Here is a 144,179-nt window from a genome sequence, read left to right on the forward strand (position 1 = left end):
GATGGGAATCGCATGCTGCAGAATCGTTGGGTTTATGATAAGGTGACTCAAGTTGTATCCCCTGATAGAGTAGCCGTTACCCGTCTTTCTAGACGAGGTTTACCTCCCCTACCAGAGACTTATCGAGTTCTTGAAACCATGGGAGAACCCCCCTACTTTTTCAATGCTACCACCGCAGATCTTTATTAGGTTCCTTAGAGGACTACCATGTAAATAAATAAGATTGGATTTAGTCCAATCCTTGTAAATGGCTTGGTTTCCTTGTAAATGGCTTGGTTTACTTGTAAATGGCTTGGTTTACTTGTAAATATTAAAGCTTGGAATAAAAGGTTTTGATTTTCACACTCATTGTCTTATGTATATTAAACCGCCTAAGTGACATGATTCTAAATTTAGTTTCTTAATGATAACCAGGATCGTCAACTTCTTGCTCCCAATGCATTATATACAGATACACAGGAGAAGAAGCTTCTCCTCAAACAAATGCAACCTCCCTCATTTAATGGGGCAGGCTCAAAGATTGAAAGGGATGCGGAAGTTTGGATAGAAGCCATGGACGATTACTTTTCGGCTGCTGGTACAGGAATTGGGAATCAATCCATGCTTGCCAGATTCCGTCTTACTGGGGACGCCAAACTTTGGTGGAAGCAATGGTGCCGAGATAAGGGCGTCACTGAAGATACCCAAACCTGGAGTGACATTAAGCAAGCTGTGAAGGGCCGTTATCTTCCCCCATCTCATGAATCTATTAAGATGAACGAGTTCTTCAGCCTCAAGCAGCTTAGCTTAACCCTGGAGGAATACTACTCAAAATTTGTCACACTTGGCAAATATGCTCCACCTATGTCGATCACTCAACAAGTGGCCCGATTTTGCCAAGGGCTGAATGAACCTTTGGATTCTCGCCTTGAGACAATGAGGCCAACTACCTTGCAAGATGCTCTTACCCGAGCCAAACCTCTGGCTAAAGAAGTAAAGAGTGGTCAAGCAAAGAAGGGAGTCTATCCTGAGTCTAACCCAAGGGGGCGCCTTCAGAGGAATTACCAATCGAATTTCCGCCACAACACTATTGGTCAGTATCCCAATAATTTTGTCCCCCGCAGTTATGCTAATTCCACTTCAGAATCCTATGGGGACCAAAGGTGCTTTTATTGCAATGAAGTTGGCCACTTCCGGAATGAATGCCCCAAACTTGCAAGACCCTCTTTCAATCCTAGTGTCACTGCTGCTCCACAAGGCGGCCAGGTAGTTCAAGGTTGTGGGATTCCTAATAACCGCCAAGTTAGACGAGGTGGTGGTGGACGTGGTAGAGGTCGTGGAGTGACTGCCCGTGTCTGCTCTATGATTGGTGAACCGACTTTAGAGATGGAAGAAGAAGAGCAAGCTACCATTCATGCAGCTATAGAACATCAAGGACCTAATCAACAGTTTTCTGTTATCCAAGCTCTGGCTACTTATCAAGGTAGATCTTTCCAGCTTTTGGTTGATTGTGGTAGTACGCATTCATTTCTTTCTCCAAAATGCTTGCGTAAGTTACAGTTAGATCAAAAACCAGCCCAAGCAATGATTGTTGAGTTAGCTAGTGGAAAAGAAGAAGTATCCCGACATTGTGTGGGAGATCTTGAATTTGAATTGGATGGTGAATCAACCCATGGGTATTTTAGAAGCTTACCATTAGGGATTTATGATGGAATCCTTGGTATGGATTGGTTAATTGCAAACAATGCTGACATTCACTGTGCTGAAGGAAGCATCACCTTTAAGAATAGTCAAGGACAGGTAGTATCAGCCCAGGGAAAAACAGGTAAACCCAAATTTCATTTGGTCAAAGCTAATCGTCTTCTTAAGGGAGTGCGCAAGGGCCAACAGATCTTCCTTGTCAAACTCAACAAGGTAGAAGAAAGCAACCCAGATTTAGAACCCTCTTGGCTCCAGGAGTTTTCAGATATCTTTCCAGAGGAACTTACAAAACTACCCCCATCTCGAGAAGTAGATCATGGGATTGAGTTAATCCCTGGTGCTGAATCAATTTCAAGGAGACCTTACAAAATGTCTCTTCCCGAAGCCATAGAGCTCAAGGAACAACTTAGGCAGCTCATTGAGCAAGGATTCATTCGCCCTAGTAATTCCCCATGGGGAGCGCCTGTTCTTTTCCAGAGAAAGAAGGATGGCTCGCTTCGGCTTTGTATTGACTACCGAGGCCTAAACAAGGTCACTGTCAAAAACAAATACCCCATTCCTCGCATCGACGAACTTCTTGACAGACTTTATGGATCCAAAGTTTTCTCCAAGATGGATTTAAGGTCTGGCTACTATCAAATTAGGATCAAGGAATCAGATATCTCAAAAACCGCTTTCAATACCCGCTATGGCCACTATGAATTTACAGTCATGCCATTCGGATTAACCAATGCTCCCGCCACCTTCAACCGCCTGATGCAGGATATCTTCCGACCCTACTTGGATGAATTTTTCCTTGTCTTCTTCGATGACATCTTGGTCTATTCTCAGTCAAAAGAGGAACATAAGGAGCATGTACGCAAAGTATTGCAAATACTGCGCGAACATAAGCTCTATGCCAAGAAAAGCAAATGTACCTTCTTCACTTCCCAAATTGAATATCTAGGGTTCATTGTCTCCTCAAGGGGCATCTCAGTAGACCCTGCCAAAGTCAAGGATATATTGGAATGGCCACCCCCTAGGACAGTCAAAGAAATCCGTGGGTTTCTAGGCATCACAGGATGGTATAGGATCTTCATCAAGGATTATGCCAAGATAGCCGCACCCTTAACTGATCTCCTCAAGAAGGAATGTGAGATAGTATGGTTACCAATCCACCAAATCAGTTTTAGCCAACTTAAGGCTATCCTCACCTCAGCACCAGTTCTGAAGCTCCTTGACTTCACCAAAGAATTTGAGGTTGTCACTGATGCTAGTGGCCTTGCACTTGGTGGTGTCTTAATTCAAGAAGGAAGGCCTGTGGCTTACACTTCTCGTAAGCTTAAATCCTATGAAGTCAATTATGCCACCCATGATTTGGAACTCCTTGCAGTTGTTCATTGTTTCAAGTTATGGAGACACTATCTCCTAGGCCGTAAGTTTCTGCTTGTAACTGACCACCAGAGTTTAAAGTGGATCTTCACCCAGCCCAATCTCAATATGAGGCAAAGAAGGTGGATTGAGATTCTGCAAGAGTTTGATTTTGATATCAAATTTCGTCCTGGAAAGGATAATGTTGTAGCAGATGCCCTCAGTCGCAAATCCTTCCTAAGTGCAATTTCTATGCCAAATAACCCCATCCTAGAGAAGGTAAAGCAGGTTTCACTTCATGACCCCGATTACCAAAAGCTAGTAAGCCTGGTTCACAAGGAGGCACCCACAGAAAAGGAAAATATATTGATCAAGGGATACACCCTCGATGATGAATGCCTCTACTTTATGCATAGGTTATGTATTCCCAAAGATCTTGCACTGAAGAAGATGATCTTGTATGAAGCTCATGATAGCCCCGTAGCAGGACACCCAGGTTATGCAAAAACCTTGAATGCCTTAAGGAGAAGTTATTTTTGGCCTGGAATGAAGAGAGATATCCTTCAATACATCAGGCAATGCCTTTCATGTCAAAGGATTAAAGCTGAAAGAATCAAAATGCCCGGGAAACTCCAACCTCTGGACATTCCTCAGATGAAGTGGGAATGTATCAGTATGGATTTTGTCACAAGTCTTCCCATAACACAAGGAGGGTATGATTCTATTTTAGTAGTTGTGGATATGCTTACCAAAGTCACCCATATTATCCCAGTAAAGAAGACATTTAAATCTTCTGATATTGCCCGCCTTTTCATCAAGGAAATCTTTAGGCTGCATGGATTGCCAAAAAGAATAGTCAGTGAAGACCGGGACTCTGACTTCACTTCAAAGTTCTGGACATCATTATTCCAGGCTATTGGAACACAACTTTGTTTCAGTACAGCTTACCACCCAGAAACAGATGGTCAAACTGAGAGAGTTAATCAGATTATAGAAGACATCCTGAGAGCCTATTGTGGGCGTGAACCAAAGAAGTGGATTCAGTATCTCCCTCTAGTGGAGTTCTCTTACAATACATCCTATCACCAAAGCATAGGGATGTCACCATTCAAAGCTCTTTATGGTCAGGAGTGTTTATCTCCCTTAAATTTCTCTGACCCCACACTAAAGGTTGAAGCCTCCAGGATAATGCTTGAAGAAATGGAAGAACAAACCAAAGCTATTCGTAAGGATATTAAAGCCGCCCAGGATCGACAGAAGCATTATGCTGATACCAAAAGATCTGACAGAATTTTTCAGCAAGGAGACAAAGTTTTTCTTCGAGTGCGGCCAAAGAGAAGTTCTTTATCTCTTGGAAAATTTAGGAAACTGAGTCCAAGGTATTGTGGGCCTTATGAAGTCATCAAATGTTTGGGAAAACATGCCTACAAACTTCGCCTCCCAACCCACCTCAAGATCCATGATGTATTCCATGTAAGCTTACTAAAGCCATATGTGCCTCATCCTGATCATGTTCTTGATGATGAACAAATTGTAATGCCAACTCAGGGAGTCCTTGAAATGAGACCTAATAGAATCATCAACTCTAGAGAAAGAGTGCTTCGCAATAGAATCCTTAGGGAACATTTAGTGGAATGGAAAGATTACCCTGAGGAGGATGCCACTTGGGAGGAAGAGTCAACCCTCCAAAAGAATTACCCAGAGTTCATGCCGAGATGAGGACATCTCGAGTTCTTTTAGTAGGGAAGGATGTAACATACCCATTGTAAATAACAATGTACTTGCTTCAGAGTTGAAAAATATAACTTAGTTTGTCATTTTTACGATGAAAAAACTTCTATTTTTGGAAAATGAGCCATTTTTACTTAGAAATTTGTAATTTTGAATCCAAATTTGAAATCTACGCGTAATTTTACGCTTAAAATGGTTTTTTCTGAACTAAAAACGGGTACCCGGAATGGGTTTAATTAAGCTTTTAAGCCTTTAATCTGCGAACTTCCGGCCAAAAATAGTAACTATCCAGGCGTCTAATCAACGAACGGAATACGCCTCCATGGTCACGGGGCAAGGCCGGACATTTCCGTCAAAAAATATTTTTTGACCCCCCGGGCGGCGGGCGGCCAGCGTGGGCCCCACCACGGGCGCCGCCCGTGAAAAAAAACCGACAATCCGCCCGGGACACCCAAGCGTGTACACGACCTAGACGCACCCTCCAGCACACCCCTACACGTACCCCCTCCTCCCAGAACCCTCTATCCACAGGTGTCGCGCTCTCTCTCTCTTGGGGACACCTCCACCCCCATGTGTCACACTTTCTCTCTCCTCGAGACACCTCCACCCCCAGGTGTCTCACGCCCACACCTCTCCCGGACACCTACACCACCCAGGTGTCACCCTCCCGTACCCGGACGTCCACCCTCCAGCACCTATAAAAGGACCCTCCCAGCCCCCTTCTCCAGACAAGCCCCCAGCAAGCCTCTACGCGCAAGCTCTCTCTCAAGCTCTAGGACATGTCCTACACTCTTCTCCCCCCCCCCCCCCCCCCCCCCGTGTGAATAGACTTAAAGTGTGCCTCTCCTTCAACCCTTGCCTTACTCTTCCCTAGGCCTCCCTAGGCGTACACTCTTCTCAAGAGCTCTCCAGGTTAAGGACACCCTCACAATTCCCCCCCCCCCCCATATGCGGCGACTTAAACTTAGGCTAAGAGGTCGTTCCTGCCCATAAGCCCAACAAGCTTTTCCTACCCCAAACGGACTCCGTTTTCGAATCCGTTTGAACCAGTAGAATTCTCTCTTTTCTCTCCGCGCTCCCAACCTCTTATATTCACTTCGTTTTCTCTCTATCCTCTTAAAACTCTAGTGCTCCTATGGCGCCGAAACGCCGCCGAATTGAAGAACCACGCGCTGCCCAAGGAGGGAACGAGGCGAATCGCGTCCCTGCAATCGACTTCGCCCCTCTTGAAGCGAATAGGCATGAAAATGATAACCAGGTTGGTCATTTAATAAATTTAAGTAAAAATTCTCTCTTATGAAGTTTAATGCAAAGATTCGAAATAATAGGAAAGGAACCAAGGTTAAACCCTAGTATAGATGGCCTAAAGTACCTTATGGTTACTCTTAAGTAAAGTTATAGGAAAATAATCTTGCTTTTGAATCATTGTCTTTCCAAAACGATGGGTTTTGTTAATGTGTGAATTCATTGAATAAAGGCTATGTCTTTCTTTTATTGGATATACTGTTGGTTTATTGCTAACATGCAGGTTTAGCTTCTCCCCCCCTTAGCTAACTCCGTGCTTGTCTGTAGACGGGCGGAGGATATAGCGAGGCCGGGAGTCGGCCCAGGGCAATCCCCTCCTATGCCACTGGGAATTGGTTTTCACCACCAGGGTGATGTATATATGCTGCCTAGTTCTGTGGGTCCAGGCTAGTGCGGTGACTTAACCCCCACCTCATGAGGAGACGTCCCCTCCGAAGAGCGAGAGGGTTTGGTACAAGCGTCGGTACCTGAGGGGGTGACAGGACGGCTTGGCCCTCGTCGGCTGGCTGACGACGAGGGGAGACGGTCCGTGAGGTTTACCCAGCTGGTTGAGGCTGGAAGATCGAATTCTAGATCATCGATGTGGTTGTGGTTGTGGTTGTGACTGTGATTGGATTGTGGTTGTGGTTATGGTTTGGACATGAGTTTGGATTGGAATATCGGCCCGGTTTCAGGGTCTTTGTAAATATTTTTCACTGTAAGTATGCTCGTTGATTTCAATGTTGTGCTAAGGAAGATTTTTCTTAAGGAATCAAGTGTAATTAATTAACAAAGGAATTTGTTTTTAAGTGTTTCACAGTGTGGTAGGACGTAATTAGAAAATAATTGAACGGGTGAGTGCGTGGAAAGTGGGAGAATGGATGCCCTGACGGTACCATTCTAAGGATGGGTGGACCCGATCAGTCGGGTAGCTTTCTACTAGTCGTAACTTACGATACTTAAGGAATAGTAGAGTCACGAACAAGATTTGTTTTAGGGGACCGAGCCAGCGGCCGTGCCTCTTGAAATACGGGGGAAAAAGGCGTTGGCTTCCTTGAACCAAGTGTGGGTCTTGTTCCATCTCCACGCACATTTCGTGCTGGGGATTAGAATTTCCTTTAGGATGACTACGCTTTCCTTGCGAGATAGAGTTAGGTCCGTCCGTTTGCTCGTAACCTCGTATTTCTACGAGATCGAGGTGTCGTCAATCGGAAAATAACATGAGACTTGACCGCCTATCAAAAGGATTCCCCCGCCTTACGGGTCGGGGGTCTTACAATTGGATGCGATTGGATATGATTGCATGCGATTGAATGCGATTGGATATGATTGCATGCGATTGGATATGATTGCTGTTGCTTGCAAATGAGGATCAATACCAATACCAAGATGCAACAAAAACAATACTTAGGGCTCTTGAAAAGAGTTCCACTTTGTAGATGAATGTGGGAGAGGGTTTGATAATAATCCCACATGGGGACTTATGGGAGTCCTAGAATTTTTGTATAAAAGGTGGCTCATTTGAGAGCTTTACACACTTTTGGGCTTAGTTCATGCAAGAGCTCCTTTGAGAGACCTACTCTCCCTCTTCTCCATAGAGGTGAAGACTCTTCTCTCACCCCATCTACATCATTGTATGAGGTTAATCTCTTCATTGAATCATTAGCAATGTCATGAGTCTTTCTCATCCTCTTCTCTAATCATTTTACTCTTATGCATGCTTTTAGTATTTCATTTTTGAGTACATGGATTGATTTGAAGCTTTCATGGAAGCTTGATGCTTGAATGTGTGCATGCTTGTAGGAAGATAGGAGTGGAGTGAGGTCTTTCTCTTTGCTTGAGTGCATAGTGATTGTATTCCTCTTGCTTGTGTTTGTGAATGAATGGGTGTGAAGGAATGAGGACAAGTTGAGCTTGTGTGTATGGTTAGTCTAGTGTCAAGTGATGGTAGCCATGAGCATTCTCTCCATTTGTGGATAAGCTCTTGTGCACCGGTACGGGTCGAATCCCTAGCTCCGAAAGGGATGCAAATCCCATTGGAGTGAGCTATACTTGGATCGTACTCCTCTTACTACAAGAGAGAGGGTTTTCCGTCTCTCCATTGGCGCCGCTGCCGGGGAGAAGACTCAAATCCGGTTGAGAGTGTGTGGAAACCACCACTATTTCCTCTTTTGGTTGCAAAACCATTGAGTGATTAGGTTAAGTTTGGGTGTGTGATCCCGGTGTGAGTGGATAAGGTTAACCATTGAGCGGTTGAGGTTTCTCCCGCATTGTTTTTTATTGTTTTATTGCTTTTCAAGTACCGTCATTATGCCTACATTCATTGTTTTCTTTTGCCATTTCATGCTTTCATGCTTTTCACTAACATGTAAAAAACAATAAAAATTTTGGTAGCAAGCAAGCAAGTAAGCGGTGCCATTCCCTTTCATCAAGATCACTATTGTAATATATAAAATCTATATTGCCTTCTTGGTGTGTTGTCTTGGATGGTGGCAAGAAGAGACTTATATTTTTTGCAGGACTGTATCGTGGGCGGCCAGCTGAAAGTCTGCATAGAAGGCGGCCTTTTTCTTTTTTTAAAAAAAAAAAACAAAAAAAATAATAATCTAATCTATATATATATATATATATATATATATATATATATATATATATATATATATATATATATATATATATATATCTGCAGCGTTGAAGACGGCAGCGTTGAAGACGGCAGTGTGAAGACGTCGACGGCAGCGTTGAAGAAGGCAGCGTTGACGGCGGCGAGAGGCGGCTGTTCTCTGCAAGTGCTCAGGCGTCGGGTGGCAAGAGACGGTGAAAGGCGAGATAAGGCTGCGGCTGGCTACGCAAGCAGGCGGCGTCGGCAGCTGCAGAGGTGGGCGTGCTGGCGTGAAACGCTGGCGAGAGAGTAGCAGAGGCTGTTGGCGTGTGAGAGGAGCTGGTGGGAGCAGCCGGCGAAGCAGTGGTGGCCGGCGGGCCTCAGCTGCCTGCTAGCGACGAAGAGAAGGCAGTTGGCCAGCAGCAGGTAGAGGCGAACGCAACGTGTGTGTCGGCTGTACAGTGAGTGTGACATTTGTCGGCAGCAAGAAGACGAAGTCGGCAGCAGCAAGACGTTGGAAGCGACAGAGAAGAAGGTGAGTGGCTGCAGCTGAAGCGGCTGGAGCTGGTGGGAGGCGAGGAGAAGCGTCGGAGTTGGCGACTCTTTGCAGGCGACGGCTGGCAGCAGCTGTGGACAAACGTAAAGGCGAGGAGGTGGCCACGTGGAGTCGGCGAGAAATCCGGAGCGAAGGATTCGGCGAGCGGCGAGGGATAAGGTAGGTGGAATTTTCGTTTTTTTTTTATTTTTTTTAAAAATTTTTATGTTTTTTTTGGTATTTTTAAATTTAAAAAAATAATACTTTTTTTATTAAAAAAAAAGAGAGAAAGAAATTAAAAAAGAAAAAAAAAAGGAATAGAAAAAGAGATTAAAAAGAAAAAGAAAAACAATTAAATTTAGAAAAAAAGAAATTTAAAAAAAAAAGAAAAAAAGAGATTAAAAAAGAAAAAAAAAGATTTTGAAAAAAGAAAAAAAAAATAGTGGAAAATCTTTAAAAAAAAAAAAGAGAGATGAAAGAAAGAAAAAAATTAAAAAATAAATAAATTAATTAATTAAAAAAAATTCTTTTTATTTGTTTTTAGGAGTCCATAGTGTGTGCATATTTTTATTTTTTTTATTTCTGTAATTTTTAGCATATTTAGTGTAATTTGCATTGTTTTAAATTTTTGTAATATATTTGGAAAAAAAAAAAGAAAAAAAAACAATTTTTATTTTTTGTATTTTTAAACCATTGTTCATCATTTAAATTTTTGCATAATTAAAGTAGTTTGCATTTTAGAATTTTTTGTACTTATTGCATAATCAGTAGATTTATATTAGGCAACGAAATTTAGTAGTTTAAAAACAAAACAAAACAAAAGGGAAAAAAAGAAAAAAAGAAAAAGAAAAAAAAACAATTTTTATATTTTGAAATCATTATTCATCATTTAAAATTTTGCATAAGCTAAGTAGCTTGCATTTTTTTTATTTTGGTAACTGCATGCATAATTAGTAGATTTATAATTTTTTATTTTTTGCACGAAATTTATTCATTTTATTAAAAAAAAAACAAACAAACAAACAAACAATAAAAACCAAAAAAAAAGAGAGGAAAAAACAAAAAGAAGACAAAAGAAAATTTTTTGATTTTTTAGGAGTCTACTTTTTTGCATAATTTGTAATTCTTCATTCTTTAAATTTTTGCATAATTAGTTTAACTTGCATTTTTAAAATTTTTTTAACTTTGTGCATAATTAGTATTTTTTAGTGTGATTCATAATTTTTGTGTTAAAAAAAGTAAAAATCATAAAAACATAAAATCATTTTAAAAAAAAACATTTAAAAAACAAACAATTAAAAAATAGGAGAGATAGTTACGCCACACATTTTCTTTTTCGTTGCCGTTAGTGATTAGGTAGGGAAAAATATATATATATATACATATATATATATATATATTTTTTATCAAAAAAACAAAACACAAAAAAACAAAACCAAAACAAAACAAAAACACATAAAAACCCGAAAACCAAAACAATTTGACCTTATGCACTTACGATCAGGACGTCTGATAGATTCTGCCATAAGGCCTAGGGCACCTTCTCGAGTGCCTACTCAGGAAAGTGGGACCCAATCGGTAGGCAATTTGGCAGATATTGCTGAAACCCTATCTGAATCCCAATCCGATACCCTTTCCTCTAGAACAAATAGTTCATTGTCCATGGACAATCTAGGGCCATCAACTAGTCATCCCGTAGCCCAAAATAGAACACCCTCAAGATCCTTTAATCCATTTGAGGCTGACACCATGGGGTTAACATTCAATGTGAGACTCCAATATGTCTACACAAATGCTCAAGGAGCTGAGATCTTTAGGGACCCACAACAAAGGTACCTTGTTAAGATTGCCGACATATTCTCAGAACTTGATAGAGCACCTCTAGTCAATGACCAGGGTAACATGTACATGGGTGGAGATGGTGTTCGCTATGAAGTCACCTACCATCCAGAAAAGGTAGACAAATTAGGGGAGCTCACTAAAACAGAGTTTTTAGACATATCACAACTTTCCAGAGCGAGGGAGTCTCGAGATGACTGGCTCATCGAGCCGGACATGCCTGGACCTTCCAATGCCCAATCCTCAAGGCCATCCACCAGAGATGATTTACTTCTTGTAGATCTAAATTTGGACAAGGATAGGAAAGGCAAGTGTAAAATGGATCAGGGGGCTGAAAGCCAATGGGAGTTTGTACGACAAATTCCTGTGATAAAGGTCTTACAGGATGACCCACTTCAAGAGGTCTATAAGGATTCGTTAGAGGGATATTATGCCACAACTAAATCGCCAGAGATGGATCTTCCTCTAGCTTATGTAGTGGTAGTTGAGAAGTGTGCAGGACACATAAACAGAATAGTTGATAAATGGGCCAATGAATATCGAACGTTAGATTGGAAAGAGATTAGGGAACTCACGTGGAAAGGACAACCATTATTTATGGAAGTGTTCTCGACACATACAGCCAAACCAGGAGAGACAGCCTTTCTTGGAGAAACTGTTGCTCCTCCCCTACGAGAGTTCACTAGAGAGGGACCTTCAACATCTAAGTGGACCACTGCTAGTAGCCCAACTCTAGCACCACGATATCGTCCTACACCAAATGTGCGACCACAGGTCACACCACCACAACAACATCTTTCCCACTATGACAATCGGATGAGAGGGGAGCCAACTCGGCCTCCTATAAGTGCACCTCCTGAAATGAGGGTGACAAGATCTTTAGAGGGGTTTGGTGAGGCTGGTAATAGGGTACCTACACCAATTTTGGAAACATGTGGACCATCTTTCCAAAGGGAGGAACAATTCCCTCTAAGAGTAAGAGGCCGTAGGCCCTACGATGAGTATTCACGACAAGTAAGGCCATCAACTCTTCAGAAATTGGTAAAGAAATATGAAGGGTCGGGAGATCCATACGATCATGTAGCAGCTTTTAGGCAAGCAGTTCGAGCTGAGCAAGTTGCTGATAAGCATACTCAAATAGAAGGGTTTGGACTCACCCTTGAAGGAAAATCCCTGGCTTGGTTTCAGGCATTAGAGGCTTCTGACAAAACTTCTTTACGAGTTTTGGAAGAGAGATTCATTGCTGCTTTTTCCTTGATGGGAATTCAACATGACACAGTAGCGCATATCTACTCTTTCAAGCAGGGCGAGAATGAGAGTGTTAGAGACTGTGTAAATAGAATGAAGCAGTACATTAACCGATGCCCAGAAGATGAGAAGCCCGCCCAAAGTCGATTAATTTCTCTCTTCTTAAAAGGCCTCAAAAATTCAACACTGCATACACATCTCTATGCAAAGAAACATACAAGTTTCAATGAGTGTTGCCATGATGCTATGGATTTCACCGATAACTTCAAGTTCCAGGATGGTTCTGGTCCTGAGGTTAAACCAAGAAATCAGTGGGGTGATGACCAAAGTTCAGGGTCTAGCGCGCTGGTAAATCCAGATCAAATAGCCAACCTAGTGCTAAGGAGATTAGGACAAACCTATCGTCCACCCATGCAGCCACAACAACAGCAGCAGAGAATGAGGAGTGTACTTCCTACAGGTCCTCATCTTTGTGGAGCATGTGGCGGTGACCATAAAACAGAGGACTGTAATACCTTTTCTCCTCTAGTCACAAACCAACCCACAAAAAAGTGGTGCCAAGCCTGTGCTTGGAACTTTACTCATACCACCCAGGATTGTACTCGCATTGCGAGAATGAGACAGGAACGTGAGCAACCGAGGGGTGGAGTGGCTCCACAAATGTATCAACAATATACAAATTTTGAACGTAAGCCACCGATGACACAAGAACAAGCACGACCTGTTCTTGGTGCTCAACCTCCGGCTCCAGGGACAGCTCCTGTGAGGGTTGTCGACTACGACAATTCAAATATGTGTAGAGAATTGGTAAACCCAGGATATGTGGAGGAAGAATATGTATCATATTCATCCAAAGAAAATATCTTTGAAAGTCCCACATACCCAAACCAAGCACTGGAGACTCAACCAGGGGAACAAAACTCTTTAATGTTGCTAGGCGGCTACCAACCTAGGACTCCAGGCCCCTCAGGTCAATGGCAGCCAAGGAAAGTAGAGGCCAAACCAATGGGCCCCTGTTATGAGTGCGGAGAACCCCATTGGGCTCGTGATTGTCCACATCGCTCAAGGCAAGCATCTAGGACAAATACAACAGTGCAACAGTTTCCACCAATAGAAAGATATTGTCTGGGGTGTTGTGTCGAACATTTCCCGAAGGATTGTCTGTTGAAACCACATGAGGAGGGCAACTCTCAACCAAAGGTTTCACTCAACCTTGTAGGGGCAATTCCATCACCATCTTCATCTGAGAATGAGGAGGTCGTGCCACTTAGAGTCATGACTCGATCACAGACACGAAACGCTGAAATACAGACTGATGAGACACCTCGAACTAGGGACGCAAAGACAAATCTAGTGGACAAGACCCTACAATCCAGTAGAAAAAAAACCACTAGGAGAAAGAAGAACCGAAACAAGCAAACTAAAAGTGCATCCACTTCTAGTTCTCAGGAGACCTCTAAACAAAACATGAGGAATAAAACTTTTACATCCCAAGAACTGCGTGAGGAACCTAAACCTGAGCCAAGTGCTAAACAAAATGAGGCTAGTACGACTGAGGATAGCTCTGGGGGATCTGTTTTTGTGGATAAAGTGAATGAGACTCTCGAGGCCATCATTGATGCTCATAGAAGTCGCATTGCAGCCTTATCAGAGCTACCCAAGAAGCTTCAAGAATACCCAAACCCTCGTGAGGAGAAGATCAATCTAGCTGTACATCGGCAAATCATTAGGGAAGCTCAGTCGATACTGGAGGGACCACCACCACCTATTCCTCGGGGCCCAACCTCTCTTAAGCCAACATTAGAAACTATACCGGAAGTGTCATCAAGTAGGGAAATGAAAAGTGAGTTCATTTCACAAGCTCAAAGCGAAAGATCGACACCAATTGACACTCCATTGAAAGAAGAAAGTCTACCATCACCTAGCCTTGTCTTCCCATGCAATGATGAAATTATTAATGCTAATGAGGACATGGCAAATGACATGTGGGCCGCAGTAAATGAGAAAATTAATGAGAACATGTCTTCTGTTAGTTCGCCTCCATTCTCTGAGGTGGATTTTACCAGAGATTCGGAAAACAACTTTGGACGCCCAAGCATCCAGGAGGAAGGTCAAACAATGGTTTCTCCTAGAAGTAAGCATACAATGAAAACCTTACCATCCTATCTGGGAGAATATGAGAACTGTTCTCAAACCTTGAGGATACCCTCCATGCATAAAAGGTTGACTAAGGAGAAAGATATGAGTATGGTGCAAGCTATTTTGTCAGCACCAGTGGCTTGTACCTTACCTTTGCTTGAGTTGATAAAGATTAAACCTGAGTTGTGGAATGATATTGCCACATGTTTGTCGGAGCAGGTATTGCTACAAAAGGGTCACCATGAGTGTACTATACACCATGAGACAAAGCATGTAATGCCAGTTCCTATCAACAAAGTATGAAAATTTTGTGAGGACGATCAGGGAAATGCTACCCTCCCATTAGAAGTGCGAAAAGTATCTTCAACTGCAATACTTGATAGTGGTGCAGGAGTAGGCATTGTGACAAGGTCCATTTGGGAGAAATGGGGCAAACCAGCTATTAGGAGTACCAGGATGCGTTTGCAGCTAGCAGATGGAAGCTTAGAACATCCCCTTGGGCTGCTTGAGAACATATTGGTCACCACATGTGGGATTGAATATGAGCATACCTTTGCAGTGGTGGATTTTGGAAAGCATCCAAACTATGAAGTGATATTGGGTAGACCATTCATGCGACAATTTCAAATGATTCAAGATTGGGGATACAACTACTTGTACCTCAGACATGATTCTGTCATCACAAGGGTCAACCTAAGGAATCACTCATATCGTGATGTAACAAGGTCTCCAATAGATGAGTTTGATTCTACTTCATCTGAGGGCTCAAGAGTTACATTGTCAGATGGGCGAGAAGATCTATGGATGTGTGGAGCCTCCTGTAGGGATTTCAACACTGAGAGACTTAAGGGTAATCGAAGTGTATCTGACGAGGCATACATTCCACAACCCTTCCCTGAGCATTTAATTGATCCATTAGAATGGAGTCATGTCCTTGCAACATTATCGACATGTGCTTTACCAAAACCAATTCAATTCTGTGACTCTGATGGATATGATATTATTCCTCTAAGAATGGTACAACCACGTGCCCTTCTGGATGATTGGTACTATAGGGATACATCCACAACAGCTATGCATGTCGAGGAAGTCTCAGTAGAGGATTTGACACTCGAATCTGCTAATGATGCTGATAAGGAAGATGGCTGGGACTCTGATTTCAATAATGAAGATACAACCCCTGAGAAAGAGTTAGGAAAGGCACGCCTACTCTTGAGAGGAAGGGAGATTCAGGTAGAAATCCCTCGAAGCCGACCTAAACGTAAATGCTGTAAGAGCCATAAAAAATTCCGTAGACAAGATGAACGTGAACAACGTGAGAGACTACAAAAAGAAAAGGAGGAGTCTAAGAGTGAAAACTCTCGACCACCACCTCACTTCTCAGGAAAGAACGGATATCTATACTATGTCCAAGCACAAGATAGTATCAAAGACCAAGTCAAACGATCAGAGGGATTCCAAGCAAGAGAAAAGCTAACAACTGTTAGCAAAAATCGTAAAAGAACGAAGAAACAAAAACCAAAACTCAAGTCTAACACCGATTCAAAAAAGAGTGTGGGAAGTGCAAAGATAACGGTTAAAAATCCGATGCATGATGGCAAAGGAGAACTCAAAACCGCATGGTCTTCCATGAGCGGAGACTCAAGTGAACAAGAACAAGGTCTAAATGTTCCTCCCAATTTCACACAGTACACTCTTCAAGATCGGAAGATTGTTCTTCAACAGCCCATGCGACAAAAACCAAGCATGCCAGGGATTTCATACGATGGTCCTGAAGATGCAAAAAAGGTGGATATTGCTAAGCCAGGAGAAGAGCCTCGCTATGTGTGGATTGCCACAGACTTGTCCTTAGAGGAGGAGAAGTTATTAATACAAACCATAAAGGAGTATCGTGATGTTTTTGCTTGGAGTTATAAAGACCTCAAAGGAGTTGATCCAAGCATATGTCAACATACAATACCATTGCGAGAGGATGCAAAGCCCTCCAAGCAACGTCCTTATACTTACAATGAAAATTTTGCACGGAAGATAAAGGAGGAAATAGACAAGCTCTTAGAGGCAGAATTTATCTATGAGATTGAACACACTGAATGGGTCTCCCCTATTGTAGTGGTGCCCAAGAAAAATGGAAAACTTCGAGTATGTGTCAACCTCAAGAAGGTAAATGCAGCTACTGTGCGTGATCATTACCCACTTCCAATCACGGATCATGTTCTGGAACGAGTTGCAGGGAAAACGGCATATAGTTTCTTGGATGGATTCTCCGGGTACAATCAAGTGTCAATTGATCCAAAGGATCAACACAAGACAGCCTTTGCTACTGAGGATGGCATCTTTGCCTATCGTGTTATGCCATTTGGTCTAACAAATGCACCAGCAACTTTTCAGCGGTTAATGAGTCATGTATTCAAGGAGTACCTTCGACAATTTCTTGAGATTTTCATGGATGATTTATGTGTTCACTCACAAGAGCGTGATGATCATATAAAACACCTGAGACTTGTGTTTCAAAAGTGTCAACTTTATCGTATATGCTTGAATCCTGACAAGTGCAAATTTATGGTAAGACAAGGGAAAATTTTAGGCCATATTGTTTCTCGCAATGGGATTTCAACAGATATGGATAAAATTGATGTCATTGTCTCATTACCTCGGCCTATCAACCCTAAAGGGGTACAAACATTCATGGGACATTGTGGCTATTACCGTAGATTCATCTACATGTACGCTGTCCTAGCCAGACCATTATATGCTCTTCTTGTAAAGTTTAATTGGACTGATGAGTGTGAGGAATCCTTTGAAAAGTTGAAGCAAGCATTAGTGACTGCACCCATCTTACGGGCACCAGATTGGAACCAAATCTTTCATGTCCATATTGATGCTTCCAACTTTGCAATTGGATGTATTTTGGCTCAGTCGGGAGAACACAATAAGGATTTCCCAATCTCATATGCTAGCCGACAGTTGAACAATGCTGAGAAGAATTACACCACAACAGAAAGAGAAGGATTATCCATGATATATGCAGTGAAAAAGTTTCGCCATTACCTTTTGGCAAACAAGTTCATATTTTTTGTGGATCATCAAGCGTTGCTATATTTGGTGAATAAACCTTGTGCAACTGGAAGGATTGTGAGGCGGTTTATCATCCTTCTTGAATTTGATTTTGAAGTTGCAGTTCGGAAAGGAACAACTCATCTAAGGGCAGATCACTTGTCTCGAATCACCTCTGGAGAAGCTCCTGTGGGTGTGGATGATGATATGTTAGACTCAACACTTTTCCTTGTAGAGACAGCCCCCAGATGGTCTGAATCCATTTTAGAAATTTTAACAAGTGGGCAGATACAACTAGCGGGTCCTAATGTGGACCTATGGCGACCATTCAAGCTAATCTCAGGGAGATTATATCGTCAGGGTAACGATGGAGTGTTGAGGCTTATACCTAACCCCGACCAATATGAGGAGATCTTGGAATGGGCACATGCAGGTATTGATGGAATCCATGCATCAGCTACCACTTGTGTGCGACGTATCTCTCAAGATGGGCAATGGTGGCCTATTATGCATGCAGATGCTGAGACATTTGTTCGTAACTGTGCTTCATGTAAAATTCAGAAGCCAATTCCTAATGTCACATTATTCCAAATTTCAACTACACCAAGTTGGAGTAAGTATATTGTGGACTATCTTCAGCATGGTCATTTGGATCCAAAAATTCCTAAACATCGAAAGCATGCTATTAAAATTGAAGCGGCAAACTATATGCTGATAGAATGCCAACTCTACAAGAGGGGCAAGGACGGCAACTTACGCATGTGTGTATGTGAAGCTGACTATCTGGAAATCTTAACTCATGCACATGCAGGTGTTGGGGGTGGACACTTTTCTGGCAATACCACGGCAAAGTTGATTAGGTGGTCTGGGCTTTGGTGGCCAACCTTACAAATGGATGCCGAAGAATATGTGAAACGTTGTGACGACTGTCAAAGGACTAAACCTCCCATCACAAAGGACAATATGCCATTGCGGCCTATGCTAAGCACTCGTGCTTTTGCAAAATGGGGTATTGATTTTGTCGGTCCCATTAAACCTCCAGCTCGTAACACGCATGCAGAATATATTATAGTCGCAACTGACTATTTGACCAAATGGGTAGAAGCAAAGGCAACAGTCAAAAATGATGCCAGAACCACGGCCAAGTTCTTGTATGAGTACGTGTTTACACGCTATGGCTTACCTATTGAGATCGTTAGTGATCAAGGTGTACACTTTGTAAATGAAGTCATAGAATTTTTGCTTCAAGAATTTATGGTAATTCACAAGCGTTCTGCACCCTATCATCCCCAGACCAATGGACAAGCCGAGAGTACTAACAAGATTCTCTGCACAGCACTCACAAAGATTGTTGAGGGACATAGGACTGATTGGGAGCAAAAGTTGCACTCTGTTCTCTGGGCATATAGGACAGCCTATAAAACATCTGTGGGCACAACCCCATTTGAACTTGCTTTTGGGTTAGATGCAATTCTTCCCATTGAATTTCTTGTACCTACTCTACGAGTAGCTAAACAATTGGATTGGACTGGTCATGAGCTTTCACAACGTGTTGACGAATTGGAAAAGCTTGATGAGACCCGCTTATTGGCGGTAATGGGGATGTATGCTGAGAAGAGGAGACAAAAGCAATGGTATGATAGAAATGTAACAACGGGCCGATTCAAAAAAGGAGACCTGGTGCTCTTATACACACTTAAGAAGCATAAGAGAAAGCTCAAGAAACGTGGCCTAGGACCGTTTGTGATTAATGAGCTTACTCCAAGTGGTGCGGTGCGTCTGGAGACACTAGAAGGTGAGCAAATGCCTAACTTCATTAATGGAAGTCGTCTCAAAAAATACAATGAACCATTAACTGAAGCCATGCTTCAACAGATGCATGCTGCACAAACACGGAAAAAAGCACTTGACCTACTTAAACGTCAGGCTCAAGAGGAGGCTAAAGTTAGAGTTGCAAAAGCCAAGGAGCGTCGCAAAGCTTCTGTGTTGGCCATACAGTTGGCTACTGATGAGCCATATGTCGATCCATTCAATATTCAAGTATGCCTTCATCTTCATGAGACTACCTACTTTGTCTCTGCTTTAATTGACTCTGGTGCAGACTATAATGTTCTATCGTTTGAAACATGGATAGCCTTGGGTCAACCCACACTTGTACACACTCCTGTGGACCTACGAAGCTTCTCAGGTGAAGATAACCCTATAGAGGGAAAATGCGTCATTATGATGTCCATTCAGGATCACCAGATGTCAGTGCCCTTTTATGTGGCACGTAAGTCCAAGGCAGTAGTAGAGGTTGTTCTCGGTAGATCGTGGTTAAGTGCGACCAATTGCTCATTGGATTGGAAGAATAGACAATACAAGTTGCAAATTGATTCTGATTGCATCTTGGGATCTGCTACACCACATGCTTTATTGTGTCCAAAAGGTAATGTTTCTACCTTACCCAACCCACAATCAAAATCTGCTCTTGAAGCTCCAAAACAAATGATGTGGATAATTGATGAGTACTCAAGTGAGGGCCATGGCTGGCATGTTCCAACTACTCTAGTTGCTGCTCAAAGAAGGCCAGGCAAGAAGGATTCATCAATGTGGCTACCCAAAGATGCGTACAAACTTGTACCATCTATTCCAGTTGCTAAGCCTCTTAAGAAGCACATCATTTCCAAACCTAAATCTCGGATTGTTACTCACTGGGTCCCAAAACAAGTTCTTAAAGCACAAGGTTATTATGAGGGTGCAACCGCAATTTGGCTTCCAAAATGCCATGCTGAGCGAAAGGAAAAAGAGTGTTTCAGAAAGGTTCCAAGAGTCACCCCTGATTGGCCATATCAGTGGGTGCAAAAGAAATCAACACAAATTCCCCAAGAAAGGAAAGGAGGCTGTGATAGCACTTACAAATCTACTTGTGTTGATCTTCCTAAAACATGTATTGAAACAACTGTTGCCCCTATTTCTCCTTGTTTCTCAATTCAACCAACAACTGGTGTACCTACGACAAGTCCAAATGAGTCTTATTTGAGCATAGATTCTGGTACTTCAATGCCTAAATCCTCTTATCTTGCTCAAATTCCAAGACAATTGCTACAGTCTACACCTCTTAAAAAGGATATACCAAAAGCTAAAGATAAGGCATTAACGCTACAATTAAAGCTCTTTGGTAAAACAATGTTTGAATAATGTAGTTCCTTATGCCTTTAGGAGATGTGTCCTTTTTGATAATCTTGTTTTTGATTGGAATTGTCATGATGGATATGAGTGTTCTAAATTTCTTTATTCTACGTCCAGATAACTCCTGATGGATATTTGGCGCGATACATGTCCACCATGCCTTGACCCCGATAGTACTCGACTTGATCATCGCGGGGGTTATAGTGCTCCTCCGTTTCAAACACATTCTAGGTATTTCTATGCTCCCTTAGGTGAAAATTGCTGTGGGCATCACTTTGTTACGTTATTCTTTCAACAGCATCACCCATTTCCACATTGTCAAGAGTGCGCACGGCTAGTATTAAGTGAAGCTTTACATATTTGTTGGATATGCCGCTCTTATTTTAGACGATATGGCACGGCCTTAATGAAGCAAATTGTGGGAATTACTCCCCAACGCCATAATCTTCTTAATGTGAGAATACCAGAAAGGGGACCAAATCAACGAAGATTACCTGAGGAGGTACAAGCACAACAATGGAGGGATACGAGCTTAAATGACTTGCAACTACCAATCTTGCAAGCCCTCCTTCCCCAACCCTCCACATGTCAATATTGGATCAATATGAGTACTTACATTGCACAGTTCCAAAATCAAAACTGTCTGACTAACCTTCCCATAGAACCAATGCCATATTTCAGTGAGGAAGCACTCCTTCCTCTACCACCTTCTCCAGAGGCCGGTTTTTGTGAGGGGTTGTCTCTGCATCCTGAGGAAATTGATACCATCTTTCCAGCAGACGAGGACACGGACCCATCATCAGCTCAAGAGTAACTCATTGACTCCATAATAAGAACGACAAGCCAGGGCACTTTTCTCCCATTGGGTTTTTTCCCCTCGGCTATATTTGGTGATTGGCACCACTAACAAATTTTATTCTTTTGTTTTGTTTTGTTTTTTTTTTTTTCTTTGTTTGTTAATAAAACTTTGTGCAGAGATCTCAGCTTAAGAAGAGCATCAGATACGCCCCTACAGTCCACCTATCGTGCACACAAATTAGGAAGGGGGGAGATATGCTATGCTTACAAAGATCAAGGAGGAGCAATCTGCATAAAATCAGCAATTAATCAAGGCAAACGAACAACATCAACAGGGCACTACAACAGGTGTATGCAAATCTTAATATTTATTTCTTTATGTGCTCTTATCTTTCGAATATGTGGTTTGCATGTACACAACATTGGCTGGTTGGAGTTTTGATTAGTAGTTAAAAGGTGGTGAGTACATTCTAGAGTCTTAGAAAACTTAGTAAGAGATATTTCTATTCCAAGACAGTGTAGGATATATACCAAGGGAGTATGCCAAGTACTTATGTCTTCAAGGTATATTAGTTATCCCTAGTGGTAGTTATCTCTTAGATATGAGCTAGGTGCTACGAGTAATAAAAATTGTTGAAAATATACCCTACAAAAATATATATACAAGGTGCATTGTGACATGAAGTGTCTACCGCCATGCGAAGTGCTTGGTAGGACCTGGGGCTGTCTCAGCACCTTGGGGCCGATGCCTTGGTTTCCATGGGGTAAACACTGATGTCTAGAAGCTTCAATAGAGGACCTTTGAGGAATCTATCGCCTTGATAGATGTTGGTAGGACTCGGGGGTACACTATGGGCCCTCGAAACCGATGCCCTCATCTTCAAGGGGTACTCCTTAGGTCATAAAAGAAAGAAAAAGGGTCTGTCGCCCTTGGGATACTTAGCGGTCTTTAGATTCTCTTGGCGGAGGTCTCTTGGCCATTGCTCGGGTCTCATGGGGATAGAACCTTAATCTTTATCACCTTCTACACACATATAAAAAAAAAAAAAAAAAAAAAACAAGAGAAAGCTCCAATCACCTTTGCTCATACTTAGGAGTAGGGTTGCCACTTAGGAGTAACTTACATACTGATAGGACATTGAGACTGCGGTCATAACCGGAGGTGTACAACGACACTTGCCTTTGCATAGCATTATCTACTACCTAAGTCTCACTTTGACTAGTTTTTACTCACCTCTTTTAGTATTCATTAAAACTTTAATCAGCCTTGCACTTGTATGCTCACGTGTGTAATTATTATTGCTGATTTTGCTTTTCTTTTCTTTTTATCAATAAAGGACTTGCATCAATTGTTTTTTTGTTGCAGCCCTTGCTACTACCGCGCTCGAGGACGTGCGCAAAATAGGAAGGGGGGAGTGTTGCTTGCAAATGAGGATCAATACCAATACCAAGATGCAACAAAAACAATACTTAGGGCTCTTGAAAAGAGTTCCACTTTGTAGATGAATGTGGGAGAGGGTTTGATAATAATCCCACATGGGGACTTATGGGAGTCCTAGAATTTTTGTATAAAAGGTGGCTCATTTGAGAGCTTTACACACTTTTGGGCTTAGTTCATGCAAGAGCTCCTTTGAGAGACCTACTCTCCCTCTTCTCCATAGAGGTGAAGACTCTTCTCTCACCCCATCTACATCATTGTATGAGGTTAATCTCTTCATTGAATCATTAGCAATGTCATGAGTCTTTCTCATCCTCTTCTCTAATCATTTTACTCTTATGCATGCTTTTAGTATTTCATTTTTGAGTACATGGATTGATTTGAAGCTTTCATGGAAGCTTGATGCTTGAATGTGTGCATGCTTGTAGGAAGATAGGAGTGGAGTGAGGTCTTTCTCTTTGCTTGAGTGCATAGTGATTGTATTCCTCTTGCTTGTGTTTGTGAATGAATGGGTGTGAAGGAATGAGGACAAGTTGAGCTTGTGTGTATGGTTAGTCTAGTGTCAAGTGATGGTAGCCATGAGCATTCTCTCCATTTGTGGATAAGCTCTTGTGCACCGGTACGGGTCGAATCCCTAGCTCCGAAAGGGATGCAAATCCCATTGGAGTGAGCTATACTTGGATCGTACTCCTCTTACTACAAGAGAGAGGGTTTTCCGTCTCTCCAATTGCATGCGATTGAATGCGATTGGATATGATTGCATGCGATTGGATATGATTGCATGCGATTGAATGCGATTGGATATGATTGCATGCGATTGAATGCGATTGGATATGATTGAATGCGATTGGATATGATTGAATGCGATGCGGTTGCATGCGATTGAATGCAATCGTATCCAATTGCATCCAATCGTATCCAATTACATCCAATCGTATCCAATTGCATCCAATCGTATCCAATTACTTCCAATCGTATCCAATTACATCCAATTACATCCAATTACATCCAATCGTATCCAATTACATCCAATTACATCCAATCGTATCCAATCGTATCCAATTACATCCAATCGTATCCAATCGTATCCAATTACATCCAATCCTATCCAATTGCATCCAATCGTATCCAATTGCATCCAATGGTATCCAATCGCATCCAATCGTATCCAATCGCATCCAATCGTATCCAATCGCATCCAATCGTATCCAATCGTATCCAATTGCATCCAATCGTATCCAATCGTATCCAATCGTATCCAATTACATCCAGTCGTATCCAATTACATCCAATTACATCCAATCACATCCAATTACATCCAATCGTATCCAATTACATCCAATTACATCCAATTACATCCAATCGTATCCAATTACATCCAATCGTATCCAATCGTATCCAATTACATCCAATTACATCCAATTACATCCAATCGCGTCCAATCGCATCCAATCGCATCCAATCGCGTCCAATCGCATCCAATCGCATCCAATCGCATCCAATCGCATCCAATCGCATCCAATCGCATCCAATCGCATCCAATCATATCCAATCGCATCCAATCATATCCAATCGCATCCAATCATATCCAATCGCATCCAATCATATCCAATCGCATCCAATCGCATCCAGTCGCATCCAGTCGCATCCAGTCGCATCCAGTCGCGTCCAATCGCGTCCAATCGCGTCCAATCGCATCCAATCGCATCCAATCGCATCCAATCGCATCCAATCGCATCCAATGGCATCCAATTGCATCCAATCGCAATCGCATCCAATCGCATCCAATCGCATCCAAATCGCATATCCAATCGCATATCCAATCGCATCCAATCGCATATCCAATCGCATCCAATCGCATCCAATCGCATATCCAATCGCATCCAATCGCATCCAATCGCATATCCAATCGCATCCAATCGCATATCCAATCGTATCCAATTACATCCAAACGCATATCCAATTGCATCCAATCGTATCCAATTACATCCAATCGTATCCAATTACATCCAAACGCATATCCAATCGTATCCAATTACATCCAAATCGCATATCCAATCGTATCCAATTACATCCAAACGCATATCCAATTGCATCCAATCGTATCCAATTGCATCCAATCGTATCCAATTGCATCCAATCGTATCCAATTGCATCCAATCGCATCCAATCGTATCCCATTGTATCCAATCGTATCCAATCGCATCCAATCGCATCCAATCGTATCCAATTACATCCAATTACATCCAATTACATCCAATTACATCCAATCGTATCCAATTACATCCAATTACATCCAATCACATCCAATCGTATCCAATTACATCCAATCGTATCCAATTACATCCAATCGTATCCAATTACATCCAATTACATCCAATCGTATCCAATTGCATCCAATCGTATCCAATCGCATCCAATCGTATCCAATCGCATCCAATTGCATCCAATCGTATCCAATTGCATCCAATCGTATCCAATCGTATTCAATTGCATCCAATCGTATCCAATTACATCCAATTACATCCAATCACATCCAATTACATCCAATCGTATCCAATTACATCCAATTACATCCAATCGTATCCAATTACATCCAATCGTATCCAATTACATCCAATTACATCCAATCGTATCCAATCGTATCCAATTACATCCAATTACATCCAATCGTATCCAATTACATCCAATCGTATCCAATCGTATCCAATTACATCCAATCGTATCCAATTACATCCAATTACATCCAATCGTATCCAATTACATCCAATTGCATCCAATTACATCCAATTACATCCAATTGTATCCAATTACATCCAATTGTATCCAATTACATCCAATTGCATCCAATTGCATCCAATCGCATCCAATCGTATCCAATTGCATCCAATTGCATCCAATCGTATCCAATTGCATCCAATTACATCCAATCGTATCCAATTACATCCAATTGCATCCAATTGGATGTAATTGTATCCAATTACATCCAATTGCATCCAATTACATCCAATTGTATCCAATTACATCCAATTGCATCCAATTACATCCAATCGTATCCAATCGCATCCAATTACATCCAATCGTATCCAATTACATCCAATCGCATCCAATTACATCCAATCGTATCCAATTGCATCCAATTACATCCAATTGCATCCAATTGCATCCAATTACATCCAATTGTATCCAATTGCATCCAATTGTATCCAATTGCATCCAATTGTATCCAATTGCATCCAATTGTATCCAATTGCATCCAATTACATCCAATTACATCCAATTGTATCCAATTGCATCCAATTACATCCAATTGTATCCAATTGCATCCAATTGCATCCAATTACATCCAATTGTATCCAATTACATCCAATTGCATCCAATTGCATCCAATTACATCCAATTACATCCAATCGTATCCAATTGCATCCAATTACATCCAATCGTATCCAATTACATCCAATTGCATCCAATTGCATCCAATCATATCCAATTACATCCAATTGCATCCAATCGTATCCAATTACATCCAATTACATCCAATCGTATCCAATTACATCCAATTGCATCCAATTACATCCAATTGCATCCAATCGTATCCAATTACATCCAATTACATCCAATTACATCCAATTGCATCCAATCGTATCCAATTACATCCAATCGCATCCAATTACATCCAATTACATCCAATTACATCCAATCGCATCCAATTACATCCAATTACATCCAATTACATCCAATCGCATCCAATCGCATCCAATTACATCCAATTACATCCAATTACATCCAATTACATCCAATCGCATCCAATTACATCCAATCACATCCAATCGCATCCAATTACATCCAACTACATCCAATTACATCCAATTACATCCAATTACATCCAATCGCATCCAATCGCATCCGATTACATCCAATTACATCCGATTACATCCAATTACATCCAATTACATCCAATCGCATCCAATTACATCCAATTACATCCAATCGCATCCAATTATATCCAATCGCATCCAATTACATCCAATTACATCCAATTACATCCAATGGCATCCAATTACATCCAATTACATCCAATGGCATCCAATTACATGCAATGGCATCCAATTACATCCAATTACATCCAATTACATCCAATGGCATCCAATTACATCCAATTACATCCAATTACATCCAATGGCATCCAATTACATCCAATTACATCCAATGGCATCCAATTACATCCAATTACATCCAATGGCATCCCATCGCATCCAATTACATCCAATCGCATCCAATTACATCCAATCGCATCCAATGGCATCCCATCGCATCCAATTACATCCCATCGCATCCAATGGCATCCCATCGCATCCAATTACATCCAATGGCAGCCCATCGCATCCAATTACATCCAATGGCATCCCATCGCATCCAATTACATCCAATGGCATCCCATCGCATCCAATTACATCCAATTACATCCCAATTACATCCCATCGCATCCAATTACATCCAATTACATCCAATTACATCCCATCGCATCCAATTACATCCAATTACATCCCATCGCATCCAATTACATCCAATTACATCCAATTACATCCAATTACATCCCATCGCATCCAATTACATCCAATTACATCCAATTACATCCCATCGCATCCAATTACGTCCCAATTACATCCCAATTACATCCAATCGCATGCAATCACATCCAATCGCATGCAATCACATCCAATCGCATGCAATCACATCCAATCGCATCCAATCGCATGCAATCATATCCAATCGCATCCAATTGCATCCAATCGCATGCAATCATATCCAATCGCATCCAATCGCATGCAATCATATCCAATCGCATCCAATCGCATGCAATCATATCCAATCGCATCCAATCGCATGCAATCATATCCAATCGCATCCAATCGCATCCAATCGCATGCAATCATATCCAATCGCATCCAATCGCATGCAATCATATCCAATCGCATCCAATCGCATCCAATCGCATGCAATCGCATGCAATCATATCCAATCGCATGCAATCATATCCAATCGCATCCAATCGCATCCAATCGCATCCAATCGCATGCAATCGCATGCAATCATATGCAATCGCATGCAATCATATCCAATCATATGTAATCGCATCCAATCGCATCCAATCGCATCCAATCATATCCAATCGCATCCAATCATATCCAATCGCATCCAATCGCATCCAATCGTATCCAATCGCATCGAATCGCATCCAATCGCATCCAATCGCATCCAATCGCATCCAATCATATCCAATGGCATCCAATGGCATCCAATGGCATCCAATCGCATCCAATCGCATCCAATGGCATCCAATGGCATCCAATGGCATCCAATCGCATCCAATGGCATCCAATCGCATCCAATCGCATCCAATGGCATCCAATGGCATCCAATCGCACGCGTCCAATCGCATCCAATCGCATCCAATCGCGTCCAATCGCACCCAATCGTACCCAATCACCTCCAATTACATCCAATGGCATTCAATTACATCCAATGGCATCCAATGGCATCCAATTACATCCAATGGCATCCAATTACATCCAATGGCATCCCATCGCATCCAATGGCATCCCATCGCATCCAATTACATCCAATTACATCCAATTACATCCCATCGCATCCAATTACATCCAATTACATCCAATCACATCCAATCACATCCAATCACATCCAATCACATCCAATGGCATCCCATCGCATCCAATTACATCCCATCGCATCCAATCACATCCCATTACATCCAATCGCATCCAATTGCATCCCATTACATCCAATTACATCCAATTACATCCAATTACATCCTATCGCATCCAATTACATCCAATTACATCCAATGGCATCCCATCGCATCCAATTACATCCAATTACATCCAATTACATCCAATGGCATCCCATCGCATCCAATTACATCCAATTACATCCAATTACATCCAATTACATCCAATGGCATCCCATCGCATCCAATTACATCCCATCGCATCCAATGGCATCCCATCGCATCCAATTACATCCCATCGCATCCAATTACATCCAATTACATCCCATCGCATCCAATGGCATCCAATTACATCCAATTACATCCAATTACATGCAATTACATCCAATTACATCCCATCGCATCCAGTTACATCCAATTACATCCAATTACATCCAATGGCATCCAATGGCATCCAATTACATCCAATTACATCCAATGGCATCCAATTATATCCCATCGCACCCAATTACATCCAATTACATCCAATGGTATCCAATTACATCCCATCGCATCCAATTACATCCCATCGCATCCAATTACATCCAATGGCATGCAATTGCATCCAATGGCATCCAATTGCATCCAATTACATCCAATGGCATCCAATTACATCCAATGGCATCCAATTACATCCAATCGCATCCAATCGCATCCAATCGCATCCAATTACATCCAATTACATCCAATCGCATCAATCGCATCCAATTACATCCAATCGCATCCAATGGCATCCAATCACATCCAATGGCATCCAATCCCATCCAATTACATCCAATCGCATCCAATTACATCCAATGGCATCCAATTACATCCAATGGCATCCAATTACATCCAATTACATCCAATGGCATCCAATTACATCCAATTACATCCAATGGCATCCAATTACATCCAATAGCATCCCATCGCATCCAATTACATCCCATCGCATCCAATTACATCCAATTACATCCCATCGCATCCAATTACATCCAATTACATCCCATCGCATCCCATCGCATCCAATTACATCCAATTACATCCAATTACATCCAATTACATCCAATGGCATCCAATTACATCCAATTACATCCAATTACATCCAACTACATCCAATGGCATCCAATTACATCCAATTACATCCAATGGCATCCAATTACATCCAATGGCATCCAATTACATCCAATTACATCCAATTACATCCAATTACATCCAATGGCATCCAATTACATCCAATTACATCCAATGGCATCCAATTACATGCAATGGCATCCAATTACATCCAATTACATCCAATTACATCCAATGGCATCCAATTACATCCAATTACATCCAATTACATCCAATGGCATCCAATTACATCCAATTACATCCAATGGCATCCAATTACATCCAATTACATCCAATGGCATCCAATGGCATCCAATTACATCCAATTACATCCAATGGCATCCAATTACATCCAATTACATCCAATTACATCCAATTACATCCAATGGCATCCAATGGCATCCAATTACATCCAATTACATCCAATTACATCCAATGGCATCCCATCGCATCCAATTACATCCCATCGCATCCAATTACATCCAATTACATCGAATTACATCGAATTACATCCCAATTACATCCAATTACATCCAATTTCATCCCAATTACATCCCAATTACATCCAATTACATCCAATTACATCCAATTACATCCAATGGCATCCCATCGCATCCAATTACATCCAATTACATCCAATTACATCCAATTACATCCAATTACATCCATCGCATCCAATTACATCCAATGGCATCCCGTCGCATCCAATTACATCCAATGGCATCCCATCGCATCCAATTACATCCAATGGCATCCAATTACATCCAATGGCATCCAATTACATCCAATGACATCCAATGGCATCCAATTACATCCAATGGCATCCCATCGCATCCAATTACATCCAATGGCATCCAATTACATCCAATGGCATCCAATGGCATCCAATGGCATCCAATTACATCCAATGGCATCCAATGGCATCCAATTACATCCAATGGCATCCAATGGCATCCAATTACATCCAATGGCATCCAATGGCATCCAATGGCATCCAATTACATCCAATGGCATCCAATGGCATCCAATGGCATCCAATCCCATCCAATTACATCCAATGGCATCCAATGGCATCCAATCCCATCCAATTACATCCAATTACATCCAATCGCATCCAATCGCATCCAATCGCATCCAATCGCATCCAATCGCATCCAATTACATCCAATTACATCCAATCGCATCCAATCGCATCCAATTACATCCAATCGCATCCAATTACATCCAATTACATCCAATCGCATCCAATTACATCCAATTACATCCAATCGCATCCAATCGCATCTAATCGCATCCAATCGCATCCAATCGCGTCCAATCGCATCCAATTACATCCAATCGCATCCAATTACATCCAATCGCATCCAATTACATCCAATCGCATCCAATCGCATCCAATTACATCCAATTACATCCAATCGCATCCAATTTGTAAGATTCCTTCCCAACCTTCGAGGTATATAGGAGTAAGAATCTCCCTTTTGATCTTATAATTATTCCCTCTCTAAAATAAAAGAAAGATTCTGTTTTTAAAAAAAAGAAAAAAAAAAAGAAGATCCTTTTCCTAGAATACTTCTCAGGAGTCCCACCTGTTTTAAGGATACTTCTCAGGAGTCCCACCTGTTTTAAGGATTCAGAACAATGAGTTCAGAAGTGAAAATCGGTGTTTTGGATACCACGGTTTTGGTTTTCATTCGAGTACGGCCCAAAAGAAGTTCTTTATCTCTTGGGGAGTATATGAAGTTATCCCCCAGATATTGTGAGCCTTATATCTGAATTCAATGAAAGTAGGTGACTTAGCCTACAAGCTTCTTTTATCTCTTCATCTCAAAATTCTTAATGCCTTCTATAGAAAAATGTGTCAAACTCAAATCATGGAAAGACGGTAAAACTTCAGTGGCAAGTTACCGTTGGCTTCTAAGTTACACTAGGGCTCCTTCCTTTATATAAGTCGTAACTTTTACTTGTCGCTCACAGTAATCTTACTTCCATCGATCTCCTTTCTTTCTTAATCTCCTTCATGGCTTGGCAACAAGAACTAGTTTTATCCATAATGATTCCTCACCTTCAAGACGCAAGTGAATCTGTGAAGAAGGATTTTATAGAGCAGTATGAGCGCTCACTTTTCCCTCACTTGGGAACTTATGTAGCGCAAACCAAATGGCGGACCTATCAAGACATAACTAGGGTAACACCCTGGGGTCAGCAGCACTTTCGTAACAATGTCCGCTTGGCCATGGTTAGTGAAGCTTTGGGTTTGGGTCCCCGATACTACTGCGTCATGAGATCAAGGCATCCTGGGTTTTCTGAGCGGGTCTTCTTACTGGCGTGTTTTCTTCCTCATGAGAAGATATGGCTTTACCCCGTTTTTGGCTTGCCTCTCAGAGGTCCTTTTGTTAGAACACCTCATACCACTGAGATAGGCGCAGCAATAACCCACAGAATCATTCCCATAGATGAGTTACCTTATACTTGTGCAACTTGTGAGGACTGCTTTTGTGACCATATGATGGACGGGCTTATGGAAGTGTAAAGAGTTCCTCTATCTTTACTGTATAAGTTCCGAGAATGAATAAAGTTTAAATCTTGTTCGTATTTTGAATCTTGCTCTCTTTAAGACTTATCTTGGTGGTTAATCTTGATTAAAATTTTTCTCTAAGTCTCATATTCGTGCATCTTGCGAAATTATCCCAGTTTGCGAGATGAGGACATCTCGCATTTTTTTAAGTGGGGTAGAATGTAAGATTCCTCCCCCACCCCCTTTTTGATGTCTAGTATCTTTCCCTGTAATCAATCCCTCTTCAGAAATATAAAGACCTTGTTTCTATCTGTTTTAGCCTAGAGAGAGAAAAATATTCTAGAGAGAGAATATTCAGATTTTGAATATTTTTGGATAGAAAAATATCTCTTCTAATTCAGATGAGTTCCCCTGAAACAGAAATTCAAAAAGAATTTTCCAATGTGCAATTGGAATTAATTGAAAATAGCTATAAAGAACCTTAGCCTAAGGGTCTAGATTTTCAGAAATCTTTAGACTATGGTCCAATTAAGGTTCCTATGGACCAATAGCATCAATCCATGTGTAGGGATGAGATAAATCCAACTTGTAAAAAGAAAATACCCAAAAATGAGTAAATGTTCACATAAGATGAAGAGTTGAAAATGTTCAAGGTTTATTAGTAAAAAACTATGAGCAATATTAAAATGATTCCATTATGACACATATGTAAGGAAGGGGAGTTCTTTAAAGGAGGTGCATATTTCACATAAGATGAAGAGTTGAAAATGTACAAGGTTTATTAGTAAAAAACTATGAGCAATATTAAAATGATTCCATTATAACACATATGTAAGGAAGGGGAGTTCTTTAAAGGAGGTGCATATTTCACATGCTTGAATGAGTTTTAAACTCATAAAAATTGAGATATTTCATCTCTCCTCTCTCCTCATTCAAGTCTAGTTCCAAAAAGTTAGCTTAACTGATCTAAAAATGGTCAAATATTGACCAAACTGATTTAGAAAATTCTAGAATCAGTTTGTTTGGTTAGGAGCTCAATTTTTCCTATAAATAGAAGCCTCCCCCTTGTTGAAAAATATATAGTGTTTATGCATCGTTACTCTACTCCACCTAAGCCAAGAACTATGAATTCATTAATAATTCACTAGTTTTTGGAGCTTCCCTCTTTCTTCAATCCCCATTGGTGGCTCCATCAACATACTTAACCAATTGATTGGTTGGGGGCCTCTACCGTGAACAAAGAATCAAGCAAGTTGTAAGGTAATTAGTGAATATTGATCTTTCTATAATTTCTCAATGTTTCTCTCTTCTCAACCCCTCTCAAGCTTGAGAAGTTTAATTGGTATGGTTTTTTTTAATGCTATTGAAGTTTAAATAGTAGTGAAGAGTTACATAATGCTATTGAAGTTAATTTTCATTTATGTTTAAATTCTAATGATTTTTATGTAAATTCTCTCTCTCACTCAAGAAATGGTCATACTCATGAACCGTTCTCAATCCAAATCAAGCTTTTCATAAAGCTTTTCCTTAACCCAAGATTAAGCTATGCTTGAGGCCAAATTAATGGCTTTTTTCTATGCTTTTAGTTTATGTATATTAATGATTCAATCCATTATGGATTGATAATCCAATTAGAGATTATTTTAATTATTTTCTTAATGATAAGCATTATCCCTTAGAAAAATTGAGATTTATCAGTCATAGCAGCGGAGCTATGGCAAAATTTTTATAAAAATTATGCATAAAATAATCTCATTCAAAGCATAAAAAGAGGACTTCCTACCATATTCTAGGAATTATCATCCTAGATTAATTGAAAGAATTTCATTACAATCATGGAGAAATTGAATTTTAATATTATGCATAATGGATAAATTTTTATATCAAAAGTGTTATTTTTACCATTTTTGTTTCATGCATAGAAGTATGCATAATGGATAAATTTTTATATCAAAAGTGTTATTTTTATCATTTTTAATTTTCATGCATAGAAGTATGCATAAAGGAAAATTTTTATATCAAAAGTGTTACTTTTATCATTTTTAATTTTCATGCATAGAAGTATGCATAAAGGAAAAATTTTTATATCAAAAGTGTTACTTTTATCATTTTTAATTTTCATGCATAGAAGTATGCATAAAGGATAATTTTTTTTATATCAAAAGTGATACTTTTATCATATTGGATTTCATGTATAGAGGTATGGATAAAAGATGATTATTTTAATGTAAAAAGTGTTACTTTTGTCACAATTGAATTTCATGCATAGAGGTATGCATAAAATTTGATTATTTTATTATAAAAGTGTAACTTTTATCATAATTGGAATTCATGCATGGAGGTATGCATAAAAGATATTCTTTTTATACTAAAAGTGTGATTTTCATCATAAATGGATTTTATGCATAACTTAGATGCATAAGAGAAATTCTTTTATTCTAAAAGTGTAATTCCTACCAAATTGACTTTATGCATAAGAAGATGCATTTTAAAAAAAATGATTTTTAATTCAAAAGTGTCATTCTCATCTAAATTGAATTTATGCATAGGAAGATGCATAAAAGATTGAATTTTAATTCAAAAGTGTCATTTTCATTTAAAATGAATTTATGCATAGGAAGATGCATAAAAGATTGATTTTTCTTCGGAAGTATTAATCTCCTTAAATGGAATTTATGCATAAGTAAATGTGTAAAGAAATCTTATATCAAATATAAGAGTTCTCTTGTATTCTATAAATAGATATGAGATGTGATAGGATGTGATAAGAGGTGTATAAGAGATGATAAGAGGTGATAAGATGAATTAAGATGTGATAAGATGTGTATGGGATGAGGTAAGAAGTGTATGTGATAGGATAAGATGCATATGGGTTGTGATAGGGCGAGAATGGATGTGATGTAAAAGATTAGATGTGAAGGCATATGGGGTTATATGAATGGGAATGTGGAAATGGATGTATGTATGTGGATGTGTGGATGTGGAGATGGGAGTGTGGATGTGTGGATATGGAGATGGGAGTGTGGATGTATGAATGTGGAAAGGGATGTATGCATGAAGATGTTTATGCATAGATGTGAATGTGGATGTAGATGTGGCTGTATAGATGTGAATGTGGAATGTGGATGTGGATGTATGTATGTATGTGGATGTAGATGTGGATGTATAGATGTGAATGGGAAGGTGGATGTGGATGTATATGAATGTGGATGTAGATGTGGATGTATAGATGTGAATGTGAATGTAGATGTGGATGTATATGAATGTGGATGTAGATGTGGATGTATAGATGTGAATGTGGATGTAGATGTGGCTGTATAGATGTGAATGTGGAATGTAGATGTGGCTGTATAGATGTGAATGTGGAATGTAGATGTGGATGTATATATGTATGTGGATGTAGATGTGGATGTATAGATGTGAATGGGAATGTGGATGTGGATGTATGTATGTATGTGGATGTGGATGTATGAATGAGGACGTGATAGTAGATGTATGCATGTGGATGTGGATGTATGGATGTGGATATGAATGTGTATGTATGAATGTGGATGTATAAATGAGGATGTGAAAATGGAGGTAAGCATGTAGATGTGGATGTATGGATGTGAATGTGGATGTGGATATGTGTGTATGAATGTGGATATGGGATGTGGATGTATAAATGAGGATGTGAAAATGGAGGTAAGCATGTAGATGTGGATGTATGGATGGGAATGTGGATGTGGATGTGGATGTATGGATGTGAATGTGGATGTGGATGTGGATGTATGGATGTGGATATGGATGTGAATGTGGATGTGGATGTGGATGTGGATGTATGGATGTGCATGTGGATGTGGATGTGGATGTATGGATGTGGATATGGATGTGAATATATGATATGTGATGTGAATATATGATATGTGATGTGAAGGAATCTGAAGTGAAGAGATGGAAAATGATGTGATTGGATGAGTACACATATAAATGGAATGTGGAATAAGTAATGTGGATTAATGAGGGATAATGTGAAAAAATGAGAGTTAATATAGAAATTGTATTTGTAAACTGTTTGTAAATGGCTGTTTGTAAATGGCTGTTTTATGTCAAGAATGCTGGGGAAGCATTTTGACCATCTTGTGATTAAGGTCGTGGAGACCTAACTGATAAAGTTGCAACTGCTGTGACGGAGAGTCAATGGAGGACGTCTCGCGTAGCAAGGTCGACCGAGGTCTTGACCAGCCTCGGTTCGATTAAAATGGTGAGCTTCCGGTACGGTGGATGAGGGACCAAGGAAGCGGCCTATGAGTGAAGCGCTAGGTCACCTGCGAAGGATCCTAGAGGGTGCTGACCATACGGTGCTCGGGCTCTGGGTCGCCGAAGATACCCACACGTGCGTCGTGGAAGATATTGGAACAAGGAGTAAGAGTTGTTTTGTGAAACCGGGCATGGATCTGGTTGATTGACCTTGCTGGTCTTCAATGGATGAGTCCATGGCTCTTTATATGGATCTGTTTGGTTGATCTTGCTGATCTTCAACGAGAGTCCATCTTGATTTTTATAAGTGATTATATTGCCAAGTATTATGGGCTAGGAACTATTGAAAAGGCCCCTGTGTGGACAGGTGGTGAACGTTCTAGTTACCAATGATGCCATAGATACTCTGATGAAGGAATGATTGGAAATTATGAATCAACCGGATAAATTGGAAGATCATGATCAGTGGTACTATGGTTTCATTAAAGGATTGTTTTAAAGTTAGCTGATGATAAGAAAAAGGCAAATTTCATATTGGGTGTGTAAGTGGTGTGGCTAGTTTTATGTTTGCATGAACTTCCGGCTAGGGGGCCTTGGGATTCTTTTCCTTGGTACCCGGGACAAAACCTAACCAAATTCCAAATTGGATCCCATCACTACAGTGGTTGGGCGGTTGGCTAACCCATGGGATCGGATGGGGTTAGGCTGGACTGATGGATCCGTAAATCGAAATTTAATTTCTATTATTACGATAGATGAAGTAAATCCCGGATAGAAATTGTTCTATGGATAGGAATCAACGGCTGTGCCTCTTGATGGGAAAAAAAGCGTTGATCCCAAGATCCAAGTGCAAGTTTCTTCCTTGATTTGACCAAGTACCGTTAAAGGTGCAGTCAGATCAGTTGATCCGTAATGATCTTGACTACGTTAGAGTAAAGAGTTATCCTGGTGGAATCGCCCATGCTTTCCGGGTAAAGGAAGTTTTTCCGGTTTCGGTTTTGGACAAACCGACGGATTAGTCTCTTGTCCGGATATCCATGGGCGAGGCCCCGAGTGTGGACCCCTGTCCCGCGCGAGAAGTGCTACTTCCGCTGCCAGTATCCTGAATCCGTTGCTCGGTGGGAACAGGGATCTCACAATTGGTATCAGAGCGAATTGGTTATTAAAGATCAACTGAGAAGACAAATATGTCAAAAATTTATGTAGAAACACAAAAAGGTTGTAATTGTGTGATATAATTCATACAATTTGATATTCAAACTAAAATTCGTAATTTGGTAATTGGGTCTTCAGATGGAAGTACCGCAATTATATAGAATCCCTGACTTGCTTGAGGCCTAGACATGATGGTATTTACCTTATAATTCCAAGGGCCGTGACTACCCGTATATACCGAGAGTATACTGCAGCTCTTTACTGACAGTATATACGAGTAAATCTAAGACTTGAAATTATAAGCGTTAATGCTATCCAGAGGATGATTTCGAATGTGGTTGATATGATTTTTAATTCTGTTTGAGAATTGATGAATTGATTTGGATTCTGATTGAAAAATGATGATCCTTGAAATTTGGTTGAAATGTAATAAGCTGAACGAAACCTCAATGAGGATGAATGAGACGAGTCCCTGTGATGATATTCATAACTGGAATGATGATAATGATTTCAGCAAATTACTATGAGATTAGTGGATTGTGCTGTCAGATTGCTACTATTAATACTTGACTGTTAGATCAAGTTAAGGGATGACAAATTGAGAACTTACTTGACTAAAATTCCCGTTGAGGAATGTTCAGAAGGAACTTACTTGACTAAAATTCCCGTTGAGGAATGTTCAGAAGGAAGCAATATTAAAAATATGGATTGAGAACGGTTCATGAGTATGACCATTTCTTGAGTGAGAGAGAGAATTTACATAAAAATCATTAGAATTTAAACATAAATGAAAATTAACTTCAATAGCATTATGTAACTCTTCACTACTATTTAAACTTCAATAGCATTAAAAAAACCATACCAATTAAACTTCTCAAGCTTGAGAGGGGTTGAGAAGAGAGAAACATTGAGAAATTATAGAAAGATCAATATTCACTAATTACCTTACAACTTGCTTGATTCTTTGTTCACGGTAGAGGCCCCCAACCAATCAATTGGTTAAGTATGTTGATGGAGCCACCAATGGGGATTGAAGAAAGAGGGAAGCTCCAAAAACTAGTGAATTATTAATGAATTCATAGTTCTTGGCTTAGGTGGAGTAGAGTAACGATGCGTAAACACTATATATTTTTCAACAAGGAGGAGGCTTCTATTTATAGGAAAAATTGAGCTCCTAACCAAACAAACTGATTCTAGAATTTTCTAAATCAGTTTGGTCAATATTTGACTATTTTTAGATCAGTTAAGCTAACTTTTTGGAACTAGACTTGAATGAGGAGAGAGGAGAGATGAAATATCTCAATTTTTATGAGTTTAAAACTCATTCAAGCATGTGAAATATGCACCTCCTTTAAAGAACTCCCCTTCCTTACATATGTGTTATAATGGAATCATTTTAATATTGCTCATAGTTTTTTACTAATAAACCTTGTACATTTTCAACTCTTCATCTTATGTGAAATATGCACCTCCTTTAAAGAACTCCCCTTCCTTACATATGTGTCATAATATGGAGGTGTTTTGGATACCACGGTTTTGGTTTTCATTCGAGTACGGCCCAAAAAGAAGTTCTTTATCTCTTGGGGAGTATAAGAAGTTATCCCCCAGATATTGTGAACCTTATCTGAATTCAATGAAAGTAGGTGACTTAGCCTACAAGCTTCTTTTATCTCCTCATCTCAAAGTTCTTAATGCCTTCTATAGAAAAATGTGTCAAACTCAAATCATTCATTATTTATACATAAATTCCATTTAAGGAGACTAACACTTTCAAAATTAAAATCAATCTTTTATGTAATTGGATGTAATTGGATATAATTGGATGCGATTGGATGTAATTGGATGCGATTGGATGCGATTGGATGCGATTGGATGTAATTGGATGCGATTGGATGTAATTGGATGCGATTGGATGCGATTGGATGTAATTGGATGCGATTGGATGCGATTGGATGTAATTGGATGCGATTGGATGCGATTGGATGCGATTGGATGCGATTGGATGTAATTGATGTAATTGGATGTAATTGGATGCGATTGGATGTCATTGGATGCAATTGGATGCGATTGGATGTAATTGGATGCGATTGGATGTAATTGGATGCAATTGGATGCGATTGGATGTAATTGGATGCAATTGGATGTCATTGGATGCGATTGGATGCGATTGGATGCGATTGGATGCGATTGGATGTAATTGGATGTCATTGGATGTAATTGGATGCGATGGGATGCCATTGGATGTAATTGGATGCCATTGGATGTCATTGGATGTCATTGGATGCCATTGGATGTAATTGGATGCGATGGGATGCCATTGGATGTAATTGGATGCGATGGGATGCCATTGGATGTAATTGGATGCGATGGATGTAATTGGATGTAATTGGATGTAATTGGATGTAATTGGATGCGATGGGATGCCATTGGATGTAATTGGATGTAATTGGATGCCATTGGATGCCATTGGATGCGATTGGATGTAATTGGATGTAATTGGATGCGATTGGATGTCATTGGATGCGATTGAATGTAATTGGATGCGATTGGATGTAATTGGATGCGATTGGATGCGATTGGATGTAATTGGATGTAATTGGATGCGATTGGATGCGATTGGATGTAATTGGATGTGATTGGATGCGATTGGATGTAATTGGATGCGATTGGATGCGATTGGATGCGATTGGATGTAATTGGATGTAATTGGATGTAATTGGATGCGATTGGATGTAATTGGATGCGATTGGATGCGATTGGATGTAATTGGATGTAATTGGATGTAATTGGATGCGATTGGATGTAATTGGATGTAATTGGATGCGATTGGATGTAATTGGATGTAATTGGATGCGATTGGATGTAATTGGATGCGATTGGATGTAATTGGATGCAATTGGATGTAATTGGATGTAATTGGATGCGATTGGATGCGATTGGATGCGATTGGATGCGATTGGATGCGATTGGATGTAATTGGATGCGGTTGGATGCGATTGGATGTCATTGGATGCGATTGGATGTAATTGGATGCGATTGGATGCCATTGGATGTAATTGGATGCCATTGGATGCCATTGGATGCCATTGGATGTAATTGGATGCCATTGGATGTAATTGGATGCTATTGGATGTAATTGGATGCGATGGGATGCCATTGGATGTAATTGGATGTCATTGGATGTAATTGGATGCCATTGGATGTAATTGGATGCGATGGGATGCCATTGGATGTAATTGGATGCGATGGGATGCCATTGGATGTAATTAGATGCGATGGATGTAATTGGATGTAATTGGATGTAATTGGATGTAATTGGATGCGATGGGATGTAATTGGATGTAATTGGATGCCATTGGATGCCATTGGATGTAATTGGATGCGATTGGATGTAATTGGATGTAATTGGATGCGATTGGATGTCATTGGATGCGATTGGATGTAATTGAATGCGATTGGATGTAATTGGATGCGATTGGATGTAATTGGATGCGATTGGATGCGATTGGATGTAATTGGAAACGATTGGATGTAATTGGATGTAATTGGATGCCATTGGATGTAATTGGATGCGATTGGATGCGATTGGATGTAATTGGATGTAATTGGATGTAATTGGATGCGATTGGATGCGATTGGATGCGATTGGATGCGATTGGATGCGATTGGATGTAATTGGATGCGATTGGATGTAATTGGATGTAATTGGATGTAATTGGATGCGATTGGATGTAATTGGATATAATTGGATGCGATTGGATGTAATTGGATGTAATTGGATGTAATTGGATGTAATTGGATGCGATTGGATGTAATTGGATGCGATTGGATGTAATTGGATGCGATTGGATGTAATTGGATATAATTGGATATAATTGGATGCGATTGGATGTAATTGGATGCGATTGGATGCGATTGGATGCGATTGGATGCGATTGGATGCGATTGGATGCGATTGGATGTCATTGGATGCGATTGGATATAATTGGATCCGATTGGATGTAATTGGATGCGATTGGATGCGATTGGATGCGATTGGATGCGATTGGATGCGATTGGGTGCGATTGGGTGCGATTCGGTGCGATTCGGTGCGATTGGGTGCGATTGGATGCGATTGGGTGCGATTGGATGCGATTGGATGCGATTGGATGCGATTCCATGCGATTGGGATGCGATTGGATGCGATTGGATGTGATTGGATGCGATTGGATGCGATTGGATGCGATTGGATGCGATTGGATGCGATTGGATGCGATTGGATGTCATTGGATGCGATTGGATGCGATTGGATGCGATTGGATGCGATTGGATGTAATTGGATGTCATTGGATGTCGATGTGATTGGATGCGATTGGATGTAATTGGATGCGATTGGATGTAATTGGATGCGATTGGATGTAATTGGATGTAATTGGATGTAATTGGATGCGATTGGATGCGATTGGATGCGATTGGATGTAATTGGATGCGATTGGATGTAATTGGATGCGATTGGATGTAATTGGATGCGATTGGATGCGATTGGATGCGACTGGATGCGACTGGATGTAATTGGATGCGATTGGATGTAATTGGATGCGATTGGATGCGATTGGATGCGACTGGATGCGACTGGATGTAATTGGATGTAATTGGATGTAATTGGATGTAATTGGATGGGATTGGATGGGATTGGATGCCATTGGATGCCATTGGATGTAATTGGATGGGATTGGATGCCATTGGATGCCATTGGATGCCATTGGATGCCATTGGATGTAATTGGATGCCATTGGATGCCATTGGATGTAATTGGATGCCATTGGATGCCATTGGATGCCATTGGATGCGATTGGATGCGATTGGATGCGATTGGATGTAATTGGATGGGATTGGATGCCATTGGATGCCATTGGATGTAATTGGATGGGATTGGATGCCATTGGATGCCATTGGATGTAATTGGATGCCATTGGATGCCATTGGATGCCATTGGATGTAATTGGATGCCATTGGATGCCATTGGATGTAATTGGATGCCATTGGATGCCATTGGATGCCATTGGATGCCATTGGATGTAATTGGATGTAATTGGATGCCATTGGATGCCATTGGATGCCATTGGATGCCATTGGATGCCATTGGATGTAATTGGATGCCATTGGATGTAATTGGATGCGATGGGATGCCATTGGATGTAATTGGATGCCATTGGATGTCATTGGATGTCATTGGATGATGTAATTGGATGCCATTGGATGCGATGGGATGTCATTGGATGTAATTGGATGCCATTGGATGTAATTGGATGTCATTGGATGTCATTGGATGTAATTGGATGCCATTGGATGTAATTGGATGCGATGGGATGCCATTGGATGTAATTGGATGCGATGGGATGCCATTGGATGTAATTGTATGCGATGGATGTAATTGGATGTAATTGGATGTAATTGGATGTAATTGGATGTAATTGGATGCGATGGGATGCCATTGGATGTAATTGGATGCGATGGATGTAATTGGATGTAATTGAATGTAATTGGATGCGATGGATGTAATTGGATGTAATTGGATGTCATTGGATGCGATTGGATGCGATTGGATGCGATTGGATGTAATTGGATGTAATTGGATGGGATTGGATGGGATTGGATGCCATTGGATGCCATTGGATGTAATTGGATGCGATGGGATGTAATTGGATGTAATTGGATGCGATGGGATACCATTGGATGTAATTGGATACGATGGGATGCCATTGGATGTAATTGTATGCGATGGATGTAATTGGATGTAATTGGATGTAATTGGATGTAATTGGATACGATGGGATGCCATTGGATGTAATTGGATGCGATGGATGTAATTGGATGTAATTGGATGTAATCGAATGTAATTGGATGCGATGGATGTAATTGGATGTAATTGGATGTCATTGGATGCGATTGGATGCGATTGGATGCGATTGGATGTAATTGGATGTAATTGGATGGGATTGGATGGGATTGGATGCCATTGGATGCCATTGGATGTAATTGGATGTAATCGGATGCGATGGGATGTAATTGGATATAATTGGATGCGATTGGATGTAATTGGATGCGATTGGATGCGATTGGATGCGATTGGATGCGATTGGATGTAATTGGATGTAATTGGATGCGATTGGATGTAATTGGATGCGATTGGATGTAATTGGATGCGATTGGATGTAATTGGATGTAATTGGATGCGATTGGATGGAATTGGATGCGATTGGATGCGATTGGATGCGATTGGATGCGATTGGATGTAATTGGATGCGATTGGATGCGATTGGATGTAATTGGATGTCATTGGATGCGATTGGATGTCATTGGATGCGATTGGATGCGATTGGATGCGATTCGATGCGATTCGATGCGATTGGATATAATTGGATGTCATTGGATGTCGATGCGATTGGATGCGATTGGATGTAATTGGATGCGATTGGATGTAATTGGATGTCATTGGATGTCGATGCGATTGGATGCGATTGGATGTAATTGGATGCGATTGGATGCGATTGGATGTAATTGGATGCGATTGGATGTAATTGGATGCGATTGGATGTAATTGGATGCGATTGGATGTAATTGGATGCGATTGGATGCGATTGGATGCGATTGGATGCGATTGGATGTAATTGGATGCGATTGGATGCGATTGGATGCGATTGGATGCGATTCGATGTAATTGGATGCGATTGGATGCGATTGGATGTAATTGGATGTAATTGGATGTAATTGGATGGGATTGGATGCCATTGGATGCCATTGGATGCCATTGGATGTAATTGGATGGGATTGGATGCCATTGGATGCCATTGGATGTAATTGGATGCCATTGGATGCCATTGGATGTAATTGGATGCCATTGGATGCCATTGGATGTAATTGGATGTAATTGGATGCCATTGGATGTAATTGGATGCCATTGGATGCCATTGGATGTAATTGGATGCCATTGGATGTAATTGGATGCCATTGGATGTAATTGGATGCAATGGGATGCCATTGGATGTAATTGGATGCCATTGGATGTCATTGGATGTCATTGGATGTAATTGGATGCCATTGGATGTAATTGGATGCGATGGGATGCCATTGGATGTAATTGGATGCGATGGGATGCCATTGGATGTAATTAGATGCGATGGATGTAATTGGATGTAATTGGATGTAATTGGATGTAATTGGATGCGATGGGATGTAATTGGATGTAATTGGATGCCATTGGATGCCATTGGATGTAATTGGATGCAATTGGATGCGATTGGATGTCATTGGATGCGATTGGATGTAATTGGATGCGATTGGATGTAATTGGATGCGATTGGATGTAATTGGATGCGATTGGATGCGATTGGATGTAATTGGATGTAATTGGATGCGATTGGATGTAATTGGATGCGATTGGATGCGATTGGATGTAATTGGATGCGATTGGATGTAATTGGATGCGATTGGATGCGATTGGATGCGATTGGATGCGATTGGATGCGATTGGATGCGATTGGATGCAATTGGATGCGATTGGATGTAATTGGATGCGATTGGATGCAATTGGATGCGATTGGATGTAATTGGATGCGATTGGATGTAATTGGATATAATTGGATGCGATTGGATGTAATTGGATGTAATTGGATGTAATTGGATGCGATTGGATGTAATTGGATGCGATTGGATGTAATTGGATGCGATTGGATGTAATTGGATATAATTGGATATAATTGGATGCGATTGGATGTAATTGGATGCGATTGGATGCGATTGGATGCGATTGGATGCGATTGGATGTAATTGGATGTAATTGGATGTAATTGGATGTCATTGGATGCGATTGGATATAATTGGATCCGATTGGATGTAATTGGATGCGATTGGGTGCGATTGGATGCGATTGGGTGCGATTGGGTGCGATTCGGTGCGATTGGGTGCGATTGGATGCGATTGGATGCGATTGGATGCGATTGGATGTCATTGGATGCGATTGGATGCGATTGGATGCGATTGGATGTAATTGGATGCGATTGGATGCGATTGGATGCGATTGGATGTAATTGGATGCGATTGGATGTCATTGGATGCGATTGGATGCGATTGGATGCGATTGGATGCGATTGGATGTCATTGGATGTCGATGCGATTGGATGCGATTGGATGTAATTGGATGCGATTGGATGTAATTGGATGTAATTGGATGTAATTGGATGCGATTGGATGCGATTGGATGCGACTGGATGTAATTGGATGTAATTGGATGGGATTGGATGGGATTGGATGCCATTGGATGCCATTGGATGTAATTGGATGGGATTGGATGCCATTGGATGCCATTGGATGCCATTGGATGCCATTGGATGTAATTGGATGCCATTGGATGCCATTGGATGTAATTGGATGCCATTGGATGCCATTGGATGCGATTGGATGCGATTGGATGCGATTGGATGTAATTGGATGGGATTGGATGCCATTGGATGCCATTGGATGTAATTGGATGGGATTGGATGCCATTGGATGCCATTGGATGCCATTGGATGTAATTGGATGCCATTGGATGCCATTGGATGCCATTGGATGTAATTGGATGCCATTGGATGCCATTGGATGTAATTGGATGCCATTGGATGCCATTGGATGCCATTGGATGCCATTGGATGTAATTGGATGCCATTGGATGTAATTGGATGCCATTGGATGCCATTGGATGCCATTGGATGCCATTGGATGCCATTGGATGTAATTGGATGCGATGGGATGCCATTGGATGTAATTGGATGCCATTGGATGTCATTGGATGTAATTGGATGCCATTGGATGCGATGGGATGTCATTGGATGTAATTGGATGCCATTGGATGTAATTGGATGTCATTGGATGTCATTGGATGTAATTGGATGCCATTGGATGTAATTGGATGCGATGGGATGCCATTGGATGTAATTGGATGCGATGGGATGCCATTGGATGTAATTGTATGCGATGGATGTAATTGGATGTAATTGGATGTAATTGGATGTAATTGGATGCGATGGAATGCCATTGGATGTAATTGGATGCGATGGATGTAATTGGATGTAATTGAATGTAATTGGATGCGATGGATGTAATTGGATGTAATTGGATGTCATTGGATGCGATTGGATGCGATTGGATGCGATTGGATGTAATTGGATGTAATTGGATGGGATTGGATGGGATTGGATGCCATTGGATGCCATTGGATGTAATTGGATGTAATTGGATGCGATGGGATGTAATTGGATGTAATTGGATGCGATGGGATGCCATTGGATGTAATTGGATGCGATGGGATGCCATTGGATGTAATTGTATGCGATGGATGTAATTGGATGTAATTGGATGTAATTGGATGTAATTGGATGCGATGGGATGCCATTGGATGTAATTGGATGCGATGGATGTAATTGGATGTAATTGGATGTAATTGAATGTAATTGGATGCGATGGATGTAATTGGATGTAATTGGATGTCATTGGATGCGATTGGATGCGATTGGATGCGATTGGATGTAATTGGATGTAATTGGATGGGATTGGATGGGATTGGATGCCATTGGATGCCATTGGATGTAATTGGATGTAATTGGATGCGATGGGATGTAATTGGATATAATTGGATGCGATTGGATGTAATTGGATGTAATTGGATGCGATTGGATGCGATTGGATGCGATTGGATGTAATTGGATGTAATTGGATGTAATTGGATGTCATTGGATGCGATTGGATGCGATTGGATGCGATTGGATGTAATTGGATGCGATTGGATGCGATTGGATGCGATTGGGTGCGATTGGGTGCGATTGGGTGCGATTGGGTGCGATTGGGTGCGATTGGATGCCATTGGATGCGATTGGATGTAATTGGATGTAATTGGATGCGATTGGATGTAATTGGATGTAATTGGATGCGATTGGATGTAATTGGATGCGATTGGATGTAATTGGATGCGATTGGATGCGATTGGATGCGATTGGATGTAATTGGATGCGATTGGATGCGATTGGATGTAATTGGATGTAATTGGATGTCATTGGATGCGATTGGATGTCATTGGATGCGATTGGATGCGATTGGATGCGATTGGATGTAATTGGATGTCATTGGATGTCGATGCGATTGGATGCGATTGGATGTAATTGGATGTAATTGGATGTAATTGGATGCGATTGGATGCGATTGGATGTAATTGGATGGGATTGGATGTAATTGGATGTAATTGGATGTAATTGGATGCGATTGGATGCGATTGGATGCGATTGGATGCGATTGGATGTAATTGGATGGGATTGGATGGGATTGGATGCCATTGGATGCCATTGGATGTAATTGGATGGGATTGGATGCCATTGGATGCCATTGGATGTAATTGGATGCCATTGGATGCCATTGGATGTAATTGGATGCCATTGGATGCCATTGGATGTAATTGGATGTAATTGGATGCCATTGGATGCCATTGGATGCCATTGGATGTAATTGGATGCCATTGGATGCCATTGGATGCCATTGGATGCGATTGGATGCGATTGGATGTAATTGGATGGGATTGGATGGGATTGGATGCCATTGGATGCCATTGGATGTAATTGGATGGGATTGGATGCCATTGGATGCCATTGGATGCCATTGGATGTAATTGGATACCATTGGATGCCATTGGATGCCATTGGATGTAATTGGATGCCATTGGATGCCATTGGATGTAATTGGATGCCATTGGATGCCATTGGATGTAATTGGATGTAATTGGATGCCATTGGATGCCATTGGATGCCATTGGATGTAATTGGATGCCATTGGATGCCATTGGATGCCATTGGATGCCATTGGATGTAATTGGATGTAATTGGATGTCATTGGATGTCATTGGATGTAATTGGATGTAATTGGATGTAATTGGATGTCATTGGATGTCATTGGATGCGATGGGATGCGATGGGATGCCATTGGATGTAATTGGATGCGATGGGATGCCATTGGATGTAATTGGATGCGATGGGATGCCATTGGATGTAATTGGATGCGATGGATGTAATTGGATGTAATTGGATGCGATGGGATGCCATTGGATGTAATTGGATGTAATTGGATGTAATTCGATGTAATTGGATGTAATTGGATGTAATTGGGATGTAATTGGATGTAATTGGATGTAATTGGGATGTAATTCGATGTAATTCGATGTAATTGGATGTAATTGGATGTAATTGGATGCGATGGGATGTAATTGGGATGTAATTGGGATGTAATTGGATGTAATTGGATGCGATGGGATGTAATTGGATGTAATTGGATGCCATTGGATGCGATGGGATGTAATTGGATGTAATTGGATGTAATTGGATGCGATGGGATGCCATTGGATGCGATGGGATGTAATTGGATGCAATGGGATGCCATTGGATGTAATTGGATGTAATTGGATGTAATTGGATGCGATGGGATGTAATTGGATGTAATTGGATGCCATTGGATGCCATTGGATGTAATTGGATGCGATTGGATGTAATTGGATGTAATTGGATGCGATTGGATGTCATTGGATGCGATTGGATATAATTGGATGTAATTGGATGTAATTGGATGCGATTGGATGTAATGGGATGCGATTGGATGCGATTGGATGTAATTGGATGCGATTGGATGCGATTGGATGTAATTGGATGCGATTGGATGTAATTGGATGCGATTGGATGCGATTGGATGTAATTGGATGTAATTGGATGTAATTGGATGCGATTGGATGTAATTGGATGCGATTGGATGCGATTGGATGCGATTGGATGCGATTGGATGCGATTGGATGTAATTGGATGCGATTGGATGTAATTGGATGCGATTGGATGTACTTGGATATAATTGGATGCGATTGGATGTAATTGGATGTAATTGGATGTAATTGGATGTAATTGGATGCGATTGGATGTAATTGGATGCGATTGGATGTAATTGGATGCGATTGGATGTAATTGGATATAATTGGATATAATTGGATGCGATTGGATGTAATTGGATGCGATTGGATGCGATTGGATGCGATTGGATGTAATTGGATGTAATTGGATGTAATTGGATGTCATTGGATGCGATTGGATATAATTGGATGCGATTGGATGTAATTGGATGCGATTGGGTGCGATTGGGTGCGATTGGGTGCGATTGGGTGCGATTGGGTGCGATTGGGTGCGATTGGGTGCGATTCGGTGCGATTGGATGCGATTGGATGCGATTGGATGCGATTGGATGCGATTGGATGGGATTGGATGCGATTGGATGTGATTGGATGCGATTGGATGTAATTGGATGCGATTGGATGCGATTGGATGCGATTGGATGCGATTGGATGCGATTGGATGCGATTGGATGTCATTGGATGCGACTGGATGCGATTGGATGCGATTGGATGCGATTGGATGCGATTGGATGCGATTGGATGTCATTGGATGTCGATGCGATTGGATGCGATTGGATGTAATTGGATGCGATTGGATGTAATTGGATGTAATTGGATGTAATTGGATGCGATTGGATGCGATTGGATGCGATTGGATGTAATTGGATGCGATTGGATGTAATTGGATGCGATTGGATGTAATTAGATGCGATTGGATGCGATTGGATGCGATTGGATGTAATTGGATGTAATTGGAAGGGATTGGATGGGATTGGATGCCATTGGATGCCATTGGATGTAATTGGATGGGATTGGATGCCATTGGATGCCATTGGATGCGATTGGATATAATTGGATCCGATTGGATATAATTGGATGCGATTGGATGCGATTGGATGCGATTGGATGCGATTGGGTGCGATTGGGTGCGATTGGGTGCGATTGGGTGCGATTCGGTGCGATTGGGTGCGATTGGATGCGATTGGATGCGATTGGATGCGATTGGATGTCATTGGATGCGATTGGATGCGATTGGATGCGATTGGATGTAATTGGATGCGATTGGATGTGATTGGATGCGATTGGATGTAATTGGATGCGATTGGATGTCATTGGATGCGATTGGATGCGATTGGATGCGATTGGATGCGATTGGATGTAATTGGATGTCATTGGATGTCGATGCGATTGGATGCGATTGGATGTAATTGGATGCGATTGGATGTAATTGGATGTAATTGGATGCGATTGGATGCGATTGGATGTAATTGGATGCGATTGGATGTAATTGGATGCGATTGGATGCGATTGGATGCGACTGGATGTAATTGGATGTAATTGGATGGGATTGGATGGGATTGGATGCCATTGGATGCCATTGGATGTAATTGGATGTAATTGGATGCGATGGGATGTAATTGGATGTAATTGGATGCGATGGGATGCCATTGGATGTAATTGGATGCGATGGGATGCCATTGGATGTAATTGTATGCGATGGATGTAATTGGATGTAATTGGATGTAATTGGATGTAATTGGATGCGATGGGATGCCATTGGATGTAATTGGATGCGATGGATGTAATTGGATGTAATTGGATGTAATTGGATGTAATTGGATGCGATGGATGTAATTGGATGTAATTGGATGTCATTGGATGCGATTGGATGCGATTGGATGCGATTGGATGTAATTGGATGTAATTGGATGGGATTGGATGGGATTGGATGCCATTGGATGCCATTGGATGTAATTGGATGTAATTGGATGCGATGGGATGTAATTGGATATAATTGGATGCGATTGGATGTAATTGGATGTAATTGGATGCGATTGGATGCGATTGGATGCGATTGGATGTAATTGGATGTAATTGGATGTCATTGGATGCGATTGGATGCGATTGGATGCGATTGGGTGCGATTGGGTGCGATTGGGTGCGATTGGGTGCGATTGGGTGCGATTGGATGCCATTGGATGCGATTGGATGCGATTGGATGTAATTGGATGTAATTGGATGCGATTGGATGTAATTGGATGTAATTGGATGCGATTGGATGTAATTGGATGCGATTGGATGTAATTGGATGCGATTGGATGCGATTGGATGTAATTGGATGCGATTGGATGCGATTGGATGTAATTGGATGTAATTGGATGTCATTGGATGCGATTGGATGTCATTGGATGCGATTGGATGCGATTGGATGCGATTGGATGTAATTGGATGTCATTGGATGTAATTGGATGCGATTGGATGTAATTGGATGCAATTGGATGTAATTGGATGTAATTGGATGCGATTGGATGCGATTGGATGCGATTGGATGCGATTGGATGCGATTGGATGTAATTGGATGCGGTTGGATGCGATTGGATGTCATTGGATGCGATTGGATGTAATTGGATGCGATTGGATGCCATTGGATGTAATTGGATGCCATTGGATGCCATTGGATGCCATTGGATGTAATTGGATGCCATTGGATGTAATTGGATGCTATTGGATGTAATTGGATGCGATGGGATGCCATTGGATGTAATTGGATGTCATTGGATGTAATTGGATGCCATTGGATGTAATTGGATGCGATGGGATGCCATTGGATGTAATTGGATGCGATGGGATGCCATTGGATGTAATTAGATGCGATGGATGTAATTGGATGTAATTGGATGTAATTGGATGTAATTGGATGCGATGGGATGTAATTGGATGTAATTGGATGCCATTGGATGCCATTGGATGTAATTGGATGCGATTGGATGTAATTGGATGTAATTGGATGCGATTGGATGTCATTGGATGCGATTGGATGTAATTGAATGCGATTGGATGTAATTGGATGCGATTGGATGTAATTGGATGCGATTGGATGCGATTGGATGTAATTGGAAACGATTGGATGTAATTGGATGTAATTGGATGCCATTGGATGTAATTGGATGCGATTGGATGCGATTGGATGTAATTGGATGTAATTGGATGTAATTGGATGCGATTGGATGCGATTGGATGCGATTGGATGCGATTGGATGCGATTGGATGCGATTGGATGTAATTGGATGCGATTGGATGTAATTGGATGTAATTGGATGTAATTGGATGCGATTGGATGTAATTGGATATAATTGGATGCGATTGGATGTAATTGGATGTAATTGGATGTAATTGGATGTAATTGGATGCGATTGGATGTAATTGGATGCGATTGGATGTAATTGGATGCGATTGGATGTAATTGGATATAATTGGATATAATTGGATGCGATTGGATGTAATTGGATGCGATTGGATGCGATTGGATGCGATTGGATGCGATTGGATGCGATTGGATGCGATTGGATGTCATTGGATGCGATTGGATATAATTGGATCCGATTGGATGTAATTGGATGCGATTGGATGCGATTGGATGCGATTGGGTGCGATTGGGTGCGATTCGGTGCGATTCGGTGCGATTCGGTGCGATTCGGTGCGATTGGGTGCGATTGGATGCGATTGGGTGCGATTGGATGCGATTGGATGCGATTGGATGCGATTCCATGCGATTGGGATGCGATTGGATGCGATTGGATGTGATTGGATGCGATTGGATGCGATTGGATGCGATTGGATGCGATTGGATGCGATTGGATGCGATTGGATGTCATTGGATGCGATTGGATGCGATTGGATGCGATTGGATGCGATTGGATGTAATTGGATGTCATTGGATGTCGATGTGATTGGATGCGATTGGATGTAATTGGATGCGATTGGATGTAATTGGATGCGATTGGATGTAATTGGATGTAATTGGATGTAATTGGATGCGATTGGATGCGATTGGATGCGATTGGATGTAATTGGATGCGATTGGATGTAATTGGATGCGATTGGATGTAATTGGATGCGATTGGATGCGATTGGATGCGACTGGATGCGACTGGATGTAATTGGATGCGATTGGATGTAATTGGATGCGATTGGATGCGATTGGATGCGACTGGATGCGACTGGATGTAATTGGATGTAATTGGATGTAATTGGATGTAATTGGATGGGATTGGATGGGATTGGATGCCATTGGATGCCATTGGATGTAATTGGATGGGATTGGATGCCATTGGATGCCATTGGATGCCATTGGATGCCATTGGATGTAATTGGATGCCATTGGATGCCATTGGATGTAATTGGATGCCATTGGATGCCATTGGATGCCATTGGATGCGATTGGATGCGATTGGATGCGATTGGATGTAATTGGATGGGATTGGATGCCATTGGATGCCATTGGATGTAATTGGATGGGATTGGATGCCATTGGATGCCATTGGATGTAATTGGATGCCATTGGATGCCATTGGATGCCATTGGATGCCATTGGATGTAATTGGATGCCATTGGATGCCATTGGATGTAATTGGATGCCATTGGATGCCATTGGATGCCATTGGATGCCATTGGATGTAATTGGATGCCATTGGATGCCATTGGATGCCATTGGATGCCATTGGATGCCATTGGATGCCATTGGATGTAATTGGATGCCATTGGATGTAATTGGATGCGATGGGATGCCATTGGATGTAATTGGATGCCATTGGATGTCATTGGATGTCATTGGATGATGTAATTGGATGCCATTGGATGCGATGGGATGTCATTGGATGTAATTGGATGCCATTGGATGTAATTGGATGTCATTGGATGTCATTGGATGTAATTGGATGCCATTGGATGTAATTGGATGCGATGGGATGCCATTGGATGTAATTGGATGCGATGGGATGCCATTGGATGTAATTGTATGCGATGGATGTAATTGGATGTAATTGGATGTAATTGGATGTAATTGGATGTAATTGGATGCGATGGGATGCCATTGGATGTAATTGGATGCGATGGATGTAATTGGATGTAATTGAATGTAATTGGATGCGATGGATGTAATTGGATGTAATTGGATGTCATTGGATGCGATTGGATGCGATTGGATGTAATTGGATGTAATTGGATGGGATTGGATGGGATTGGATGCCATTGGATGCCATTGGATGTAATTGGATGCGATGGGATGTAATTGGATGTAATTGGATGCGATGGGATACCATTGGATGTAATTGGATACGATGGGATGCCATTGGATGTAATTGTATGCGATGGATGTAATTGGATGTAATTGGATGTAATTGGATGTAATTGGATACGATGGGATGCCATTGGATGTAATTGGATGCGATGGATGTAATTGGATGTAATTGGATGTAATCGAATGTAATTGGATGCGATGGATGTAATTGGATGTAATTGGATGTCATTGGATGCGATTGGATGCGATTGGATGCGATTGGATGTAATTGGATGTAATTGGATGGGATTGGATGGGATTGGATGCCATTGGATGCCATTGGATGTAATTGGATGTAATTGGATGCGATGGGATGTAATTGGATATAATTGGATGCGATTGGATGTAATTGGATGCGATTGGATGCGATTGGATGCGATTGGATGTAATTGGATGTAATTGGATGCGATTGGATGTAATTGGATGCGATTGGATGTAATTGGATGCGATTGGATGTAATTGGATGTAATTGGATGCGATTGGATGGAATTGGATGCGATTGGATGCGATTGGATGCGATTGGATGCGATTGGATGCGATTGGATGTAATTGGATGCGATTGGATGCGATTGGATGTAATTGGATGTCATTGGATGCGATTGGATGTCATTGGATGCGATTGGATGCGATTGGATGCGATTCGATGCGATTCGATGCGATTGGATATAATTGGATGTCATTGGATGTCGATGCGATTGGATGCGATTGGATGTAATTGGATGCGATTGGATGTAATTGGATGTCATTGGATGTCGATGCGATTGGATGCGATTGGATGTAATTGGATGCGATTGGATGCGATTGGATGTAATTGGATGCGATTGGATGTAATTGGATGCGATTGGATGTAATTGGATGCGATTGGATGCGATTGGATGCGATTGGATGCGATTGGATGTAATTGGATGCGATTGGATGCGATTGGATGCGATTGGATGCGATTCGATGTAATTGGATGCGATTGGATGCGATTGGATGTAATTGGATGTAATTGGATGTAATTGGATGGGATTGGATGCCATTGGATGCCATTGGATGCCATTGGATGTAATTGGATGGGATTGGATGCCATTGGATGCCATTGGATGTAATTGGATGCCATTGGATGCCATTGGATGTAATTGGATGCCATTGGATGCCATTGGATGTAATTGGATGTAATTGGATGCCATTGGATGTAATTGGATGCCATTGGATGCCATTGGATGTAATTGGATGCCATTGGATGTAATTGGATGCCATTGGATGTAATTGGATGCAATGGGATGCCATTGGATGTAATTGGATGCCATTGGATGTCATTGGATGTCATTGGATGTAATTGGATGCCATTGGATGTAATTGGATGCGATGGGATGCCATTGGATGTAATTGGATGCGATGGGATGCCATTGGATGTAATTAGATGCGATGGATGTAATTGGATGTAATTGGATGTAATTGGATGCGATGGGATGTAATTGGATGTAATTGGATGCCATTGGATGCCATTGGATGTAATTGGATGCGATTGGATGTAATTGGATGTAATTGGATGCGATTGGATGTCATTGGATGCGATTGGATGTAATTGGATGCGATTGGATGTAATTGGATGCGATTGGATGTAATTGGATGCGATTGGATGCGATTGGATGTAATTGGATGCGATTGGATGTAATTGGATGCGATTGGATGCGATTGGATGTAATTGGATGTAATTGGATGTAATTGGATGCGATTGGATGTAATTGGATGCGATTGGATGCGATTGGATGCGATTGGATGCGATTGGATGCGATTGGATGCGATTGGATGCAATTGGATGCGATTGGATGTAATTGGATGCGATTGGATGCAATTGGATGCGATTGGATGTAATTGGATGCGATTGGATGTAATTGGATATAATTGGATGCGATTGGATGTAATTGGATGTAATTGGATGTAATTGGATGCGATTGGATGTAATTGGATGCGATTGGATGTAATTGGATGCGATTGGATGTAATTGGATATAATTGGATATAATTGGATGCGATTGGATGTAATTGGATGCGATTGGATGCGATTGGATGCGATTGGATGTAATTGGATGTAATTGGATGTAATTGGATGTCATTGGATGCGATTGGATATAATTGGATCCGATTGGACGTAATTGGATGCGATTGGATGCGATTGGATGCGATTGGGTGCGATTGGGTGCGATTCGGTGCGATTGGGTGCGATTGGATGCGATTGGATGCGATTGGATGCGATTGGATGTCATTGGATGCGATTGGATGCGATTGGATGCGATTGGATGTAATTGGATGCGATTGGATGCGATTGGATGCGATTGGATGTAATTGGATGCGATTGGATGTCATTGGATGCGATTGGATGCGATTGGATGCGATTGGATGCGATTGGATGTCATTGGATGTCGATGCGATTGGATGCGATTGGATGTAATTGGATGCGATTGGATGTAATTGGATGTAATTGGATGTAATTGGATGCGATTGGATGCGATTGGATGCGACTGGATGTAATTGGATGTAATTGGATGGGATTGGATGGGATTGGATGCCATTGGATGCCATTGGATGTAATTGGATGGGATTGGATGCCATTGGATGCCATTGGATGCCATTGGATGCCATTGGATGTAATTGGATGCCATTGGATGCCATTGGATGTAATTGGATGCCATTGGATGCCATTGGATGCGATTGGATGCGATTGGATGCGATTGGATGTAATTGGATGGGATTGGATGCCATTGGATGCCATTGGATGTAATTGGATGGGATTGGATGCCATTGGATGCCATTGGATGCCATTGGATGTAATTGGATGCCATTGGATGCCATTGGATGCCATTGGATGTAATTGGATGCCATTGGATGCCATTGGATGTAATTGGATGCCATTGGATGCCATTGGATGCCATTGGATGCCATTGGATGTAATTGGATGCCATTGGATGTAATTGGATGCCATTGGATGCCATTGGATGCCATTGGATGTAATTGGATGCGATGGGATGCCATTGGATGTAATTGGATGCCATTGGATGTCATTGGATGTAATTGGATGCCATTGGATGCGATGGGATGTCATTGGATGTAATTGGATGCCATTGGATGTAATTGGATGTCATTGGATGTCATTGGATGTAATTGGATGCCATTGGATGTAATTGGATGCGATGGGATGCCATTGGATGTAATTGGATGCGATGGGATGCCATTGGATGTAATTGTATGCGATGGATGTAATTGGATGTAATTGGATGTAATTGGATGTAATTGGATGCGATGGAATGCCATTGGATGTAATTGGATGCGATGGATGTAATTGGATGTAATTGAATGTAATTGGATGCGATGGATGTAATTGGATGTAATTGGATGTCATTGGATGCGATTGGATGCGATTGGATGCGATTGGATGTAATTGGATGTAATTGGATGGGATTGGATGGGATTGGATGCCATTGGATGCCATTGGATGTAATTGGATGTAATTGGATGCGATGGGATGTAATTGGATGTAATTGGATGCGATGGGATGCCATTGGATGTAATTGGATGCGATGGGATGCCATTGGATGTAATTGTATGCGATGGATGTAATTGGATGTAATTGGATGTAATTGGATGTAATTGGATGCGATGGGATGCCATTGGATGTAATTGGATGCGATGGATGTAATTGGATGTAATTGGATGTAATTGAATGTAATTGGATGCGATGGATGTAATTGGATGTAATTGGATGTCATTGGATGCGATTGGATGCGATTGGATGCGATTGGATGTAATTGGATGTAATTGGATGGGATTGGATGGGATTGGATGCCATTGGATGCCATTGGATGTAATTGGATGTAATTGGATGCGATGGGATGTAATTGGATATAATTGGATGCGATTGGATGTAATTGGATGTAATTGGATGCGATTGGATGCGATTGGATGCGATTGGATGTAATTGGATGTAATTGGATGTAATTGGATGTCATTGGATGCGATTGGATGCGATTGGATGCGATTGGATGTAATTGGATGCGATTGGATGCGATTGGATGCGATTGGGTGCGATTGGGTGCGATTGGGTGCGATTGGGTGCGATTGGATGCCATTGGATGCGATTGGATGTAATTGGATGTAATTGGATGCGATTGGATGTAATTGGATGTAATTGGATACGATTGGATGTAATTGGATGCGATTGGATGTAATTGGATGCGATTGGATGCGATTGGATGCGATTGGATGTAATTGGATGCGATTGGATGCGATTGGATGTAATTGGATGTAATTGGATGTCATTGGATGCGATTGGATGTCATTGGATGCGATTGGATGCGATTGGATGCGATTGGATGTAATTGGATGTCATTGGATGTCGATGCGATTGGATGCGATTGGATGTAATTGGATGTAATTGGATGTAATTGGATGCGATTGGATGCGATTGGATGTAATTGGATGGGATTGGATGTAATTGGATGTAATTGGATGTAATTGGATGCGATTGGATGCGATTGGATGCGATTGGATGCGATTGGATGTAATTGGATGGGATTGGATGGGATTGGATGCCATTGGATGCCATTGGATGTAATTGGATGGGATTGGATGCCATTGGATGCCATTGGATGTAATTGGATGCCATTGGATGCCATTGGATGTAATTGGATGCCATTGGATGCCATTGGATGTAATTGGATGTAATTGGATGCCATTGGATGCCATTGGATGCCATTGGATGTAATTGGATGCCATTGGATGCCATTGGATGCCATTGGATGCGATTGGATGCGATTGGATGTAATTGGATGGGATTGGATGGGATTGGATGCCATTGGATGCCATTGGATGTAATTGGATGGGATTGGATGCCATTGGATGCCATTGGATGCCATTGGATGTAATTGGATACCATTGGATGCCATTGGATGCCATTGGATGTAATTGGATGCCATTGGATGCCATTGGATGTAATTGGATGCCATTGGATGCCATTGGATGTAATTGGATGTAATTGGATGCCATTGGATGCCATTGGATGCCATTGGATGTAATTGGATGCCATTGGATGCCATTGGATGCCATTGGATGCCATTGGATGTAATTGGATGTAATTGGATGTCATTGGATGTCATTGGATGTAATTGGATGTAATTGGATGTCATTGGATGTCATTGGATGTCATTGGATGCGATGGGATGCGATGGGATGCCATTGGATGTAATTGGATGCGATGGGATGCCATTGGATGTAATTGGATGCGATGGGATGCCATTGGATGTAATTGGATGCGATGGATGTAATTGGATGTAATTGGATGCGATGGGATGCCATTGGATGTAATTGGATGTAATTGGATGTAATTCGATGTAATTGGATGTAATTGGATGTAATTGGGATGTAATTGGATGTAATTGGATGTAATTGGGATGTAATTCGATGTAATTCGATGTAATTGGATGTAATTGGATGTAATTGGATGCGATGGGATGTAATTGGGATGTAATTGGGATGTAATTGGATGTAATTGGATGCGATGGGATGTAATTGGATGTAATTGGATGCCATTGGATGCGATGGGATGTAATTGGATGTAATTGGATGTAATTGGATGCGATGGGATGCCATTGGATGCGATGGGATGTAATTGGATGCAATGGGATGCCATTGGATGTAATTGGATGTAATTGGATGTAATTGGATGCGATGGGATGTAATTGGATGTAATTGGATGCCATTGGATGCCATTGGATGTAATTGGATGCGATTGGATGTAATTGGATGTAATTGGATGCGATTGGATGTCATTGGATGCGATTGGATATAATTGGATGTAATTGGATGTAATTGGATGCGATTGGATGTAATGGGATGCGATTGGATGCGATTGGATGTAATTGGATGCGATTGGATGCGATTGGATGTAATTGGATGCGATTGGATGTAATTGGATGCGATTGGATGCGATTGGATGTAATTGGATGTAATTGGATGTAATTGGATGCGATTGGATGTAATTGGATGCGATTGGATGCGATTGGATGCGATTGGATGCGATTGGATGTAATTGGATGCGATTGGATGTAATTGGATGCGATTGGATGTACTTGGATATAATTGGATGCGATTGGATGTAATTGGATGTAATTGGATGTAATTGGATGTAATTGGATGCGATTGGATGTAATTGGATGCGATTGGATGTAATTGGATGCGATTGGATGTAATTGGATATAATTGGATATAATTGGATGCGATTGGATGTAATTGGATGCGATTGGATGCGATTGGATGCGATTGGATGTAATTGGATGTAATTGGATGTAATTGGATGTCATTGGATGCGATTGGATATAATTGGATGCGATTGGATGTAATTGGATGCGATTGGGTGCGATTGGGTGCGATTGGGTGCGATTGGGTGCGATTGGGTGCGATTGGGTGCGATTCGGTGCGATTGGATGCGATTGGATGCGATTGGATGCGATTGGATGCGATTGGATGCGATTGGATGCGATTGGATGCGATTGGATGCGATTGGATGCGATTGGATGTCATTGGATGCGACTGGATGCGATTGGATGCGATTGGATGCGATTGGATGCGATTGGATGTCATTGGATGTCGATGCGATTGGATGCGATTGGATGTAATTGGATGCGATTGGATGTAATTGGATGTAATTGGATGTAATTGGATGCGATTGGATGCGATTGGATGCGATTGGATGTAATTGGATGCGATTGGATGTAATTGGATGCGATTGGATGTAATTAGATGCGATTGGATGCGATTGGATGCGATTGGATGTAATTGGATGTAATTGGAAGGGATTGGATGGGATTGGATGCCATTGGATGCCATTGGATGTAATTGGATGGGATTGGATGCCATTGGATGCCATTGGATGCGATTGGATATAATTGGATCCGATTGGATATAATTGGATGCGATTGGATGCGATTGGATGCGATTGGATGCGATTGGGTGCGATTGGGTGCGATTGGGTGCGATTGGGTGCGATTCGGTGCGATTGGGTGCGATTGGATGCGATTGGATGCGATTGGATGCGATTGGATGTCATTGGATGCGATTGGATGCGATTGGATGCGATTGGATGTAATTGGATGCGATTGGATGTGATTGGATGCGATTGGATGTAATTGGATGCGATTGGATGTCATTGGATGCGATTGGATGCGATTGGATGCGATTGGATGCGATTGGATGTAATTGGATGTCATTGGATGTCGATGCGATTGGATGCGATTGGATGTAATTGGATGCGATTGGATGTAATTGGATGTAATTGGATGCGATTGGATGCGATTGGATGTAATTGGATGCGATTGGATGTAATTGGATGCGATTGGATGCGATTGGATGCGACTGGATGTAATTGGATGTAATTGGATGGGATTGGATGGGATTGGATGCCATTGGATGCCATTGGATGTAATTGGATGTAATTGGATGCGATGGGATGTAATTGGATGTAATTGGATGCGATGGGATGCCATTGGATGTAATTGGATGCGATGGGATGCCATTGGATGTAATTGTATGCGATGGATGTAATTGGATGTAATTGGATGTAATTGGATGTAATTGGATGCGATGGGATGCCATTGGATGTAATTGGATGCGATGGATGTAATTGGATGTAATTGGATGTAATTGGATGTAATTGGATGCGATGGATGTAATTGGATGTAATTGGATGTCATTGGATGCGATTGGATGCGATTGGATGCGATTGGATGTAATTGGATGTAATTGGATGGGATTGGATGGGATTGGATGCCATTGGATGCCATTGGATGTAATTGGATGTAATTGGATGCGATGGGATGTAATTGGATATAATTGGATGCGATTGGATGTAATTGGATGTAATTGGATGCGATTGGATGCGATTGGATGCGATTGGATGTAATTGGATGTAATTGGATGTCATTGGATGCGATTGGATGCGATTGGATGCGATTGGGTGCGATTGGGTGCGATTGGGTGCGATTGGGTGCGATTGGGTGCGATTGGATGCCATTGGATGCGATTGGATGCGATTGGATGTAATTGGATGTAATTGGATGCGATTGGATGTAATTGGATGTAATTGGATGCGATTGGATGTAATTGGATGCGATTGGATGTAATTGGATGCGATTGGATGCGATTGGATGTAATTGGATGCGATTGGATGCGATTGGATGTAATTGGATGTAATTGGATGTCATTGGATGCGATTGGATGTCATTGGATGCGATTGGATGCGATTGGATGCGATTGGATGTAATTGGATGTCATTGGATGTCGATGCATTCGCATCCAATGACATCCAATGACATCCAATGGCATCCCATCGCATCCAATTACATCCAATCGCATCCAATTACATCCAATTACATCCAATCGCATCCAATTACATCCAATCGCATCCAATCGCATCCAATTACATCCAATCGCATCCAATCGCATCCAATCGCATCGACATCCAATGACATCCAATTACATCCAATCGCATCCAATCGCATCCAATCGTATCCAATCGCATCCAATGACATCCAATTACATCCAATCGCATCCAATCGCATCCAATTACATCCAATCGCATCCAATCGCATCCAATCGCATCCAATTACATCCAATCCAATTACATCCAATCGCATCCAATTACATCCAATCGCATCCAATTACATCCAATCGCATCCAATGACATCCAATCGCATCCTATGACATCCAATCGCATCCAATTACATCCAATTATATCCAATCGCATCCAATCGCATCCAATCGCATCCAATCGCATCCAATTACATCCAATTACATCCAATCGCATCCAATTACATCCAATCGCATCCAATTACATCCAATTACATCCAATCGCATCCAATTACATCCAATCGCATCCAATTACATCCAATCGCATCCAATCGCATCCAATGGCATCCAATCGCGATTGGATGCGATTGGATGCGATTGATGCGATTGGATGCAATTGGATGCGATTGGATGTAATTGGATGCGATTGGATGCAATTGGATGCGATTGGATGTAATTGGATGCGATTGGATGCGATTGGATGCGATTGGATGTAATTGGATGCGATTGGATGCGATTGGATGTAATTGGATGTAATTGGATGCGATTGGATGTAATTGGATGTAATTGGATGTAATTGGATGCGATTGGATGTAATTGGATACGATTGGATGTAATTCGATGCGATTGGATGCGATTGGATGCGATTGGTTGTAATTGGATGTAATTGGATGCGATTGGATGTAATTGGATGTATTTGGATGTAATTGGATGTAATTGGATGTCATTGGATGCGATTGGATGTCATTGGATGCGATTGGATGTAATTGGATGCGATTGGATGCGATTGGATGTAATTGGATGTAATTGGATGCGATTGGATGCGATTGGATGTAATTGGATGTGATTGGATGCGATTGGATGTAATTGGATGCGATTGGATGCGATTGGATGCGATTGGATGTAATTGGATGTAATTGGATGTAATTGGATGCGATTGGATGTAATTGGATGCGATTGGATGCGATTGGATGTAATTGGATGTAATTGGATGTAATTGGATGCGATTGGATGTAATTGGATGTAATTGGATGCGATTGGATGTAATTGGATGTAATTGGATGCGATTGGATGTAATTGGATGCGATTGGATGTAATTGGATGCAATTGGATGTAATTGGATGTAATTGGATGCGATTGGATGCGATTGGATGCGATTGGATGCGATTGGATGCGATTGGATGTAATTGGATGCGGTTGGATGCGATTGGATGTCATTGGATGCGATTGGATGTAATTGGATGCGATTGGATGCCATTGGATGTAATTGGATGCCATTGGATGTAATTGGATGCCATTGGATGTAATTGGATGCTATTGGATGTAATTGGATGCGATGGGATGCCATTGGATGTAATTGGATGTCATTGGATGTAATTGGATGCCATTGGATGTAATTGGATGCGATGGGATGCCATTGGATGTAATTGGATGCGATGGGATGCCATTGGATGTAATTAGATGCGATGGATGTAATTGGATGTAATTGGATGTAATTGGATGTAATTGGATGCGATGGGATGTAATTGGATGTAATTGGATGCCATTGGATGCCATTGGATGTAATTGGATGCGATTGGATGTAATTGGATGTAATTGGATGCGATTGGATGTCATTGGATGCGATTGGATGTAATTGAATGCGATTGGATGTAATTGGATGCGATTGGATGTAATTGGATGCGATTGGATGCGATTGGATGTAATTGGAAACGATTGGATGTAATTGGATGTAATTGGATGCCATTGGATGTAATTGGATGCGATTGGATGCGATTGGATGTAATTGGATGTAATTGGATGTAATTGGATGCGATTGGATGCGATTGGATGCGATTGGATGCGATTGGATGCGATTGGATGCGATTGGATGCGATTGGATGTAATTGGATGCGATTGGATGTAATTGGATGTAATTGGATGTAATTGGATGCGATTGGATGTAATTGGATATAATTGGATGCGATTGGATGTAATTGGATGCGATTGGATGTAATTGGATGCGATTGGATGTAATTGGATGCGATTGGATGTAATTGGATATAATTGGATATAATTGGATGCGATTGGATGTAATTGGATGCGATTGGATGCGATTGGATGCGATTGGATGCGATTGGATGCGATTGGATGTCATTGGATGCGATTGGATATAATTGGATCCGATTGGATGTAATTGGATGCGATTGGATGCGATTGGATGCGATTGGATGCGATTGGGTGCGATTGGGTGCGATTGGGTGCGATTCGGTGCGATTGGGTGCGATTGGATGCGATTGGGTGCGATTGGATGCGATTGGATGCGATTCCATGCGATTGGGATGCGATTGGATGCGATTGGATGTGATTGGATGCGATTGGATGTGATTGGATGCGATTGGATGCGATTGGATGCGATTGGATGTCATTGGATGCGATTGGATGCGATTGGATGCGATTGGATGCGATTGGATGTAATTGGATGTCATTGGATGTCGATGTGATTGGATGCGATTGGATGTAATTGGATGCGATTGGATGTAATTGGATGCGATTGGATGTAATTGGATGTAATTGGATGTAATTGGATGCGATTGGATGCGATTGGATGCGATTGGATGTAATTGGATGCGATTGGATGTAATTGGATGCGATTGGATGTAATTGGATGCGATTGGATGCGATTGGATGCGACTGGATGCGACTGGATGTAATTGGATGTAATTGGATGTAATTGGATGTAATTGGATGGGATTGGATGGGATTGGATGCCATTGGATGCCATTGGATGTAATTGGATGGGATTGGATGCCATTGGATGCCATTGGATGCCATTGGATGTAATTGGATGCCATTGGATGCCATTGGATGTAATTGGATGCCATTGGATGCCATTGGATGCGATTGGATGCGATTGGATGCGATTGGATGTAATTGGATGGGATTGGATGCCATTGGATGCCATTGGATGTAATTGGATGGGATTGGATGCCATTGGATGCCATTGGATGCCATTGGATGTAATTGGATGCCATTGGATGCCATTGGATGCCATTGGATGCCATTGGATGTAATTGGATGCCATTGGATGCCATTGGATGTAATTGGATGCCATTGGATGCCATTGGATGCCATTGGATGCCATTGGATGTAATTGGATGCCATTGGATGCCATTGGATGCCATTGGATGCCATTGGATGCCATTGGATGTAATTGGATGCCATTGGATGTAATTGGATGCGATGGGATGCCATTGGATGTAATTGGATGCCATTGGATGTCATTGGATGTCATTGGATGATGTAATTGGATGCCATTGGATGCGATGGGATGTCATTGGATGTAATTGGATGCCATTGGATGTAATTGGATGTCATTGGATGTCATTGGATGTAATTGGATGCCATTGGATGTAATTGGATGCGATGGGATGCCATTGGATGTAATTGGATGCGATGGGATGCCATTGGATGTAATTGTATGCGATGGATGTAATTGGATGTAATTGGATGTAATTGGATGTAATTGGATGTAATTGGATGCGATGGGATGCCATTGGATGTAATTGGATGCGATGGATGTAATTGGATGTAATTGAATGTAATTGGATGCGATGGATGTAATTGGATGTAATTGGATGTCATTGGATGCGATTGGATGCGATTGGATGCGATTGGATGTAATTGGATGTAATTGGATGGGATTGGATGGGATTGGATGCCATTGGATGCCATTGGATGTAATTGGATGCGATGGGATGTAATTGGATGTAATTGGATGCGATGGGATACCATTGGATGTAATTGGATACGATGGGATGCCATTGGATGTAATTGTATGCGATGGATGTAATTGGATGTAATTGGATGTAATTGGATACGATGGGATGCCATTGGATGTAATTGGATGCGATGGATGTAATTGGATGTAATTGGATGTAATCGAATGTAATTGGATGCGATGGATGTAATTGGATGTAATTGGATGTCATTGGATGCGATTGGATGCGATTGGATGCGATTGGATGTAATTGGATGTAATTGGATGGGATTGGATGGGATTGGATGCCATTGGATGCCATTGGATGTAATTGGATGTAATTGGATGCGATGGGATGTAATTGGATATAATTGGATGCGATTGGATGTAATTGGATGCGATTGGATGCGATTGGATGCGATTGGATGCGATTGGATGTAATTGGATGTAATTGGATGCGATTGGATGTAATTGGATGCGATTGGATGTAATTGGATGCGATTGGATGTAATTGGATGTAATTGGATGCGATTGGATGGAATTGGATGCGATTGGATGCGATTGGATGCGATTGGATGCGATTGGATGCGATTGGATGTAATTGGATGCGATTGGATGCGATTGGATGTAATTGGATGTCATTGGATGCGATTGGATGTCATTGGATGCGATTGGATGCGATTGGATGCGATTCGATGCGATTCGATGCGATTGGATATAATTGGATGTCATTGGATGTCGATGCGATTGGATGCGATTGGATGTAATTGGATGCGATTGGATGTAATTGGATGTCATTGGATGTCGATGCGATTGGATGCGATTGGATGTAATTGGATGCGATTGGATGCGATTGGATGTAATTGGATGCGATTGGATGTAATTGGATGCGATTGGATGTAATTGGATGTAATTGGATGCGATTGGATGTAATTGGATGCGATTGGATGCGATTGGATGCGATTGGATGCGATTGGATGTAATTGGATGCGATTGGATGCGATTGGATGCGATTGGATGCGATTGGATGTAATTGGATGCGATTGGATGCGATTGGATGTAATTGGATGTAATTGGATGTAATTGGATGGGATTGGATGCCATTGGATGCCATTGGATGCCATTGGATGCCATTGGATGTAATTGGATGCCATTGGATGCCATTGGATGTAATTGGATGCCATTGGATGCCATTGGATGTAATTGGATGTAATTGGATGCCATTGGATGTAATTGGATGCCATTGGATGCCATTGGATGTAATTGGATGCCATTGGATGTAATTGGATGCCATTGGATGTAATTGGATGCAATGGGATGCCATTGGATGTAATTGGATGCCATTGGATGTCATTGGATGTCATTGGATGTAATTGGATGCCATTGGATGTAATTGGATGCGATGGGATGCCATTGGATGTAATTGGATGCGATGGGATGCCATTGGATGTAATTAGATGCGATGGATGTAATTGGATGTAATTGGATGTAATTGGATGTAATTGGATGTAATTGGATGCGATGGGATGTAATTGGATGTAATTGGATGCCATTGGATGCCATTGGATGTAATTGGATGCGATTGGATGTAATTGGATGTAATTGGATGCGATTGGATGTCATTGGATGCGATTGGATGTAATTGGATGCGATTGGATGTAATTGGATGCGATTGGATGTAATTGGATGCGATTGGATGCGATTGGATGTAATTGGAAACGATTGGATGTAATTGGATGTAATTGGATGCGATTGGATGTAATTGGATGCGATTGGATGCGATTGGATGTAATTGGATGTAATTGGATGTAATTGGATGCGATTGGATGCGATTGGATGCGATTGGATGCGATTGGATGCGATTGGATGCGATTGGATGCAATTGGATGCGATTGGATGTAATTGGATGCGATTGGATGCAATTGGATGCGATTGGATGTAATTGGATATAATTGGATGCGATTGGATATAATTGGATGCGATTGGATGTAATTGGATGCGATTGGATGTAATTGGATGCGATTGGATGTAATTGGATGCGATTGGATGTAATTGGATGCGATTGGATGTAATTGGATGCGATTGGATGTAATTGGATGCGATTGGATGCGATTGGATGCGATTGGATGCGATTGGATGTAATTGGATGTAATTGGATGTAATTGGATGTCATTGGATGCGATTGGATATAATTGGATCCGATTGGATGTAATTGGATGCGATTGGATGCGATTGGATGCGATTGGATGTAATTGGATGCAATTGGATGTAATTGGATGTAATTGGATGCGATTGGATGCGATTGGATGCGATTGGATGCGATTGGATGCGATTGGATGTAATTGGATGCGGTTGGATGCGATTGGATGTCATTGGATGCGATTGGATGTAATTGGATGCGATTGGATGCCATTGGATGTAATTGGATGCCATTGGATGCCATTGGATGCCATTGGATGTAATTGGATGCCATTGGATGTAATTGGATGCTATTGGATGTAATTGGATGCGATGGGATGCCATTGGATGTAATTGGATGTCATTGGATGTAATTGGATGCCATTGGATGTAATTGGATGCGATGGGATGCCATTGGATGTAATTGGATGCGATGGGATGCCATTGGATGTAATTAGATGCGATGGATGTAATTGGATGTAATTGGATGTAATTGGATGTAATTGGATGCGATGGGATGTAATTGGATGTAATTGGATGCCATTGGATGCCATTGGATGTAATTGGATGCGATTGGATGTAATTGGATGTAATTGGATGCGATTGGATGTCATTGGATGCGATTGGATGTAATTGAATGCGATTGGATGTAATTGGATGCGATTGGATGTAATTGGATGCGATTGGATGCGATTGGATGTAATTGGAAACGATTGGATGTAATTGGATGTAATTGGATGCCATTGGATGTAATTGGATGCGATTGGATGCGATTGGATGTAATTGGATGTAATTGGATGTAATTGGATGCGATTGGATGCGATTGGATGCGATTGGATGCGATTGGATGCGATTGGATGCGATTGGATGTAATTGGATGCGATTGGATGTAATTGGATGTAATTGGATGTAATTGGATGCGATTGGATGTAATTGGATATAATTGGATGCGATTGGATGTAATTGGATGTAATTGGATGTAATTGGATGTAATTGGATGCGATTGGATGTAATTGGATGCGATTGGATGTAATTGGATGCGATTGGATGTAATTGGATATAACTGGATATAATTGGATGCGATTGGATGTAATTGGATGCGATTGGATGCGATTGGATGCGATTGGATGCGATTGGATGTCATTGGATGCGATTGGATATAATTGGATCCGATTGGATGTAATTGGATGCGATTGGATGCGATTGGATGCGATTGGATGCGATTGGATGCGATTGGGTGCGATTGGGTGCGATTCGGTGCGATTCGGTGCGATTGGGTGCGATTGGATGCGATTGGGTGCGATTGGATGCGATTGGATGCGATTCCATGCGATTGGGATGCGATTGGATGCGATTGGATGTGATTGGATGCGATTGGATGCGATTGGATGCGATTGGATGCGATTGGATGCGATTGGATGTCATTGGATGCGATTGGATGCGATTGGATGCGATTGGATGCGATTGGATGTAATTGGATGTCATTGGATGTCGATGTGATTGGATGCGATTGGATGTAATTGGATGCGATTGGATGTAATTGGATGCGATTGGATGTAATTGGATGTAATTGGATGTAATTGGATGCGATTGGATGCGATTGGATGCGATTGGATGTAATTGGATGCGATTGGATGTAATTGGATGCGATTGGATGTAATTGGATGCGATTGGATGCGATTGGATGCGACTGGATGCGACTGGATGTAATTGGATGTAATTGGATGTAATTGGATGTAATTGGATGGGATTGGATGGGATTGGATGCCATTGGATGCCATTGGATGTAATTGGATGGGATTGGATGCCATTGGATGCCATTGGATGCCATTGGATGTAATTGGATGCCATTGGATGCCATTGGATGTAATTGGATGCCATTGGATGCCATTGGATGCGATTGGATGCGATTGGATGCGATTGGATGTAATTGGATGGGATTGGATGCCATTGGATGCCATTGGATGTAATTGGATGGGATTGGATGCCATTGGATGCCATTGGATGCCATTGGATGTAATTGGATGCCATTGGATGCCATTGGATGCCATTGGATGCCATTGGATGTAATTGGATGCCATTGGATGCCATTGGATGTAATTGGATGCCATTGGATGCCATTGGATGCCATTGGATGCCATTGGATGTAATTGGATGTAATTGGATGCCATTGGATGCCATTGGATGCCATTGGATGCCATTGGATGCCATTGGATGTAATTGGATGCCATTGGATGTAATTGGATGCGATGGGATGCCATTGGATGTAATTGGATGCCATTGGATGTCATTGGATGTCATTGGATGATGTAATTGGATGCCATTGGATGCGATGGGATGTCATTGGATGTAATTGGATGCCATTGGATGTAATTGGATGTCATTGGATGTCATTGGATGTAATTGGATGCCATTGGATGTAATTGGATGCGATGGGATGCCATTGGATGTAATTGGATGCGATGGGATGCCATTGGATGTAATTGTATGCGATGGATGTAATTGGATGTAATTGGATGTAATTGGATGTAATTGGATGTAATTGGATGCGATGGGATGCCATTGGATGTAATTGGATGCGATGGATGTAATTGGATGTAATTGAATGTAATTGGATGCGATGGATGTAATTGGATGTAATTGGATGTCATTGGATGCGATTGGATGCGATTGGATGCGATTGGATGTAATTGGATGTAATTGGATGGGATTGGATGGGATTGGATGCCATTGGATGCCATTGGATGTAATTGGATGCGATGGGATGTAATTGGATGTAATTGGATGCGATGGGATACCATTGGATGTAATTGGATACGATGGGATGCCATTGGATGTAATTGTATGCGATGGATGTAATTGGATGTAATTGGATGTAATTGGATGTAATTGGATACGATGGGATGCCATTGGATGTAATTGGATGCGATGGATGTAATTGGATGTAATTGGATGTAATCGAATGTAATTGGATGCGATGGATGTAATTGGATGTAATTGGATGTCATTGGATGCGATTGGATGCGATTGGATGCGATTGGATGTAATTGGATGTAATTGGATGGGATTGGATGGGATTGGATGCCATTGGATGCCATTGGATGTAATTGGATGTAATTGGATGCGATGGGATGTAATTGGATATAATTGGATGCGATTGGATGTAATTGGATGCGATTGGATGCGATTGGATGCGATTGGATGCGATTGGATGTAATTGGATGTAATTGGATGCGATTGGATGTAATTGGATGCGATTGGATGTAATTGGATGCGATTGGATGTAATTGGATGTAATTGGATGCGATTGGATGGAATTGGATGCGATTGGATGCGATTGGATGCGATTGGATGCGATTGGATGCGATTGGATGTAATTGGATGCGATTGGATGCGATTGGATGTAATTGGATGTCATTGGATGCGATTGGATGTCATTGGATGCGATTGGATGCGATTGGATGCGATTCGATGCGATTCGATGCGATTGGATATAATTGGATGTCATTGGATGTCGATGCGATTGGATGCGATTGGATGTAATTGGATGCGATTGGATGTAATTGGATGTCATTGGATGTCGATGCGATTGGATGCGATTGGATGTAATTGGATGCGATTGGATGCGATTGGATGTAATTGGATGCGATTGGATGTAATTGGATGCGATTGGATGTAATTGGATGTAATTGGATGCGATTGGATGTAATTGGATGCGATTGGATGCGATTGGATGCGATTGGATGCGATTGGATGTAATTGGATGCGATTGGATGCGATTGGATGCGATTGGATGCGATTGGATGTAATTGGATGCGATTGGATGCGATTGGATGTAATTGGATGTAATTGGATGTAATTGGATGGGATTGGATGCCATTGGATGCCATTGGATGCCATTGGATGTAATTGGATGGGATTGGATGCCATTGGATGCCATTGGATGTAATTGGATGCCATTGGATGCCATTGGATGTAATTGGATGCCATTGGATGCCATTGGATGTAATTGGATGTAATTGGATGCCATTGGATGTAATTGGATGCCATTGGATGCCATTGGATGTAATTGGATGCCATTGGATGTAATTGGATGCCATTGGATGTAATTGGATGCAATGGGATGCCATTGGATGTAATTGGATGCCATTGGATGTCATTGGATGTCATTGGATGTAATTGGATGCCATTGGATGTAATTGGATGCGATGGGATGCCATTGGATGTAATTAGATGCGATGGATGTAATTGGATGTAATTGGATGTAATTGGATGTAATTGGATGTAATTGGATGCGATGGGATGTAATTGGATGTAATTGGATGCCATTGGATGCCATTGGATGTAATTGGATGCGATTGGATGTAATTGGATGTAATTGGATGCGATTGGATGTCATTGGATGCGATTGGATGTAATTGGATGCGATTGGATGTAATTGGATGCGATTGGATGTAATTGGATGCGATTGGATGCGATTGGATGTAATTGGAAACGATTGGATGTAATTGGATGTAATTGGATGCGATTGGATGTAATTGGATGCGATTGGATGCGATTGGATGTAATTGGATGTAATTGGATGTAATTGGATGCGATTGGATGTAATTGGATGCGATTGGATGCGATTGGATGCGATTGGATGCGATTGGATGCGATTGGATGTAATTGGATGCGATTGGATGCAATTGGATGCGATTGGATGTAATTGGATGCGATTGGATGTAATTGGATATAATTGGATGCGATTGGATGTAATTGGATGTAATTGGATGTAATTGGATGCGATTGGATGCGATTGGATGTAATTGGATGCGATTGGATGTAATTGGATATAATTGGATATAATTGGATGCGATTGGATGTAATTGGATGCGATTGGATGCGATTGGATGCGATTGGATGCGATTGGATGTAATTGGATGTAATTGGATGTAATTGGATGTCATTGGATGCGATTGGATATAATTGGATCCGATTGGATGTAATTGGATGCGATTGGATGCGATTGGATGCGATTGGGTGCGATTGGGTGCGATTGGGTGCGATTCGGTGCGATTGGGTGCGATTGGATGCGATTGGATGCGATTGGATGCGATTGGATGCGATTGGATGTCATTGGATGCGATTGGATGCGATTGGATGCGATTGGATGTAATTGGATGCGATTGGATGCGATTGGATGCGATTGGATGTAATTGGATGCGATTGGATGTCATTGGATGCGATTGGATGCGATTGGATGCGATTGGATGCGATTGGATGTCATTGGATGTCGATGCGATTGGATGCGATTGGATGTAATTGGATGCGATTGGATGTAATTGGATGTAATTGGATGTAATTGGATGCGATTGGATGCGATTGGATGCGACTGGATGTAATTGGATGTAATTGGATGGGATTGGATGGGATTGGATGCCATTGGATGCCATTGGATGTAATTGGATGGGATTGGATGCCATTGGATGCCATTGGATGCCATTGGATGCCATTGGATGTAATTGGATGCCATTGGATGCCATTGGATGTAATTGGATGCCATTGGATGCCATTGGATGCGATTGGATGCGATTGGATGCGATTGGATGTAATTGGATGGGATTGGATGCCATTGGATGCCATTGGATGTAATTGGATGGGATTGGATGCCATTGGATGCCATTGGATGTAATTGGATGCCATTGGATGCCATTGGATGCCATTGGATGTAATTGGATGCCATTGGATGCCATTGGATGTAATTGGATGCCATTGGATGCCATTGGATGCCATTGGATGTAATTGGATGTAATTGGATGCCATTGGATGTAATTGGATGCCATTGGATGCCATTGGATGCCATTGGATGCCATTGGATGCCATTGGATGTAATTGGATGCGATGGGATGCCATTGGATGTAATTGGATGCCATTGGATGTCATTGGATGTAATTGGATGCCATTGGATGCGATGGGATGTCATTGGATGTAATTGGATGCCATTGGATGTAATTGGATGTCATTGGATGTCATTGGATGTAATTGGATGCCATTGGATGTAATTGGATGCGATGGGATGCCATTGGATGTAATTGGATGCGATGGGATGCCATTGGATGTAATTGTATGCGATGGATGTAATTGGATGTAATTGGATGTAATTGGATGTAATTGGATGCGATGGAATGCCATTGGATGTAATTGGATGCGATGGATGTAATTGGATGTAATTGAATGTAATTGGATGCGATGGATGTAATTGGATGTAATTGGATGTCATTGGATGCGATTGGATGCGATTGGATGCGATTGGATGTAATTGGATGTAATTGGATGGGATTGGATGGGATTGGATGCCATTGGATGCCATTGGATGTAATTGGATGTAATTGGATGCGATGGGATGCCATTGGATGTAATTGGATGCGATGGGATGCCATTGGATGTAATTGTATGCGATGGATGTAATTGGATGTAATTGGATGTAATTGGATGTAATTGGATGCGATGGGATGCCATTGGATGTAATTGGATGCGATGGATGTAATTGGATGTAATTGGATGTAATTGAATGTAATTGGATGCGATGGATGTAATTGGATGTAATTGGATGTCATTGGATGCGATTGGATGCGATTGGATGCGATTGGATGTAATTGGATGTAATTGGATGGGATTGGATGGGATTGGATGCCATTGGATGCCATTGGATGTAATTGGATGTAATTGGATGCGATGGGATGTAATTGGATATAATTGGATGCGATTGGATGTAATTGGATGTAATTGGATGCGATTGGATGCGATTGGATGCGATTGGATGTAATTGGATGTAATTGGATGTAATTGGATGTCATTGGATGCGATTGGATGCGATTGGATGCGATTGGATGTAATTGGATGCGATTGGATGCGATTGGGTGCGATTGGGTGCGATTGGGTGCGATTGGGTGCGATTGGGTGCGATTGGATGCGATTGGATGCCATTGGATGCGATTGGATGTAATTGGATGTAATTGGATGCGATTGGATGTAATTGGATGCGATTGGATGTAATTGGATGCGATTGGATGCGATTGGATGCGATTGGATGTAATTGGATGCGATTGGATGCGATTGGATGTAATTGGATGTAATTGGATGTCATTGGATGCGATTGGATGTCATTGGATGCGATTGGATGCGATTGGATGCGATTGGATGTAATTGGATGTCATTGGATGTCGATGCGATTGGATGCGATTGGATGTAATTGGATGTAATTGGATGTAATTGGATGCGATTGGATGCGATTGGATGTAATTGGATGGGATTGGATGTAATTGGATGTAATTGGATGTAATTGGATGCGATTGGATGCGATTGGATGCGATTGGATGCGATTGGATGTAATTGGATGGGATTGGATGGGATTGGATGCCATTGGATGCCATTGGATGTAATTGGATGGGATTGGATGCCATTGGATGCCATTGGATGTAATTGGATGCCATTGGATGCCATTGGATGTAATTGGATGCCATTGGATGCCATTGGATGTAATTGGATGTAATTGGATGCCATTGGATGCCATTGGATGCCATTGGATGTAATTGGATGCCATTGGATGCCATTGGATGCCATTGGATGCGATTGGATGCGATTGGATGTAATTGGATGGGATTGGATGGAATTGGATGCCATTGGATGCCATTGGATGTAATTGGATGGGATTGGATGCCATTGGATGCCATTGGATGCCATTGGATGTAATTGGATACCATTGGATGCCATTGGATGCCATTGGATGTAATTGGATGCCATTGGATGCCATTGGATGTAATTGGATGCCATTGGATGCCATTGGATGTAATTGGATGTAATTGGATGCCATTGGATGCCATTGGATGCCATTGGATGTAATTGGATGCCATTGGATGCCATTGGATGCCATTGGATGCCATTGGATGTAATTGGATGTAATTGGATGTCATTGGATGTCATTGGATGTAATTGGATGTAATTGGATGTAATTGGATGTCATTGGATGTCATTGGATGCGATGGGATGCGATGGGATGCCATTGGATGTAATTGGATGCGATGGGATGCCATTGGATGTAATTGGATGCGATGGGATGCCATTGGATGTAATTGGATGCGATGGATGTAATTGGATGTAATTGGATGCGATGGGATGCCATTGGATGTAATTGGATGTAATTGGATGTAATTCGATGTAATTGGATGTAATTGGATGTAATTGGGATGTAATTGGATGTAATTGGATGTAATTGGGATGTAATTCGATGTAATTCGATGTAATTGGATGTAATTGGATGCGATGGGATGTAATTGGGATGTAATTGGGATGTAATTGGATGTAATTGGATGCGATGGGATGTAATTGGATGTAATTGGATGCCATTGGATGCGATGGGATGTAATTGGATGTAATTGGATGTAATTGGATGCGATGGGATGCCATTGGATGCGATGGGATGTAATTGGATGCAATGGGATGCCATTGGATGTAATTGGATGTAATTGGATGTAATTGGATGCGATGGGATGTAATTGGATGTAATTGGATGCCATTGGATGCCATTGGATGTAATTGGATGCGATTGGATGTAATTGGATGTAATTGGATGCGATTGGATGTCATTGGATGCGATTGGATATAATTGGATGTAATTGGATGTAATTGGATGCGATTGGATGTAATGGGATGCGATTGGATGCGATTGGATGTAATTGGATGCGATTGGATGCGATTGGATGTAATTGGATGCGATTGGATGTAATTGGATGCGATTGGATGCGATTGGATGTAATTGGATGTAATTGGATGTAATTGGATGCGATTGGATGTAATTGGATGCGATTGGATGCGATTGGATGCGATTGGATGCGATTGGATGTAATTGGATGCGATTGGATGTAATTGGATGTAATTGGATGTAATTGGATGCGATTGGATGTACTTGGATATAATTGGATGCGATTGGATGTAATTGGATGTAATTGGATGTAATTGGATGTAATTGGATGCGATTGGATGTAATTGGATGCGATTGGATGTAATTGGATGCGATTGGATGTAATTGGATATAATTGGATATAATTGGATGCGATTGGATGTAATTGGATGCGATTGGATGCGATTGGATGTAATTGGATGTAATTGGATGTAATTGGATGTCATTGGATGCGATTGGATATAATTGGATGCGATTGGATGTAATTGGATGCGATTGGGTGCGATTGGGTGCGATTGGGTGCGATTGGGTGCGATTGGGTGCGATTGGGTGCGATTGGATGCGATTGGATGCGATTGGATGCGATTGGATGCGATTGGATGCGATTGGATGCGATTGGATGCGATTGGATGCGATTGGATGCGATTGGATGCGATTGGATGCGATTGGATGCGACTGGATGTCATTGGATGCGACTGGATGCGATTGGATGCGATTGGATGCGATTGGATGCGATTGGATGCGATTGGATGTCGATGCGATTGGATGCGATTGGATGTAATTGGATGCGATTGGATGTAATTGGATGTAATTGGATGTAATTGGATGCGATTGGATGCGATTGGATGTAATTGGATGCGATTGGATGTAATTGGATGCGATTGGATGTAATTAGATGCGATTGGATGCGATTGGATGCGATTGGATGTAATTGGATGTAATTGGAAGGGATTGGATGGGATTGGATGCCATTGGATGCCATTGGATGTAATTGGATGGGATTGGATGCCATTGGATGCCATTGGATGCGATTGGATATAATTGGATCCGATTGGATGCGATTGGATGCGATTGGATGCGATTGGATGCGATTGGGTGCGATTGGGTGCGATTGGGTGCGATTCGGTGCGATTCGGTGCGATTGGGTGCGATTGGATGCGATTGGATGCGATTGGATGCGATTGGATGTCATTGGATGCGATTGGATGCGATTGGATGCGATTGGATGTAATTGGATGCGATTGGATGTGATTGGATGCGATTGGATGTAATTGGATGCGATTGGATGTCATTGGATGCGATTGGATGCGATTGGATGCGATTGGATGTAATTGGATGTCATTGGATGTCGATGCGATTGGATGCGATTGGATGTAATTGGATGCGATTGGATGTAATTGGATGTAATTGGATGTAATTGGATGCGATTGGATGCGATTGGATGTAATTGGATGCGATTGGATGTAATTGGATGCGATTGGATGCGATTGGATGCGACTGGATGTAATTGGATGTAATTGGATGGGATTGGATGGGATTGGATGCCATTGGATGCCATTGGATGTAATTGGATGTAATTGGATGCGATGGGATGTAATTGGATGTAATTGGATGCGATGGGATGCCATTGGATGTAATTGGATGCGATGGGATGCCATTGGATGTAATTGTATGCGATGGATGTAATTGGATGTAATTGGATGTAATTGGATGTAATTGGATGCGATGGGATGCCATTGGATGTAATTGGATGCGATGGATGTAATTGGATGTAATTGGATGTAATTGGATGTAATTGGATGCGATGGATGTAATTGGATGTAATTGGATGTCATTGGATGCGATTGGATGCGATTGGATGCGATTGGATGTAATTGGATGTAATTGGATGGGATTGGATGGGATTGGATGCCATTGGATGCCATTGGATGTAATTGGATGTAATTGGATGCGATGGGATGTAATTGGATATAATTGGATGCGATTGGATGTAATTGGATGTAATTGGATGCGATTGGATGCGATTGGATGCGATTGGATGTAATTGGATGTAATTGGATGTAATTGGATGTCATTGGATGCGATTGGATGCGATTGGGTGCGATTGGGTGCGATTGGGTGCGATTGGGTGCGATTGGGTGCGATTGGATGCCATTGGATGCGATTGGATGCGATTGGATGTAATTGGATGTAATTGGATGCGATTGGATGTAATTGGATGCGATTGGATGCGATTGGATGTAATTGGATGCGATTGGATGTAATTGGATGCGATTGGATGCGATTGGATGTAATTGGATGCGATTGGATGGATGTAATTGGATGTAATTGGATGTAATTGGATGTCATTGGATGCGATTGGATGTCATTGGATGCGATTGGATGCGATTGGATGTAATTGGATGTCATTGGATGTCGATGCATTCGCATCCAATGACATCCAATGACATCCAATGGCATCCCATCGCATCCAATTACATCCAATCGCATCCAATTACATCCAATTACATCCAATCGCATCCAATTACATCCAATCGCATCCAATCGCATCCAATTACATCCAATCGCATCCAATCGCATCCAATCGCATCGACATCCAATGACATCCAATTACATCCAATCGCATCCAATCGCATCCAATCGTATCCAATCGCATCCAATGACATCCAATTACATCCAATCGCATCCAATCGCATCCAATTACATCCAATCGCATCCAATCGCATCCAATTACATCCAATCCAATTACATCCAATCGCATCCAATTACATCCAATCGCATCCAATTACATCCAATCGCATCCAATGACATCCAATCGCATCCTATGACATCCAATCGCATCCAATTACATCCAATTATATCCAATCGCATCCAATCGCATCCAATTACATCCAATTACATCCAATCGCATCCAATTACATCCAATCGCATCCAATTACATCCAATTACATCCAATCGCATCCAATTACATCCAATCGCATCCAATTACATCCAATCGCATCCAATCGCATCCAATTACATCCAGTTACATCCAATCGCATCCAATCGCATCCAATCGCATCCAATTACATCCAATCGCATCCAATTACATCCAATTACATCCAATTACATCCAATCGCATCCAATCGCATCCAATCGCATCCAATTACATCCAATTACATCCAATCGCATCCAATTACATCCAATTACATCCAATCGCATCCAATCACATCCAATTACATCCAATCGCATCCAATCGCATCCAATCGCATCCAATCGCATCCAATTACATCCAATCGCATCCAATTACATCCAATCGCATCCAATGACATCCAATCGCATCCAATTACATCCAATTACATCCAATCGCATCCAATTACATCCAATGGCATCCAATGGCATCCAATTACACCCAATTACATCCAATGGCATCCCATCACATCCAATTACATCCAATTACATCCAATTATATCCATCGCATCCAATTACATCCAATTGCATCCAATTACATCCAATGGCATCCAATTACATCCAATGGCTATAATTGGATGTAATTGGATGCGATTGGATGTAATTGGATGCGATTGGATGCGATTAGATGCGATTGGATGCGATTGGATGCGATTGGGTGCGATTGGGTGGGATTGGATGCGATTGGATGTAATTGGATGCGATTGGATGCGATTGGATGCGATTGATGCGATTGGATGCAATTGGATGCGATTGGATGTAATTGGATGCGATTGGATGCAATTGGATGCGATTGGATGTAATTGGATGCGATTGGATGCGATTGGATGCGATTGGATGTAATTGGATGCGATTGGATGCGATTGGATGTAATTGGATGTAATTGGATGCGATTGGATGTAATTGGATGTAATTGGATGTAATTGGATGCGATTGGATGTAATTGGATACGATTGGATGTAATTCGATGCGATTGGATGCGATTGGATGCGATTGGTTGTAATTGGATGTAATTGGATGCGATTGGATGTAATTGGATGTATTTGGATGTAATTGGATGTAATTGGATGTCATTGGATGCGATTGGATGTCATTGGATGCGATTGAATGCGATTGGATGCGATTGGATGCGATTGGATGTAATTGGATGTCATTGGATGTCGATGCGATTGGATGCGATTGGATGTAATTGGATGCGATTGGATGTAATTGGATGTAATTGGATGTAATTGGATGCGATTGGATGCGATTGGATGTAATTGGATGTAATTGGATGTAATTGGATGTAATTGGATGCGATTGGATGTAATTGGATGCGATTGGATGCGATTGGATGCGATTGGATGCGATTGGATGGGATTGGATGCCATTGGATGCCATTGGATGTAATTGGATGGGATTGGATGCCATTGGATGCCATTGGATGTAATTGGATGCCATTGGATGCCATTGGATGTAATTTGATGCCATTGGATGCCATTGGATGTAATTGGATGCCATTGGATGCCATTGGATGTAATTGGATGTAATTGGATGCCATTGGATGCCATTGGATGCCATTGGATGTAATTGGATGCCATTGGATGTAATTGGATGCGATGGGATGCCATTGGATGTAATTGGATGCCATTGGATGTCATTGGATGTCATTGGATGTAATTGGATGCCATTGGATGTAATTGGATGCGATGGGATGCCATTGGATGTAATTGGATGCGATGGGATGCCATTGGATGTAATTGGATGTAATTGGATGCCATTGGATGTAATTGGATGTAATTGGATGCGATGGGATGCCATTGGATGTAATTGGATGTAATTGGATGTAATTCGATGTATTTGGATGTAATCGGATGCGATCGGATGTAATTGGGATGTATTTGGATGTAATCGGATGCGATGGGATGTAATTGGGATGTAATTGGATGCGATGGGATGTAATTGGATGCGATGGGATGTAATTGGGATGTAATTGGATGTAATTGGATGCGATGGGATGTAATTGGATGTAATTGGATGTAATTGGATGTAATTGGATGCCATTGGATGCCATTAGATGTAATTGGATGTAATTGGATGTAATTGGATGTAATTGGATGCGATGGGATGCCATTGGATGTAATTGGATGTAATTGGATGTAATTGGATGCCATTGGATGCCATTGGATGTAATTGGATGTAATTGGATGTAATTGGATGCCATTGGATGCCATTGGATGTAATTGGATGTAATTGGATGTAATTGGATGCCATTGGATGTAATTGGATGTAATTGGATGCGATGGGATGCGATGGGATGTAATTGGATGTAATTGGATGCGATGGGATGTAATTGGATGTAATTGGATGCGATGGGATGTAATTGGATGCGATGGGATGCTATTGGATGTAATTGGATGCCATTGGATGTAATTGGATGCCATTGGATGTAATTGGAAGCCATTGGATGCGATTGGATGCCATTGGATGCGATTGGATGTAATTGGATGCGATTGGATGTAATTGGATGCCATTGGATGCGATTGGATGCCATTGGATGCGATTGGATGCGATTGGATGCGATTGGATGCGAGTGGATGCGATTCGATGCGATTCGATGCGATTCGATGTAATTGGATGCGATTGGATGCCATTGGATGCCATTGGATGCCATTGGATGTAATTGGATGTAATTGGATGCGATGGGATGTAATTGGATGTAATTGGATGCCATTGGATGTAATTGGATGTAATTGGATGCCATTGGATGTAATTGGATGTAATTGGATGCGATGGGATGTAATTGGATGCCATTCGATGTAATTGGATGTAATTGGATGCGATGGGATGTAATTGGATGTAATTGGATGTAATTGGATGCCATTGGATGCCATTGGATGTACTTGGATGTAATGGGATGTAATTGGATGTAATTGGATGCCATTGGATGCGATGGGATGTAATTGGATGCGATGGGATGTAATTGGATGCGATGGGATGTAATTGGATGCGATGGGATGCCATTGGATGCGATGGGATGTAATTGGATGCGATGGGATGCCATTGGATGTAATTGGATGTAATTGGATGTAATTGGATGCGATGGGATGTAATTGGATGCGATGGGATGCCATTGGATATAATTGGATGTAATTGGATGTAATTGGATGCGATGGGATGCCATTGGATGTAATTGGATGTAATTGGATCTAATTGGATGCGATGGGATGCCATTGGATGTAATTGGATGTAATTGGATGCGATGGGATGTAATTGGATGTAATTGGATGCGATGGGATGCGATGGGATGTAATTGGATGTAATTGGATGTAATTGGATGCGATGGGATGTAATTGGATGTAATTGGATGCGATGGGATGTAATTGGATGCGATGGGATGTAATTGGATGCGATGGGATGCCATTGGATGTAATTGGATGTAATTGGATGTAATTGGATGCGATGGGATGTAATTGGATGTAATTGGATGCGATGGGATGTAATTGGATGCGATGGGATGTAATTGGATGCGATGGGATGTAATTGGATGCGATGGGATGCCATTGGATGCCATTGGATGTAATTGGATGCCATTGGATATAATTGGATGCGATTGGGTGCGATTGGACGCGATTGGACGCGATTGGACGCGATTGGGCGCGATTGGACGTGATTGGACGCGATTGGATGCGATTGGACGCATGCGATTGGACGCATGCGATTGGATGCCATTGGATGCCATTGGATGCGATTGGATGCGATTGGATGCCATTGGATGCGATTGGATGCCATTGGATGCGATTGGATGCGATTGGATGCGATTGGATGTAATTGGATGTAATTGGATGTCATTGGATGCAATTGGATGCGATTGGATGCGATTGGATGTAATTGGATGCGATTGGATGCGATTGGATGCGATTGGATGCAATTGGATGTAATTGGATGCGATTGTAATTGGATGTAATTGGATGCGATTGGATGCGATTGGATGCGATTGGATGCGATTGGATGTAATTGGATGCGATTGGATGCGATTGGATGCGATTGGATGCGATTGATGTAATTGGATGTAATTGGATGCGATTGGATGTCATTGGATGCAATTGGATGCGATTGGATGTAATTGGATGCGATTGGATGTAATTGGATGCGATTGGATGCGATTGGATGTAATTGGATGCAATTGGATGTAATTGGATGTAATTGGATGCGATTGGATGTCATTGGATGTCATTGGATGCGATTGAATGTCATTGGATGCGATTCGATGCGATTGGATGCGATTGGATGCGATTGGATGTAATTGGATGTCATTGGATGTCATTGGATGCGATTGGATGCGATTGGATGCGATTGGATGCGATTGGATGTAATTGGATGGGATTGGATGCCATTGGATGCCATTGGATGCCATTGGATGTAATTGGATGGGATTGGATGCCATTGGATGCCATTGGATGTAATTGGATGCCATTGGATGCCATTGGATGTAATTGGATGCCATTGGATGCCATTGGATGTAATTGGATGTAATTGGATGCCATTGGATGTAATTGGATGCCATTGGATGCCATTGGATGCCATTGGATGTAATTGGATGCCATTGGATGTAATTGGATGCGATGGGATGCCATTGGATGTAATTGGATGCCATTGGATGTCATTGGATATAATTGGATGCCATTGGATGTAAATGGATGCGATGGGATGCCATTGGATAAAATTGGATGCGATGGGATGCCATTGGATGTAATTGGATGCGATGGGATGCCATTGGATGTAATTGGATGCGATCCAATCGCATCCAATCGCATCCAATTGCATCCAATGACATCCAATTACATCCAATTACATCAATTACATCCAATCGCATCTAATCGCATCCAATCGCATCCAATTACATCCAATCGCATCCAATCGCATCCAATTACATCCAATCGCATCCAATTACATCCAATCGCATCCAATCGCATCCAATTACATCCAATCGCATCCAATTACATCCAATTACATCCAATTACAATCGCATCCAATTACATCCAATTACATCCAATCGCATCCAATCGCATCCAATTACATCCAATCGCATCCAATCGCATCCAATCGCATCCAATTACATCCAATTACATCCAATCGCATCCAATCGCATCCAATTACATCCAATCGCATCCAATTACATCCAATCGCATCCAATCGCATCCAATCGCATCCAATCGCATCCAATTACATCCAATTACATCCAATTGCATCCAATGACATCCAATGATATCCAATTACATCCAATGGCATCCAATGGCATCCAATGGCATCCAATGGCATCCAATTGCATCCAATCGCATCCAATCGCATCCAATCGCATCCAATGGCATCCAATGGCATCCAATGGCATCCAATCGCATCCAATCGCATCCAATGGCATCCAATCGCATCCAATGGCATCCAATGGCATCCAATGGCATCCAATTACATCCAATTACATCCAATCGCATCCAATCGCATCCAATCGCATCCAATCGCATCCAATGGCATCCAATGGCATCCAATGGCATCCAATCGCATCCAATGGCATCCAATGGCATCCAATCGCATCCAATGGCATCCAATGGCATCCAATCGCATGCGTCCAATCGCATCCAATCGCATCCAATCGCGTCGCATCGCGTCCAATCGCGTCCAATCGCCTCCAATCGCCTCCAATCGCGTCCAATCGCGTCCAATCGCGCCCAATCGCGCCCAATCGTGCCCAATCGCGTCCAATCGCGTCCAATCGCGTCCAATCGCATCCAATCGCATCCAATCGCATCCAATTACATCCAATGGCATCCAATGGCATCCAATTACATCCAATGGCATCCCATCGCATCCAATCGCATCCAATCGCATCCAATCGCATCCAATCGCATCCAATGACATCCAATGACATCCAATCGCATCCAATCGCATCCAATCGCATCCAATTACATCCAATTACATCCAATCGCATCCAATTACATCCAATTACATCCAATTACATCCAATTACATCCAATCGCATCCAATTACATCCAATCGCATCCAATGACATCCAATCGCATCCAATTACATCCAATCGCATCCAATGACATCCAATCGCATCCAATGACATCCAATTACATCCAATTACATCCAATCGCATCCAATCGCATCCAATCGCATCCAATCGCATCCAATCGCATCCAATCGCATCCAATTACATCCAATCGCATCCAATTACATCCAATTACATCCAATCGCATCCAATTACATCCAATTACATCCAATCGCATCCAATTACATCCAATTACATCCAATTACATCCAATGGCATCCAATGGCATCCAATTACATCCAATGGCATCCAATGGCATCCAATGGCATCCAATTACATCCAATGGCATCCAATGGCATCCAATCCCATCCAATTACATCCAATGGCATCCAATGGCATCCAATCCCATCCAATCCCATCCAATTACATCCAATTACATCCAATTACATCCAATCGCATCCAATCGCATCCAATCGCATCCAATCGCATCCAATTACATCCAATCGCATCCAATTACATCCAATTACATCCAATTACATCCAATTACATCCAATCCCATCCAATTACATCCAATCCCATCCAATTACATCCAATGGCATCCAATCGCATCCAATTACATCCAATTACATCCAATCGCATCCAATTACATCCAATTACATCCAATCGCATCCAATTACATCCAATTACATCCAATTACATCCAATCGCATCCAATCGCATCCAATCGCATCCAATCGCATCCAATCGCATCCAATCACATCCAATCGCATCCAATTACATCCAATTACATCCAATTACATCCAATTACATCCAATCGCATCCAATCGCATCCAATCGCATCCAATTACATCCAATTACATCCAATCGCATCCAATTACATCCAATCACATCCAATTACATCCAATCGCATCCAATTACATCCAATCGCATCCAATCGTATCCAATCGCATCCAATCGCATCCAATCGCATCCAATCGCATCCAATCGCATCCAATTACATCCAATCGCATCCAATGACATCCAATCGCATCCAATTACATCCAATCGCATCCAATGACATCCAATCGCATCCAATGACATCCAATCGCATCCAATTACATCCAATCGCATCCAATCGCATCCAATCGCATCCAATCGCATCCAATCGCATCCAATTACATCCAATTACATCCAATCACATCCAATTACATCCAATCATCCAATCGCATCCAATTACATCCAATTACATCCAATCGCATCCAATCGCATCCAATTACATCCAATTACATCCAATCGCATCCAATCGCATCCAATCGCATCCAATCGCATCCAATTACATCCAATTACATCCAATCGCATCCAATCGCATCCAATCGCATCCAATCGCATCCAATCGCATCCAATCGCATCCAATTACATCCAATCGCATCCAATTACATCCAATTACATCCAATCGCATCCAATCGCATCCAATTACATCCAATCGCATCCAATTACATCCATTCGCATCCAATTACATCCAATCGCATCCAATGACATCCAATCGCATCCAATTACATCCAATTACATCCAATCGCATCCAATTACATCCAATGGCATCCAATGGCATCCAATTACATCCAATTATATCCAATGGCATCCCATCGCATCCAATTACATCCAATTACATCCAATTACATCCAATGGCATCCCATCGCATCCAATTACATCCAATGGCATCCCATCGCATCCAATTACATCCAATGGCATCCCATCGCATCCAATTACATCCAATGGCATCCAATTACATCCAATGATATCCAATGGCATCCAATTACATCCAATGGCATCCAATTACATCCAATGATATCCAATGGCATCCAATTACATCCAATGGCATCCCATCGCATCCAATTACATCCAATGGCATCCAATTACATCCAATGGCATCCAATGGCATCCAATGGCATCCAATTACATCCAATCGCATCCAATTACATCCAATTACATCCAATCGCATCCAATTACATCCAATTACATCCAATCGCATCCAATTACATCCAATTACATCCAATTACATCCAATGGCATCCAATGGCATCCAATTACATCCAATGGCATCCAATGGCATCCAATCCCATCCAATTACATCCAATGGCATCCAATGGCATCCAATCCCATCCAATCCCATCCAATTACATCCAATTACATCCAATCGCATCCAATCGCATCCAATTACATCCAATCGCATCCAATCGCATCCAATCGCATCCAATTACATCCAATTACATCCAATCGCATCCAATTACATCCAATCGCATCCAATCGCATCCAATTACATCCAATCTTATCCAATTACATCCAATCGCATCCAATCGCATCGACATCCAATGACATCCAATCGCATCGAATCGCATCGAATCGCATCCAATCGCATCCAATCGCATCCAATCGCATCCAATGACATCCAACTACATCCAATTACATCCAATTACATCCAATCGCATCCAATCGCATCCAATCGCATCCAATTACATCCAATCGCATCCAATTACATCCAATTACATTTAATCGCATCCAATTACATCCAATCGCATCCAATGACATCCAATCGCATCCAATGACATCCAATTACATCCAATTACATCCAATTACATCCAATCGCATCCAATTACATCCAATGGCATCCAATTACATCCAATCGCATCCAATTACATCCAATCGCATCCAATCGCATCCAATCGCATCCAATCGCATCCAATCGCATCCAATTACATCCAATCGCATCCAATTACATCCAATCGCATCCAATGACATCCAATCGCATCCAATGACATCCAATCGCATCCAATGACATCCAATCGCATCCAATGACATCCAATTACATCCAATCGCATCCAATCGCATCCAATCGCATCCAATCGCATCCAATTACATCCAATCGCATCCAATCGCATCCAATCGCATCCAATCGCATCCAATTACATCCAATTACATCCAATTACATCCAATGGCATCCAATTACATCCAATGGCATCCAATTACATCCAATCGGATCCAATTACATCCAATTACATCCAATTACATCCAATCGCATCGACATCCAATGACATCCAATTACATCCAATCGCATCCAATCGCATCCAATCGCATCCAATCGCATCCAATTACATCCAATCGCATCCAATCGCATCCAATCGCATCCAATCGCATCCAATCGCATCCAATTACATCCAATCGCATCCAATTACATCCAATCGCATCCAATCGCATCCAATTACATCCAATTACATCCAATCGCATCCAATTACATCCAATTACATCCAATTACATCCAATCGCATCCAGTTACATCCAATTACATCCAATCGCATCCAATCGCATCCAATCGCATCCAATCACATCCAATCGCATCCAATCACATCCAATCGCATCCAATTACATCCAATTACATCCAATCGCATCCAATCGCATCCAATCGCATCCAATTACATCCAATTACATCCAATCGCATCCAATTACATCCAATTACATCCAATCGCATCCAATTACATCCAATCACATCCAATTACATCCAATCGCATCCAATTACATCCAATCGCATCCAATCGCATCCAATCGCATCCAATCGCATCCAATTACATCCAATCGCATCCAATCGCATCCAATCGCATCCAATTACATCCAATCGCATCCAATGACATCCAATCGCATCCAATTACATCCAATCGCATCCAATGACATCCAATCGCATCCAATGACATCCAATCGCATCCAATTACATCCAATTACATCCAATCGCATCCAATCGCATCCAATCGCATCCAATCGCATCCAATTACATCCAATTACATCCAATCACATCCAATTACATCCAATCGCATCCAATTACATCCAATTACATCCAATCGCATCCAATTACATCCAATTACATCCAATCGCATCCAATCGCATCCAATGACATCCAATTACATCCAATCGCATCCAATCGCATCCAATCGCATCCAATTACATCCAATCGCATCCAATTACATCCAATTACATCCAATCGCATCCAATCGCATCCAATCGCATCCAATCGCATCCAATCGCATCCAATTACATCCAATCGCATCCAATTACATCCAATCGCATCCAATTACATCCAATTACATCCAATCGCATCCAATCGCATCCAATTACATCCATTCGCATCCAATTACATCCATTCGCATCCAATTACATCCAATCGCATCCAATGACATCCAATCGCATCCAATTACATCCAATTACATCCAATCGCATCCAATTACATCCAATGGCATCCAATGGCATCCAATTACATCCAATTATATCCAATGGCATCCCATCGCATCCAATTACATCCAATTACATCCAATTACATCCAATGGCATCCCATCGCATCCAATTACATCCAATGGCATCCCATCGCATCCAATTACATCCAATGGCATCCCATCGCATCCAATTACATCCAATGGCATCCAATTACATCCAATGATATCCAATGGCATCCAATTACATCCAATGGCATCCAATTACATCCAATGATATCCAATGGCATCCAATTACATCCAATGGCATCCCATCGCATCCAATTACATCCAATGGCATCCAATTACATCCAATGGCATCCAATGGCATCCAATGGCATCCAATTACATCCAATGGCATCCAATGGCATCCAATGGCATCCAATGGCATCCAATCCCATCCAATTACATCCAATGGCATCCAATGGCATCCAATCCCATCCAATCCCATCCAATGACATCCAATCGCATCCAATCGCATCCAATCGCATCCAATCGCATCCAATCGCATCCAATCGCATCCAATTACATCCAATGGCATCCAATTACATCCAATTACATCCAATTACATCCAATTACATCCAATGGCATCCAATGGCATCCAATTACATCCAATTACATCCAATGGCATCCCATCGCATCCCATCGCATCCAATTACATCCAATGGCATCCAATGGCATCCCATCGCATCCAATTACATCCAATTACATCCCATCGCATCCAATTACATCCAATTACATCCAATTACATCGAATTACATCCCAATTACATCCAATTACATCCCAATTACATCCAATTACATCCAATTACATCGAATTACATCGAATTACATCCAATGGCATCCCATCGCATCCAATTACATCCAATTACATCCAATTACATCCAATTACATCCATCGCATCCAATTACATCCAATGGCATCCCATCGCATCCAATTACATCCAATGGCATCCCATCGCATCCAATTACATCCAATGGCATCCAATTACATCCAATGACATCCAATGACATCCAATGGCATCCAATTACATCCAATTACATCCAATGGCATCCAATTACATCCAATGGCATCCAATTACATCCAATGGCATCCAATTACATCCAATGGCATCCAATGGCATCCAATGGCATCCAATTACATCCAATGGCATCCAATTACATCCAATTACATCCAATGGCATCCAATGGCATCCAATTACATCCAATGGCATCCAATGGCATCCAATGGCATCCAATTACATCCAATGGCATCCAATGGCATCCAATCCCATCCAATTACATCCAATGGCATCCAATGGCATCCAATCCCATCCAATTACATCCAATTACATCCAATTACATCCAATCGCATCCAATCCCATCCAATCGCATCCAATTACATCCAATCGCATCCAATCGCATCCAATCGCATCCAATTACATCCAATCGCATCCAATCGCATCCAATCGCATCCAATTACATCCAATCGCATCCAATTACATCCAATTACATCCAATCGCATCCAATTACATCCAATCGCATCCAATTACATCCAATCGCATCCAATCGCATCCAATTACATCCAATCGCATCCAATCGCATGGACATCCAATTACATCCAATCGCATCGAATCGCATCGAATCGCATCCAATCGCATCCAATCGCATCCAATCGCATCCAATGACATCCAATCGCATCTAATGACATCCAATTACATCCAATTACATCCAATTACATCCAATGGCATCCAATGGCATCCAATTACATCCAATTACATCCAATTACATCCCATCGGATCCAATTACATCCAATTACATCCAATTACATCCAATGGCATCCAATTACATCCCATCGCATCCAATTACATCCCATCGCATCCAATTACATCCCATCACATCCAATGGCATCCAATTACATCCAATTACATCCAATTACATCCAATGGCATCCAAATACATCCAATTACATCCAATGGCATCCAATTACATCCAATGGCATCCAATTACATCCCATCGCATCCAATTACATCCCATCACATCCAATTACATCCCATCGCATCCAATTACATCAAATTACATCCAATGGCATCCAATGGCATCCAATCGCATCCAATGGCATCCAATGGCATCCAATGGCATCCAATCGCATCCAATTACATCCAATTACATCCAATTACATCCATCGCATCCAATTACATCCAATTACATCCAATTACATCCCATCGCATCCAATTACATCCAATTACATCCAATTACATCCAATTACATCCCATCGCATCCAATTACATCCAATTACATCCCAATTACATCCATCGCATCCAATTACATCCAATTACATCCAATTACATCGAATTACATCCCAATTACATCCAATTACATCCCAATTACATCCAATTACATCCAATTACATCGAATTACATCCAATTACATCCAATGGCATCCCATCGCATCCAATTACATCCAATTACATCCAATTACATCCAATTACATCCATCGCATCCAATTACATCCAATGGCATCCCATCGCATCCAATTACATCCAATGGCATCCCATCGCATCCAATTACATCCAATGGCATCCAATTACATCCAATGACATCCAATGACATCCAATGACATCCAATGGCATCCAATTACATCCAATGGCATCCAATGGCATCCATCGCATCCAATTACATCCAATGGCATCCAATTACATCCAATGGCATCCAATGGCATCCATAGGCATCCAATTACATCCAATGGCATCCAATTACATCCAATTACATCCAATGGCATCCCATCGCATCCAATTACATCCAATGGCATCCAATTACATCCAATGGCATCCAATGGCATCCATAGGCATCCAATTACATCCAATGGCATCCAATTACATCCAATTACATCCAATGGCATCCAATGGCATCCAATTACATCCAATTACATCCAATCGCATCCAATTACATCCAATTACATCCAATCGCATCCAATCGCATCCAATCGCATCCAATGACATCCAATCGCATCCAATGACATCCAATTACATCCAATTACATCCAATTACATCCAATCGCATCCAATTACATCCAATCGCATCCAATCGCATCCAATCGCATCCAATCGCATCCAATCGCATCCAATCGCATCCAATCGCATCCAATCGCATCCAATTACATCCAATCGCATCCAATCGCATCCAATTACATCCAATCGCATCCAATTACATCCAATTACATCCAATCGCATCCAATTACATCCAATTACATCCAATCGCATCCAATGGCATCCAATGGCATCCAATTACATCCAATGGCATCCAATGGCATCCAATGGCATCCAATTACATCCAATGGCATCCAATCCCATCCAATTACATCCAATGGCATCCAATGGCATCCAATCCCATCCAATCCCATCCAATTACATCCAATTACATCCAATTACATCCAATCGCATCCAATCGCATCCAATCGCATCCAATTACATCCAATCGCATCCAATCGCATCCAATTACATCCAATTACATCCAATTACATCCAATCGCATCCAATTACATCCAATCGCATCCAATTACATCCAATCGCATCCAATCGCATCCAATTACATCCAATCTTATCCAATTACATCCAATCGCATCCAATCGCATCGACATCCAATGACATCGAATCGCATCGAATCGCATCCAATCGCATCCAATCGCATCCAATGACATCCAACTACATCCAATTACATCCAATTACATCCAATCGCATCCAATTACATCCAATCGCATCCAATCGCATCCAATCCCATCCAATCGCATCCAATTACATCCAATCGCATCCAATTACATTCAATTACATCCAATCGCATCCAATTACATCCAATCGCATCCAATTACATCCAATCGCATCCAATCGCATCCAATTACATCCAATCTTATCCAATTACATCCAATCGCATCGACATCCAATGACATCGAATCGCATCGAATCGCATCCAATCGCATCCAATCGCATCCAATCGCATCCAATGACATCCAACTACATCCAATCGCATCCAATTACATCCAATCGCATCCAATCGCATCCAATCGCATCCAATCGCATCCAATTACATCCAATCGCATCCAATTACATCCAATTACATTTAATCGCATCCAATTACATCCAATCGCATCCAATGACATCCAATTACATCCAATTACATCCAATTACATCCAATTACATCCAATCGCATGCAATTACATCCAATGGCATCCAATTACATCCAATCGCATCCAATCGCATCCAATTACATCCAATCGCATCCAATTACATCCAATCGCATCCAATCGCATCCAATTGCATTTAATCGCATCCAATCGCATCCAATCGCATCCAATTACATCCAATTACATCCAATCGCATCCAATTACATCCAATCGCATCCATAGGCATCCAATCGCATCCAATTACATCCAATCGCATCCATAGGCATCCATAGGCATCCAATTACATCCAATGGCATCCAATTACATCCAATTACATCCAATGGCATCCAATGGCATCCAATTACATCCAATTACATCCAATCGCATCCAATTACATCCAATCGCATCCAATCGCATCCAATCGCATCCAATGACATCCAATCGCATCCAATGACATCCAATTACATCCAATTACATCCAATTACATCCAATCGCATCCAATTACATCCAATTACATCCAATTACATCCAATGGCATCCAATCGCATCCAATCGCATCCAATCGCATCCAATCGCATCCAATCGCATCCAATTACATCCAATCGCATCCAATCGCATCCAATTACATCCAATCGCATCCAATTACATCCAATCGCATCCAATGACATCCAATCGCATCCAATGACATCCAATCGCATCCAATGACATCCAATTACATCCAATTACATCCAATCGCATCCAATCGCATCCAATCGCATCCAATTACATCCAATCGCATCCAATCGCATCCAATTACATCCAATCGCATCCAATTACATCCAATTACATCCAATCGCATCCAATTACATCCAATTACATCCAATCGCATCCAATTACATCCAATTACATCCAATTACATCCAATGGCATCCAATGGCATCCAATTACATCCAATGGCATCCAATGGCATCCAATCCCATCCAATTACATCCAATGGCATCCAATGGCATCCAATCCCATCCAATCCCATCCAATTACATCCAATTACATCCAATCGCATCCAATCGCATCCAATCGCATCCAATTACATCCAATCGCATCCAATCGCATCCAATCGCATCCAATCGCATCCAATTACATCCAATTACATCCAATCGCATCCAATTACATCCAATCGCATCCAATTACATCCAATCGCATCCAATCGCATCCAATTACATCCAATCTTATCCAATTACATCCAATCGCATCCAATCGCATCGACATCCAATGACATCCAATCGCATCGAATCGCATCCAATCGCATCCAATCGCATCCAATCGCATCCAATCGCATCCAATGACATCCAACTACATCCAATTACATCCAATTACATCCAATCGCATCCAATCGCATCCAATCGCATCCAATTACATCCAATCGCATCCAATTACATCCAATTACATTTAATCGCATCCAATTACATCCAATCGCATCCAATGACATCCAATCGCATCCAATTACATCCAATTACATCCAATCGCATCCAATTACATCCAATGGCATCCAATGGCATCCAATCGCATCCAATCGCATCCAATCGCATCCAATCGCATCCAATCGCATCCAATCGCATCCAATCGCATCCAATCGCATCCAATCGCATCCAATGACATCCAATCGCATCCAATGACATCCAATCGCATCCAATTACATCCAATCGCATCCAATGACATCCAATCGCATCCAATGACATCCAATCACATCCAATCGCATCCAATCGCATCCAATCGCATCCAATCGCATCCAATCGCATCCAATCGCATCCAATTACATCCAATCACATCCAATCGCATCCAATTACATCCAATTACATCCAATTACATCCAATGGCATCCAATTACATCCAATGGCATCCAATTACATCCAATCGGATCCAATTACATCCAATTACATCCAATTACATCCAATCGCATCGACATCCAATGACATCCAATTACATCCAATCGCATCCAATCGCATCCAATCGCATCCAATCGCATCCAATTACATCCAATCGCATCCAATCGCATCCAATCGCATCCAATCGCATCCAATCGCATCCAATTACATCCAATCGCATCCAATTACATCCAATCGCATCCAATTACATCCAATTACATCCAATCGCATCCAATTACATCCAATCGCATCCAGTTACATCCAATTACATCCAATCGCATCCAATCGCATCCAATCGCATCCAATCGCATCCAATTACATCCAATTACATCCAATTACATCCAATTACATCCAATCGCATCCAATCGCATCCAATCGCATCCAATCGCATCCAATTACATCCAATCGCATCCAATTACATCCAATTACATCCAATCGCATCCAATTACATCCAATCACATCCAATTACATCCAATCGCATCCAATTACATCCAATCGCATCCAATCGCATCCAATCGCATCCAATCGCATCCAATTACATCCAATCGCATCCAATCGCATCCAATCGCATCCAATTACATCCAATCGCATCCAATGACATCCAATCGCATCCAATTACATCCAATCGCATCCAATGACATCCAATCGCATCCAATGACATCCAATCGCATCCAATTACATCCAATTACATCCAATCGCATCCAATCGCATCCAATCGCATCCAATCGCATCCAATTACATCCAATTACATCCAATCACATCCAATTACATCCAATCGCATCCAATTACATCCAATTACATCCAATCGCATCCAATTACATCCAATTACATCCAATCGCATCCAATCGCATCCAATGACATCCAATTACATCCAATCGCATCCAATCGCATCCAATCGCATCCAATTACATCCAATTACATCCAATCGCATCCAATTACATCCAATCGCATCCAATCGCATCCAATCGCATCCAATCGCATCCAATTACATCCAATCGCATCCAATTACATCCAATCGCATCCAATTACATCCAATTACATCCAATCGCATCCAATCGCATCCAATTACATCCAATCGCATCCAATTACATCCATTCGCATCCAATTACATCCAATCGCATCCAATGACATCCAATCGCATCCAATTACATCCAATTACATCCAATCGCATCCAATTACATCCAATGGCATCCAATGGCATCCAATTACATCCAATTATATCCAATGGCATCCCATCGCATCCAATTACATCCAATTACATCCAATTACATCCAATGGCATCCCATCGCATCCAATTACATCCAATGGCATCCCATCGCATCCAATTACATCCAATGGCATCCCATCGCATCCAATTACATCCAATGGCATCCAATTACATCCAATGATATCCAATGGCATCCAATTACATCCAATGGCATCCAATTACATCCAATGATATCCAATGGCATCCAATTACATCCAATGGCATCCCATCGCATCCAATTACATCCAATGGCATCCAATTACATCCAATGGCATCCAATGGCATCCAATGGCATCCAATTACATCCAATGGCATCCAATGGCATCCAATGGCATCCAATGGCATCCAATCCCATCCAATTACATCCAATGGCATCCAATGGCATCCAATCCCATCCAATCCCATCCAATGACATCCAATTACATCCAATCGCATCCAATTACATCCAATCGCATCCAATCGCATCCAATCGCATCCAATCGCATCCAATTACATCCAATGGCATCCAATTACATCCAATTACATCCAATTACATCCAATTACATCCAATGGCATCCAATGGCATCCAATTACATCCAATTACATCCAATGGCATCCCATCGCATCCCATCGCATCCAATTACATCCAATGGCATCCAATGGCATCCCATCGCATCCAATTACATCCAATTACATCCCATCGCATCCAATTACATCCAATTACATCCAATTACATCGAATTACATCCCAATTACATCCAATTACATCCCAATTACATCCAATTACATCCAATTACATCGAATTACATCCAATTACATCCAATGGCATCCCATCGCATCCAATTACATCCAATTACATCCAATTACATCCAATTACATCCATCGCATCCAATTACATCCAATGGCATCCCATCGCATCCAATTACATCCAATGGCATCCCATCGCATCCAATTACATCCAATGGCATCCAATTACATCCAATGACATCCAATGACATCCAATGGCATCCAATTACATCCAATTACATCCAATGGCATCCAATTACATCCAATGGCATCCAATTACATCCAATGGCATCCAATGGCATCCAATGGCATCCAATTACATCCAATGGCATCCAATTACATCCAATTACATCCAATGGCATCCAATGGCATCCAATTACATCCAATGGCATCCAATGGCATCCAATGGCATCCAATTACATCCAATGGCATCCAATGGCATCCAATCCCATCCAATTACATCCAATGGCATCCAATGGCATCCAATCCCATCCAATTACATCCAATTACATCCAATTACATCCAATCGCATCCAATCCCATCCAATCGCATCCAATTACATCCAATCGCATCCAATCGCATCCAATCGCATCCAATTACATCCAATCGCATCCAATCGCATCCAATCGCATCCAATTACATCCAATCGCATCCAATTACATCCAATTACATCCAATCGCATCCAATTACATCCAATCGCATCCAATTACATCCAATCGCATCCAATCGCATCCAATTACATCCAATCGCATCCAATCGCATGGACATCCAATTACATCCAATCGCATCGAATCGCATCGAATCGCATCCAATCGCATCCAATCGCATCCAATCGCATCCAATGACATCCAATCGCATCTAATGACATCCAATTACATCCAATTACATCCAATTACATCCAATGGCATCCAATGGCATCCAATTACATCCAATTACATCCAATTACATCCCATCGGATCCAATTACATCCAATTACATCCAATTACATCCAATGGCATCCAATTACATCCCATCGCATCCAATTACATCCCATCGCATCCAATTACATCCCATCACATCCAATGGCATCCAATTACATCCAATTACATCCAATTACATCCAATGGCATCCAAATACATCCAATTACATCCAATGGCATCCAATTACATCCAATGGCATCCAATTACATCCCATCGCATCCAATTACATCCCATCACATCCAATTACATCCCATCGCATCCAATTACATCAAATTACATCCAATGGCATCCAATGGCATCCAATCGCATCCAATGGCATCCAATGGCATCCAATGGCATCCAATCGCATCCAATTACATCCAATTACATCCAATTACATCCATCGCATCCAATTACATCCAATTACATCCAATTACATCCCATCGCATCCAATTACATCCAATTACATCCAATTACATCCAATTACATCCCATCGCATCCAATTACATCCAATTACATCCCAATTACATCCATCGCATCCAATTACATCCAATTACATCCAATTACATCGAATTACATCCCAATTACATCCAATTACATCCCAATTACATCCAATTACATCCAATTACATCGAATTACATCGAATTACATCCAATTACATCCAATGGCATCCCATCGCATCCAATTACATCCAATTACATCCAATTACATCCAATTACATCCATCGCATCCAATTACATCCAATGGCATCCCATCGCATCCAATTACATCCAATGGCATCCCATCGCATCCAATTACATCCAATGGCATCCAATTACATCCAATGACATCCAATGACATCCAATGACATCCAATGGCATCCAATTACATCCAATGGCATCCAATGGCATCCATCGCATCCAATTACATCCAATGGCATCCAATTACATCCAATGGCATCCAATGGCATCCATAGGCATCCAATTACATCCAATGGCATCCAATTACATCCAATTACATCCAATGGCATCCCATCGCATCCAATTACATCCAATGGCATCCAATTACATCCAATGGCATCCAATGGCATCCATAGGCATCCAATTACATCCAATGGCATCCAATTACATCCAATTACATCCAATGGCATCCAATGGCATCCAATTACATCCAATTACATCCAATCGCATCCAATTACATCCAATTACATCCAATCGCATCCAATCGCATCCAATCGCATCCAATGACATCCAATCGCATCCAATGACATCCAATTACATCCAATTACATCCAATTACATCCAATCGCATCCAATTACATCCAATTACATCCAATCGCATCCAATCGCATCCAATCGCATCCAATCGCATCCAATCGCATCCAATCGCATCCAATTACATCCAATCGCATCCAATCGCATCCAATTACATCCAATCGCATCCAATTACATCCAATTACATCCAATCGCATCCAATTACATCCAATTACATCCAATCGCATCCAATGGCATCCAATGGCATCCAATTACATCCAATGGCATCCAATGGCATCCAATGGCATCCAATTACATCCAATGGCATCCAATGGCATCCAATCCCATCCAATTACATCCAATGGCATCCAATGGCATCCAATCCCATCCAATCCCATCCAATTACATCCAATTACATCCAATTACATCCAATCGCATCCAATCGCATCCAATCGCATCCAATTACATCCAATCGCATCCAATCGCATCCAATTACATCCAATTACATCCAATCGCATCCAATTACATCCAATCGCATCCAATTACATCCAATCGCATCCAATCGCATCCAATTACATCCAATCTTATCCAATTACATCCAATCGCATCCAATCGCATCGACATCCAATGACATCGAATCGCATCGAATCGCATCCAATCGCATCCAATCGCATCCAATGACATCCAACTACATCCAATCGCATCCAATTACATCCAATCGCATCCAATCGCATCCAATCGCATCCAATTACATCCAATCGCATCCAATTACATCCAATCGCACCCAATTACATCCAATCGCACCCAATTACATCCAATCGCATCCAATTACATCCAATCGCACCCAATTACATCCAATTACATCCAATCGCATCCAATCGCATCCAATTACATCCAATTACATCCAATCGCATCCAATCGCATCCAATCGCATCCAATTACATCCAATCGCATCCAATTACATCCAATCGCATCCAATCGCATCCAATCGCATCCAATCGCATCCAATTACATCCAATCGCATCCAATTACATCCAATTACATCCAATCGCATCCAATCGCATCCAATTACATCCAATCGCATCCAATTACATCCAATCGCATCCAATTACATCCAATCGCATCCAATGACATCCAATCGCATCCAATTACATCCAATTACATCCAATCGCATCCAATTACATCCAATGGCATCCAATGGCATCCAATTACATCCAATTATATCCAATGGCATCCCATCGCATCCAATTACATCCAATTACATCCAATTACATCCAATGGCATCCCATCGCATCCAATTACATCCAATGGCATCCCATCGCATCCAATTACATCCAATGGCATCCCATCGCATCCAATTACATCCAATGGCATCCAATTACATCCAACGATATCCAATGGCATCCAATTACATCCAATGGCATCCCATCGCATCCAATTACATCCAATGGCATCCAATTACATCCAATGGCATCCAATGGCATCCAATGGCATCCAATTACATCCAATGGCATCCAATGGCATCCAATGGCATCCAATTACATCCAATGGCATCCAATGGCATCCAATGGCATCCAATGGCATCCAATCCCATCCAATTACATCCAATGGCATCCAATGGCATCCAATCCCATCCAATCCCATCCAATGACATCCAATTACATCCAATCGCATCCAATTACATCCAATCGCATCCAATCGCATCCAATCGCATCCAATCGCATCCAATTACATCCAATGGCATCCAATTACATCCAATTACATCCAATTACATCCAATGGCATCCAATGGCATCCAATTACATCCAATTACATCCAATTACATCCAATGGCATCCCATCGCATCCCATCGCATCCAATTACATCCAATGGCATCCAATGGCATCCCATCGCATCCAATTACATTTAATTACATCCCATCGCATCCAATTACATCCAATTACATCGAATTACATCCCAATTACATCCAATTACATCCCAACTACATCCAATTACATCCAATTACATCGAATTACATCCAATTACATCCAATTACATCCAATGGCATCCCATCGCATCCAATTACATCCAATTATATCCAATTACATCCAATTACATCCATCGCATCCAATTACATCCAATGGCATCCCATCGCATCCAATTACATCCAATGGCATCCCATCGCATCCAATTACATCCAATGGCATCCAATTACATCCAATGACATCCAATGACATCCAATGACATCCAATGGCATCCAATTACATCCAATTACATCCAATGGCATCCAATTACATCCAATGGCATCCAATTACATCCAATGGCATCCAATGGCATCCAATGGCATCCAATTACATCCAATGGCATCCAATGGCATCCAATTACATCCAATGGCATCCAATGGCATCCAATCCCATCCAATCCCATCCAATGGCATCCAATGGCATCCAATGGCATCCAATCCCATCCAATTACATCCAATTACATCCAATTACATCCAATCGCATCCAATCCCATCCAATCGCATCCAATTACATCCAATCGCATCCAATCGCATCCAATCGCATCCAATTACATCCAATCGCATCCAATCGCATCCAATCGCATCCAATCGCATCCAATTACATCCAATCGCATCCAATTACATCCAATTACATCCAATCGCATCCAATTACATCCAATCGCATCCAATTACATCCAATCGCATCCAATCGCATCCAATTACATCCAATCGCATCCAATCGCATGGACATCCAATTACATCCAATCGCATCGAATCGCATCGAATCGCATCCAATCGCATCCAATCGCATCCAATCGCATCCAATGACATCCAATCGCATCTAATGACATCCAATTACATCCAATTACATCCAATTACATCCAATGGCATCCAATGGCATCCAATTACATCCAATTACATCCAATTACATCCCATCGGATCCAATTACATCCAATTACATCCAATTACATCCAATGGCATCCAATTACATCCCATCGCATCCAATTACATCCCATCGCATCCAATTACATCCCATCACATCCAATGGCATCCAATTACATCCAATTACATCCAATTACATCCAATGGCATCCAAATACATCCAATTACATCCAATGGCATCCAATTACATCCCATCGCATCCAATTACATCCCATCACATCCAATTACATCCCATCGCATCCAATTACATCAAATTACATCCAATGGCATCCAATGGCATCCAATGGCATCCAATGGCATCCAATGGCATCCAATCGCATCCAATTACATCCAATTACATCCAATTACATCCAATTACATCCATCGCATCCAATTACATCCAATGGCATCCCATCGCATCCAATTACATCCAATGGCATCCCATCGCATCCAATTACATCCAATGGCATCCAATTACATCCAATGACATCCAATGACATCCAATGGCATCCAATTACATCCAATGGCATCCCATCGCATCCAATTACATCCAATGGCATCCAATTACATCCAATGGCATCCAATTACATCCAATGGCATCCAATGGCATCCAATGGCATCCAATTACATCCAATGGCATCCAATTACATCCAATGGCATCCAATGGCATCCAATGGCATCCAATCCCATCCAATCCCATCCAATTACATCCAATTACATCCAATTACATCCAATCGCATCCAATCGCATCCAATCGCATCCAATTACATCCAATCGCATCCAATTACATCCAATCGCATCCAATCGCATCCAATCGCATCCAATCGCATCCAATTACATCCAATCGCATCCAATTACATCCAATCGCATCCAATCGCATCCATTCGCATCCAATTACATCCAATCGCATCCAATCGCATCCAATCGCATCGACATCCAATTACATCCAATTACATCCAATCGCATCGAATCGCATCCAATCGCATCCAATCGCATCCAATCGCATCCAATCGCATCCAATGACATCCAATCGCATCCAATGACATCCAATTACATCCAATTACATCCAATGGCATCCAATGGCATCCAATTACATCCAATTACATCCCATCGGATCCAATTACATCCAATTACATCCAATTACATCCAATGGCATCCAATTACATCCCATCGCATCCAATTACATCCCATCACATCCAATGGCATCCAATTACATCCAATTACATCCAATTACATCCAATGGCATCCAATTACATCCAATTACATCCAATGGCATCCAATTACATCCAATGGCATCCAATTACATCCCATCGCATCCAATTACATCCCATCACATCCAATTACATCCCATCGCATCCAATTACATCCAATTACATCCAATGGCATCCAATGGCATCCAATCGCATCCAATTACATCCAATGGCATCCAATGGCATCCAATTACATCCAATGGCAGCCAATGGCATCCAATCGCATCCAATTACATCCAATTACATCCCATCGCATCCAATTACATCCAATTACATCCCAATTACATCCCATCGCATCCAATTACATCCAATTACATCCAATTACATCGAATTACATCCCAATTACATCCCAATTACATCCAATTACATCCAATTACATCCAATTACATCCAATGGCATCCAATTACATCCAATTACATCCAATTACATCCCATCGCATCCAATTACATCCAATTACATCCCAATTACATCCCATCGCATCCAATTACATCCAATTACATCCAATTACATCGAATTACATCCCAATTACATCCAATTACATCCCAATTACATCCAATTACATCCAATTACATCGGATTACATCCAATTACATCCAATTACGTCCAATGGCATCCCATCGCATCCAATTACATCCAATTACATCCAATTACATCCATCGCATCCAATTACATCCAATGGCATCCCATCGCATCCAATTACATCCAATGGCATCCCATCGCATCCAATTACATCCAATGGCATCCAATTACATCCAATGACATCCAATGACATCCAATGGCATCCAATTACATCCAATGGCATCCCATCGCATCCAATTACATCCAATGGCATCCAATTACATCCAATGGCATCCAATGGCATCCATAGGCATCCAATTACATCCAATGGCATCCAATTACATCCAATTACATCCAATGGCATCCAATGGCATCCAATTACATCCAATTACATCCAATCGCATCCAATTACATCCAATTACATCCAATCGCATCCAATCGCATCCAATCGCATCCAATGACATCCAATCGCATCCAATGACATCCAATTACATCCAATTACATCCAATCGCATCCAATTACATCCAATTACATCCAATTACATCCAATGGCATCCAATCGCATCCAATGGCATCCAATCGCATCCAATTACATCCAATCGCATCCAATCGCATCCAATCGCATCCAATCGCATCCAATCGCATCCAATCGCATCCAATCGCATCCAATTACATCCAATCGCATCCAATTACATCCAATCGCATCCAATTACATCCAATCGCATCCAATTACATCCAATCGCATCCAATGACATCCAATCGCATCCAATGACATCCAATCGCATCCAATCGCATCCAATCGCATCCAATTACATCCAATCGCATCCAATTACATCCAATTACATCCAATCGCATCCAATTACATCCAATTACATCCAATCGCATCCAATTACATCCAATTACATCCAATTACATCCAATGGCATCCAATGGCATCCAATTACATCCAATGGCATCCAATGGCATCCAATGGCATCCAATTACATCCAATGGCATCCAATGGCATCCAATCCCATCCAATTACATCCAATGGCATCCAATGGCATCCAATCCCATCCAATCCCATCCAATTACATCCAATTACATCCAATCACATCCAATCGCATCCAATCGCATCCAATCGCATCCAATTACATCCAATCGCATCCAATCGCATCCAATCGCATCCAATCGCATCCAATTACATCCAATTACATCCAATCGCATCCAATTACATCCAATCGCATCCAATTACATCCAATCGCATCCAATCGCATCCAATTACATCCAATCTTATCCAATTACATCCAATCGCATCCAATCGCATCGACATCCAATGACATCCAATCGCATCGAATCGCATCGAATCGCATCCAATCGCATCCAATCGCATCCAATCGCATCCAATCGCATCCAACTACATCCAATTACATCCAATTACATCCAATCGCATCCAATTACATCCAATCGCATCCAATCGCATCCAATCGCATCCAATCGCATCCAATTACATCCAATCGCATCCAATTACATCCAATTACATTTAATCGCATCCAATTACATTTAATCGCATCCAATTACATTTAATCGCATCCAATGACATCCAATCGCATCCAATGACATCCAATCGCATCCAATGGCATCCAATTACATCCAATCGCATCCAATCGCATCCAATTACATCCAATCGCATCCAATTACATCCAATCGCATCCAATCGCATCCAATCGCATCCAATCGCATCCAATCGCATCCAATTACATCCAATTACATCCAATCGCATCCAATTACATCCAATCGCATCCAATGACATCCAATCGCATCCAATGACATCCAATCGCATCCAATTACATCCAATCGCATCCAATGACATCCAATCGCATCCAATGACATCCAATTACATCCAATTACATCCAATCGCATCCAATCGCATCCAATCACATCCAATCGCATCCAATCGCATCCAATTACATCCAATCGCATCCAATTACATCCAATTACATCCAATTACATCCAATTACATCCAATGGCATCCAATTACATCCAATCGGATCCAATTACATCCAATTACATCCAATTACATCCAATGGCATCCAATTACATCCCATCGCATCCAATTACATCCCATCGCATCCAATTACATCCCATCACATCCAATGGCATCCAATTACATCCAATTACATCCAATGGCATCCAATTACATCCCATCGCATCCAATTACATCCCATCACATCCAATTACATCCAATTACATCCAATTACATCCAATTACATCCAATTACATCCAATCGCATCCAATTACATCCAATTACATCCAATCGCATCCAATTACATCCAATTACATCCAATTACATCCAATGGCATCCAATGGCATCCAATTACATCCAATGGCATCCAATGGCATCCAATGGCATCCAATTACATCCAATGGCATCCAATGGCATCCAATCCCATCCAATTACATCCAATGGCATCCAATGGCATCCAATCCCATCCAATCCCATCCAATTACATCCAATTACATCCAATTACATCCAATCGCATCCAATCGCATCCAATCGCATCCAATCGCATCCAATTACATCCAATCGCATCCAATTACATCCAATTACATCCAATCGCATCCAATTACATCCAATCGCATCCAATTACATCCAATCGCATCCAATCGCATCCAATTACATCCAATCTTATCCAATTACATCCAATCGCATCGACATCCAATGACATCGAATCGCATCGAATCGCATCCAATCGCATCCAATCGCATCCAATCGCATCCAATGACATCCAACTACATCCAATCGCATCCAATTACATCCAATCGCATCCAATCGCATCCAATCGCATCCAATCGCATCCAATTACATCCAATCGCATCCAATTACATCCAATTACATTTAATCGCATCCAATTACATCCAATCGCATCCAATGACATCCAATTACATCCAATTACATCCAATTACATCCAATTACATCCAATCGCATGCAATTACATCCAATGGCATCCAATTACATCCAATCGCATCCAATCGCATCCAATTACATCCAATCGCATCCAATTACATCCAATCGCATCCAATCGCATCCAATTGCATTTAATCGCATCCAATCGCATCCAATCGCATCCAATTACATCCAATTACATCCAATCGCATCCAATTACATCCAATCGCATCCAATTACATCCAATCGCATCCAATGACATCCAATCGCATCCAATTACATCCAATCGCATCCAATGACATCCAATTACATCCAATCGCATCCAATCGCATCCAATTACATCCAATCGCATCCAATCGCATCCAATTACATCCAATCGCATCCAAGTACATCCAATCGCATCCAATTACATCCAATTGCATCCAATGGCATCCAATGGCATCCAATTACATCCAATTACATCCAATTACATCCCATCGGATCCAATTACATCCAATGGCATCCAATTACATCCCATCGCATCCAATTACATCCCATCGCATCCAATTACATCCCATCACATCCAATGGCATCCAATTACATCCAATTACATCCAATGGCATCCAATTACATCCAATTACATCCAATGGCATCCAATCGCATCCAATCGCATCCAATCGCATCCAATTACATCCAATCGCATCCAATCGCATCCAATCGCATCCAATCGCATCCAATTACATCCAATTACATCCAATCGCATCCAATGACATCCAATCGCATCCAATGACATCCAATCGCATCCAATTACATCCAATCGCATCCAATGACATCCAATCGCATCCAATGACATCCAATTACATCCAATCGCATCCAATCGCATCCAATCACATCCAATCGCATCCAATCGCATCCAATTACATCCAATCGCATCCAATTACATCCAATTACATCCAATTACATCCAATGGCATCCAATTACATCCAATGGCATCCAATTACATCCAATCGGATCCAATTACATCCAATTACATCCAATTACATCCAATGGCATCCAATTACATCCCATCGCATCCAATTACATCCCATCGCATCCAATTACATCCCATCACATCCAATGGCATCCAATTACATCCAATTACATCCAATTACATCCAATGGCATCCAATTACATCCCATCGCATCCAATTACATCCCATCACATCCAATGGCATCCAATTACATCCAATTACATCCAATTACATCCAATTACATCCAATGGCATCCAATGGCATCCAATTACATCCAATGGCATCCAATTACATCCCATCGCATCCAATTACATCCCATCACATCCAATTACATCCCATCACATCCAATTACATCAAATTACATCCAATGGCATCCAATGGCATCCAATGGCATCCAATGGCATCCAATGGCATCCAATGGCATCCAATCGCATCCAATTACATCCAATTACATCCAATTACATCCATCGCATCCAATTACATCCAATGGCATCCCATCGCATCCAATTACATCCAATGGCATCCCATCGCATCCAATTACATCCAATGGCATCCAATTACATCCAATGACATCCAATGACATCCAATGACATCCAATGGCATCCAATTACATCCAATGGCATCCCATCGCATCCAATTACATCCAATGGCATCCAATTACATCCAATGGCATCCAATTACATCCAATGGCATCCAATGGCATCCAATGGCATCCAATTACATCCAATGGCATCCAATTACATCCAATGGCATCCAATTACATCCAATGGCATCCAATGGCATCCAATGGCATCCAATGGCATCCAATGGCATCCAATCCCATCCAATCCCATCCAATGGCATCCAATGGCATCCAATTACATCCAATTACATCCAATCGCATCCAATCGCATCCAATCGCATCCAATCGCATCCAATCGCATCCAATCGCATCCAATCGCATCCAATCGCATCCAATTACATCCAATCGCATCCAATTACATCCAATCGCATCCAATCGCATCCAATCGCATCCAATCGCATCCAATTACATCCAATCGCATCCAATCGCATCCAATCGCATCGACATCCAATTACATCCAATTACATCCAATCGCATCGAATCGCATCGAATCGCATCCAATCGCATCCAATCGCATCCAATGACATCCAATCGCATCCAATGACATCCAATTACATCCAATTACATCCAATTACATCCAATGGCATCCAATGGCATCCAATTACATCCAATTACATCCAATTACATCCCATCGGATCCAATTACATCCAATGGCATCCAATTACATCCCATCGCATCCAATTACATCCCATCGCATCCAATTACATCCCATCGCATCCAATCGCATCCAATCGCATCCAATCGCATCCAATCGCATCCAATTACATCCAATTACATCCAATCGCATCCAATGACATCCAATCGCATCCAATGACATCCAATCGCATCCAATTACATCCAATCGCATCCAATGACATCCAATCGCATCCAATGACATCCAATTACATCCAATCGCATCCAATCGCATCCAATCACATCCAATCGCATCCAATCGCATCCAATTACATCCAATCGCATCCAATTACATCCAATTACATCCAATTACATCCAATTACATCCAATTACATCCAATGGCATCCAATTACATCCAATGGCATCCAATTACATCCAATCGGATCCAATTACATCCAATTACATCCAATTACATCCAATGGCATCCAATTACATCCCATCGCATCCAATTACATCCCATCGCATCCAATTACATCCCATCACATCCAATGGCATCCAATTACATCCAATTACATCCAATTACATCCAATGGCATCCAATTACATCCCATCGCATCCAATTACATCCCATCACATCCAATGGCATCCAATTACATCCAATTACATCCAATTACATCCAATTACATCCAATGGCATCCAATGGCATCCAATTACATCCAATGGCATCCAATTACATCCCATCGCATCCAATTACATCCCATCACATCCAATTACATCCCATCACATCCAATTACATCAAATTACATCCAATGGCATCCAATGGCATCCAATCGCATCCAATGGCATCCAATGGCATCCAATGGCATCCAATGGCATCCAATCGCATCCAATTACATCCAATTACATCCAATTACATCCATCGCATCCCATCGCATCCAATTACATCCAATGGCATCCCATCGCATCCAATGGCATCCCATCGCATCCAATTACATCCAATGGCATCCAATTACATCCAATGACATCCAATGACATCCAATGACATCCAATGGCATCCAATTACATCCAATGGCATCCCATCGCATCCAATTACATCCAATGGCATCCAATTACATCCAATGGCATCCAATTACATCCAATGGCATCCAATGGCATCCAATGGCATCCAATTACATCCAATGGCATCCAATTACATCCAATGGCATCCAATTACATCCAATGGCATCCAATGGCATCCAATGGCATCCAATGGCATCCAATGGCATCCAATCCCATCCAATCCCATCCAATGGCATCCAATCCCATCCAATCCCATCCAATCCCATCCAATCCCATCCAATTACATCCAATTACATCCAATCGCATCCAATCGCATCCAATCGCATCCAATTACATCCAATCGCATCCAATCGCATCCAATCGCATCCAATCGCATCCAATCGCATCCAATCGCATCCAATCGCATCCAATCGCATCCAATCGCATCCAATTACATCCAATCGCATCCAATCGCATCCAATCGCATCGACATCCAATTACATCCAATTACATCCAATCGCATCGAATCGCATCGAATCGCATCCAATCGCATCCAATCGCATCCAATGACATCCAATCGCATCCAATGACATCCAATTACATCCAATTACATCCAATTACATCCAATGGCATCCAATGGCATCCAATTACATCCAATTACATCCAATTACATCCCATCGGATCCAATTACATCCAATTACATCCAATTACATCCCATCGCATCCAATTACATCCCATCGCATCCAATTACATCCCATCGCATCCAATTACATCCCATCACATCCAATGGCATCCAATGGCATCCAATTACATCCAATTACATCCAATTACATCAAAAACATCCAATTACATCCAATTACATCCAATGGCATCCAATTACATCCAATTACATCCAATGGCATCCAATTACATCCAATGGCATCCAATTACATCCCATCGCATCCAATTACATCCCATCACATCCAATTACATCCCATCGCATCCAATTACATCCAATTACATCCAATGGCATCCAATCGCATCCAATTACATCCAATGGTATCCAATGGCATCCAATTACATCCAATGGCAGCCAATGGCATCCAATCGCATCCAATTACATCCAATTACATCCAATTACATCCCATCGCATCCAATTACATCCAATTACATCCCATCGCATCCAATTACATCCAATTACATCGAATTACATCCCAATTACATCCAATTACATCCAATTACATCCAATTACATCCAATGGCATCCAATTACATCCAATTACATCCAATTACATCCCATCGCATCCAATTACATCCAATTACATCCCAATTACATCCCATCGCATCCAATTACATCCAATTACATCCAATTACATCGAATTACATCCCAATTACATCCAATTACATCCCAATTACATCCAATTACATCCAATTACATCGAATTACATCCAATTACCTCCAATTACATCCAATGGCATCCCATCGCATCCAATTACATCCAATTACATCCAATTACATCCATCGCATCCAATTACATCCAATGGCATCCCATCGCATCCAATTACATCCAATGGCATCCCATCGCATCCAATTACATCCAATGGCATCCAATTACATCCAATGACATCCAATGACATCCAATGACATCCAATGGCATCCAATTACATCCAATGGCATCCCATCGCATCCAATTACATCCAATGGCATCCAATTACATCCAATGGCATCCAATGGCATCCATAGGCATCCAATTACATCCAATGGCATCCAATTACATCCAATTACATCCAATGGCATCCAATGGCATCCAATTACATCCAATTACATCCAATCGCATCCAATTACATCCAATTACATCCAATCGCATCCAATCGCATCCAATCGCATCCAATGACATCCAATCGCATCCAATGACATCCAATTACATCCAATTACATCCAATTACATCCAATTACATCCAATTACATCCAATTACATCCAATGGCATCCAATGGCATCCAATGGCATCCAATCGCATCCAATCGCATCCAATTACATCCAATCGCATCCAATCGCATCCAATCGCATCCAATCGCATTCAATCGCATCCAATGACATCCAATGACATCCAATCGCATCCAATCGCATCCAATCGCATCCAATTACATCCAATTACATCCAATCGCATCCAATTACATCCAATTACATCCAATTACATCCAATTACATCCAATCGCATCCAATTACATCCAATCGCATCCAATGACATCCAATCGCATCCAATTACATCCAATCGCATCCAATGACATCCAATCGCATCCAATGACATCCAATTACATCCAATTACATCCAATCGCATCCAATCGCATCCAATCGCATCCAATTACATCCAATCGCATCCAATCGCATCCAATTACATCCAATCGCATCCAATCGCATCCAATTACATCCAATTACATCCAATCGCATCCAATTACATCCAATTACATCCAATTACATCCAATGGCATCCAATGGCATCCAATTACATCCAATGGCATCCAATGGCATCCAATGGCATCCAATTACATCCAATGGCATCCAATGGCATCCAATCCCATCCAATTACATCCAATGGCATCCAATGGCATCCAATCCCATCCAATCCCATCCAATTACATCCAATTACATCCAATTACATCCAATCGCATCCAATCGCATCCAATCGCATCGAATCGCATCCAATTACATCCAAACGCATCCAATTACATCCAATTACATCCAATCGCATCCAATTACATCCAATCGCATCCAATTACATCCAATCGCATCCAATCGCATCCAATTACATCCAATCTTATCCAATTACATCCAATCGCATCGACATCCAATGACATCGAATCGCATCGAATCGCATCCAATCGCATCCAATCGCATCCAATCGCATCCAATGACATCCAACTACATCCAATTACATCCAATTACATCCAATCGCATCCAATTACATCCAATCGCATCCAATCGCATCCAATCGCATCCAATCGCATCCAATTACATCCAATCGCATCCAATTACATCCAATTACATTTAATCGCATCCAATTACATCCAATCGCATCCAATGACATCCAATCGCATCCAATGACATCCAATTACATCCAATTACATCCAATTACATCCAATTACATCCAATCGCATGCAATTACATCCAATGGCATCCAATTACATCCAATCGCATCCAATCGCATCCAATTACATCCAATCGCATCCAATTACATCCAATCGCATCCAATCGCATCCAATTGCATTTAATCGCATCCAATCGCATCCAATCGCATCCAATTACATCCAATTACATCCAATCGCATCCAATTACATCCAATCGCATCCAATGACATCCAATCGCATCCAATGACATCCAATCGCATCCAATGACATCCAATCGCATCCAATGACATCCAATCGCATCCAATGACATCCAATCGCATCCAATCGCATCCAATCGCATCCAATCGCATCCAATTACATCCAATCGCATCCAATTACATCCAATCGCATCCAATTACATCCAATTACATCCAATTACATCCAATTGCATCCAATTACATCCAATTACATCCAATTACATCCCATCGGATCCAATTACATCCCATCGGATCCAATTACATCCAATGGCATCCAATTACATCCCATCGCATCCAATTACATCCCATCGCATCCAATTACATCCCATCACATCCAATGGCATCCAATTACATCCAATTACATCCAATTACATCCAATGGCATCCAATTACATCCAATTACATCCAATGGCATCCAATTACATCCAATGGCATCCAATTACATCCCATCGCATCCAATTACATCCCATCACATCCAATTACATCCCATCGCATCCAATTACATCCAATTACATCCAATGGCATCCAATGGCATCCAATCGCATCCAATTACATCCAATGGCATCCAATGGCATCCAATTACATCCAATGGCATCCAATTACATCCAATGGGATGTAATTGGATGTAATTGGATGTAATGGGATGTAATTGGATGTAATGGGATGTAATTGGATGCGATGGGATGCCATTGGATGTAATGGGATGCCATTGGATGTAATTGGATGTAATGGGATGTAATTGGATGCGATGGGATGCCATTGGATGTAATTGGATGTAATGGGATGTAATGGGATGTAATGGGATGTAATGGGATGCCATTGGATGTAATTGGATGCGATGGGATGTAATTGGATGTAATTGGATGTAATTGGATGTAATTGGATGCGATGGGAAGCCATTGGATGTAATAGGATGCCATTGGATGTAATGGGATGTAATTGGATGTAATTGGATGTAATTGGATGCGATGGGATGCCATTGGATGTAATTGGATGTAATTGGATGTAATGGGATGCCATTGGATGTAATTGGATGTAATTGGATGGGATGGGATGTAATTGGATGTAATTGGATGTAATTGGATGCGATGGATGTAATTGGATGTAATTGGATGCGATGGATGTAATCGGATGCGATGGATGTAATTGGATGTAATTGGATGCGATGGATGTAATTGGATGCGATGGATGTAATTGGATGTAATTGGATGCGATGGGATGTAATTGGATGTAATTGGATGCGATGGGATGTAATTGGATGTAATTGGATGTAATTCGTTGTAATTGGATGTAATTGGATGCGATGGGATGCCATTGGATGTAATTGGATGTAATTGGATGCGATGTAATTGGATGTAATTGGATGCGATGGGATGTAATTGGATGCGATGTAATTGGATGCGATGTAATTGGATGTAATTGGATGCGATGTAATTGGATGTAATTGGATGCGATGGGATGCCAGTGGATGTAATTGGATGCGATGTAATTGGATGCGATGTAATTGGATGCGATGTAATTGGATGTAATTGGATGCGATGGGATGCCATTGGATGTAATTGGATGCGATGTAATTGGATGTAATTGGATGGGATGCCATTGGATGTAATTGGATGCGATGTAATTGGATGTAATTGGATGCGATGGGATGCCATTGGATGTAATTGGATGCGATGTAATTGGATGTAATTGGATGCGATGTAATTGGATGTAATTGGATGTAATTGGATGCGATGTAATTGGATGTAATTGGATGTAATTGGATGCGATGTAATTGGATGTAATTGGATGCGATGGGATGCCATTCGATGTAATTGGATGCGATGTAATGGGATGCCATTGGATGTAATTGGATGCGATGGGATGCCATTGAAAGTAATTGGATGCGATTGGATGTAATTGGATGCGATGGGATGCGATGGGATGCCATTGGATACCATTGGATGTAATTGGATGTAATTGGATGTAACTGGATGTAATTGGATGTAATTGGATGCGATTGGATGTAATTGGATGTAATTGGATGCAATTGGATGTAATTGGATGCAATTGGATGTAATTGGTTGTAATTGGATGTAATTGGATGTAATTGGATGCGATTGGATGCGATTGGATGTAATTGGATGCGATGGGATGCCATTGGATGTAATTGGATATAATTGGATGTAATTGGATGTGATTGGATGTGATTGGATGCGATTGGATGCGATTGGATGTAATTGGATGCGATGGGATGCCATTGGATGTAATTGGATGTAATTGGATGAGATTGGATGCGATTGGATGTAATTGGATGCGATGGGATGCCATTGGATGTAATTGGATGTAATTGGATGTAATTGGATGCGATTGGATGTAATTGGATGTAATTGGATGTAATTGGATGTAATTGGATGCGATTGGATGTAATTGGATGCGATTGGATGCGGTTGGATGTAATCGGATGCGATTGGATGTAATTGGATGCGATTGGATGTAATTGGATGCGATTGGATGCGATTGGATGTAATTGGATGTAATTGGATGTAATTGGATGCGATTGGATGTAATTGGATGCGATGGATGTAATTGGATGTAATTGGATGCCATTGGATGCCATTGGATGCGATTGGATGCCATTGGATGTAATTGGGATGTAATTGGATGCGATTGGATGCGATTGGATGTAATTGGATGCGATTGGATGTAATTGGATGCGATTGGATGTAATTGGATGCGATTGGATGCGATTGGATGTAATTGGATGCGATTGGATGTAATTGGATGCCATTGGATGCGATTGGATGTAATTGGATGCGATTGGATGTAATTGGATGCGATTGCATGTAATTGGATGTAATTGGATGCGATGGGATGTAATTGGATGTAATTGGATGCGATGGGATGCCATTGGATGCCATTGGATGCGATGGGATGCCATTGGATGTAATTGGATGCCATTGGATGTAATTGGATGCCATTGGATGTAATTGGATGCGATGGGATGCCATTGGATGTAATTGGATGTAATTGGATGCCATTGGATGTAATTGGATGTAATTGGATGCCATTGGATGCCATTGGATGCCATTGGATGTAATTGGATGTAATTGGATGCGATGGGATGCCATTGGATGCCATTGGATGTAATTGGATGCCATTGGATGTAATTGGATGTAATTGGATGCCATTGGATGTAATTGGATGCGATGGGATGCCATTGGATGTAATTGGATGCCATTGGATGTAATTGGATGCGATGGGATGTAATTGGATGTAATTGGATGCCATTGGATGTGATGGGATGCCATTGGATGTAATTGGATGTGATGGGATGCCATTGGATGTAATTGGATGCGATTGGATGCGATTGGATGTAATTGGATGTAATTGGATGCGATTGGATGTGATTGGATGTAATTGGATGCGATTGGATGTAATTGGATGCGATGGGATGTAATTGGATGCGATGGGATGCCATGAGATGCCATTGGATGCCATTGGATGTAATTGGATGTAATTGGATGTAATTGGATGCGATGGGATGTAATTGGATGCGATGGGATGTAATTGGATGTAATTGGATGTAATTGGATGCGATGGGATGTAATTTGATGTAATTGGATGTAATTGGATGCGATGGGATGTAATTGGATGTAATTGGATGTAATTGGATGTAATTGGATGCGATGGGATGTAATTGGATGTAATTGGATGTAATTGGATGTAATTGGATGTAATTGGATGTTATTGGATGCGATGGGATGTAATTGAATGTAATTGGATGTAATTGGATGCGATGGGATGTAATTGGATGTAATTCGATGTAATTGGATGTAATTGGATGCGATGGGATGTAATGGGATGTAATTGGATGTAATTGGATGTAATTGGATGTAATGGGATGTAATTGGATGTAATGGGATGTAATTGGATGTAATTGGATGTAATTGGATGCGATGGGATGCGATGGGATGCGATGGGATGCCATTGGATGTAATTGGATGTATTTGGATGTAATTGGATGCGATGGGATGTAATTGGATGCGATGGGATGCGATGGGATGCGATTGGATGTAATTGGATGCGATTGGATGTAATTGGATGTAATTGGATGCGATGGGATGCCATTGGATGTAATTGGATGTAATTGGATGCGATGGGATGCCATTGGATGTAATTGGATGCGATGGGATGCCATTGGATGTAATTGGATGTAATCGGATGCGATGGGATGTAATTGGATGCGATGGGATGCCATTGGATGTAATGGGATGTAATTGGATGTAATTGGATGTAAGTGGATGTAATTGGATGCGATGGGATGTAATTGGATGTAATTGGATGTAATTGGATGTAAGTGGATGTAATTGGATGTAATTGGATGTAATTGGATGTAATGGGATGTAATTGGATGTAATGGGATGCGATTCGGTGCGATTGGGTGCGATTGGGGGCGATTGGACGCGATTGGGGGCGATTGGACGCGATTGGGGGCGATTGGACGCGATTGGGGGCGATTGGACGCGATTGGATGCCATTGGATGCGATTGGATGCGATTGGATATGATTGGATATGATTGGATGCGATTGGTTCGATTGGATGCGATTGGATGCGATTGGATGCGATTGGATGCGATTGGATATGATTGGATGCGATTGGATGCGATTGGATGCGATTGGATGCGATTGCATGCGATTGGATGCGATTGCATGCGATTGGATATGATTCCATGCGATTGGATATGATTGCATGCGATTGGATGCGATTGGGGATGATTGCATGCGATTGGATGCAATTGGATGCGATTGGGGATGCGATTGGGGATGCGATTGGGGATGCGATTGGGGATGCGATTGGATGCGATTGGATGCGATTGGATGTAATTGGATATGATTTGATGATTGGATATGATTTGATGATTGGATATGATTTGATGCGATTGGATATGATTTGATGATTTGATGCGATTGGATGTGATTTGATGATTTGATGCGATTGGATGTGATTTGATGATTTGATGCGATTGGATGCGATTTGATGCGATTGGATGCGATTGGATGTGATTGGATGCCATTGGATGTGGCGATGGGATGCCATTGGATGCCATTGGATGTGGCGATCGGATGCCATTGGATGCCATTGGATGTAATTGAAGGCGATGGGATGCCATTGGATGCCATTGGATACCATTGGATGTAATTGGATGCGATGGGATGCCATTGGATGTAATTGGATGCGATGGGATGCCATTGGATGTAATTGGATGCGATGAGATGCCATTGGATGTAATTGGATGCGATGGGATGCCATTGGATGTAATTGGGATGTAATTGGATGTAATGGGATGTAATTGGATGTAATTGGATGTAATGGGATGTAATTGGATGTAATGGGATGTAATTGGATGCGATGGGATGCCATTGGATGTAATGGGATGCCATTGGATGTAATTGGATGTAATGGGATGTAATTGGATGCGATGGGATGCCATTGGATGTAATTGGATGTAATTGGATGTAATGGGATGTAATGGGATGTAATTGGATGTAATGGGATGCCATTGGATGTAATTGGATGCGATGGGATGTAATTGGATGTAATTGGATGTAATTGGATGTAATTGGATGCGATGGGAAGCCATTGGATGTAATGGGATGCCATTGGATGTAATGGGATGTAATTGGATGTAATTGGATGTAATTGGATGCGATTGGATGTAATTGGATGTAATTGGATGTAATTGGATGTAATGGGATGCCATTGGATGTAATTGGATGTAATTGGATGGGATGGGATGTAATTGGATGTAATTGGATGTAATTGGATGCGATGGATGTAATTGGATGTAATTGGATGCGATGGATGTAATCGGATGCGATGGATGTAATTGGATGTAATTGGATGTAATGGATGTAATTGGATGCGATGGATGTAATTGGATGTAATTGGATGCGATGGGATGTAATTGGATGTAATTGGATGTAATTGGATGCGATGGGATGTAATTGGATGTAATTGGATGTAATTCGTTGTAATTGGATGTAATTGGATGCGATGGGATGCCATTGGATGTAATTGGATGTAATTGGATGCGATGTAATTGGATGTAATTGGATGCGATGGGATGTAATTGGATGCGATGTAATTGGATGCGATGTAATTGGATGTAATTGGATGCGATGTAATTGGATGTAATTGGATGTAATTGGATGTGATGGGATGCCAGTGGATGTAATTGGATGCGATGTAATTGGATGCGATGTAATTGGATGCGATGTAATTGGATGTAATTGGATGCGATGGGATGCCATTGGATGTAATTGGATGCGATGTAATTGGATGTAATTGGATGGGATGCCATTGGATGTAATTGGATGCGATGTAATTGGATGTAATTGGATGCGATGGGATGCCATTGGATGTAATTGGATGCGATGTAATTGGATGTAATTGGATGCGATGTAATTGGATGTAATTGGATGTAATTGGATGCGATGTAATTGGATGTAATTGGATGTAATTGGATGCGATGTAATTGGATGTAATTGGATGCGATGGGATGCCATTGGATGTAATTGGATGCGATGTAATGGGATGCCATTGGATGTAATTGGATGCGATGGGATGCCATTGAAAGTAATTGGATGCGATTGGATGTAATTGGATGCGATGGGATGCGATGGGATGCCATTGGATACCATTGGATGTAATTGGATGTAACTGGATGTAATTGGATGTAATTGGATGCGATTGGATGTAATTGGATGTAATTGGATGCAATTGGATGTAATTGGATGCAATTGGATGTAATTGGTTGTAATTGGATGTAATTGGATGTAATTGGATGCGATTGGATGCGATTGGATGTAATTGGATGCGATGGGATGCCATTGGATGTAATTGGATATAATTGGATGTAATTGGATGTGATTGGATGCGATTGGATGCGATTGGATGTAATTGGATGCGATGGGATGCCATTGGATGTAATTGGATGTAATTGGATGAGATTGGATGCGATTGGATGTAATTGGATGCGATGGGATGCCATTGGATGTAATTGGATGTAATTGGATGTAATTGGATGCGATTGGATGTAATTGGATGTAATTGGATGTAATTGGATGTAATTGGATGCGATTGGATGTAATTGGATGCGATTGGATGCGGTTGGATGTAATCGGATGCGATTGGATGTAATTGGATGCGATTGGATGTAATTGGATGCGATTGGATGCGATTGGATGTAATTGGATGTAATTGGATGCGATTGGATGTAATTGGATGCGATGGATGTAATTGGATGTAATTGGATGTAATTGGATGCCATTGGATGCCATTGGATGCGATTGGATGCCATTGGATGTAATTGGGATGTAATTGGATGCGATTGGATGCGATTGGATGTAATTGGATGCGATTGGATGTAATTGGATGCGATTGGATGTAATTGGATGCGATTGGATGCGATTGGATGTAATTGGATGCGATTGGATGTAATTGGATGCCATTGGATGCGATTGGATGTAATTGGATGCGATTGGATGTAATTGGATGCGATTGCATGTAATTGGATGTAATTGGATGCGATGGGATGTAATTGGATGTAATTGGATGCGATGGGATGCCATTGGATGCCATTGGATGCCATTGGATGCGATGGGATGCCATTGGATGTAATTGGATGCCATTGGATGTAATTGGATGCGATGGGATGCCATTGGATGTAATTGGATGTAATTGGATGCCATTGGATGTAATTGGATGTAATTGGATGCCATTGGATGCCATTGGATGCCATTGGATGTAATTGGATGTAATTGGATGCGATGGGATGCCATTGGATGCCATTGGATGTAATTGGATGCCATTGGATGTAATTGGATGCCATTGGATGTAATTGGATGCGATGGGATGCCATTGGATGTAATTGGATGCCATTGGATGTAATTGGATGCGATGGGATGTAATTGGATGTAATTGGATGCCATTGGATGTAATTGGATGTGATGGGATGCCATTGGATGTAATTGGATGTGATGGGATGCCATTGGATGTAATTGGATGTAATTGAATGTGATGGGATGCCATTGGATGTAATTGGATGTAATTGGATGCGATGGGATGCCATTGGATGTAATTGGATGTAACTGGATGCGATGGGATGCCATTAAATGCGATTGGATGTAATTGGATACGATTGGATGTAATTGGATGTAATTGGATGCGATTGGATGTAATTGGATGTGATTGGATGTAATTGGATGCGATTGGATGTAATTGGATGCGATTGGATGTAATTGGATGCGATGGGATGTAATTGGATGCGATGGGATGCCATGGGATGCCATTGGATGCCATTGGATGTAATTGGATGTAATTGGATGTAATTGGATGCGATGGGATGCGATGGGATGTAATTGGATGTAATTGGATGCGATGGATGTAATTGGATGCGATGGATGTAATTGGATGCGATTGGATGCGATTGGGGATGATTGCATGCGATTGGATGCAATTGGATGCGATTGGGGATGCGATTGGATGCGATTGGGGATGCGATTGGGGATGCGATTGGATGCGATTGGATGCGATTGGATGCGATTGGATGTGATTGGATGCGATTGGATGCGATTGGAGGATGCGAAATTGGATGCGAAATTGGATGCGAATTTGGATGCGAAATTGGATGCGATTGGATGCGATTGGATGCAATTGGATGTGATTGGATGCGATTGGATGCGATTGGATGCGATTGGGTGCGATTGGATGTGATTGGGTGCGATTGGATGCGATTGGATGTAATTGGGTGCGATTGGATGCGATTGGCTGTAATTGGGTGCGATTGGATGTAATTGGGTGCGATTGGATGTAATTGGGTGCGATTGGATGTAATTGGGTGCGATTGGATGTAATTGGGTGCGATTGGATGTAATTGGATGCGATTGGATGCGATTGGATGCGATTGGATGCGATTGGATGTAATTGGATGTAATTGGATGTAATTGGATGCGATTGGATGCGATGGATGCGATTGGATGCGATGGATGTAATTGGATGCGATGGATGTAATTGGATGCGATTGGATGTAATTGGATGTAATTGGATGCGATTGGATGCGATTGGATGCGATTGGATGTAATTGGATGCGATTGGATGCGATTGGATGCGATTGGATGCGATTGGATGGGATTGGATGCGATTCGATGGGATTGGATGCGATTGGATGCGATTGGATGTGATTGGATGCAATTGGATGCGATTGGATGCGATTGGATGCGATTGGATGTGATTGGATGCGATTGGATGCGATTGGGATGCCATTGGATGTAATTGGATGTGATGGGATGCCATTGGATGTAATTGGATGTAATTGGATGTGATGGGATGCCATTGGATGTAATTGGATGTGATGGGATGCCATTGGATGTAATTGGATGTAACTGGATATAACTGGATACGATGGGATGCCATTGGATGCGATTGGATGTAATTGGATGCGATTGGATGTAATTGGATGCGATTGGATGCGATTGGATGTAATTGGATGTAATTGGATGCGATTGGATGTGATTGGATGTAATTGGATGCGATTGGATGTAATTGGATGCGATGGGATGTAATTGGATGCGATGGGATGCCATGAGATGCCATTGGATGCCATTGGATGTAATTGGATGTAATTGGATGTAATTGGATGCGATGGGATGTAATTGGATGCGATGGGATGTAATTGGATGTAATTGGATGTAATTGGATGCGATGGGATGTAATTTGATGTAATTGGATGTAATTGGATGCGATGGGATGTAATTGGATGTAATTGGATGTAATTGGATGTAATTGGATGCGATGGGATGTAATTGGATGTAATTGGATGTAATTGGATGTAATTGGATGTTATTGGATGCGATGGGATGTAATTGGATGTAATTGGATGTAATTGGATGCGATGGGATGTAATTGGATGTAATTCGATGTAATTGGATGTAATTGGATGCGATGGGATGTAATGGGATGTAATTGGATGTAATTGGATGTAATTGGATGTAATGGGATGTAATTGGATGTAATTGGATGTAATGGGATGTAATTGGATGTAATTGGATGTAATTGGATGTAATTGGATGCGATGGGATGCGATGGGATGCGATGGGATGCCATTGGATGTAATTGGATGTATTTGGATGTAATTGGATGCGATGGGATGTAATTGGATGCGATGGGATGCGATGGGATGCGATTGGATGTAATTGGATGCGATTGGATGTAATTGGATGTAATTGGATGCGATGGGATGCCATTGGATGTAATTGGATGTAATTGGATGCGATGGGATGCCATTGGATGTAATTGGATGCGATGGGATGCCATTGGATGTAATTGGATGTAATCGGATGCGATGGGATGTAATTGGATGCGATGGGATGCCATTGGATGTAATGGGATGTAATTGGATGTAATTGGATGTAAGTGGATGTAATTGGATGCGATGGGATGTAATTGGATGTAATTGGATGTAATTGGATGTAATGGGATGTAATTGGATGTAATGGGATGCGATTCGGTGCGATTGGGTGCGATTGGGGGCGATTGGACGCGATTGGGGGCGATTGGACGCGATTGGGGGCGATTGGACGCGATTGGGGGCGATTGGACGCGATTGGATGCCATTGGATGCGATTGGATGCGATTGGATGCGATTGGATATGATTGGATATGATTGGATGCGATTGGTTCGATTGGATGCGATTGGATGCGATTGGATGCGATTGGATGCGATTGGATGCGATTGGATGCGATTGGATGCGATTGCATGCGATTGGATGCGATTGCATGCGATTGGATATGATTCCATGCGATTGGATATGATTGCATGCGATTGGATGCGATTGGGGATGATTGCATGCGATTGGATGCAATTGGATGCGATTGGGGATGCGATTGGATGCGATTGGGGATGCGATTGGGGATGCGATTGGATGCGATTGGGGATGCGATTGGATGCGATTGGATGCGATTGGATATGATTTGATGATTGGATATGATTTGATGATTGGATATGATTTGATGCGATTGGATATGATTTGATGATTTGATGCGATTGGATGTGATTTGATGATTTGATGCGATTGGATGTGATTTGATGATTTGATGCGATTGGATGCGATTTGATGCGATTGGATGCGATTGGATGTGATTGGATGCCATTGGATGTGGCGATGGGATGCCATTGGATGCCATTGGATGTGGCGATCGGATGCCATTGGATGCCATTGGATGTAATTGAAGGCGATGGGATGCCATTGGATGCCATTGGATACCATTGGATGTAATTGGATGCGATGGGATGCCATTGGATGTAATTGGATGCGATGGGATGCCATTGGATGCCATTGGATGTAATTGGATGCGATGAGATGCCATTGGATGTAATTGGATGCGATGGGATGCCATTGGATGTAATTGGGATGTAATTGGATGTAATGGGATGTAATTGGATGTAATTGGATGTAATGGGATGTAATTGGATGTAATGGGATGTAATTGGATGCGATGGGATGCCATTGGATGTAATGGGATGCCATTGGATGTAATTGGATGTAATGGGATGTAATTGGATGCGATGGGATGCCATTGGATGTAATTGGATGTAATGGGATGTAATGGGATGTAATTGGATGTAATGGGATGCCATTGGATGTAATTGGATGCGATGGGATGTAATTGGATGTAATTGGATGTAATTGGATGTAATTGGATGCGATGGGAAGCCATTGGATGTAATGGGATGCCATTGGATGTAATGGGATGTAATTGGATGTAATTGGATGTAATTGGATGCGATGGGATGCCATTGGATGTAATTGGATGTAATTGGATGTAATGGGATGCCATTGGATGTAATTGGATGTAATTGGATGGGATGGGATGTAATTGGATGTAATTGGATGTAATTGGATGCGATGGATGTAATTGGATGTAATTGGATGCGATGGATGTAATCGGATGCGATGGATGTAATTGGATGTAATTGGATGCGATGGATGTAATTGGATGCGATGGATGTAATTGGATGTAATTGGATGCGATGGGATGTAATTGGATGTAATTGGATGTAATTGGATGCGATGGGATGTAATTGGATGTAATTGGATGTAATTCGTTGTAATTGGATGTAATTGGATGTAATTGGATGCGATGGGATGCCATTGGATGTAATTGGATGTAATTGGATGCGATGTAATTGGATGTAATTGGATGCGATGGGATGTAATTGGATGCGATGTAATTGGATGCGATGTAATTGGATGTAATTGGATGCGATGTAATTGGATGTAATTGGATGCGATGGGATGCCAGTGGATGTAATTGGATGCGATGTAATTGGATGCGATGTAATTGGATGCGATGTAATTGGATGTAATTGGATGCGATGGGATGCCATTGGATGTAATTGGATGCGATGTAATTGGATGTAATTGGATGGGATGCCATTGGATGTAATTGGATGCGATGTAATTGGATGTAATTGGATGCGATGGGATGCCATTGGATGTAATTGGATGCGATGGGATGCCATTGGATGTAATTGGATGTAATTGGATGTAATTGGATGCGATGGGATGTAATTGGATGTAATTGGATGTAATTGGATGTAATGGGATGTAATTGGATGTAATTGGATGTAATGGGATGTAATTGGATGTAATTGGATGTAATTGGATGTAATGGGATGTAATTGGATGCGATGGGATGTAATTGGATGTAATTGGATGTAATTGGATGTAATTGGATGCGATGGGATGCGATGGGATGCCATTGGATGTAATTGGATGTAATTGGATGTAATTGGATGCGATGGGATGTAATTGGATGTAATTGGATGCGATGGGATGCGATGGGATGCCATTGGATGTAATTGGATGTAATTGGATGCGATGGGATGCGATGGGATGCCATTGGATGTAATTGGATGCGATGGGATGCCATTGGATGTAATTGGATGTAATTGGATGCGATGGGATGCCATTGGATGCGATTGGATGTAATTGGATGTAATTGGATGTAATTGGATGCGATTGGATGCCATTGGATGTGGCGATGGGATGCCATTGGATGCCATTGGATGTGGCGATCGGATGCCATTGGATGCCATTGGATGTAATTGAAGGCGATGGGATGCCATTGGATGCCATTGGATACCATTGGATGTAATTGGATGCGATGGGATGCCATTGGATGTAATTGGATGCGATGGGATGCCATTGGATGTAATTGGATGCGATGAGATGCCATTGGATGTAATTGGATGCGATGGGATGCCATTGGATGTAATTGGGATGTAATTGGATGTAATGGGATGTAATTGGATGTAATTGGATGTAATGGGATGTAATTGGATGTAATGGGATGTAATTGGATGCGATGGGATGCCATTGGATGTAATGGGATGCCATTGGATGTAATTGGATGTAATGGGATGTAATTGGATGCGATGGGATGCCATTGGATGTAATTGGATGTAATTGGATGTAATGGGATGTAATGGGATGCCATTGGATGTAATTGGATGCGATGGGATGTAATTGGATGTAATTGGATGTAATTGGATGTAATTGGATGCGATGGGAAGCCATTGGATGTAATGGGATGCCATTGGATGTAATGGGATGTAATTGGATGTAATTGGATGTAATTGGATGCGATGGGATGCCATTGGATGTAATTGGATGTAATTGGATGTAATGGGATGCCATTGGATGTAATTGGATGTAATTGGATGGGATGGGATGTAATTGGATGTAATTGGATGTAATTGGATGCGATGGATGTAATTGGATGTAATTGGATGCGATGGATGTAATCGGATGCGATGGATGTAATTGGATGTAATTGGATGCGATGGATGTAATTGGATGCGATGGATGTAATTGGATGTAATTGGATGCGATGGGATGTAATTGGATGTAATTGGATGTAATTGGATGCGATGGGATGTAATTGGATGTAATTGGATGTAATTCGTTGTAATTGGATGTAATTGGATGTAATTGGATGCGATGGGATGCCATTGGATGTAATTGGATGTAATTGGATGCGATGTAATTGGATGTAATTGGATGCGATGGGATGTAATTGGATGCGATGTAATTGGATGCGATGTAATTGGATGTAATTGGATGCGATGTAATTGGATGTAATTGGATGCGATGGGATGCCAGTGGATGTAATTGGATGCGATGTAATTGGATGCGATGTAATTGGATGCGATGTAATTGGATGTAATTGGATGCGATGGGATACCATTGGATGTAATTGGATGCGATGTAATTGGATGTAATTGGATGGGATGCCATTGGATGTAATTGGATGCGATGTAATTGGATGTAATTGGATGCGATGGGATGCCATTGGATGTAATTGGATGCGATGTAATTGGATGTAATTGGATGCGATGTAATTGGATGTAATTGGATGTAATTGGATGCGATGTAATTGGATGCGATGTAATTGGATGTAATTGGATGTAATTGGATGCGATGTAATTGGATGTAATTGGATGCGATGGGATGCCATTGGATGTAATTGGATGCGATGTAATGGGATGCCATTGGATGTAATTGGATGCGATGGGATGCCATTGAAAGTAATTGGATGCGATTGGATGTAATTGGATGCGATGGGATGCGATGGGATGCCATTGGATACCATTGGATGTAATTGGATGTAATTGGATGTAACTGGATGTAATTGGATGTAATTGGATGCGATTGGATGTAATTGGATGTAATTGGATGCAATTGGATGTAATTGGATGCAATTGGATGTAATTGGTTGTAATTGGATGTAATTGGATGTAATTGGATGCGATTGGATGCGATTGGATGTAATTGGATGCGATGGGATGCCATTGGATGTAATTGGATATAATTGGATGTAATTGGATGTGATTGGATGTGATTGGATGCGATTGGATGCGATTGGATGTAATTGGATGCGATGGGATGCCATTGGATGTAATTGGATGTAATTGGATGAGATTGGATGCGATTGGATGTAATTGGATGCGATGGGATGCCATTGGATGTAATTGGATGTAATTGGATGTAATTGGATGTAATTGGATGCGATTGGATGTAATTGGATGTAATTGGATGTAATTGGATGTAATTGGATGCGATTGGATGTAATTGGATGCGATTGGATGCAGTTGGATGTAATCGGATGCGATTGGATGTAATTGGATGCGATTGGATGTAATTGGATGCGATTGGATGCGATTGGATGTAATTGGATGTAATTGGATGTAATTGGATGCGATTGGATGTAATTGGATGCGATGGATGTAATTGGATGTAATTGGATGTAATTGGATGCCATTGGATGCCATTGGATGCGATTGGATGCCATTGGATGTAATTGGGATGTAATTGGATGCGATTGGATGCGATTGGATGTAATTGGATGCGATTGGATGTAATTGGATGCGATTGGATGTAATTGGATGCGATTGGATGCGATTGGATGTAATTGGATGCGTTTGGATGTAATTGGATGCCATTGGATGCGATTGGATGTAATTGGATGCGATTGGATGTAATTGGATGCGATTGCATGTAATTGGATGTAATTGGATGCGATGGGATGTAATTGGATGTAATTGGATGCGATGGGATGCCATTGGATGCCATTGGATGCGATGGGATGCCATTGGATGTAATTGGATGCCATTGGATGTAATTGGATGCCATTGGATGTAATTGGATGCGATGGGATGCCATTGGATGTAATTGGATGTAATTGGATGCCATTGGATGTAATTGGATGTAATTGGATGCCATTGGATGCCATTGGATGCCATTGGATGTAATTGGATGTAATTGGATGCGATGGGATGCCATTGGATGCCATTGGATGTAATTGGATGCCATTGGATGTAATTGGATGTAATTGGATGCCATTGGATGTAATTGGATGCGATGGGATGCCATTGGATGTAATTGGATGCCATTGGATGTAATTGGATGCGATGGGATGTAATTGGATGTAATTGGATGCCATTGGATGTAATTGGATGTGATGGGATGCCATTGGATGTAATTGGATGTGATGGGATGCCATTGGATGTAATTGGATGTAATTGAATGTGATGGGATGCCATTGGATGTAATTGGATGTAATTGGATGCGATGGGATGCCATTGGATGTAATTGGATGTAACTGGATGCGATGGGATGCCATTAAATGCGATTGGATGTAATTGGATACGATTGGATGTAATTGGATGTAATTGGATGCGATTGGATGTAATTGGATGTGATTGGATGTAATTGGATGCGATTGGATGTAATTGGATGCGATTGGATGTAATTGGATGCGATGGGATGTAATTGGATGCGATGGGATGCCATGGGATGCCATTGGATGCCATTGGATGTAATTGGATGTAATTGGATGTAATTGGATGCGATGGGATGCGATGGGATGTAATTGGATGTAATTGGATGCGATGGATGTAATTGGATGCGATGGATGTAATTGGATGCGATTGGATGCGATTGGGGATGATTGCATGCGATTGGATGCAATTGGATGCGATTGGGGATGCGATTGGATGCGATTGGGGATGCGATTGGGGATGCGATTGGATGCGATTGGATGCGATTGGATGCGATTGGATGTAATTGGATATGATTTGATGATTGGATATGATTTCATGATTGGATATGATTTGATGCGATTGGATATGATTTGATGATTTGATGCGATTGGATGTGATTTGATGATTTGATGCGATTGGATGTGATTTGATGATTTGATGCGATTGGATGCGATTTGATGCGATTGGATGCGATTTGATGCGATTGGATGCCATTGGATGTGGCGATGGGATGCCATTGGATGCCATTGGATGTGGCGATCGGATGCCATTGGATGCCATTGGATGTAATTGGATGCGATGGGATGCCATTGGATGCCATTGGATACCATTGGATGTAATTGGATGCGATGGGATGCCATTGGATGTAATTGGATGCGATGGGATGCCATTGGATGCCATTGGATGTAATTGGATGCGATGAGATGCCATTGGATGTAATTGGATGCGATGGGATGCCATTGGATGTAATTGGGATGTAATTGGATGTAATGGGATGTAATTGGATGTAATTGGATGTAATGGGATGTAATTGGATGTAATGGGATGTAATTGGATGCGATGGGATGCCATTGGATGTAATGGGATGCCATTGGATGTAATTGGATGTAATGGGATGTAATTGGATGCGATGGGATGCCATTGGATGTAATTGGATGTAATGGGATGTAATGGGATGTAATTGGATGTAATGGGATGCCATTGGATGTAATTGGATGCGATGGGATGTAATTGGATGTAATTGGATGTAATTGGGTGTAATTGGATGTAATTGGATGCGATGGGAAGCCATTGGATGTAATGGGATGCCATTGGATGTAATGGGATGTAATTGGATGTAATTGGATGTAATTGGATGCGATGGGATGCCATTGGATGTAATTGGATGTAATTGGATGTAATGGGATGCCATTGGATGTAATTGGATGTAATTGGATGGGATGGGATGTAATTGGATGTAATTGGATGTAATTGGATGCGATGGATGTAATTGGATGTAATTGGATGCGATGGATGTAATCGGATGCGATGGATGTAATTGGATGTAATTGGATGCAATGGATGTAATTGGATGCGATGGATGTAATTGGATGTAATTGGATGCGATGGGATGTAATTGGATGTAATTGGATGTAATTGGATGCGATGGGATGTAATTGGATGTAATTGGATGTAATTGGATGTAATTCGTTGTAATTGGATGTAATTGGATGTAATTGGATGCGATGGGATGCCATTGGATGTAATTGGATGTAATTGGATGTAATTGGATGCGATGTAATTGGATGTAATTGGATGCGATGGGATGTAATTGGATGCGATGTAATTGGATGCGATGTAATTGGATGTAATTGGATGCGATGTAATTGGATGTAATTGGATGCGATGGGATGCCATTGGATGTAATTGGATGTAATTGGATGCGATGTAATTGGATGCGATGTAATTGGATGTAATTGGATGCGATGGGATGCCATTGGATGTAATTGGATGCGATGTAATTGGATGTAATTGGATGGGATGCCATTGGATGTAATTGGATGCGATGTAATTGGATGTAATTGGATGCGATGGGATGCCATTGGATGTAATTGGATGCGATGTAATTGGATGTAATTGGATGCGATGTAATTGGATGTAATTGGATGTAATTGGATGCGATGTAATTGGATGTAATTGGATGTAATTGGATGTAATTGGATGCGATGTAATTGGATGTAATTGGATGCGATGGGATGCCATTGGATGTAATTGGATGCGATGTAATGGGATGCCATTGGATGTAATTGGATGCGATGGGATGCCATTGAAAGTAATTGGATGCGATTGGATGTAATTGGATGCGATGGGATGCGATGGGATGCCATTGGATGCCATTGGATGTAATTGGATGTAATTGGATGTAACTGGATGTAATTGGATGTAATTGGATGCGATTGGATGCGATTGGATGTGATTGGATGCAATTGGATGTAATTGGATGCAATTGGATGTAATTGGATGTAATTGGATGTAATTGGATGTAATTGGATGCGATTGGATGCGATTGGATGTAATTGGATGCGATGGGATGCCATTGGATGTAATTGGATATAATTGGATGTAATTGGATGTGATTGGATGTGATTGGATGCGATTGGATGCGATTGGATGTAATTGGATGCGATGGGATGCCATTGGATGTAATTGGATGTAATTGGATGAGATTGGATGCGATTGGATGCGATTGGATGTAATTGGATGCGATGGGATGCCATTGGATGTAATTGGATGTAATTGGATGTAATTGGATGCGATTGGATGTAATTGGATGCGATTGGATGTAATTGGATGCGATTGGATGCGGTTGGATGTAATCGGATGCGATTGGATGTAATTGGATGCGATTGGATGTAATTGGATGCGATTGGATGCGATTGGATGTAATTGGATGTAATTGGATGTAATTGGATGCGATTGGATGTAATTGGATGCGATGGATGTAATTGGATGTAATTGGATGTAATTGGATGCCATTGGATGCCATTGGATGCGATTGGATGTAATTGGGATGTAATTGGATGCGATTGGATGCGATTGGATGTAATTGGATGCGATTGGATGCGATTGGATGTAATTGGATGCCATTGGATGCGATTGGATGCGATTGGATGCGATTGGATGTAATTGGATGCGATTGGATGTAATTGGATGCCATTGGATGCGATTGGATGTAATTGGATGCGATTGGATGTAATTGGATGCGATTGCATGTAATTGGATGTAATTGGATGCGATGGGATGTAATTGGATGTAATTGGATGCGATGGGATGCCACTGGATGTAATTGGATGCCATTGGATGCGATGGGATGCCATTGGATGTAATTGGATGCCATTGGATGTAATTGGATGCCATTGGATGTAATTGGATGCGATGGGATGCCATTGGATGTAATTGGATGTAATTGGATGCCATTGGATGTAATTGGATGTAATTGGATGCCATTGGATGCCATTGGATGTAATTGGATGTAATTGGATGCGATGGGATGCCATTGGATGCCATTGGATGTAATTGGATGCCATTGGATGTAATTGGATGTAATTGGATGCCATTGGATGTAATTGGATGCGATGGGATGCCATTGGATGTAATTGGATGCCATTGGATGTAATTGGATGCGATGGGATGTAATTGGATGTAATTGGATGCCATTGGATGTAATTGGATGTGATGGGATGCGATTGGATGTAATTGGATGTGATGGGATGCCATTGGATGTAATTGTATGTAATTGGATGTGATGGGATGCCATTGGATGTAATTGGATGTAATTGGATGCGATGGGATGCCATTGGATGTAATTGGATGTAACTGGATGCGATGGGATGCCATTAAATGCGATTGGATGTAATTGGATACGATTGGATGTAATTGGATGTAATTGGATGCGATTGGATGTAATTGGATGTGATTGGATGTAATTGGATGCGATTGGATGTAATTGGATGCGATTGGATGTAATTGGATGCGATGGGATGTAATTGGATGCGATGGGATGCCATGGGATGCCATTCGATGCCATTGGATGTAATTGGATGTAATTGGATGTAATTGGATGCGATGGGATGCGATGGGATGTAATTGGATGTAATTGGATGCGATGGATGTAATTGGATACGATGGATGTAATTGGATGTAATTGGATGCGATGGGATGTAATTGGATGTGATTGGATGTAATTGGATGCGATGGGATGTAATTGGATGTAATTGGATGTAATTGGATGTAATTGGATGCGATGGGATGTAATTGGATGTAATTGGGATGCGATGGGATGTAATTGGATGTAATTGGATGCGATGGGATGTAATTGGATGTAATTGGATGTAATTGGATGCGATGGGATGTAATTGGATGTAATTGGATGCGATGGGATGTAATTGGATGTAATTGGATGTAATTGGATGCGATGGGATATAATTGGATGTAATTGGATGTAATTGGATGTAATTGGATGCGATGGGATGTAATTGGATGTAATTGGATGTAATTGGATATAATTGGATGCGATGGGATGTAATGGGATGTAATTGGATGTAATGGGATGTAATTGGATGCGATGGGATGTAATTGGATGCGATGGGATGTAATGGGATGTAATTGGATGTAATTGGATGTAATTGGATGTAATGGGATGTAATTGGATGTAATTGGATGTAATTGGATGTAATGGGATGTAATTGGATGTAATTGGATGTAAATTGATGCGATGGGATGCGATGGGATGCGATGGGATGCCATTGGATGTAATTGGATGTAATTGGATGTAATTGGATGCGATGGGATGTAATTGGATGCGATGGGATGCGATGGGATGCGATTGGATGTAATTGGATGCGATTGGATGTAATTGGATGTAATTGGATGCGATGGGATGCCATTGGATGTAATTGGATGCGATTGGATGTAATTGGATGTAATTGGATGCGATGGGATGCCATTGGATGTAATTGGATGCGATGGGATGCCATTGGATGTAATTGGATGCGATGGGATGCCATTGGATGTAATTGGATATAATTGGATGTAATTGGATGCGATGGGATGTAATTGGATGCGATGGGATGCCATTGGATGTAATTGGATGTAATTGGATGTAATTGGATGTAATTGGATGCGATGGGATGTAATTGGATGTAATTGGATGTAATTGGATGTAATGGGATGTAATTGGATGTAATTGGATGTAATGGGATGTAATTGGATGTAATTGGATGTAATTGGATGTAATGGGATGTAATTGGATGCGATGGGATGTAATTGGATGTAATTGGATGTAATTGGATGTAATTAGATGCGATGGGATGCGATGGGATGCGATGGGATGCCATTGGATGTAATTGGATGTAATTGGATGTAATTGGATGCGATGGGATGCGATAATATGCCATTGGATGAAATTGGATGCGATGGGATGCCATTGGATGTAATTGGATGTAATTGGATGCGATGGGATGCCATTGGATGCGATTGGATGTAATTGGATGTAATTGGATGTAATTGGATGCGATTGGATGTAATTGGATGTAATTGGATGCGATTGGATACGATTGGATGTAATTGGATGTAATTGGATGTAATTGGATACGATTGGATACGATTGGATGCGATTGGATGCGATTGGATACGATTGGATGCGATTGGATACGATTGGATGCGATTGGATGCGATTGGATACGATTGGATGCAATTGGATACGATTGGATGCAATTGGATACGATTGGATGCAATTGGATACGATTGGATGCAATTGGATACGATTGGATGCAATTGGATGCAATTGGATGCAATTGGATGTAATTGGATGTAATTGGATGTAATTGGATACGATTGGATGTAATTGGATGTAATTGGATGTAATTGGATACGATTGGATACGATTGGATGCAATTGGATGCAATTGGATGTAATTGGATACGATTGGATGCAATTGGATGTAATTGGATGTAATTGGATACGATTGGATGCAATTGGATGTAATTGGATACGATTGGATGCAATTGGATGTAATTGGATGCAATTGGATGTAATTGGATGTAATTGGATACGATTGGATGCAATTGGATGCGATTGGATGCAATTGGATGTAATTGGATACGATTGGATGTAATTGGATGTAATTGGATGTAATTGAATGTAATTGGATGTAATTGGATACGATTGGATACGATTGGATGTAATTGGATACGATTGGATGTAATTGGATACGATGTAATTGGATGTAATTGGATACGATTGGATGTAATTGGATGTAATTGGATACGATTGGATGTAATTGGATACGATTGGATGCAATTGGATACGATTGGATGTAATTGGATACGATTGGATGCAATTGGATACGATTGGATGCATACGATTGGATACGATTGGGTGCAATTGGATACGATTGGATACGATTGGATGCAATTGGATACGATTGGATATGCGTTTGGATGTAATTGGATACGATTGGATATGCGATTGGATGCGACTGGATGCGAGTGGATGCGATTGGATGCGACTGGATGCGACTGTATGCGACTAGATGCGACTGGATGCGACTGGATGTGATTGGATGCGATTGGATGCGATGTGATTTGATGCGATTGGATGTGATTGGATGCGATTGGATGCGATTGGATGTGATTGGATGTGATTGGATGGGATTGGATGTGATTGGATGCGATTGGATGATGCGATTGGATGCGATTGGATGCGAAATTGGATGCGAAATTGGATGCGATTGGATGCGATTGGATGCAATTGGATGCGATTGGATGCGATTGGGTGCGATTGGATGTAATTGGGTGCGATTGGATGCGATTGGATGTAATTGGGTGCGATTGGATGCGATTGGATGTAATTGGGTGCGATCGGATGTAATTGGGTGCGATTGGATGTAATTGGATGCGATTGGATGTAATTGGATGCGATTGGATGTAATTGGGTGCGATTGGATGTAATTGGATGCGATTGGATGTAATTGGATGCGATTGGATGTAATTGGATGCGATTGGATGCGATTGGATGCGATTGGATGCGATTGGATGTAATTGGATATAATTGGATGCGATTGGATGCGATTGGATGTAATTGGATGCGATTGGATGCCATTGGATGTAATTGGATGCGATTGGATGTAATTGGATGCGATTGGATGCGATTGGATGCGATTGGATGCGATTGGATGCGATTGGGATGCCATTGGATGTAATTGGATGTGATGGGATGCCATTGGATGTAATTGGATGTAATTGGATGTGATGGGATGCCATTGGATGTAATTGGATGTGATGGGATGCCATTGGATGTAATTGGATGTAATTGGATGTGATGGGATGCCATTTGATGTAATTGGATGTAATTGGATGTAACTGGATATAACTGGATACGATGGGATGCAATTGGATGCGATTGGATGTAATTGGATGCGATTGGATGTAATTGGATGTAATTGGATGCGATTGGATGCGATTGGATGTAATTGGATGTAATTGGATGCGATTGGATGTAATTGGATGCGATTGGATGTAATTGGATGCGATGGGATGTAATTGGATGCGATGGGATGCCATGAGATGCCATTGGATGCCATTGGATGTAATTGGATGTAATTGGATGTAATTGGATGCGATGGGATGTAATTGGATGCGATGGGATGTAATTGGATGTAATTGGATGCGATGGGATGTAATTGGATGTAATTGGATGCGATGGGATGTAATTGGATGTAATTGGATGTAATTGGATGCGATGGGATGTAATTCGATGTAATTCGATGTAATTGGATGTAATTGGATGCGATGCGATGTAATTGGATGTAATTGGATGTAATTGGATGTAATTGGATGTTATTGGATTCGATGGGATGTAATTGGATGTAATTGGATGTAATTGGATGCGATGGGATGTAATTGGATGTAATTCGATGTAATTGGATGTAATTGGATGCGATGGGATGTAATGGGATGTAATTGGATGTAATTGGATGTAATTGGATGTAATGGGATGTAATTGGATGTAATTGGATGTAATGGGATGTAATTGGATGTAATTGGATGTAATTGGATGTAATTGGATGCGATGGGATGCGATGGGATGCCATTGGATGTAATTGGATGTAATTGGATGTAACTGGATGCGATGGGATGTAATTGGATGCGATGGGATGCGATGGGATGCGATTGGATGTAATTGGATGCGATTGGATGTAATTGGATGTAATTGGATGCGATGGGATGCCATTGAATGTAATTGGATGTAATTGGATGCGATGGGATGCCATTGGATGTAATTGGATGTAATTGGATGCGATGGGATGCCATTGGATGTAATTGGATGCGATGGGATGCCATTGGATGTAATTGGATGTAATCGGATGCGATGGGATGTAATTGGATGCGATGGGATGCCATTGGATGTAATGGGATGTAATTGGATGTAATTGGATGTAATTGGATGCGATGGGATGTAATTGGATGTAATTGGATGTAATTGGATGTAATGGGATGTAATTGGATGTAATGGGATGTAATTGGATGCGATGGGATGTAATTGGATGTAATTGGATGTAGTTGGATGTAATTGGATGTAATTGGATGCGATGGGATGTAATTGGATGTAATTGGATGTAATTGGATGCGATGGGATGCGATGGGATGCCATTGGATGCCATTGGATGTAATTGGATGTAATTGGATGCGATGGGATGCGATGGGATGCCATTGGATGTAATTGGATGCGATGGGATGCCATTGGATGTAATTGGATGTAATTGGATGCGATGGGATGCCATTGGATGCGATTGGATGTAATTGGATGTAATTGGATGTAATTGGATGCGATTGGATGTAATTGGATGTAATTGGATGTAATTGGATGCGATTGGATGTAATTGGATGTAATTGGATACGATTGGATGTAATTGGATGTAATTGGATACGATTGGATGGAATTGGATACGATTGGATGCGATTGGATACGATTGGATGCGATTGGATGCGATTGGATGCGATTGGATGCGATTGGATGCGATTGGATGCGATTGGATACGATTGGATGCGATTGGATACGATTGGATGCGATTGGATGCAATTGGATGCAATTGGATACGATTGGATGCAATTGGATGTAATTGGATGTAATTGGATGCAATTGGATGCAATTGCATCCAATTGCAATTGGATGCAATTGGATGTAATTGGATACGATTGGATGTAATTGGATGTAATTGGATGTAATTGGATACGATTGGATGCAATTGGATGTAATTGGATGCAATTGGATGCAATTGGATGTAATTGGATGTAATTGGATGTAATTGGATACGATTGGATGTAATTGGATGTAATTGGATGTAATTGGATACGATTGGATACGATTGGATGCAATTGGATGCAATTGGATGTAATTGGATGTAATTGGATGTAATTGGATACGATTGGATGCAATTGGATGTAATTGGATGTAATTGGATACGATTGGATGCAATTGGATGTAATTGGATACGATTGGATGCAATTGGATGTAATTGGATACGATTGGATGCAATTGGATGTAATTGGATGCAATTGGATGTAATTGGATATAATTGGATGTAATTGGATGTAATTGGATGTAATTGGATACGATTGGATGCAATTGGATGCAATTGGATGTAATTGGATACGATTGGATGTAATTGGATGTAATTGGATGTAATTGGATACGATTGGATGTAATTGGATACGATTGGATGTAATTGGATACGATTGGATGTAATTGGATGTAATTGGATACGATTGGATGTTATTGGATACGATTGGATGTAATTGGATACGATTGGATGTAATTGGATACGATTGGATGTAATTGGATGTAATTGGATACGATTGGATGCAATTGGATGTACTTGGATACGATTGGATGCAATTGGATACGATTGGATGCAATTGGATACGATTGGATGCATACGATTGGATACGATTGGGTGCAATTGGATACGATTGGATACGATTGGATGCAACTGGATACGATTGGATGCAATTGGATGTAATTGGATACGATTGGATATGCGTTTGGATGTAATTGGATACGATTGGATATGCGATTGAATGCGACTGGATGCGACTGGATGCGACTGGATGCGACTTGATGGATGCGACTTGATGGATGCGACTCGATGCGGCTGGATGCAACTCGATGCGGCTGGATGCGATTGGATGCGATTGGATGCGATTGGATGCGATTGGATGCGATGTGATTGGATACGATGTGATTGGATGCGATTGGATGCGATTGGATGTGATTGGATGTGATTGGATGCGATTGGATGCGATTGGATGCGAAATCGGATGCGAAATTGGATGCGAAATTGGATGCGATTGGATGCGATTGGATGCGACTGGATGCGATTGGGTGTGATTGGATGCGATTGGGTGTGATTGGATGCGATTGGGTGTGATTGGATGCGATTGGATGCGATTGGGTGCGATTGGATGCAATTGGGTGCGATTGGATGCAATTGGGTGCGATTGGATGTAATTGGGTGCGATTGGATGCGATTGGGTGCGATTGGATGCGATTGGATGCGATTGGATGCGATTGGATGGAATTGGATGCGATTGGATGGAATTGGATGTAATTGGATGCGATTGGATGCGATTGGATGCAATTGGATGCGATTGGATGTAATTGGATTCGATTGGATGTAATTGGATGTAATTGGATGTAATTGGATGCGATTGGATGCGATTGGATGCGATTGGATGTAATTGGATGTAATTGGATGCGATTGGATGCGATTGGATGCGATTGGATGTAATTGGATGCGATTGGATGTATCTGGATGCGATTGGATGTATCTGGATGTAATTGGATGCGATTGGATGTGATTGGATGTAATTGGATGCGATTGGATGTAATTGGATGCGATTGGATGCGATTGGATGCGATTGGATGCGATTGGATGCAATTGGATGCGATTGGATGCGATTGGATGTAATTGGATGTGATGGGATGCCATTGGATGTAATTGGATGTAATTGGATGTAACTGGATATAACTGGATACGATGGGATGCCATTGGATGCGATTGGATGTAATTGGATACGATGGGATGCGATTGGATGTAATTGGATGCGATTGGATGTAATTGGATGTAATTGGATGCGATGGGATGCCATTGGATGTAATTGGATGCGATGGGATGCGATTGGATGTAATTGGATGTAATTGGATGCGATGGGATGCCATTGGATGTAATTGGATGCGATGGGATGCCATTGGATGTAATTGGATGTAATCGGATGCCATGGGATGTAATTGGATGCGATGGGATGCCATTGGATGTAATTGGATGTAATTGGATGTAATTGGATGCGATGGGATGTAATTGGATGTAATTGGATGTAATTGGATGTAATTGGATGTAATGGGATGTAATTGGATGTAATGGGATGCGATTCGGTGCGATTGGGGGCGATTGGACGCGATTGGGGGCGATTGGACGCGATTGGATGCCATTGGATGCGATTGGATGCGATTGGATGCGATTGGATATGATTGGATATGATTGGATGCGATTGGTTCGATTGGATGCGATTGGATGCGATTGGATGCGATTGGATGCGATTGGATATGATTGGATGCGATTGGATGCGATTGGATGCGATTGGATATGATTGGATGCGATTGGATGCGATTGGATGCGATTGGATGCGATTGGATGTGATTGGATGCATTTGGTTGCGATTGGATGCGATTGGATATGATTGGATGCGATTGGATGCGATTGGATATGATTGGATGCGATTGGATGCGATTGGATGCGATTGGATGCGATTGCATGCGATTGGATGCGATTGCATGCGATTGGATATGATTGCATGCGATTGGATGCGATTGGGGATGATTGCATGCGATTGGATGCAATTGGATGCGATTGGGGATGCGATTGGATGCGATTGGGGATGCGATTGGGGATGCGATTGGATGCGATTGGGGATGCGATTGGATGCGATTGGGGATGCGATTGGATGCGATTGGATGCGATTGGATGTAATTGGATATGATTTGATGATTGGATATGATTTGATGATTGGATATGATTTGATGCGATTGGATATGATTTGATGATTTGATGCGATTGGATGTGATTTGATGATTTGATGCGATTGGATGTGATTTGATGATTTGATGCGATTGGATGCGATTTGATGCGATTGGATGCGATTGGATGCGATTGGATGCCATTGGATGTGGCGATGGGATGCCATTGGATGCCATTGGATGTGGCGATCGGATGCCATTGGATGCCATTGGATGTAATTGGATGCGATGGGATGCCATTGGATGCCATTGGATACCATTGGATGTAATTGGATGCGATGGGA

This window comes from Cibotium barometz, chromosome 35 (assembly GCF_041138505.1).
Source record: "Cibotium barometz isolate CiBa-2024 chromosome 35, ASM4113850v1, whole genome shotgun sequence".
NCBI classification, from domain to species: Eukaryota; Viridiplantae; Streptophyta; class Polypodiopsida; order Cyatheales; family Cibotiaceae; genus Cibotium; species Cibotium barometz.